Here is a 143,329-nt window from a genome sequence, read left to right as displayed (position 1 = left end):
TTACCTTCATAGAAGTGGTGGACCAGGTAATAAAATTCATATTGGTCAGGTTTTTGACCAGGACCGGACAGTATATCTCCAGGGTCCTAGGCTGGGGAGCAGGGGGTTATTTTGGCTGTAGCCTCTCTATTGTGGGTTCATCACAGGAAGAAATGGCCAGTGTGGTGCAGCCTGGTGGACTGTGCCACAAGCCACCTATGTGTATGTTAGAGCATCCCCAACCCAGCCCTTGAATGTGGAAGGGCAAACCACCTCTGTTCTGTCCTTTCCCTGGTGCAGAGATGAATTCCCCTACCCATGTGGTCACCTGACCACCCTGCACAACATTTTCCTTGTGCCTGGGTCTCTAAGGGGTTTTGATGATCTTGCCGTGAAGTATCCAAACCTCTGCCTCTTCTCCCCTTTCTCTCCTCAAACATGTAAATCACCAGCCTAAAGGAAAGGGTTAAAGAACCCAACGTCCTCAGTTCCTGAGGATGCCTCCGGAAGATGCTGTTGATAAATCAGTGTTGTCAGAACTGGCCTGTTGCTAGGCCTCATATCCCACAACAGCCTAAAGAGCCTGCCAGGCATGGCACAATGAACAGGAAACAGCTTTCTCATGGTGGCTGGCCCTTTCAGGGGAGTCAAGGGCCAGCCTACATGTGAGATGTTCCTGTAAGGGAGAATGAGCCAACTCAGACCCACCTGGAAGTAATTACTTCTCTAGGTGACTGCTTAGCAGCTGATAAAGGGTTACCGGGGTCAGCTGAGGTGGATCCTAAAGACAGGAACTTGCAGGGGAGTGGAGCCAGGACTTTGCTGAAGGGTAAGAAGCCCAGACTGTGAGAAGTTACATGATCTCCCAGAGGAGAGCTGCAGCTGGCAGGTCTCTGCAGACCCCTGGATCTGGGGAAGAATTCTCCCCAGACATGGGAAGAGGCCTGATTTCAGAGAGAGGACCTGAGCTGAGAGAACTCTGCTGGTGGGGAGTGATGGACCCAGGTGAGAATGCCTAACTGAGACTGTCTCCTACCTAAGCTGCTGGTGTGAAGGTTTGCTTGTATTTTCATTAGGTCTTTGGTTAATAAACTAGACCTCTCAGAAGGGGTATTGTCACCTATGTAAGCTCTTGTTTAACTTACTGATGACACATGAGGAAAGGCAGGGAGCACCTTCAGCACTTCAGCCTTGATGAGTGTTTCAATGGAAATATGACCATTGCCTCCGCAAAAATGTTCTTTCCTAGAACTTACAGGACCGTGTCAATTCTAGTTGACTCTTTAGATGTTGGAATGCCTCATCTCTCGGAAGCTGTGTCTCTTTTGATCTTGGTATTGCCAACTCCAAGCGCTTAAGATATAAAAAACCCAAATGCTTTGTACTGTTGGATCATTTAGGGTCCCCTTTTCAACCTTTTCCACAAGTCTGTGAGGACTAGAAACTTACTCCAACCAAACAAAAATCCCCTGGGATTCTCAGCAAATAACCTGACTTCAGGAGCTGGGCTCAGAGAGATCAGATGATATGAGAGTTGGTAGCCCCACTATCTGTCTTTCCATTTTGGTCTGAAATGTGTGTTTATGACGGGTCTACCATGTTGGTGTTTTAAAGATCTTTGTCAATGCCACAGGGCTGCAGGCCAGGCTGCTGCCACCTCTAACTCTTTCCCAAAAGGACAAAATTGGCTGTTTGTGGGGCTGTGCTGGAGGGTAAGAACTACTTCAGGCCTGAAGCGCTGACACCAGCACAGCTCAGTCTGGGAGAAGAGGTGTTGGAACGCAGGGACTCCTGGCCCTATTGGTGGGGAGAGACAGGGAAGAGTATAGGAAGCTGTTGTGTATTTGGTTGTCATGGTTTTTGTTCCTATGGCAACTGAGTTAGATTATTAGGGGATAGCCCAGCCGGTTTCGGCCGGTTGGGTGAGCTCTGTGTCTGTAAATAAAATGGTAGTTTTGTTAGCTGTCTGCTGTCTGGCCTCAAGTGATTTCTTCCTAAACCGGCTGCCCCCCCCAAGGATATAACAGAAGCAGTTGCCCATGAGAGCTCTGTGTGAGAGAAGGGGGGGCAGCTGCTTACGCAGCATGCTTTTCTTTTCAGTGGGGCCCCTAATCAAAATGCAGTGTCATGGGGAACCCCTTAAAAAGCTGGTTAGAAGGAGAACTGAGGGTGGTTGTAACACTTGGAGCTGGGTGACAATTATTTTGAAGAATGTTTGCTGAAAAATGCATCAGAAGGGTGTCTCCGAAATTTGACAAATCATTTATAGGGGGAAGAGATAGCTCAGTGGTTTGAGCATTGGCCTGCTAAACCCAGGGTTGTGAGTTCAATCCTTGAGGAGGCCACTTAGGGATCTGGGGCAAAAATTGGTCCTGCTAGTGAAGGCAGGGGGCTGGACTCAATGACCTTTCAAGGTCCCTTCTAGAAGATTGGTATATCTCCAATTTGAAAAGATGTGGGGGGTTTGCAGCTGAAAAAGGAACACTTTGTTTTCACAGCTTGGAAATGGTTTGTTTTGACATGGTGTTCCCTTCTGAAATTTGGCCTTAAAAAAGAATAGTAGATAAGAAGCCAGGAACTGCTGCCCAGCCTAGTCCACCAACCACCACCACCATTTAAATACATGCACAGCATTGGGGCTCTGTCCTTCATGGTCTCTCTGCCCTTTAAGGTGAGGTAGGGTGGCAATGAATGTTTCAATAAGCAGAAGAGAGCTTGTGGGTGGTGTTGGGAAGGTGGGAAGCAGTGCTGCATAAATCCAAGGACCCTGTCACATAAATTGGGGTTCCCTGGGGCATAATGTAGGTGTAATGTGCTGCATGGGGTGTTGATGCCAAGTGGCAGGAGCTTGGGGGATCAGCCCTGATGAATTTTTTGCCTCCAATCTGGCCCCTGTACACATACAAGTCCCACAATCTGATCACAGACTCTCAAGTTGGCACAATAATTAACAATGGGAAGCAAGCTTAAGAACAGAAGGGGGGCAGATCTGGTTTGAAAACCCACTCCTCGTTGAGGTTCTGGGTGTTAAGAACACAACTCATTAACTGTTGATTTGATTATTTTTGAGTGGACAGTGTCCCTTTAAGAGGTTGGGTACCATGTTGTGTTTGTCAGACACAGCCGGGTGTGAGTCTGTTTTCAAGGTGGAAGAGGTGCTTGAAAGGTCTTTGGTTGTGGGGGAGGAAGGATATGTCTGAATGCCAGTAAAATGAGTTGGAAGGTGACAGATGCAGAGGTTCCTATCAGATCACAGCCCCAAATCAAAGGCTTTGCTGCAGTTGTTTATTTAATGGAAAATGACTCACGACTCTGTTTCTTGTCAGTTCCTGGGAGGCTGGTGGGATGAGCAGGGGGAAGTCTACTGTGATGCCCAAAAGAGGCTGTATCTGAGACCCCACTGCCTGTCTTCATGGAATAAAGCTGCATCTCAAATTAACTTATCCTTTCTGTGAATCAGCAAAATTCTAAGTAACCAACCTATTAATCAGTAAATGAAACTGAGTCTTTGTGCTGCATGATCCATTTGCATAAACCTAGCTCATAGTGCTGAGGCCCCATGAAGGAAGTGGGATACAAGCTTCTGCATTGCTTCCCATACAGCAGTCCTGTTCCCCTTAGCAGCAGGAGAGAGGGGTTTTGCCTCCCTGGAGGGTAAGAAATTGTTTTTCTAGCTTTGCAGTGAGGGAGGGCGGTGTCCAGTCTCCTTGCTTCAAGGATACAGAGATTCCCCTGGCAGAGGAACTGGTGCAGTTCTTATGCACCAAGGGGGGATTGTAGAGGGATGGGGTATGGGCAGGGCTGCACAGAGCTCTTTTCATCATCACCAGGAACAGGCAGTTGCGGAGGGGGAGTGGTGTGAGGGAATGCAGGGACTTCTCCAGCCATCCCTCCCCCAGTGCCGATGGCTAGTGTCCAGTCCAGCTCCTCTTATCAGCCACAGCTTTGATTTCGGTGACTAACCCTAACCCCAGCCTTGGTTTTGAACAGGTGACTGACTGGGATCTGAAGGTGTCTTTACTGACCATCTCTCTGCTCACTCCCGAGTATGTATCTGTCAGAGAACTGTGGGTAGAACCCAAGCATCTTCTAGAGAGAAGAGTGGGGCTACTTGTCCAGAACTACCCAACGATCACCTAGACATGGTACTTGGGGTGACTGGAGAGAGATCTTGTCACTTACACCTCTTCAGACCTACCTTATATATTCAATGCATGCACTGCAGGCTATTGGTGTGTCATGGGACAGTGAGCTCCTTCAAGCATGAACAAGTAGGCTGGACTGTAGAATTCCACAGCACTGTGGTAGCTGAAAGATTTAAAAACTGACTTCTGATCCTGGGAACTAACTAACTTCAGGTTTTGAATAAGGAACAGGGAATAAGTTACCAACCACAACCCAGAGATAAGCCTGACCCTGAGACAATCTTCTAGCTCCATTCTCCAGCTGAGTGAAATGCAAAACATCATCTGCACAAGAGAGAAATATGGTGAGAAATATTATACCTTAACTGCAAGTGCCACCACAGACAAGAACTCAGGGCTGCAACATCCCCTCTGCTCTGTTGGTACAAAGGAGTGCAAAGGCAGCTTTCCTGGATACACAGGATTTACTGATGTAGCCCAGGGATGCCCCTCGCAGAGACTTTGAAGTGGTGCTATGCTGGGCCAAAGTGGTCGCTCAGTGTGGAGGGTGGGGTGTGGCCAGGGGAAAAGTATTTCTACTCTCCAGCTACTGGAACAGACCACTGGGGCCTCAGGCAGCTGGGTGTAAATTAGGGCAGCACTCAGCAACTCCCAATCTTGTACAAAGATGAACAAATAAGGGAGGTCCCTTCTAATAAGGGACTGTTGGCAACACTAGTTCTGAGTTATCCCCACTGGCAGGCTCATGGTCTCTGGTCTAAGCACAGAGAACAGCTTGTGTAGCTGTAATATTTGTGTCCTTCTCTCCCCCTCGCACCATTCCTGGATTGAGGTCTCCTGGATCAAACAAAGTTGCAATTTCAGACCTGAATTTACAAGTCAGACTCAGAGGGGTGACAAAGTGGGTATTCACCCACGAAAGCTCATGCTCCAATACGTCTGTTAGTCTATAAGGTGCCACAGGACTCTTTGTTGCTTTTTCCAAGCCAGATTTGACACATCTATGAAGGTACCTCCATGTCCTGTGCTGGCCCTTTGCAACAGGCTCTGCCTCTTTAGCCTGGTATGCACAGAAACAAAAGGGGCAGTGGTGGTAGGCATTGCATAGGCAGCTGTGCATGGGGCCCCACTAGGCATTTGAGTTGTCATCTGTGCCCGAGGCTGCTCATCAATGCCAAGGATGAGAGGAAAGTTTCTTGCAAAGCTGGATGACCCCCAAGGAGGAGTGCAAGTCTGAGAAGGGAGGATTTGAGAAGGGGCTTTGAGGTCAGTGGCAGGAGGGATGGATCAGAGCTGAGAGTTGTTCTTCAAGTAGGGCTGTCGATTAATCACAGTTAACTCACGTGATTAACTCAAAAAATTAATCGCACTTAAAAAAATTAATCACGATTAATCGCAGTTTTAATCACACTGTTAAACATTAGAATACCAACTGAATTTTATTAAATATTTTTGGATATTTTTCTACATTTTCAAATATATGGATTTCAATTACAACACAGTATACAAAGTGTACAGTGCTCATTTTATATTATTTTTATTACAAATATTTGCACTGTAAAAATGGCAAGCAAAAGAAATAGAGATTAGGTATGGAGCATGCTTTCAGAAGTTTTAAAAAAGCAACACTCCAATGTGGAAACTACAGAACCCGAACCACCAAAAATAAAATCAACCTTCTGCTGGAGGCATCTGACTCTGATGATGAAAATGAACATGTGTTAGTCGGCACTGCTTTGGATTGTTATTGAGCAGAACCCATTATCAGCATGGATGCATGTCCTCTGGAATGGTGGTTGAAGCATGAAGGGACATATGAATCTTTGTGCATCTGGCACATAAATATCTTGTGATGCCAGCTACAACAGTGCCATGCAAATGTCTGTTCTCATGTGATATTGCAAACAAGAAGCAGGCAGCATTATCTGTTGCAAATGTACACAACCTTGTTTGTCTGAGTGATTGGTTGAACAAGAAGTAGGACTAAGTGGACTTGCAGGCTCTAAAGTTTGACATTTTATTTTTGAATGCAGGTTTTTTGTACATAATTCTACATTTGTAAGATGAACTTTCATGCACTACAGTACTTGTATTAGATGAATTCAAAAATACAATTTCTTTTGTTTTTTACAGTGCAAATATTTGTAATAAAAAATAGTGAGCACTGTACACTTTATATTCTGTGTTGTAATTGAAATCAATATATTTGAAAATGTAGAAAATATCCAAAGCTATTTAAATGGTATTCTATTATTGTTTAAAAGTGTGGATTAATTGTGATTAATCACAATTAATTTTTTAATTGCTTGACAGCGCTATCTTCAAGTGTAGAAGAGTACAAAGTATCACCCCAGTGGAGGGTTTGATCCCACAACAGGTGGGACTGCTGGGCTCTGTGGAAGACTGGCACCTGCCACTTGTCTCCATTCTACATGGCACTTGCAACTTCTGCTCTGGCTGCTAATGGCAGCATTGTCAAAACAAAAGCCGGATTGGAGGCCTTGTTAGGGATATGAATGCCAGCAAACCGAGAGATGTGTGTGTAGAGCCTACGTGGCAGGAACTGGGAGAGATGACACTAGATACTGTCACACAAATATTGCCAAGGGCTCTTGCATCATCTAGTGCCATCTCCTGTCCACCACTTGTGTCTGACACTTGCCCTGCTGAGTCATTTGGAATGGGATTGTTCAAGCTCTTGTCTGCATGCTCCAATTTCACAACTGGCTTCTGCAATGGGCTTAAATTGCAGCAAGGGAGGTTTAGGTTGGACATTAGGAAAAAGTTCCTAACTGTCAGGGTGGTTAAACACTGGAATAAATTGCCTAGGGAGGCTGTGGAATCTCCATCATTGGAGGTTTTTAAGAGCAGCTTAGACAAACACCTGTCCAGGATGGTCTAGATAATACTTAGTTCTGCCATGAGTGCAGATGACCTCTTGAGGTCCCTTCTAGTCCTATGATTCTAATTTGCCCGCTGCTTTCTGGAAACACAAACCTGGGGCCTGCTCACTTAAGGAGTACATACAGGCCAGAGAAAGGTCTCTCCTCAAGGTCTTTCTGGCTGCTAAGTTTTGTGGGGGGAAGTCTGTATGGTAGTGCTTTAATTGCTGCTTTGTGGAGTACAATGGAAGAAGCTTTTCCAGATTCTCCATGGAAGTGAATACTGAAAAATGCAGGCACTATTACAGACAGAGTATAAGCCCCTGACTTTCCTCTAGTCTGTAGGCTCTGTCTTATAACCTTGAATACTGTCCCCTTTGACTACTTGCTATTGACTTGTTCACCTGAGTCACATGGTGGTAAACTTTTAAAATAATAATAAATGAGGAATAGTGAATAATGCAATTCCTATACAAATTGTTTGAATTCTTCCCTTACTTGCATTTTCATGAATACTTGGGAGTGATGTGCCTAGTCAGAAGCAACAAGTAGTATGACCACACAAATAGGAGAACCCGATTCTTTTTTATTGATGAAAATCATTTTAAAATAGAACTGGTGACCTCTGCAAGAAGCTGACAGCTAGTTTCACCACCAGTTTGCCTCCAAGAGCAATCAGAGTGGGGTATTTAATATTTTAAATTTTCCTGCCCCTTGGTGGCTGATAGTCATTCACTGGAAAGTAGAAACAGATCTTCTAGCTTAGCTTGAGAAGTTTATGAAGAGGGAGGTATGATGAGACTAGCAGTGGCAGATGGGCCATATGCCAGGAGCAAATATCTCCAACAGCTAGAGATAGGGCATTTGATGGGGTGGGCGTTGAGTTACTACAGAGAATTCTTTCCCGGGTGTCCTCGCCAATGTGCCCAGGGTCTAACTGAGACTGACTGTCATATTTGGGTCAGGAAGGAATTTCCCCCTAGTCAGACTCGTAGAGACCAGGGCCGGCTCCAGAGCCCAGCGGGGCAAGCACCCGCCTGGGGCGGCCCTTTCCCGGGAGGGCGGCAGGCTGGGCCGGCGAACCTGCCGCAGTCATGCCTGCGGGAGGTCCACCGGAGCCCCGGGAGCAGCGGACCTGCCGCAGGCATGACTGCGGAGGGGACGCTCGGCCCACGGCTCCAGTGGACCTCCCGCAGGTATGACTGCGGACGGTTCGCTGGTCCCGCGGCTCGGCTGCACCTCCCGCAGGCATGACTGCGGACGGTTCGCTGGTCCCGCGGCTCGGCTGGACCTCCCGCAGGCATGACTGCGGACGGTTCGCTGGTCCCGCGGCTCGGCTGGACCTCCCGCAGGCATGCCTGCGGCAGCTCAACCGGAGCCGCCGGACCAGCGAACCGCCCGCAGCTGCGGGAGGTCCAGCCGAGCTGCGCGACCAGCGGACCCTCCGCAGTCATGCCCGCGGGAGGTCCGCTGCTCCCGCGGCTCCGGGGCGCCTCCCGGGCATGACTGCTTGGGGCGGCCAAATTTGTAGAGCCGCCCCTGGTAGAGACACGCTGCTTTCCTCTGCAGCGTGGGGCATGGGTCACTGGCTAGTTTTGAATTAAAGTAAATGGTGAATTCTCTGTAACTTGCAGTCTTTAAATCATGATTTGAAGACTTCAGTAACTCAGCCAGAGGTTAGGGGTTTGTTACAGGAGTGTGTGGTGATATTCTGTGGCCTGAAGTTTGCAGGAGGCCAGATGATCATTATGGTGCCTTCTGGCCTTAGACTCAGATTCCATCTTCTTAAGGCAAAGTTACAATAAAATTCTAACACACTATTTTGTACATTACTTACTACTTGTCCAGGATCCAACTAATATTCAAAGAATCTGGATAGCGATTCTGGTTGCTGGGTGGGGAGCTATCCTCTGAGTACACTGAAAAGGATGACCACATTTCTAGCTATGTAGCCTCTCTTTGGTGATTCTCTTGTGTGCGTACTTGGTGTGAAAGCTTTTCCATTACAAGGATTGTCCATATTTTACTATACCACAGTTCCATGAGAGGAGAAGTCACTTTTTTTTCAATACTGTGTAATGCAAAGTCTTGCTAACAATACAAAATCCTTGTCATTCTGCTTAAAATGTAAATCCTTTACTGGAGCATTAAGTAAGCTAGTTTAATAGAACTTTGATGGGGAAAAACAACATAATTGCATTGAATTTTCAAACATCTAATGCAGTTGCTCTCAAACTTTTTTGCTGGTTTCACATAGCAAGCCTCTGAGTGTGACCCCCTCTCCTTATAAATTAAAAACACTTTTTAATATATTTAACACCATTATAAATGTTGGAGGCAAAGTGGGGTTTTGGATGGAGGTTGACAGCTCACAACCCCCCATGTAATAACCTCATGACCCCCTGAGGGGTCCTGACCCCCAGTTTGAAAACCCCTGATCTAATGGATAGGAAAAGGTTTCAGATCTTTAGCTCACTATGTTTTATGGTGGCCCTCAAAGAGAAGGGAAGGATCCACTTAAATTCTTCACCCCAGTTAAAAACTGATGGCTCAAAGACGTGTGAGTGCAGAGGACTTTTTAAAAACATGCTGTTAGCTTTGACAGACATTGAACTATTTTCCCTCTAGTAAAATGCCTGACAACTAATATGACCACCTGGTGGCAGCATTGTACTGTGATATATGTGGAAGCCTTTCAGTCGGGGAAACCCCAAGCGTTGCTTTTTTGATAGGGTAATAACCATGTTTTCCCAAAGGGAAAACAGGACACTGCAGGGGGCCAGCCCAAGGCCCCCTCTCCCCCTGCCGGTGGGGCCTGCCTGAGGCCACCCTATCCTCCCCATGCATGGGATAGGCCCAAGCCCCACCTGCCCAGGGCCGGCCTGAGACCCCCCCTTGACCCCCTGCACATGGAGCCTGCCCAAGACCAGGGCCAGCTCCAGGCACCAGCCCAGCAAGCAGGTGCTTGGGGCGGCCAATGGACAGCGGCTCTTTGGTGGCAATTCGGCAGCAGGTCCCTCACGCCCTCTCAGAGCGAAGGACCAGCCGCCGAATTGCCGCAGATCATGATCGCGGCTTTTTTTTATTATTATTATTTTGCTGCTTGGGGCAGCAAAAACCCTGCAGCCAGCTCTGCCACCTAACTGCACAGGGCTGGCCCAGATGCAGCCACTTTCCTGAGCCCTCCATCCCGCACAGGGCTGGTGTTGCCTCTCCCCCACCACACTCACACATTCCTCCATGCCTCCCTAGGGATTGTGCCCCACTTTTTTTGGCAAAACTGCATGGAACAAATGCCCAGTTTTGCCAAAAAAGTCAGTAAGGCTGGGACAGGGCTTAAAACAGGGACCGTCCCAGCCAAAACAGGACGTATGTCACCCTATTCTACGAGTAACCCTTACGGCTGTAATAACTACTCAGGAGTAAGGTTTGTAGATGAGGGGACTGAATCTCTTAAATATCCAACACTCCCTGAAGTTTGGCAACAGAGCTGAGAACTGGACCAAATCTGCGGAAGTGACTTCTACTCTCAGCTGGGGTTCGATGAGCCTGTTGAATGCTTAGCTTGAGACGTCTGGAGAGGGGATGGACTAACACTGCAGGACTAGGCTGAACAAAGTATAAAGGAGTCTAAGCGAAGGCAAATGCCGCAGGTGGATGGATCCCTGCCCTCTGGCAGGGGGACAAGCAGTAGCTGCTAAGAATAGCAATGCAGAGTGGAGGCTACTAACTATACGAGCATCTAAAGCACAAGGGATTCAAGTTGTGAGAGTAACAGAATCAGGCTGAGATTTCCCCCCACACCTCCACCCCGCTCCAGTGGCGGAAGTGAAATCTGACACTGCACACTGGATATGAAAACGCTAGCTCTGAGTCCCCAGTAGTTGAGCTTTCTAGTTTCATAGTGTCTCTGTTTTTACTATGCTGCAGCTATAGAGTAAGGGTATGTCTACACTACCAGATTAGTTCGATTTAACTTAATTCGAATTTGTGGAATCGACCTTACAAAGTCGAATTTGTGTGTCCACACTAAGGACACTAATTCGACGTTGTGAGTCCACACTAACGGGGCAAGCGTCGACATTGGAAGCAGTGCACTGTGGGAAGCTATCCCACAGTTCCCGCAGTCCCCGCTGCCCATTTGAATTCTGGGATTTCCCCACAATGCATGCTGGGGGGAAAAATGTGTCGAGGGTGGTCTTGGGTAACTGTCATCATTCAACGTGCTTTCGGACGTCTCAAGGGGAGATGGAGGAGCTTACTGACTCGCTCGGATCTCAGCGAAACCAATATCCCCATTGTTGTTGCAGCTTGCTGTATGCTCCACAATCTCTGTGAGAGCAAGGGGGAGACCTTTATGGCAGGATGGGAGGTTGAGGCAAATCGCTTGGCTGCTGATTACGCTCAGCCAGACAGCCGTGCAATTAGAAGAGCCCAGCGGGAAGCGCTATGCATCCGGGAGGCTTTGAAAGCTAGGTTCCTCAGGGAGCAGGGTAACCTGTGACTGTTCAGTTTCTTTACAGAGAAGCTGAACCTGCCTCTGCTTCAGTTACTGTTGACTTTCTTCTGCGGTTACATACCCCGTTCACCACGTTTCCCCCCTTCCAACACACGTTTAAAAATAAAGTTAATGGAACATTGTTAATTAACAACGTTTTCTTTATTAATGAATTCGCATTAAAGGGTTGAAACAGGGACGCAGACTGTGGTGGGTAGGGTGTGCAGTGATGTTAACACCGCTTCTACACTCGAGGAATGATAGGCTCCTGCTCCTAGAGCGGTCTGCAGTGCCGGACTGGTTGTTTCAACGGAGCCTGCCATCCCTCCTTTTCGGGACTCTGTGTGCGGGGGCTACGTGACCTTGTGGCGGGGGAGGACGGTTACAGATTCCCCTGCTGCGTGGCTCTGTGGTCCGGGACAAGGACCGCTGCATAAGTTCTGTAACCGCCCTCCCATGCCACAAAGTCACGTACCCCCCACCCACACAGAACATGGAAAACACCTCCCAGACCGACCAGGGTGCCTACTGACTGCACTGTGTGTGTGACCTGCTGTTGATCCTGCCCCCGTGTCTGTACCCTGGTAAAGGTGACTGTCCTATGCAATTAACAACCCCCTTCCCCCGCCCTTCACAGACAGTCTTCTGTAGAAAAACTTGACGGAAATAGTAATTAACAGCAAACTACTTTTAATAATCAACTACACACTTAGAGGATGAAACTGGGATTGGGGCTTCGGTGAGCCAGGAAGGGAAGGACTTCTCAACATTTAGGGAATGAGAGCCTTCTTGTATTTGTGCACTCTGCAGGGGTGCAGTGACAGTTTTCACGGCCCCTGTCGCCCCTCCTTCTTGTTACTTTGGGTGAGGGGGGTTTGGGACTTTTTGGCGGGGGAGGGCGGTTGCAGATACAGTGCAGAGGTGCTCTCTCCTCCTGCCTGCGGTCCTGCAGAACATCCACAAGGCGCCGGAGCATGTCAAATTTTCCCTGGGCATTTCCTGTGTGGCTGGTCAGAACATCCAAGTTCGGACTGCTGTCCAGAGCGTCAGAGTAGTGCACTGTGGGATAGCTCCCGGAGCTACTAAGGTCGATTTCCGTCCACACATAGCCTAATTCGACATAGCCATGTCGAATTTAGCGCTACTCCCCTCGTCGTGGAGGAGTACAGAATTCGAACTAAAGAGCCCTCTAGGTCGAACTAATTAACTTCCTGGTGTGGACGGGTGCACGGTTAAGTCGAATTAACGCTGCTAAATTTGACATAAACTCCTAGTGTAGACCAGGCCTAAGTCAAGCACTACTGAACCGGTAGCTAAAGGAGCACAATTGCTGCTGTGTATAATGGTGGAGGAGGAAAGGCTGGGTCTGGGCAATAATATCCTGCAATTTAGCAAGGTTTTTTTTTTTTTGGGTGACAGTCCAAAATCCGAGGGGGGACTACCTTGGAGTGGGGTTGGTTGGTAGGCTGTTGGAGGAAGGTTAGGTATGAGAGGGGTTGTACCCACCACCCTCCCTGCCACAAGAAAAACCCTTCCTGTTCACTGGACATCCAGTGTCTCCTCTCTAGAAGGTCACCAGGGCTGCTTTGGGTTCAAAGTGACACTTTTCTGTGTTCTTTTATCTTCAGTGAAACCAATGTTACCAGCTATAAAGGGCAAGTTCAAACCATCCATGAGAACTAGAAACCTAGTAAGTGAGGAACAGATCTGCTGCTGTCAGACTCTGAATGACACACACGACCCTCCAAAACTGAACTCCGTGGGGCGACCTGTTTAAAAACTAAGGGCACTCTGTGGGTTGGACCCTGCACTAGTGGAATCAAAACATGTCACTGACTTCAGCTGGACAAAGAATGATCAATATGATAGCACCCCTTCACTTCTAGGCCCCAGACTTACTCACATGAGGCTACAAATCTGTAGGATCAGGCCCACAATTATGTATTTGAAAAGACACTGTGTATGTAACTGTTAAGAGCTGAAATATCATTGCCTTTAATTTGTACTCACAACTTTGCTTAAGGTAAACATAAATGAAGGTAAATAATTGTTCAGTGTGTGTGGGGAACAAACTCACGAAAATCTAGTTACTGTGCAGCTGTTTTAACTTGCCATGGACAATGCTCTTATCTGTAGCCTATTCGTAATTAATTTCTGAAATGAAAGAAGCCAAACCTAGAGACATCAAAGTATATATTTGTTTGAAGAGAATAAATATATCATTTAAGTGGATTTACGAGGGGAAAGATCAGTTTGAAAGCTGGTTGAATTAAATCAATTATTTCATTCATCTGCCTAAATCCCATGGGCAGGGTTTGGAGGATATGAGGGGGTCGGGTGTTGCCTCTCCAAACTGCTAGCCTCAGGCAGGCAGCCTGAGTGTGCAATGTAATGAGTTCTGTAGAGGAGACAGGAGATGAGCTGCTCTCAGCTTGCGCCCCCCGAGGTAGGGATTCAGAATTTTGTTTATAAACAGAGTGATTTAATAGGTGATTCAGAAAAATCCTCTGTATCTTTTGGCCCAGAACAATCTCAAACCAAGATCTATTGACACCGTGCAGCTAAGAGGATCTGAGCACCATCATTGCCAGGAGGAGATGGATCAGTCATGTACTTCGGATGGAAACTGATTCCATCACCAGAGTAGCAATAAGATGGACACCTTAAGGCAAGCAAAAATGACGTCACCCGAAATCAACATGGTGAAGAGCTGTGGAAGCAGACCTGAAAAGCCTGGGGTATGGCTGGGGAACCACTGAAAGCCTTGTCAGAAACAGACAGGCATGGAGGAGCTTCGTCACTGCCCTAAATGCCAGAGGCGTAATGGGAACATGATGAAGATAAGAAAGGGCTGTTAGGATGTTTCCTAAAGTTAAATGACCTGTTCCAAGCGTGGTGAACTGCAAAAAGTAGGTAGCCTAAATGATAGAAATCATAGAATATCAGGGTTGGAAAGGACCTCAGGAGATCATCTAGTCCAACCCCCTGCTCAAAGCAGGGCAAATTCCCAGATTTTTTTTTAACCCCCGTTTCCTAAATGGCCCCCTCAAGGATTGAACTTACAACCCTGGGTTTAGCAGGCCAATGCTCAAACCACTGAGAAAGTAATTGTAGATTTTTCTACAATTGTTTCAATTGTTGTATTTAAGAGGTAGGCATTTGATACAGTTCCACATGAGAAATTATTAGTTAAATTGGAGAAGATGGGGATTAATATGAGAACTGAAAGGTGGATAAGAACTTGGTTAAAGGGGAGACTACTACAGGTCATACTGAAAGGTGAACTGTCAGGCTGGAGGAAGGTTACTAGTGGAGCTCCTCAGGGATCAGTCTTGGGACCAATCTTATTTAACATTTTCATTACTGAGCATGGCATAAAAAGTGGGAATGTGCTAATAAAATTTGCAGATGACACAAAGCTGGGAGGTGTTGCCATTATGGAGGAGGATGACCTTGAAACCTGGAGTAATATAAATTGGATGATATTTAATAGTGCAAGGCCATGCATTCAGGGACTAACAACTAGAATGTTTGCTATAAGCTGGGGACATATCAATTGGCAGTGACAGAGGAGAAAGACTTGAGTATATTGGCTGATCATAGGATAACTATGAGCTGTCAATGTGATGCAGCAGTGAAAAGGACTAATGCAGTCCTAGGATGTATCAGGCCACAAGCACTTTTTAAAATTAAAACAAGACTCCCCTTTTGTCTGTCTGTCTGTTCTTGGGGAGTGGCAGACAGGGAGTAGTTATGCTGTGAGAAGCTTGGGTCTCGTATGAAAAATCATCGGTATCATACCTAGAAACTACTCATCCAAACCCCCAGATATGTAAGTAGATCAGGAAATGTCTAGGAAGATGTGATTAGGTTTATCCCTTTTATTTCTTTATGGCTTGTGGATTCCTCTGTGCTAACTCCAGGTGCTTTTGTTTTGGTTGTACAGTAACTTTTAAGCTGGACCTCAAGAGAGCTAATCTTGATGCTTAATCCTTGTAGGTTTTTTTTAAATGTAGCAAAAGCCTAAATTCTCAGATTTATTTTCTTTTTTATTAATAAATTTTACCTTTTTAAAGAACAGAATTTGATTTTAGTGTCTTAAGAGGTTTGTGCACATGTTTAATTAGCTGGTGGCAACAGCTGATTTCCCTCCCCCCCCACCCTTCTCAGTTCTTCACTGTGGTGGGGGGATAGTGAAAGGGCTTGAGGAAAGAATTCCCAAGTGCGCCTTCCTGGATTCTCAAAGAGGTTTTGCACTTGGGTGGTGGCAGCATCTACCAATCCAAGGTCAGAGAAAAGCTGTGACCTTGGGAGTTTAATACAAGCCTGGAGTGGCCAGTATTAATTTTTAGAGTCCTTAAGGGCCCCCACCTTCTGCACATGCAGTGCCAGAGTGAGTAATCAGCCTTGATAAAGGCACTGCTGAGACCTCTGGAACAGTGTGTGCAGTTCTGGTCTCCCATGTTTAAGAAGGATGAATTCAAACTGGAACAGGTGCAGAGAAGGGCTACTAGGATGATCTGAGGAATGGAAAACCTACCTAACAAGAGGAGATTCAAAGAGCCTGGCTTGTTTAGCCTAGCCAAGCAAAGGCTGAGGGGAGATACGATTGCTCTCTATAAATACATCAGAGGAACAAATACCAGGGAGGGAGAGGAGTTATTTAACTTAAGTACTGATATAGACCCCAGAATAAATGCATATAAACTGGCCATCAACAAGTTTAGGCTTGAAATTAGATGAAGGTTTCTGACCATCAGAGGAGTGAAGTTCTGGAAGTGGCTTCCAAGGGGAGCACTGGTGGCAAAAAACCTAACTGAGGTCAAGACTGAGCTTGATAAATTTATGGAGGGAATGGTAGGACTAGATTACCTACAATGGCATGTGGCCCATCAGTGACTTCCTGTAGCAAAAATCCCCAAGAGCCGGTGATGGACATTAGATGGGGAGGGCTCCGAGTTACTACACAGAATTCTTTCCCAGGTATCTGCCTGGTGGGCCTTTCCCACATGCTCAGGATCTAACTAATCACTGTATTTGGGATTGGAAAGGAATTTTCCCCTGGGTCAGATCAGCAGAGACCTTGGGTTGGTTGGTTTGTTTGTTTTTTTGTTGCCTTCCTCTGCAGCCTGGGGGCTTACGCTTGCAGGTTTAAACTAGAGTAAATGGTGAATTCTTGAACTTGAAGTCTTTAAACCATGATTTGAGGATGTCAGTAACTCAGCCAGAGGTTAGGGGTCTGTTGCTGCAGTGAGTGGGTGAGGTTCTGTGCCCTGCAATGAGCAGGAGGTCAGACTAGATGATCACGATGGTCCCTTCCAACTTTAGTAAGAGTATCTGAGTAGGAATATACATTATAATTTTAAACCTAACCTGTGTCCATTAAGTGACTTGCCACAGGATGTCAGAACTTGTTAGTATTAGAGCTGAATGGGTCTAGTACAGAGGTGGGCAAACTACGGCCTGTGGGCCACATCCGGTCTATGGGACCGTTCTCCCCGGGGGGCTGTCAGGGGCAAGAAGCAGAGGGTGGTTGGATGGGGGTGGAGGCCAGGCCACACCTGCCTGTTTGGGGAGGCACAGCATCCCCTAACCAGTACTCCATACAATTTCTGAAACCCAATGCAGCCCTCAGGCCAAAAAGTTTGCCTGCCCTGGTCTAGTGTCTATTTATGTTTCTTTCTTTATATAGGAACTAGATACAGTGCTCCTGTCAGATCATTTCTAAGTTATCACCTGCAAAAAAACCCTAGAGTTTTCAGTTGCCTAAGTAGCCTCTGGAATCCTGGTTAAAGTTGCCCCCCATCTGAAATGGTGCCCCCGTGGGCAGGCATGGAATTTGCACACACACCCCCTCACAAACAGTCCCCTTGGCCTGACTGGCCCCCCAAAAATACAGAAGTCAAATTATGCTTATGCTAAATCCTGACCCTCTCCTTTTTTTCCCACATTTCTCTGCAGGTTTAAATGCTGCCTTTAATAAACTATCACTGTGTGTCCACTAAAAACAATCCTTCTTATTTATACTTCAGCGGCTAAAATAGATGTCACTCTACTTGTGTGCCTATTTGTAGATGAGGCCTCTCCCAGCTATTCTGAACCCTGTAAAGGGTCTTAGCCAAGAACAACAATGAGCAGGATTGTAAGGCCTTGTCTACACTACAGGACTATTTCAAATCTACTTAATTCGAATTTGTGGATTCGACCTTATGAAGTCGAATTTGTGTATCCATACTAAATACACTAATTCGAACTTCTGAGTCCACATTAACGGGGCCGGCGTCGACTTTCGAAGCGGTGCACTGTGGGAAGCTATCCCACAGTTCCCGCAGTCCCCGCTGCCCATTGGAATGCTGGGTAGAGCCCCCAATGCCTGCTGGGGGAAAAAATGTGTCGAGGGTGGTTTTGGGTAACTGTCGTCATTGAACCGTCAATCACGCCCTCACTCCCTCCCTCCCTGAAAGCGCCTGCGGGCAATCTGTTCGTGCACTTTTCTGGTCAGTGACAGCGTGGACGCCACAGCACTGCAAGCATGGAGCCCGCTGCGATCCTCGCCGTTTTCTCCTCCTCGCACTTTATCGTCCACCTCTTCCACATTCAGCTGCTGAGAAATTGGGCTACTTTTCAATGGTTCTGCAAGCACTGGGGGACCATAGGGGCCTTTTTACCAACATGAACGTCGTATGGCCGGGCAAGGTTCCTGATGCGTGTGTTCTCAGGAACTGTGGGCTGCTCAGACGCCTGCTGGAAGGTAGTTTCTTCCCGTACCACGAAATAACTGTTGTGGATGTGCATTTGCCTATAGTGATCCTCGGTGACCCAGCCTGCCCGCTAATGCACTTGCTCATGAAGCCCTATACAGGCGCCTGGGACAGCGACAAGGAACTCTTTAAATACCAGCGAGCAGCGAGCAGCGTGACCTGTGACTGTTCAGTTTCTTTACAGAGAAGCTGAACCTGCCCCTGTTTCTTTACCCACTTAATGTTGACTCTCCTCTTCGGTTAAATACCCCGTTCTCCCCGTTTCCTCCACTTCCAAGACACGTGTAAAAATAAAATACATGTCACACTGTTACTGAGGAGAGGTTTCTTTATTCATGACTTTTCGTTAAAGGGTCGAAACTGGAACGCAGACTGCGGTGGGTAGGGTGTGCGCTGATGTAAAGACCGCCTCTAAACTCAAGGAATGACAGGCTCCTGCTCCTACAGCGGTCCGCATTGCCGGACTGCTTGTTTCAACGGAGCCTGCCATCCCTCCTTTTTGGGATTCTGTGTGCGGGGGGCTATGTGGCCTTGTGGCGGAGGAGGACGGATACAGATTCCTCTGCTGCGTGACTCAGCGGTCCACGACAAGGACCACTGTATAAGATCTGTACCCGCCCTCCCCCGCTAAAAAGTCACATCCCCACCGCCCACACAGAACCTGGAAACCACCTCCCATACCGACCACGGTGCCTGCTGACTGCACTGTGTGTGTTACCCGCTGCTGATCCGGCCCCCGTGTCTGTACCCTGCGAAAGGTGCCTGTCCTATGCAATTAGCAACGCACTTCCCCATGCACCCCATTCAAACACAGTCTTCAGTGAAGAAACATGACGGAAACAGTACTTAACAGCAAAGTATTTTTATTACTTAAGTACACAGTTATGGGATGGGACTGGGATTGGGACTTGTTTGAGTCCGGAAGGGAAGGACTTATGCAAACGTAGGGTATGAGAGCTTTTGGTTACTTGAGCACTCTGCTGGGGTGCAGTGACAGTATTCACGGCCCAGGGCGGGCATCCTCCTGGTTATTTAGGGTGAGGGGGGGTATGTGACTTTGTGGCGGGGGAGGGCGGTTGCAGAGATACTGCCGGGGGCTCTGTCCTGCAGCGGTCCTGCAGAACATACACAAGTCGCCGGAGCATGTCCGTTTCCTCCCTCAGTAGTACAAGCATTGCTTGAGTTGCCTGCTTGTGTTCCTCACGCCACCTCTCCTCCCATTCGCTGTGTGAGCGCTGGTACAGAGAGACTTTCTCCCTCCACTGCCTCTGCTGGTCCGCCTCGGCTAGGTAGCAGCCCACACATTCATCGAAAATCGTGTCCCTTGTCTTTTTCTTTCGCCGCCTAATCTTCGCCAGCCTCTGCGAGGTGGATGCTGTGGAAGGTCTGGAGACAGTGGAGGCTGTGAGATGGGAAACAGTTAGTGAATTCCTTGCAATGATACTTTTTTGCGAACAATTAACTGAGTCTAGGCTGTCTCTTTGAATTTTTTGTTGAGACCCCTGTGCCTGCTGTTGCACAAATCATTTGCGCGGTGGATTCTGGGTAAATGTCGCCAGTCATTCCTTCCTCCGGGAAAGCAACGGCAGACAATCATTTCGAGGACGTTTTCCATGAAATGCCCTAGCACACGCCATAGCGTGGCAACAATGGACCCTATTTTGCCTTTTGTGTATGTCACCGTATGTGTACTGGATGCCGCTGACAGAGGCGGACCAGCAGCGCTACACAGCAGCATGCTTTTGCTTTTGCATGACAGCAGCGATGGTTACCAGGCATACTGCACCGTCTACCATACCATGAACTGGTAAGAAGACGGTAATAAGATGGTCATGGTTACCTGTCATTTTGCACTGCGCCATTTGGTGCTGTCATAAGTGCCCCTGGTCGATCAGCCAGGGGCGCAAAAGCAAAATTTGGGAATGACTCCCCGAGTCAATCCCTCCTTTTTGGGTATCTAAAAATAGAATCAGTCCTGCCTAGAATATGGGCAACTGTACTAGAGAACCACTGTATCATAGAACCAGAGACCACAGCTGCTCTCTGTCCAATCCTGCATAAATTTTGAGCTGAACGCTATTCACAGGGTGTGCTCCTGAAACAACCCCAGCTGTTCATTCCGTTCTTCCCCCAGCCTTCCTGGGTTCCAATACCATTGTCCCCCCACTTGTGTGATGAAGTAATATAGAATGCATGAATAAGACACAGGTAGTCGTTTGTGAGAAATGAGTGGAAGGAAGCCTCCAGCTGCAATGATAGTCCAGAGATGACATTAAGGGGTGTGGAGGAGGGAGCCACTCATCCCTCTGCTAGTCCAGGGGCAATTGAATCTTTTCTTTACAATGAAGGGTGGGGGCTGATGGAGCTCAGCCCCCTGTCGCAATGATGAGGACGGTTACCAGCCATACTGCACCATCTACCATGAAAAATTAGCACCAGGTGGCCTTGACCGACCGGTCCCAAGCAAGTTGGTATGGTTGTCATGGTTACCAGTCCTTTTGCACTGCCCCATGTGCCAATAGGCTGATGATGAGGATGGATTTCCATCTTATTGTACCATCAGCCATCCATAGCGTGGGGGGAGCAAGGATGTTGGTGTTGAGTGCTGCACCATCGCGTCTATCTGCAGCATTCAGTACAGATACGGTGACATGTAAAAGAGTCAACAGAGGATTGTTTTCCCTTTAACTTCTGGGGGTCGGGGGGGTGCGTAAATTGCCGAGCTATGCCCCGACCCACCACGGACACTGTGTTTGACCCTAGAAGCATTTGGAGATCAGCCAAGAATGCAAATGCTTTTCGGAGACAGCAGGAACTGTGGGATACCTTGCGTCCTCGTTCCCCCCTCCCTCCATGAGCGTCCATTTGATTCTTTGGCTTTCCGTTACGCTCGTCACGCAGCTGCGTGCTGAGTCTGTGCTATGCCGTCTGTCCGTTTATTTATTAAAAATACTTTGGACCAGGCGTAACGTAACATTTCTTCCCCTACTTAGATGCAGGAGTCTCCCAGCGAGATAACCGTGAGGACGGGCACTGAAGGAGATAGAGAGCGCATGCTGCGTGAAATCTAGCATGAACCACGGACCTATGCAGCCATGCTCTGGGAGGCAGTGCTCCCTGAATACCGCATGAAAGCCTCGCGCGGAAAAGTGTGCTATCACGGAGCACCCAATAAGGCAGCTCTCCCCAGGAACCTCCTGCTGATGCTTATCGATTAACGGCAGGAGAGCTTCGTGGAGTTCTCCCAGGAGGATTTCTGTTCTATCACCATATATACAGAGACCTCCTTTTCACACACTTCAGATTCCTGTTATATTAAGAATAAAAGTTAACATGGTTAAAGCACTTACCGACTGCTCCTACCCCTGATTCAGGATCCGGGTTCATGGCCGGGGAGGGTTGGTAGGGGATCTCCGTGACGGTGATGAAGAGATCCTGGCTGTCAGGGACACCAGCGTTGTAAGCGCTATCGCCTGCCTCGTCCTCCACAAACCCTTCCTCATCTTCCCCGTCCGTGAACATCGTCGAGGAACTGTCCGTCGACACTGTCCCATCATCAGAGTCCATGGTCACTGGTGGGGCAGTGGTGGCAGGCTCCGTAGCATCCGTTGGCCGCTTTGATTTTTTGGTAGGCTTGTCTGGGGTCCTTGATTTTCACGCGGCACTGCGTTGCATGACGGCTGTATCCTCTGTCTGTATCATGGCTTTGGAGACCTTCTCGTAGGTCTTTGCATTCCGTTCGTTGGAGCGCAGCTCCGAAAGCACAGACTACTCGCCCCCCACACCGATCAGATCCAAGAGTTCCCGGTCAGTCTATGCCGGGTCCCTCTTTCTATTCAGAGATTACATGAACTCCTCTGCTGGAGAGCTCTGCATCGCTGCCGGTGCTGCTGAGCTCGCCCCGATGTCCAACCACGAAATGAGATTCTAACTGTCCAGAAAGGAAAAGGAATTCAAATTTTCCCGGGTCGTTTCCTGTGTGGCTGGTCAGAGCATCGAAGCTCGGACTGCTGTCCAGAGCGTCAACAGAGTGGTGCACTGTGGGATAGCTCCCGGAGCTACTAAGTTCGATTTCCATCCACACCTAGCCTAATTCGACATAGCCATGTCGAATTTAGCGTTACTCCACCTGCCGGGGTGGAGTACCAAATTCGAGCTAAAGAGCCCTCTAGTTCGAATTAAATGGCTTCCTGGTGTGGACGGTTGAGCGGTTAGTTCGAATTAACGCTGCTAAATTCGAATTAAAGTCCTAGTGTAGACCAGGCCTAAGAGGCGATGGTTGAGATCAGACTCTGGCTGGCTGGGGGAGCTGCCTAGGACTCTCTGCGGGGCCCACAGCTTTGCAGGGCCAACCTGGCCTGGGCTCTACTTATCAAGGGCAGCTGGAGTAGGGGGCAAGGCAGCCTGGCTCTCCACCCAATACACTCCCTGCTCCCCAAAAGTGGGGTAACCGCACCAGAGCAGCAGCAGAAGCTCCATTAAGTCTCTCCTGCCCTCCCCCGTGCCCTCGGCCGTGCCCTTGGCACAGGCTGTCCTAGGAGCCAGGCTGCAGCCCCACAACGGCACTGGGCGAGCTGGCCTGGGACCGGGCTCCCCCCAGCTCCAGGTGGGGGGACGCCCAACAGCAGGCGGCGCAAAGGCTGGGACTGACCGCGCCGGGGGCAGCGAGGGGTCAATGGGAGCGGCCAGGGAGGTGGGGCCCTGCCGGCGCTGGGAGCAGAGTGGCGCAACTCGCAGCCCCAAGACCTCTCCGCAAGAGGGAGCGGCCCGCAGGCGCTGTGCGAGCCAGACGCCACTTCACTACCCGCTGCGGCCCCCCCTGCGGCTCCGAAGTGGGGCTGCCCCGCGCGGGCGACTGGGCTGATGCTAGGAACAGCCCGTTTGAGAGGCAGGGGTGTGGCCCGGGAATATTAGTTCATAGCTGCCTCGCTCTGTTTGAAAGGTTTAAAAGCGGATCGCAGGGTGCGATTTATTTTCCTCCAACTTCTGCCGCTGTTTGGGGCGTTTGGGGAGAAATCAGCACAGCGATTGGCATAGTCAGGCTGATCATGCTCAACCCCCGCAGCTTTCCGAAGTTGAAAGGTTAAGCAAGAGATTGCAGGGGTCACCCAGAACCCCCCTCCCCATTCTTCCACTTACTAGCAAACACCTCCTGGGCCTGACCCACAGGGGAGCCGCAGAATTTGGGAGAGGTCGGGGTGCAGCTGGTTAGCCCCGCCCCCAACATTCCTCCACAAATGTCGAGCTGTTGTCTGCCAACTTCTCAAGAGGCATCTGTTGGATGGGTAAAATCCTACATCCTATTAAGGAACTGTTACCACATTTGGACATCTGTCCAGAGGCACTAGCATGGCTGTGTTGTACTGTTGGTTTTTTAGCCACTTTTCATGTCCTTTTTATAAAACTGCTGTTCAAAGGACACAGAAACAAAAATTGCACATAATGGTGGTTGATTGATGATCTCAACACTTCCAGCCAGCTGATATTTGCTCAGTATACACATTAATCTCTTTTATCTTTTAATCTACAAAAACTAACCTGGGATTGAGAGTCCAGTTAGGAACCAATCTTCCCCAGCAGTAAAAGTTCTGCAGCTGGCACTTAATAAATTTGCTGCTGATGCAGGAGACAGCATAGACTCCAGCTCTTTCTTTCTGAGTGTGTTCGGTCTGCAGGGCAAACAAGTTAAAATAGTTTACATCTGTCATTGAAGTCAACAGACCTGCATCTGAATGGGGAAGTAGATCTTTTGAGTGTGAAGGCACCATTTTTACATCATAGCTTTTCTGTGGAAAATAATACCACCAGCAACTGGAGGGGCACAAATGTATTTGTTATGTTGTATTTATATTTGAATGATATAAACACATTTTAACATTAACATTTTCTTTTAAAAGATGTACAGTCATGCTAAAGTGTTACTGATGGTGAGCTGATGCTGTTTAAATCAAATGACTCATGGCAACTTTCAGTCCTTTGAAACACAATTGAGTGGAGTGGAAGTAATATATGGGAAAAGATACATATGCCAGGACTACACAGATCTAGTGGATAAGGTATTGGACTGGAGGGCAGGTGTATTGGGTTCTATTCCTGGATCTGCTTCTGACCTTCTGTGTGAACCTTGGCAAGTCACTTCACTGCTCTGTGCCTCAGTTTCCCCAGCTATGAAATGTGGATAACAATACTAATCAACTTCTCCCATAGCTTAAGGATGAAAAACTCTTTAAGAGGTAAGTATTATTATTATTAGGGCTGTAAATCGCAGTTAACTCACGCAATTAATGCAAAAAAAATAATCACAATTGCAATGTTAAACAATAGAATACCAATTGAAATATTAAATATTTTGAATGTTTTTCTATATTTTCATATATATTGTATTCTGTGTTGTAATTGAAATCAAAGTGTATATTTATTACAAACGTTTGCACTGTAAAAATAATAAACAAAAGAAAGTGTTTTTCAATTCACCTCATACAAGTACTTTAGTACAATCTCTGTGCCATGAAAATGCAACTTACAAATGTTGGGGGGTTGGTTGGTTTGGTTTGGTTTTGTTACATAACTGCACTCAAAAACAAAAACAAAACTTCAGAGCCTACAAGTCTATTCAGTCCCACATCTTGTTCAGCCAATCTCTAAAACAAACAAGTTTGTTTACATTTACAGGAGATAATGCTGCCCTCTTCTTATTTACAATGTCACCTGAAAGTGAGAAACAGGTATTTGCATAGCACTTTTGTAGCTGGCATTGCAAGATATTTACGTGCCAGATATGCTAAACATTCGTATGCCCCTTCATACTTCAGCCACCATTCCAGAGGACATGCTTCCATGCTGATGAAGCTTGTTTAAAAAGTAATGCATTAATTAATTTTGTGACTGAACTCCTTGGGGGAGAATTGTATGTCCCCTGCTCTGATTTTACCCATATTCTGCCATATATTTCATGTTATAGCAGTCTCGGATGATGACCCAGCACATGTTGTTCGTATTAAGAATACTTTTACTGCAGATTTCACAAAACGCAAAGAAGGTACCAATGTGAGATTTCTAAAGATAGCTACAGCACTCGACCCAAGGTTTCCAAAAATCTGAGAGGAACGGGGTGTGGAGCATGCTTTCAGAAGTCTTAAAAGAGCAACACTCCTATGCGGAAACTACGGAACCCGAACCACCAAAAAAGAAAATCAACCTTCTGCTGGTGGCATCTGACTCTGATGATTAAAATGAACATGCGTTGGTCTGCACTGCTTTGGATTGTTATCGAGCAGAACCTGTCGTCAGCATGGGCACGTCCCCTGGAATGGTGGTTGAAGCATGATGGGACATATGAATCTTTAGCGCATCTGGAATGTAAATAACTTGCGATGCCAACTACAACAGTGCCATGTGAATGCTTATTCTCACTTTCAGGTCAGACATTATCTTCTGCAAATGTAAACAAATTTGTTTGTCTGAGCAATTGGCTGAACAAAAAGTAGGATTGAGTGGACTTGCAGGCTCTAAAATTTTACATTGTTTTATTTTTGAATGCAGGTTTTTTGTACTTAATTCTACATTTGTAAGATGAACTTTCATGCACTACAGTACTTGTATTAGGCGAATTGAAAAATGCTATTTTTTGTTTTTTACAGTGCACATATTTGTAATCAAATATAAATGTAAAGTGAGCACTGTACACATTGTATTCTGTGTTGTAATTGAAATCAATATATTTGAAAATGTAGAAAACATCCAAAATATTTAAATAAATGGTTTTCTATTATTGTTTAACTGTGTTTCCGTAGCACCTATGCTTAGTGAGGCACAGCTGATTTTACATCCTTGTTCTGGTGTATCTGGGAGGACAGGAGACAGAGTTTGATGTTCTGCCAGAGAGGAGCCTAGGATAACATCTTGGGAGTGTCAGCAAATCTTGCCAAGAGAGAGACTGTGCCAGAGCCACACCAGTTGTCAAAGCAATCTGTGATTATATCACATGGAAATAAAGCTGGAAATAACAAGGAGATCATCTCGCCTGTCCCTCTGCCAGTGTAGGAGTGGTCCTACAGCACACTCACTATTACATGGTCCAGCCTTATTTTAAGTGTGCCAAGCAATGGGACTTCTGACTCTTCTCTTCATTGGGCTGTGGAACAGACAACTATCAGCCGAAAACCTTTCCTGCTGGTTAAGTCTCTATTATCCATTTTTAGTTTAATCCTGTTGCTTCTAGTTAACTCCTTGCAGCACCCCATGGAGAATGACAGAGTGCTGGGTATTATTTTTTATAAATATCATCTGCCGCTCAGTTTACTTGTTTGATATTATCCTGCCTGAATGCATAGAGTTAAATCAAATGAGGCTGTTAAGGAGAAACTGGAAGGGAATGAAATTATGGTAAAAATCCACTCAAATGCCCAACTGTCTTGTGTGGGAGGAGAATGAGCGGGCAGCGAAATGAGTGAATGGCACTGAACACTCCGGAAAACTCTGTCTGAACTCTGTGTGATTACTCAAAGGTGGGGCAGGAAATGGGCAGGAAATAGCAGAAACTCAACAAGAACATTCCTTAGCTAACCTGTGGGGAAATCCCAGTGAGAACTAATGCAGATCGTAACATACTGGCCCCTTAAGTCAGAGAGGGGAAGTCCCTAGGGCCATGCCACCACATTCCAGGGGTTGTACTGACAAGTCAGATCCATCAGAAAAAGAAAACAAACATCTAGAGCAGGGGTCAGCAACCTCTCAGAAGTGGTGTGTTGAGTCTATAAAGCCTTCGCGTGCCGGTAATAGATTTTAACGTTTTTTAGAAGGTCTCTCTATAAGTCTATAACCAAACTACGGTTATATGTAAAGTAAAAACAAGGTTTTCAAAATGTTTCAGAAGCTTTATTTAAAAGTAAATTAAAATGCAGATCTTATCAGTTTAGTGTGATCCTTGCCCTTGCTTTTCCTTGCTGAGTTTTCCAATGTCTGTCACATATTTGGATAGTTTAAGCTGCACACAGGCTTCTGAGGCTGTGGCTACACTTAGCACTTCAAAGCGCTGCCGCGGCAGCGCTTCCGCGGCAGCGCTTTGAAGCGCTAAGTGTAGTCGAAGCGCCAGAGCTGGGAGAGACTCTCCCAGCGCTGTCCGTACTCCACCTCCCTGTGGGGAATAACGGACAGCGCTGGGAGCCGTGCTCCCAGCGCTGTGGCTTTGACCACACTGGCGCTTTGCAGCGCCGCAATTTGCAGCGCTGGAGAGGGTGTGTTTTCACACCCTGCTGCAGCGCTGCAAATTTGTAAGTGTAGCCAAGCCCTGAGTGATCAGTTGTTAAGTGGTTCCGAGAGGGACAGAGGACAGATTTCATGTGTGAAAATACCTGTTCACACAGGTATGTGGATCCAAATGCTGAAAGCATTGCAAACGCAAGTTTCTCCAAACAGTTAAATTTCACTGGCAGGGATGTCCAGCAGGTCAGAATAGAGGGCCCATGATCTCTCTCGGTAGCTTTAAGTGCACTCCACAGATCCACAAACTCTGATGTCCACAATTCTGAGCTTTTTAAATGAATAAGCTGCATTTCGAAATCTTCAGCACCCATCCACTGAAATACAGACAAATCCAAGTCGCTTTTGTTGAACTTTTCAGGTTTAATTAGAAAATAAAGCATTGGGCCAAATCGCTGGAAATCTTGAAATCTGTCAGAAAATTCTGATTCCAGTTCTTGCATGTACTTTCCAATCTCATCAACACTGACATTGCAACGTGTTGATAGCTCTTTTACATGTTGGAAGTAGCGGAAAGTAGAAGATTGAATATCCCTAGAAAAAACTGCTAGTTTCACAACAAATGCTTTCTAGGCTTCATAAAGATCCAGAACTGTTTGTCCTGCACCCTGGAGACAGAGGTTGAGTTCGTTTAGGTGAGTGGTGATGTCAGTTAGAAACATGAGTTAACACTGCCATTTGTCATCATCCTGTTCAGGGTAGTTTTGTTCTTTTTCCGACAAAAAGGCCTTGATTGCCTCAAAACAGTTTACAAAGCGCACCAAAACCTTGTCATGACTTAGCCACTGAATGTTGCTGTGAAGTGGGATGTCATTATAAGCACTGTCCAGCTCTTCTAGCAGTGCTTGAAATTGTCTGTGAGTCAAAACAGATCAAGCAACAAGGAAATTCACAATTTACACCACTGTATTCATCACTTTATTAAGCTCTGAATTAGCTTAGCTTTAGCACACAGGTTTTCTTGATGGATGATACAGTGAAATTTGACTGTCGGACGGCCAATTTGATCTTCAAGTAACTTTTCAAATCCCTTCTGTTTTCTGACCATGGCAGGAGCACCATCTGTTGTGTCACAAAATATTTTTCTGATGTCAACTCCTTGTTCTTCAAAATGGTTTACAAAACTTTCCATTATATCGTCCCCCTTTGTTGTGCCATGCAGGGGTTTTAGGCAACGAAGTTCCTCTTGGATTTCATCAGAAGCACAATATCTTGCAACAATTGCCAAACGTGGAACGTCATTTATATCCACGCTCTCATAAACTGCAACGCTAAACACTGCTGTGTCTTTCAGTGCAGTCGTCTGCTTTTCCTTAATGTTTTCTGCCATTTCACTTATGCATCTCTCAACTGTTCTGGCAGGGATGGGCAGTTCTTTTATTCTAGATATGATTGTATCTTTATTTAGCAAATCATTGAACAAAATCTCCAAACGGCTGAGAAAAACGTCTTTTATATATTCCCCATCTGTAACCGGCTTTCCGCTTTCTGCAATGCACTGTGCAGTCCTGTAACTTCCTTCTGTAGCTTGATTTTTACTTACACTTAAGCTTTTAAAAACACTGCTTTGCTTCTCATAGGCTGCTACTGCCTTTTTGATCGATTTCAGTCTTGTCTGCTTCATCAAGAAAGGTTTTCTCGTGCTTCATTTCAAAATGTCATCGAACACTTGACGTGTGACAAACAACACTTTCATAACAGAAAGCACAAATAGCACGGGCCTTCTTTTCAATAAATCCAAATGCGTCTGTCCAAGCAGGCTGAAATGATCGACATCTAGCTTCGCTTTCTTAGGAGCTGCCATATTGTCAAATGTTCCCTTCAACTATCAGTGGGGGAAAAAAATGGCGATAGAAGGCAGGCACAAGGTCAAACGCAGTGTGGTCTGCGATAAGCAATTTTAAGATGGGGGTGCTGAGCTGCACCCCCTCTTGCCTGGTGTGCAACCCTCACTGTCCCAGCTGGGGACAGTGGGCCACAGCGGGGAGGCTGCAGAACACTGATCCAAGGCCAGGAGCAGAGCCCAGGGAGGCCTGCAGGGACTCCAGGCTGGAAAGCAGGCTGAGCAAGACTGGAGATCCAGACCCCGGCTGCAGGAGGTCAGCGGCCGGAACCCAAGACTGGCAGCTGTGATGAGTGGTGCTGGCGGCTTGTAGGCCTGAGCAGGGCTGGACGCCTGGACCCTGCCTGCAAGGGGGCCTCCAACCAGAAGCAAGGTGAGTGGAGCTGCACAGTGGGGACCCCTGCTGGTGAGGGGCCAGCAGCCGTAACCCTAGAGCAGCGACTGAGTGGTTTCTGCCCCTGGTTCCTGCCAGATGGGGTCTCAGCCCGCTGCCAGCCTGGGGTTCCTTCCCCGAGGCCAGCAGCGGGCGCTGAGTGGGATCAGCAGCGGGACCCCAGCTGGCAAGGGGCCAGCAGCGGGAATCCCAGAGCAGTGGTGGGCTGAGCGGCTCAGCCCGCCCCACGTACCATCAAAAATTGGCTCGTGTGCCACCTTTGGCACGCGTGCTGTAGGTTGCCGACCCCTGATCTAGAGGAGGAAAGTAATTTGGGACTAGTAATTTGTGTTTTGTGAAGAAATCCAGGCTGACGACTATCTAGGACCAGGAACTGGAGCCTCGAAGAGAGGGTGGGTGAAAGTTCCCCTATTTGTTCAGCCAGAAGGAACCCTTGGAAAGTGGAGTCACAGGGCTGTAAGAGTGTGTAGGCCTCCACGCAGCAGGATGTAAGCAGCCTCCTCCTTCAAAACAGGGAGAGATGATGGTGGGAACTGGGGCTGCTGACAGATTCTCTCAGAGCCAAGGCAATTCTGTTTATACTTTGGACACTGATGGCCAGATCTCTGGGGTCAGGCTGGAACGCCTACAGGAACTGGCTTGTGGGAGAGAGGTTTTTTTTAACTTTAATGTCAGGCTGTAGTTTATTTGCTTTGAACTTTGACTGCCGTGCCTCAGAATATCTCAGCAGGCATGTCTGGGAGAAAGGAAAACATAGGAATAGTTTGACTTCTATATTGGCAGGGGGAGGGGCAGGATGTAGCTTGACTTCTCTATTGGGGGTTGCACCCCCCCATACCTGCCTTCGTTGGGTTTTCAGGGTACGATGGTCTCTGGGGACAGAGGCAGCATGGGCTCCGAGGCTTCTGGGAATGGAAATTGGCATGGCCCTGGCGGATGTTGACACTGACTCACAGGCTGGGTGGCCCCCTGAGGTGAGTCAGGGTGGACATGATGCCTTGCCATTCCTTTGCACCCCCCCTAGGGGTCACAGCCCACAGGTTGAAAACCTCTGGTATACAGTTTTTTTGGGGGGGAATGCCCCTACATGCCCCCCCATCTCTGCCCATGAAGAAAAACTCCTGGTTTCTTTCTTTTTTTCTTTGAAAGAACTCCCTAGGCACAGCCCTCTGTGAGTGCTAGTCTGCCACACTGATCCTCTGAGCATTAATACCCATGTTATTCCACTTTGTATGGTCAAACTTCCTTAGGGAATGGCAGGGACTGGCACAGGGTGAGAGGCATTGGTGCTGATAGAGGGTTTGGTCCTCACTGATAATGCCCCAGAAGTCCACTGATGTGTAAGCAGATGAGTCCCGTGGATTTCAGAAGAGTCCTGCGTACAGCCATATTAACGTACTGCCTAAATCAAGTCCTCCCTCTCCACTGCAATCACAGAATTGCAGAACTGGAAGGGACTTTGATAGGTGATCTAGTCCAGTCCCCTGCACTCATGGCAGGACTAAGTATTAACTAGAACATCCCTGACAAGTGTCTGTCCAATCTGCTCTTAAAAACCTCCAATGATGGAGATTCCACAACCTCCCTAGGCAACTTATTCCAGTGCTTAACTACCCTGACAGAAAGATTTTCCTAATGTCCGGCCTAAACAGCCCTTGCTGCAGTTTAAGCCCATTGCTTTTTGTCCTGTCCTCAGAGGTTAACGAGAACAGTTTTTCTCCCTCCTCCTTGTAACAACCTTTTATGTATTTGAAAACTGTCATCATGTCTGCCCCCCGACCCCAAAGTCTTCCCTTCTCTAGACTAAACAAACCCAATTTTTTCAATCTTCCCGCTTAGATCATGTTTTCTAGGCCTTTCATCATTTTTGTTGTTCTCCTCTGGACTTTCTCCAGTTTGTTCACATCTTTCCTGAAATGTGGCAGCTGGAACTGGACACGATACTCCAGCGGAGGCCTGAGTAGAGTGGAAGAATTACTTCTCGTGTCTTGCTTACTACACTCCTGCTGTTGTGTGAAATTATGGAGGGGTGTCAGACAGTTATTTAATGAGTGTAGATGTTGAGATTCAAGAGTTAAAGCTTTATAACCATTAAAACACAAATTGTCCATATCACATGTGAAAATATGCAAAGTAAACATCCTTCAGTTAGACTCTACTATGTTCACAAGCAGCATTTTTCTTACTTTGCCTACCTGTAAATTTCAATGATTTGCGATAGAAATATTTTGGGTCAGTTTGTGGGTGTACAGTGAAATTACCATTTCAGAGGGCAAAATCTGATCTCTTCCATTGTTGTTGTGGCTGTGTTGGTCCCAGGGTATCAGAGAGACAAGGTGGATGAGGTCATATCTTTTATTGGACCAACTTCTGTTGGTGAGAAAGATATTGCCTCACCCACCTTGTGTCCCTTACAGTGAAACTGACATTTACCAATAACAATATAATCCTTCCAAGTCTAGTCAGTTTCACAATGTTTTCCATGCCAGGACTCCCCCTACTCAGGTTCCAGCTTAGTGAGAGGAGGTTCTTAGCTCCCATTTAGCAACATGAGACAGAGCCTGTGCACCACGTGCATTCTTCACAAGCTCTATTTTGAAGATTTAAGTAGCGCATAAACCTTAATAGCCCTTCTGCACAGAGGTGACCTTCACCTTCTGTGAATATTGTCTTGAATATTGAATTTGTTTTGGTTGTGTTCATGTGCTCCCTCCCTTCCCACCCCCCACTTTTTTTTCCTTTTGCTTAAATATTCCAATTTACTGTCAGGAATGTTCATGTGAACAGTTTTAAACCAATATTAAAAGAAGTGTAGAAAGGAGGCATGGTGTCTTTCAGAGATGGACCAGGAGGGACCACAACCCACCACTTGGGTTGTAGAGCCAGGAAAGCCCCACCTGCCCTGCTGGAAGCTAAGGCATGGGACAGGAAGCGGAAGTATAAAAGGTGAGCTCTGCAGCTCAGTTGGGCTGAAGCTGCCAAGGGAGACAGATGCTTCTCCCCTGCTGCCAGAGCAGGATGCTGAGGAGGAGCACTGCTGTCCTGAGGACTTGCCTGAGCTTCCAGAGCACCCTGCCACTACAGACACCGAGGAGCTTCTGGGACTACCATTGGCCGTGTATCCCGGGGAGAAGGAGAGCAACCCCTGTATGCAGGTACACCCCAGGGGGAGGGTAGGAAGTAGCCCAGGGACAGCTGACTGTAGTCTGGCTATGGTGCTGCCTGCTGATAGGTCAGGGTGTTGCGGCTGGACTTCCCGCTGACCCCAGTGGTGGAACACTGCCACTCTTAGGGCCCTGGGCTGGGACTAGGTGGAGTTAGGTGGGCCCAGGTTCCCCCCTACCCCCTGCTGGGGTGGCAGCCTCCCCACCAGAGGCCAGGAGGTCTGTGCTAGTCTACCATCCACCGGAGCTAGAGCATGCTAGATGCTTTATTGCTCTGACCTCTCTGAGGTCTGTTTGCTGCCCTGCCATGACTGAGGACCTGGGCTCACAGATCCTTTGCTGCTCTTCCCTGACTGTAGGCCAGAGCCCCTTGATGGTAGATGCCCCACCCTGCCTAAGGGCCAGGGTATGACGGTGCCACCCATAAGGTTTTATGGAAATATGCTTATGTATGTGTGTGTGTATGTGTATATACATATATAAAAACATAACTAGAATGTGTTTTATGCTACATATGCCATGTAACATATCTCTGTAAAGCTTATGATCTACTGAATTTATTAATCCTATTTGTATGCATGTATCATTTTTGTATTTGAAGTTATAAATATTGGCTGCATACTTGTTTGATTCTAAGTAGGCTGTAGTGAAGCAGTTGGACAGGTTCCTGAGAAAAGACTATTCTCAGAAAGTGCCCAATCAAGAAACACTTAAGCCAACAATGAACTTTGAGACACCAATCCACATCTAGGCTTTCCTAGGAATGTGGCTTGGCTGGCAAGGAACTCAGTCATTCAATGACTTGTGACTTGCCCAGGTGACTCCAAAACTCCATTTTGTAGCTGGACTTTGCATAGGAGAGAGAAGGGGATCTCCACCCACAAGACAGAGTCTATTTAAGCTCAGGGGAGACCCCTCCATTTTGTCTTCAGCTGGCTGAAGAAAGAGCCTCTCCACTCCCAAAGATACCCGAAAGAAACTGGAACAAAGGACAGTGACTGCAAGGGGTGTGAGTGATTGCTGGACCCAGATTAAAAGGAGATTAGTCTGTAAAAGGAAGCATTCTGGAACTGGTGAGGATCATATCTGTATTCAGTTTCTTACTGTATTAGACATAGACTGGCGTGTTTTATTTTATTTCGCTTGGTAATTCACTTTGTTCTGTCTGTTACTAATTGGAACCACTTAAATCCTACTTTCTATATTTAATAAAATCGCTTTTTACTTATTAATTAACTGAGTATGTATTAATACCTGGGTGGGAAAACAGCTGTGCATGTATCTCTATCAGTGTTCTAGAGGGCGAACAATTTATGAGTTTGCCCTGTATAAGCTTTATACAGGGCAAAATGGATTTATTTGGGTTTAGACCCCATTGGGAGTTGGGCATCTGAGTGTTAAAGACAAGAACACTTCTCTTAGCTGTTTTCAGGTAAGCCTACAGCTGTTAGGGGATGGGATTCAGACCTAGGTCTGGGTTTGCAGCAGGCTAGCAAGTATAGCTAAAACCAGGCAGGGCACTGAAGTCCTAAGCTGACAGGGCAGGAAGGCAGGGGCAGAGGTAGTCTTGGAACATCAGGTGGCAGCTCTCAAGGGAGGTTCTGGTGATCTAACCTGTCACACAAGGTTCATAGATAAGGCTGCCAATTTGTCATGGAGGTCACAGAAGTCATGGATTCGGTGACTTTCCGGGATCTCTGTGACTTCTGCCGTGACCGGTGCAGCTGGCCCTCCATCAGCTCCTAGTTTACTGTCCTTATTCCTCTGTAGAGAAGTAAAGTGTGCATTGTAAATGGCTTGTATCGTTTTTGTAAAGTCCAGCCATGTGGAAGTTTGTGTGGAAGGTTGGTTTTGTATGAGAGTCTCCAGTTTTGAGAGCTCATTCTTGATCTTCTCCTATTTACTGTACAAAATACTGATCAGGTTGTTCCTCGGTTTCTTTGAGAGTGTGTGGCACAGTCTCTCACCATAGTCAGTGTAGTATGTCGATTGCAACTGATTTTTTATCTTCAGTCCATTTGGTATTATGTCCATCTGTTTGCACTTGGAGAGGAAGATGATTCTGTCTGTATCTGTGAGTTTTTTCGTGAAGTTGATGGATTTCCCCTAGCACCCCTCCTCTACTTGTGCTACATTGATGACATCTTCATCATATGGACCCACGGGAAGGAGGCCCTTGAAGAATTTCACCTGGAATTCAACAATTTCCACCCCACCATCAACCTCAGCCTGGACCAGTCCACACAAGAGATCCACTTCCTGAACACTATAGTGCAAATAATTGATGGTCACATAAACACCACCCTATATCAGAAACCTACTGACCACTATACTTACCTACATGCCTCCAGCTTCCATCCAGGACACATCACACAATCCGTTGTCTACAGCCAAGTCGTAAGATGCAACTGCATTTGCTCCAATCCCTCAGACAGAGACAAACGCATACAAGGTGTTTATCAAGAATTCTTAAAACTACAATACCCACCTGGGGAAGTGAGGAAACAGATTGACAGAGCGAGATGAGTACCCAGAAGTCACCTACTACAGGGCAGACCCAACAAGGAAAGTAACAGAATGCCACTGGCCATCACATACAGCCCCCAGCTAAAACTTCTCCAGCGCATCATCAGCTATCTATAACCTATCCTGGAAAATGATCCCTCACTCTCACAGATGTTGGGAGGCAGGCCAGTCCTCGCTTACAGACAGCTGCCCAACCTGAAGCAAATACTCACCAGCAAATACACACCACATCACAGAAACACTAACCCAGGAACCAATCCCTGTAACAAACTCTGTTGCCTACGCTGTCCCCATATCTACTCTAGCAACACCATCATAGGACCCAACCACATCAGCCACACCATCAGGGGCATATCTACTAATGTGATACATGTCATCATGTGCCAGCAATGCCCCTCTGCCATGTACATTGGCCAAACCTGACAGTCTCTATGTAAAAGAATAAATGGACACAAATCAGACATCAGGAATGGTAACATACAAAAGCCAGTAGGAGAACACTGCAATCTCCCTGGACATTCAATAACAGATTTAGAAGTAGCCATCCTTCAACAAAAAAACTTCAAAAACAGATTTCAAAGAAAAGCTGCAGAGCTACAAATCACTTACAAATTTAACACCATTAATCTGGGCTTGAATAGGGACTGGGAGTGGCTGGCTCACTACAAAAGCAATTTTCCCTCTCTTGGTATCGACACCTCCTCCTCAGTTATTGATAGTGGACCACATCCGCCCTGACTGAATTGGCCTTGTCAGCAGTGGTTCTCCACTTCTAAGGTAACTCTCTTTTCTTCATGTGCCAGTATATTTATGCCTGTAACTGCAATTTTCCTCCATGCATCTGAAGAAGTGGGTTTTTTACCCATGAAAGCTTATGCCTAAATAAATCTGTTAGCCTTTAAGGTGCCACCGGACTCCTCGTTGTTTTAGTGGATCGAGTGTACTTAGATTTTCAGAAGCCTTTGACAAGATCCCTCATGAAAAGTTCTTAAGCAAAGTAAGTTGTCATAGGATAAGAGAGAAGGTCTTCTCATGGATTAATAACTGGTTAAAAGACAGGAAAGAAAGGGTAGGACTAAATGGTCAGTTTTCAGAATGGAGAGAGGTAAATAGTGGTGTCCCCCAGGGGTATGTACTGGGACCCATGCTGCTCAACTTATTCATAAATCGTCTGGAAAAAGGGGTAAACAGTGAGGTGGCAAAAAATGCAGATTATACAAAACTACTTAAGATAGTTAAGTCGAAAGCAGACTGTGAAGAGCTACAAAGGGATCTCACAAAACTGGATGACCGGACAACAAAATGGCAGATGAAATTCAATGTTGATAAATGCAAAGTAATGCACGTTGGAAAACATAATCCCAACTATACATATAAAATGATGGAGATAAATTAGCTGTTACCACTCAAGAAAGATCTTGGAGTCATCGTGGATAGTTCCCTGAAAACATCCACTCAATGTGCAGCAGCAGTCAAAAAAGCTAATAGAATGTTGGGAATTATTAGGAAAGAGATAAATAAGAAGACAGAAAATATCATATTGCCTCTATACAAATCAAGGTTATGTCCACATCTTGAATACTGCACGCAGATGTGGTCGCCCTATCTCAAAAAAGATTAATTGGAAAAGGTTCAGAAAAGGGCAACAAAAATTATTAAAGATATGAAACAGCTTCCGTATGAGGAGAGATTTAAAAGATTGGGACTTTTCTGACTGAGGGGGAATATGATAAAGATCTATAAAATCATAACTGGTGTGGAGAAAGTAAATAAGAAGTGCTATTTACTGCTTCTCAATAACTAGGGTCACCAAACAAAATAAATAGGAATCAGGTTTAAAACAAACCAAAGGAAGTATTTCTTCACACAACACACAGCCAACCTGTGGAACTCTTTGCCAGCAGATGTTTTAAAGGCCAAGAACTGGATCAATTCATGGAGGATAGGCCCATCAATGGCTATTAGACAGGATGGACAGGGATGCATAACCATACTCTGAAGTGTCCCTAGCCTCTGTTTGCCAGAAGCTGGCAATGGAAGACAGGATCGATCACTTGATGATTACCTGTTCTGTTCATTCCCTCTGGAGCACCTGGCATTGGCCACTGTTAGAAGACTGGATACTGGGCTAGATGGACCATTGGTCTGACCTAGTATGGCCATTCTTATGTTCTCAGAGAGGAGCACAGGAATTGCCAGACTGACTCAGAGTCAAGTCACACAATACTGTCTCTAACAGCAACCAGTAACAGAGATAGGTGTAAGAACCTCATAATTGATAGATGTGAGGTAATCTATCCCTTCCACATTAGGTCCCATATTGATCCCTTGGAGTTTGACTTAAACCTGGAGCCAGGAGATTTAACATCCCTTCCAAAAATGTTTGTGAGCACCAACTCTTGTAACTCTGGATAGTCTTGTTATCCATACACATGTCCAATCCCTCTTTGGATCTTGCTAATATTTTTGCCTCAGTGACACCTGTGGCAATGATTTCCACAGTCTAATTACACATTTTGCAAAGACATATTCCTTTGATCTTTTTTGAATTTCCCACCTTTTAGCTTCTTTGAATGGCTCCTTGGTTCTTATGAGACAGGGAGAACAGAAATTCCTGCTCAACCTTCTCTAAACCAGTCATTATTTTATATACTTATCGTGTCCCCTCTTATTCATCTCCTTCCTAGGATTAACAATCCCAGTCTTTGAGAAGTTTTTCATGTCCCTAATCATTCTTGCCACCTGCCTCTGAACTCACTCTAATTCTGCTATATCCTTTTTGAGATGGAGTGACCAATGAGGCACAAAATATTTCAGATGCTGCTGCACCATTGATTTATATAAAGGCATTATAATAGTCTCTGATTCTCTATTCCGTTCTTCATGCAACTTAACATTGGTAGTTTGTTTTGACTGACCCTGCAGAGGTCTTGATCACTCTGTCCACAATGACACCCCCATCCCTGTTCTGACCTGATGCAGTTAATTTGGAATGCTGTGTGGTGTACGAGTAGTTTAATTTTTCCCCTCCCACCTGCATTATTCTGCATTTAACATCAAACTTCATTTGCCATTGTATTGCCCATTGACCTCACTTAGGTCCCTCTGAAGTTCTTCACAGTCCTCTCTGGATTTGACTAACTTAAATAGCTCAGCATTATCTACGGATCTTGCTACTTTGCTATACACCTCTTTAGTACAGAACCTTGAGGCACTCTTCATCTTAACCTTTTACCACAATGAAGGTTGGCCATTTAATCTGACTCTTTGCTGTCCACTGCCATGCCAGTTCTTGATCTATGAAAATACTTTGCTTCTCAGCCCACCATTACTTAGTGTCAGTGACCAGAATGTGTACAGTCAGGCCTAGTGGATAGAGCATGTGTCAGGTACTCATGAATCAGAGCTGAGGGTCAATGCTGGAGGCAGAAGTCAGGACTCACAACAGAGGCTTAGAAGTGGAGTAAGACCTGATGCCAGAGCCAAGGGGTAGAACCGAAATCAGAAGTCAGGAATTGGAGCTGAGGGTCAGACCCAGGTTACATAGAGTGAGGCAAGGCAGGGACAGGGCTGGGAACAAGCAGGCATGGACAAATGCATAGAGCAGCCAGCACCGTGCTGCTGGTCTTAACAGGAGGCCTGTTGATCTCTTCAGCCAGTCAGGCAGTTTGGGCAATCAGCTGGCTAAACTGGGGCCCCACTGTGCTTGTTAGAGTGCCTGAGGGTTAAGCTAGCCCATGGGGTGGGCCAACTACAGCCCATGGGCTGGATCCAGCCCATCAGGGCTTTCAATCCAGCCCACGGGATTGCCAATCCCATGGTGCAGTGGGGCTAAGGCAGGCTCTGTGCCCCATGTCCCTGTGGCCCCGGGAGGAGGGGGGCAGAGGGCTCTGAGCACTGCCCTCACCTGCAGGCACTGCCCACCACAGCTCCCATTGGCTAGGAACGGGGAACTACGGCCAGTGGGAGCTTCGGGGGTGGTACCCACAGGCAAGACTAGCGCATGGCAGAACCACCTACCCCATCCCACCCCCGGGAGCCACTGCCAGACATGCTGACCACTTCCGGGAGCGGCACAGGGCCAGGGCAGGCAGGGAGTCTGCCTTAGCCCTGGTGCCACCCCGGGGCCACTCAAGGTAAGCAGCACCGGGCCGAAGCCAGCACCCCTACTGCACTCCGCACCCCAACCCCCTGCCCTGAGCCTCCTAACCTCTTGCCTTGAGCCCCGTGCCACACCCCACATCCCTTCTGCACCCCAACTACCTGCCCTGAGCCCCCTCCTCCACCCCTTACCCTTGTCCTGAGCCCCTTCCTGCACACTGCATCCCCCCCCACACTCCCTCCCGCACTACAACCCCCTGCCCCAGCCCTACATTCATGGCCCTGCATACAATTTCCCCACCCAGCTGTGGCTCTCGGGCCAAAAAATTTGCCCACCCCTGAGCTAGCTGGTAAGCAGGCTAGCTGTGGGTCCTTCCTCTTGACACTTAGGTACTTTAGTAGCCTCTTGATAGGGACCGTGGCAAAAGCCAATTGAAAGTCTAAATAAATTACACATCAAAATTTAATGTACAAATACAAAATTACAAAGTTTTTTGGAGATATGTTTTATTAAATAATCAGATAATTATCAGACATCCGGCAACACTGCAGACTGCTCCCACCCTTGTGCCAAGGTTAGGCGAGTACGTACTTGTGTAGATTAGTTAGATAAGTATGTGTTGATACTTCTTTTGTAAGGGTTGATCAATGAGATGCATTGAGTGCTGCGATTACGGAAAAGTGTGATGCAAGACGCAACATTTAAGATATCACAAACAGGTATATTGCAAAAAAAGTTTTTGTTTATTGCTATATTAAGATGTTGCAAGAGATATTAACCACTTAAGCTCATTTCTCACATGGGCTCCCGTTACTGGTACATTTGTTCATTTGTACATGCTCCTGTATCACTCTGGCAGACTTATTTTGTATGTCATCTGTTCAACCGTCTTTTGGTAGCGTTGTTTGTAATTTTAAATTTACTGAAAAAGTCGCATTCAGCAGGCATATAAATATACAGTAAACATTTTTGCACAAATTAGGAGTGATTTTTGTGATTGGAAAATGTCCAAAACAACTTTGAGGGTGAATCCTTAGGTCACTTTAAGAAAAAATGTTTCTGTGAACACGTGTCCTAAAATTCTTCCTAAGGGAGCTACAGTCCCTTCCAGGAGGTGATGAAAAGTTAATTTCTGATTAATAGCTCAAAAATGCTTTAATATAAAGTAATGAAATTATGTCTGTGTCTTAGCATTAGTATGTACTGCCATATTACATTAGCCAAAATTATTTAAACCATAGGCGTCCCGAACTGGCGGTTGGTCATTTTTATTTCATATTTCAAGAAAGGCTTGTCATCGACTGCCCCTGGCTACGAGAGGTAATATTATATTCCATAAAAAGTTAATAATTTGTGGTTATTATTTATTATTACGTTTAAAATGTATGGTTCCAAAGTTGAAAAATAAGTAATAAGTAAAATTGTTTGTATCATTCTAAGCACCTAAGCAGATTAAAATTTGTAAACAGTTTTCTCGGAAACAGTTAATTACACAAAATAAATTAAGAGTATCATTTTAATGCATTTTTTAGCATTAAATCATATTCCAGGATCGTATCTGTTAAATAGTCAAAGATTTAAAAAATATTAAATAAAATTTTCCCAGCCCCCCAAGTTCACGATGCCTGTAGTTTAAATAATTTTATTTGAATGATGTTGTATGATAGAACGTTGGAAATAAACTTTAATGGGAAAGCGGATTCAAATTGCAAGCACAGTCCTTTTAGTAAAGAGAGCAAATTTTTGGAAATATGTTTTTCCTTCATCAGGCTGGAAACATTATACAAGATAATGTATTTGATTGAGGGCAACAAAAATGATTAGGGGGCTGGAACACATGACTTATGAGGAGAGGCTGAGGGAACTGGGATTGTTAGTCTGCAGAAAAGATGAATGAGGGGGGATTTGATAGCTGCTTTCAACTACCTGAAAGGGTGTTCCAAAGAGGATGAATCTAGACAGTTCTCAATGGTAGCAGATGGCAGAACAAGGAGTAATGGTCTCAAGTTGCAGTGGGGGAGGTTTAGGTTGGCTATTAGGAAAAACTTTTTCACTAGGAGTGTGGTGAAGCACTGGAATGGGTTACCTAGGGAGGTGGTGGAATCTCCTTCCTTAGAGGTTTTAAAGGTCAGGCTTGACATAGCCCTGGCTGAGATGATTTAGTTGGGGATTGGTCCTGCTTTGAGCAGGTGGTTTGACTAGATGACCTCTAACCCTGATATTCTATGACCCTAGTGAAACCAGTAAACAAGAACATTAATTACAGCAGGTGCTATGTCAGAGGGAAATTAGAAAGATCAGAATGGATTTTGAAGTGAAGGACATAAATCCACACCGTGTAGAGGCCAAGCATAGGAATTTATTAAACACAGCGCTGGCGGAGTGTCACCTGTCTTATTAGGCTCAGAGACACTGTCAATTAATGGATTACAATAGAATATATAGATTTTCCATGGGCGGGGGAAAGTGATGGGGTAGGCAGTTCCATGCCCCGGGATAGGTTTTTCAGCAAGACAAGATAGCACATTAGCCAATGGTTAAAAGGTTACATAATGTCTCCGCCCATGGTCTCAAGTTAGCAAGTTAACATTTAATTAATACTTTGATGGAATGTTATTAGTATAAAATATATATGTTGAATTCTGATTTGGGGTCCATAGGAATAGAGCAACTCCTTTGATTTGTCCAACAGGTACATTCCTAGGGGTTAAAGCAAAGAAACAGTGAAAGTATATTACAATACAGATTGTCTCCTTTATGTCTTAAGGTAGGCACTGGTCCCTGGGAAGGGAGGTGGAAGGATGCCATATCTTATACTGACATGTGCCAACTTTTCATAAACTCAAGGTTGGATCTGTGGAAAGAATGTTCCCTACAGAAGAGACTGACACAATAGGAACAGGGATCCTTTGTTCAATTTGAAACTCTGAATAAGACACAATTATTTAGTTCTTAGCTCCAACACCTGGCAATTTGCTGACCAGGCCTCTTTTAGCAAAAACAAGATTATCTATTTACCCCAGCTTTCTCTTAGCTGATCACTGTTTGCTAGGCCTCTGGTCTCCAGACCAAACTCTGGACTTTGGGTCTGAGAAAGAGCTGGCACAATCCATATACCAATGGAGTGGTTGTTTTATAAAATGCACATGGATTTTAACCCTTCAGAAGCACAAAAAGCATAAAATCCCTGCAAACAATGTAATGACAAACAATAAGAGAAGCTTTAAGTACATCAGAAGCAGGGAGCCTGTGAAAGACTTGGTGGGCCCACTAGGTTAAAGAAACAAAGGATATTGCTGAGAAGTGAAATGATTTCTTCATACTGAGAATGCTAGGCAGATACTACACCAGACTCGCTCTTTTCTGGTAATAAAAATGAGGTTATCTTAGAGATTCAGGTGTTGCAGGAGGAGAGGGGGCGGGCGAGGGAAGGGAGCTGGAACAAACTGATACTTAGAAAAAGCAATAGGGGGCAGGTTTCTAAAGGCATTTAGGCACCTCAAGTTGCAGGTAGGTCCTTGTGGGATTTTCAGAACTACCCAGATGTAATGGGGTTCATGCACCATTCTGGCAGCTCCTGTTGGCTGTCATGGGAAGTAGCTCTGCATGTTAGTGCGCCCTCTTTGGGTGGTGCCTTGCCACCATCATTCCTGCTCTAGGACCCACATCTCTCCAAGGATCCTCTTCAACGACATAGCCCTTTGGCCGTGCCTCACACTGTGCTCCCCCCTTCCAGGGGATTTGCAGTCCACTCTTCAGCCATGTCCCTTAGTGCCTACTGCAGTGAATTGTCTGCCCACTTCCTCGTGGCCCCAGCATCCTCTTTGCCCTTGCTTCAGGGCAGCCCACAAATCCCAGCAGCCAACCAGGAGCTGTCTCTCACTCCCTCGGTCCTTGCTAGCAGCTCTGCTCTGCCCAGGGTGCTGGCAGTGCTCTCAACCCTCCAGAAACACAATCCTTCTTCCCTGAGCTCCTAGCAGAGAACTGCCCTCCTCTTCCCTGCAGCTCCCTTTTTATATGGGCCTGCTTAGCCCTGATTGTCTGCCTCCTGCACAGCCTTCCTAGGGCTCTAGTAACCCCTTAGAGCCCAGTGTGGGGCAGGTGTCCCATTACACACCCTTCCCTTCAAGCCTACAACCCTTGGGGGTAGGGAGGTCTCATGATCTGCGCTACTCTGAGGTGCCCCTTTAGGTTATCCAGCTGTTTCTCAGTTTCCCTCAACTGGAAACACACATCTTCCTTCTTCTTTATAGAATCCCTAAACTCTTCCCTCAGGCATGCCAGGCATGCCCACATCTTAAATACTGTATGCAGATGTGGTTGCCCCACATAAAAAAAAAGATATATTGGATTTGGAAAAGGTTCAGAAAAGGGAAACAAAAATGATTACAAGTATGGAACAGCTACCATGTGAGGAGAGATTAAGACTGGGACTTTTCATCTTGGAAAAGAGATGACTAAGGGGGGAGGGATATGACAAAGATCTATAAAATCATGACTGATGTGGAGAAAGTAAATAAGTGCTATGGGGGTCACCAAATGAAATTAATAGGCAGCAGGTTTAAAACAAATGAAAGTATTTCTACACACAACGCACAGTCAACCAGTGGAACTCATTGCCAGAGCAGGTTGTGAAGGCCAAGACTATAACAGGATTCAAAGAAGAACTAGATAAGTTCATGGAGGGTAGGTCCATCAATGGCTATGAGCCAGGATGGGCAGGGATGGTGTCCCTAATCTCTGTTTGCCAGAAGCTGGGAATGGGCCACAGGGGATGGATCACTTGATGGTTACCTGTTCTGTTCATTCCCTTTGGAGTACCTGGCAGAAGACAGGACACTGGGCTAGATGGACCTTTGGTCTGATGCGGTATGGCTATTTTTATGTAGAGATTGAATCCTATGTGATTCCCACAGCAGATATCCTGACCAGAAACTGCTCTCCAGACTGCGGAGGAGGGAGGGGTGCTCTCAGGTTTTAAAATCTAAGTGCAATCCTTCTGGTTGGTTGTAACGAGTGGGAGATGGCTTAGCCCTGCTGAGTCTGTGTTTGTTTAATTTGCATGTCTGGTGAAATTTGTATGAACTCATTCAAGGCAATTAGGAGCGTTAGTAGTGCATACTGCACAGTGTGCATGGAAAGGTTCTCTGTCCGCTTGCTCAGACAATTACACAATACACTAGGGCAGTTGTTTGCTTGTAGTTACGAATGTATGGGGCCGTAACTATGTTGGTAGAGAGTCCCAGCAGCAAAGTGATCAGAAATAAACAGCTAACCATACAACACGCGGCTGCATTTGACTATGTTGAGCAAATAAATCTAACTTCGCTGTTTCTGTTAATCTGCTCAATTGCTATGATTTTCAGAGCAAAAGAACCGCCAGGACACTAATCTTTGGGCTTGTGACAGGTGCACTGGCGCTGGGAAAGAAGGTCTGTGTGTGAAGTAGTTAACGCAATGTAACCGTACAGCAAGAGTAGGCAACCTATGGCATGTGACCCAAAGGCAGCACGTGAGCTGATTTTTAGTGGCATTCACACTGCCTGGGTCCTGGCCACAGGTCTGGGGGGCTCTGCATTTTAATTTAATTTTAAATGAAGCTTCTTAAACATTTTAAAACCTTATTTACCTTACATATAACAATCATTTAGTTATATATTATAGAAAGAGACCTAAAAACGTTAAAATGTATTACTGGCATGCGAAACCTTAAATCAGAGTGAATAAATGAAGACTCGGCACACCATTTCTGAAAGGTTGCCGACCCCTGCCATACAGGGTTCTCTCCCTACTTTCCTGGGCAGGAATTTCAATGCTTCTTTTCCCAGCTGCCAGGAAAGTCAATCGGATTATTTCCATTGACTCGAGGGAGCTGAATTCAGTTGGATCAGTCACTTCTCTTTGTCTGTTATCATTTGACACTTTCAAGGTGCTAACCCAGGGGTGGGCAAACTTTTTGGGGCGAGGGCCACATCTGGGTGAGGAAATTGTATGCAGGGTCGGGGCAGGGCGGGTGGAGTGTGGGATGTGGAGGAAGGGGCTCAGGACAAGGGATTGGGGCAGAGAAGGGGTGCAGAGTGTAAGAGGGGGCTCAGGGAAGGGGGTTGGGGTACAGGAGGGGTACGGAGTGCAGGATGGGGCTCAGGGCAGGGAGTTGGGGTGCACAGGGTGCAGGGTGCAGCAGGGAGCTCAGGGCAGGTGGTTGGAATGCACAGGAGTGCAGAAAGGGGCTCAGGGCAGGGAGTTGGGTGCAGGAGGGGTGCGAGGTACAGGCAGAGGGCTTAGGGCAGGAAGTTGGGGGGCGGGGGGCAGGAGGGGTTTGAGCTCCAGCCCGGTGCCGCTTACCTAAAGTGGCTCCGGGGTGGCAGTGGCGCACACCAGGGCCAGGGCAGGCTCCCTGCATGCCTGCCCTGTCCCCACGCCACTCCAGGAAGTGCTGCGGCCCCTGGGTGGGGGGGGGCAGAGGGCTCTGCGTGCGTACATGGAGCCCTTTGCCTCCCGGCCCGGGGGCTGCTTCTGAGAGCAGCGCCAGGCCTGCAGCACCACCAGGGGTAATCCCGCGGGCCGGATCCAAAGCCCTGAAGGGACGGATCCAAAGCCCTGAAGGGCCGGATCCGGCCCGCGGGCCATAGTTTGCCCATCCCTGTGCTAACCACTACAGAGGGTCTACACACAGCCCGGGTGTGAAGAGAGCGTTCGGTATGGAACACACAGCAGTTCCATTAATGTCAGCTATTTAGGCAGTGACTTAGTAGGTGAGTGCTGAGGGACTGGGGTCCTAGTACGAGGAACAGTGGCATCCCAAAATGACAGGGATTAAAAAAATTCTACAACAAATACTGTCCAGCTATTCAAACTCTGCTCCCTCAGTTGACCCGCATGAAAGTTGTTTATTAATCCTGTTGGACTCATGTGAAGCAGCTCGTGTCCGAACCTACTCCCACTGAAACCCGCAAAAAGCAGAATCAGCGTCCCCCTTTGTCTTTTTACCCTCAAGAAATTCCTGCTGCTACGTTGCCTCTCTGAATATAGCGTGACTTGAGAGAATCTTTCCATGGAGGCACAAACTAGTCCCTTTTGGTTGTTTTAATCCTGGGCTCCAAAATTTTGCCCAGCTGACAAATGTGTCAATTTCGAGCAAGGAATTCACACTGGGAAATGCACCTTTATTTCTCCTCCAAGGGAGTAGCTGTTGTGGGTTAAATATGAACGCCACTCCTGCTAGAAATCCTGAACAACCAGAAGCAGTTATAGAATCACCCTGGCTCTCCCCCCTGTTTTGTATAATTTACACAAACACAGAGGGGGGGCGGGGGAAAGTACAGCAATGTAGGTCTAAAGATTAAAACCCTGGCTGTGGATGTAATTGACTAACTTCTAATAAAATGTAGGTATGATTTCCTAATCATCTCCAAAATCTGGCAGATTAATAATCTCTTGGAGGTATTTTGTTAATGACCCATTTAAAAAAAGAATATTTGAGGACAATGACATAAAATATATTTTTGTCACATGTTGTGATTTTTGTAAATAATGTAAATAATAAATGACTTGGATTACTACAATTTCTAAATCTCCCCTTGTAAATCTGGCCCTGTTTTGAGTCTGACCAATAGACGTGTATACCGATTTTCAATGTTAAATTGTGTCTTTGAAACAGAATTAATTGATCTATTTAATTTGTATGTCGATAAGAGATTATTTTCAAAACTGAATGCAATTGTTGAACTGTAGGTTTATATTATTCTCCCTGTGTGTGTTGGGGGATGAGGCTGCATTACTGTATCTCTAATACAAAGGTTTTTTTTATGAAATATAAATGTATAGTGATTCATCGTATGGATTGACAAATGTCTGTACTGTACTGCATAGTCTTATGTTTCCATAAGGTCCCCAAATCTGACACTGTTAGACCTGGGTTATTCTTGATCATCACATAACACTACCATAATAGATCAGTTCAGTAGCTAATGTTAAGAAGGGCTGCTGTTCTGATGAGTCTGTTACCATTGGAATTTGCTGCTCACATCTGGTTTCCTCAATTAGTTTACCAGATCTGGCTGAATGGTGTCTTTCCAGGGAAGGATTGGACCTAGGAAACATTTGACAAACGCCAGTTGTGAAAGCTTTTGCCGCATGTTTAGTTTCTTTGTGCGGATAGAGGAAGCAGACAGATTTCTGTTTAATGTTTAAAAATTTGTGCCATGGCAAAACAAGCCCAACCACAGCATACAGAACCCTGTTCCTCTGCTCCGGTTTCCAGCACCTAGTGGATTTCTGTCAGTTCCCTGCCTTTAATACCTACACTACCAGCCACCTCAAGTCTGGGCCCTTTTCGCAGATAGGGAACGGAGACAGAGAGGATAAGTGACCTGCTGCAGGTCATGCAAAGTCTGTGGCAGAGAGGGGACTAGAACCCAGCTCAGTGCCCAGCCCCTGGGCCATCCTTCCTCTCCGATAACCCTATTGCCGGGCCCGGGTATACACTAGATCTATTTAATAACGGACTTTCTCTTATGAGAGAATAAGATTAACCTCTGCCCCCGTTGGAGACTTTCCTTGTTCCTTTTTAGGAATTAATACAATTCTTAGGGCCTCACGTACAGCAAACACTTCTAATCTGCAAGGCTGGCTTCCGACTTTTATAAATTTCTTTGTCATTTGGCATATTTTGTTGTGGTTTTCCTATGTAACTTGCTTGTGCTTAGAGACACTGTATTTGACACTGGCCACGGCCTCCAGAGAAAAGTAGTAAATGATCGTTGTTAAGTCTCTGAGAGAGACTTACTTGTATGCTGACTTTAGGCACACAAGTACTCCCTTCTATTTAACTGGGATAATTCGTATGTTTAAAGTTAAGCACTTAAACTAAATCTGAGCTGGTTCTCAGGTTGTGTGTGTCCACACAGGCATTTACACCGTTACAATAAATTGATTTAAAATACGATTTGGTGAGAAGAGATGGGGGTGAGGCCTTGGGGAAGGGGGTGGAATTGGGGAAGGGTGGAGCAAAGGCTCCCCACACTCCTCATACACATACCCCCAGCCCTCTGCTGTGAGCTGCTCAAGGCAGGGAGCTGGGAGCACCCCCACAACCCCAGTCCATGACCCCAGCCCCCTGTGCTGACTCCTGCACCCCCTCACACATACCCAGCCCTGACTCCTGCACCCCCTCACACACACCTGCACCCACCACACATCCCCAGCCCCACCCTGAGCACCAAATGGGAGCTCCCTGCACACACACACCCCACATCCCAACCTGTACCCCTCACACCAAATGGGAGCTGCCTCAGGTAAGTGCTCCACACCCCAACCCCCTGGCCCAACCCTGAGCCCCCTCCTGCATCCTAACTCGTGGCCAGACCCTGCACCCCAATCTGTTCCTGAACCTTAACTTCCTCACAGACCTTGCACCCCCAGCTGTGACTCCTGTACCCCTTCACACCTCCCTAGGCCCCTCCCCTCCTTGACTCCTGCACCACTCTTACACACTCCCAGCCCTGACTCCTGCACCCCCTCACACACCCCCAGCCACCTACCCTCCCTGACTCCTGTACCCCCTCACACACTCCCAGCTCTGACTCCTGAACCCCCCCACACCTCCAGCCCCCTGACCACCCTGACTCCTGCACCCTTCACACCAAAAGGGAGCTGCCCCAGCTAAGCGCTCCACACCCCAACCCCCTGCCCCAGCTCTGAGCCCCCTCCTGCATCCTAACTTCCTCCCAGACCTTGCACCCCCAGCCCTGAGCCCCCTCCCACACCCTAAATCATGGCAAGACTCCGCACTCCCATTTTTTTTAAATAAAGCGCTCTTATACAAAGCACTTTACAATAGTTAGCTAACAGTACAATCAATATTTGGAACAATCAGTAAGTGGTCTGTTGAGACCCTCCGCAATTTTCAAATGGTCTGTGGGAAAAATAAGTTAGACTACAAATAGAATCAAGGTACCTCACTTTATTTTCATTTACTTCCTATTACTTATAGGAGGAGGATGAAGAAAAAAAGAATGAAAAATGGGGGTGGGGGCAGATAAGAGAGAATGTTCTTTTTCTTGGCTGGCTCCCAAGGAGGGGCCCAAAAATGAAGCTGAGCACACGGCCCCACTAATTCTAAATCCACCATTGACCCACAGCCTTGTATTTGAGAAGGAATGTGGCGGTTCCAATCCCAGGAGTTTGGTGTAATGAAATGCACAGATTATGCCATCTGTGTGCAGGGGTGGCCTATCCATATAGGCAAACTAGGCTGTTGCCTAGAGTGCCAAGTTAAATGGGGCACCAAATTCAAGGGGAAAAAATCAAATGAAAAAGATAAAACAAATACAAAGAAAATAACAAAGATGTCATCATTTCAATTCCCGTGTGTGTATGGAGGGAATATGAATTATAATTCATTTCTCTACATTTCTGATATGTCGACTCTTTTATTTACTGCAAAAATAAATAATATTTTAGCGATTTTTTTCCTCCAATTTGGGACATAGGGTCAAGATTTTGATAAGAAATAACTCAGCCACAATGAAACACATCCATCAGTGACAAGAGCGGCAATGCTAGTGACACCTAACTTGAATATACATCAAGCTCCCATAACCAGATATTCATGTAGAATGGAGATATCACGAGTTGATACATGTCAAACGGTCATTTTAATACATGTCGCAGGTAGATGGTGAAGAATCAAGTGAATACTGTAGAAAATTGAGTTTCTTGGTGCCAACGAATAACGTTTTTCAGCATTACTCACATTTTGGATTTATATCTTTATGTGCTATTAAACCCTAGCATTATTATTGGGCTGTATAATTATGAACTTTTCTTTGTTATAACTGGTTCACATGTAATAAATAAGGTCCACAAAAGAAAAGTAACAGTGTTGATGCTTAATAGATAGACTACAAAAGTGATGACATCACACTCCAAGAGGGTAACTGTGAGGAAGGGGATTACTTTCCAAACAACTGGTATAACGTCAAAAAAGGTCATTTTGTTTCAATGTAAACACTGTAACTAACTGTTTTAATAGGTAAGTGAGTGTATGTTACTGATCATTGAACCTTTAAGCAGTGAAAAGACGTGTTGGGATGGCTGCAATGTGGTTTAAATCATCAACCATGTGGTGGGTGTGTCAGCCATCCTTGACGCTATAATGCTTGCAGTCGGGAGCACAGTTAGTACATAACAATATTCAAATGCCCCATGGCAGAAAGAGGAAAAAGAAAACCCTCAGGAGTTGAGTATTGTAAATGAAAGGCTGAGAAGGAAAAGAACAAAGCAGAGAAATATCTTCTCTTTAATCCAAATAAAGATGGAAGCAGTTCATAGCATCCAGATGAAGGAATTTTACTTGGAGAGGAGGTTAGCTCACATCTACATGGAAGCAGTTTGGAACATCAAGATGAAGGTATATTACTTCGAGATGAGGGTAGCTCACATCCACAAAAAAGCAGTTTGGAAACTCAAGATGATAGAAACCTACTTCTAGATGAAGGCAGCTCACAGCATCAGACTGATATGGAAGTGGAGAAAATGTATTCACCTTCAGAGAGACATGCAGAAATTGAAGTAAATGAAGTAGAAGGAAGAAAGGATGAGGAAGTTTCAAACAAGTTACAGTATGGGGACCCAGCTTCATGATCCAGATGTGATTAAATGTGCGGCAAATTCTTGTGGAACATGGACCTGAACAAGTTCATTAATTTCCCTTCCCTAAGGATGGAAATAAAAGGAAATTCTCTGCTCAGCATTACAAGAGGAAACTCATTAATGGGAAAGAAATTCATCAAAATTGGTTACAATATTAAGTGTCAAAGGACTCTGTGTTTTGCTTTTGCTGCAAGTTGTTTAGAAATCAAGCAATTGATACATCACTTACTGAAAATGGTTCAAAGGACTGGAAAAACATCTCTTCAATTCTCTTCATGTGAAAGCAGTACAGGACATTTGGAATGTTTTCAGAATGGGAAAGAACTTGAATCACAATAAAAAAAGGGAAAAACTACTGATGAAGAAAATTTAAGTGTGATCAAGGAAAAAGAAGAATATTAGCAACAATATTAGAGCATCTGATTGCTTTAGTGAGAGTTCTCGCTGGGCAAAATTTAGCGTTCTGCCGCCATGGCAGAAATGAAAAATTATACACACCAGGTAATGGAAACTTTTTAAAAAATTCGTTGAATACCTGGCTTTGTTCGATCCCGTCATGAAGGAGCAGCTACCTAAAATAACTGATCATGAAACACAGGTTCATTCCTTTGGAAAAAACATGCAGAATGAACTGTTTAAATCCTAGCAAGTGCCATTAAAAAGAAAATTGTAGAAGCTGCCCATTCTGCAAAATACCTTTCAATAATCCTGCAGGCGCCTGGGGCAGAGCCCAGCCATGTGTTTTCCAGGCAGAGTTTAAAACTCCCAGTTCCCCAAAGCAGGTACCGACAGGGCTGGCGCTGGCGCAGGGGAGGATGACTCTGGGCTGACGCTCATTCCGGTCTGCAGGGAGAGGAGCAGAGCCAGGCTGGGGCACGCAGCTCCGGACTGCAGCAGAGCTCGGAGCGGTGCCCCGCCGCAATGCGCCCTGCGGGCTGGCTGCCGCTGGCGCTGCTGTCAGGTGAGGGGGCCGCTGGCGGGGCTGCAAAGTTGGGGAAGCCGGAGGGCTCCGTTCAGTGACTCGGTCACCTGCGGATGCGGCGGCCAGTGCCCGAGCCCAGCCCTGCGCGGCCGGGGCGGTCCCGGGTGGGGAGCTCAGGCCGGTGCGCGGGGTTCAGGCGGCCCGGGAGAGAGGAGCCTGGGCTGCCTCTAAAAGCCCCGCACGGCGGCAGGTCTTTTCTCCTTTCCTTAGTACTAAGTTTGGAAAATCAACTATTGGACTAGTTCAAGAGTGATCTGCGTTTGTCTGTGTTTAAAGCAGTTCTCTGCCGCGATGGGTGAGCCCCACGCCAAGAGCTCCGTCTGCCGCTCCACTACAGGCCTGTCTGAATATGCAATCTAGCCTCCAGCAATCGGAGAGGGTGGTGATTGACAGAGCATAGCTCTTTGCTAAATATATCATCACGATTCAGCATTAGAAGTTCCCGCATACCTTTGTGAGGGGGCTGCAGGAGTCAGGGAGGGCAGGTGGCTGAGGATGTGTGAGGGGGTGCAGGAGTCAGGGAGGGCTGGGGGCATGAGTGGCAGGAGGTGTGAGGGGCTGGAGTCAGGGAGGGCAGGAGCCTGGGAGATGAGAGGGTGCAGGAGTCAGGGCTGGGAGTGTGTGAGAGGGTGCAGGAGTCAGGGTTGAGGGGGGTACAGGAGTCACGGCTGGGGGTACTGGGTCTGGGAGGGAGTTAGGATGCAGGAGGGGGCTCGGGTGGGGCAGGGGGTTGGGGTGTGGAGCGCTTACCTGGGGCAGCTCCCTTTTGGTGCGAGGGGTGCAGATGAGGATATGGGGGTGCAGGAGTCAGGGTGGGCTGGGGGCATGGGAGGGTGCAGGAATCAGGGCTGGGAGTGTGTGAGGAGGGTGCAGGAGTCAGGGCAGAGGGCTGGGGGTGTGGGCTGGGGTCATGGGGGTGCTCCCTGCCCCACCCCAGCCCCCTACCCTGAGCAGCTGATGGCAGGGGGTTGGGGGGGATTGTGTAGGGGGAGTGCGGGGGCCCCACCTTTGCTCCACCCTGCCCCAATTCCCCCCACCCCTTCCACAAGCCCCCACCCCTGTCTCTTCCCTGCCTCCTCCCTGGAGCGTGCTGTAGCCCCACTCCTCCCCCTCTCTCCCAGAGTGACCAGAGCACTGGCAAACAGCTGTTTGGTGGTGGGGGAAGTGCTAGGAGTGAGGGGAAGGGGCGGGAATGCGGCACACTCAGGGGAAGAGGAGGGGGAGGGGGAAGGATGGCTGGTGGTGGGTGTGGAGCCTGCAGCAGGACCGGAGCTCCAGGTGCTGGCAGGACCGTGCTTCTGCCCCTGCAGCGGCCTGGCCCTGAGGGCCCTATTCCAGGGCACCCTGTGTTTTACTGTAAATCCACCTCTGCCAAAGACTCTGGATGATGATTAATTTTCTTTTACTGCACCACACACGTTGACTGTGCTTAACAACTAACTAGCATAATGATTACATGCAAAATACGATCCAAAAATTATCTTGTGAGGTGGGTGGGGGCAAAATCTGGATTATAATGGAAGGCAGGTTACAACTTTAATTGTGGGGTGGCTTCTACTTCACCATAGTAACTGAGTCTAACCTTAAATGTTGCTGTTTTGTTCTTGCAGTGGGGATTGTTTCTGCATGTCAATCCACTGGTCTTGCACCAACAGGAGGCAGGGTGGTTGGTGCCGTGGGCTGCACTGTGGTGCTCCCTGGACCAGATCACATTGACACCACTGGGTTCGTACGGTGGGAGTATAAACAAAATGAAAATGACACTGAACTGACTGTCGTACTTTATTATGTGGCATCACGGGAACCGGACATCTTACCAGAGTATAAGGATCGTGTTGTATTTAGCATGTCCAACTGGACCCTGGGACTGAAATTGCAACTGGCAGATCGAGGCCTGTACAGATTAAGGAGACAAGAGGAGGAGAAAAGTGGCAAATGGATCCAGCTGGATGTTATAGGTAAGTGCCATGTTCATTAACCTTTCTTCCACTTTTGTGCTAATGTCAAGTGAGCTTTTCCCTATCTAGGATTGCATAACTGACATTCTGCATAGAGGCAATAGGCATATATTGTACACATTGCATTCTTACACCATCTATATCACTTCAGGTGGTGAGAAGGAGCCGCATTATATATCAGGCCTGGTCTATTTCTCCAATCTTTACCTCCCTGAAAAGGACTTCAGCACAGTATTCCTAGGAGTGGGGCAGGGGGAATTGTTGCATGTGTGACATAGAGGGGAACTAATTTCTATGGTAGTTTTGTTGTTTAATTTTGATGACTTGTCCAGATGTATCAAACACTGGTTACATTTAGCTTCGGAACAGGACAGGTTCTGTTTTTTTGTTTTTTATTTTTGGGTTTTTTTTTAGTGTCACCCCAATTGCTCTTATATGAAATTTTGACTCACTAAATCTTGCTTCTAGATCTCAGGTTTGCCCATATTTACCATTGTCTTGATTATTTTGAGGAGTGACTTACCAAACTGTAGTAACAGATTTTACTGGCACTTGAGCAATAAAACAATACGCACAGCTTCTCTCCTCAAAATACAAAGGCAATTTTCAGGTAGGTAATTCTGCCTAGATTGAAATAGCCAATGATAATGGGACTCCCTATGGGGTAAAGGAAGCACTTGAATAAGAATTTGCATCATATGGGCCTTAGTTCTTTATATCTAAGCTTCCTCTTTTGATTTATATTTGAGTGCTGACTGTATTGGGGCAGGGTGGTCTCCTTCCTCTGAATCATCAAAAATGGCCATAGCTGGAGATAGGACATTGGACAGGGTGAGCCAGTGTTTTGAGGTGGCACTGAACATTCTCTCTGTCTCAGGTGCTTGGCTGGCTGGTTCTTGCTCAATTGGAGATTGGTATATCTAGAGCTGGAAGGGACCTTGAAAGGTCATCGAGTCCAGCCCCCTGCCTTCACTAGCAGGACCAATTTTTGCTGCACATCCCTAAGTGGCTTCCTCAAGGATTGAATTCACAACCCTGGGTTTAGCAGGCCTATGCTCAAACCACTGAGCTATCCCTCCCCCTGGGCTCTGACTGGTAGCCAAATGTGGGGTAAAGAAGGAATTTCCCTCCAGGGCAGATTGACTGATTCTGGAGGGAGACAGGGGAGGGTGTTTCACCTTCCTCTGCAGTATGTGGATCACTTTCCATTTTGCCAGGATTATCTGGGTATAGCTCATTTCATCATTTTTCTGCCATTGTGGGGGACTAGTGGGCTTCTGTCCCTGTTTTTTTTGCCTGCCTGTGGGCTGGAATACTTTGGTCTCATTTGGTTGTCGGGTTTAGTGTGTGGATAATAGGTGGTGCTGGTGGCCTGCAATAGACAGGAAGACAGACTAGATGAACTGGTGGTCCTGACTGGCCTTAAACTCGGACACATAATTTATTCCTGGAAGCCTATTTATACTAATAAGTGTGTTCATACATTATCAGTGGCACCACCAATGGCAGGATTCCTGGACTGTTACACACATAATCTAAAACAGCCAAAACAACAAAGAAGAAATAAACATTGTTTCATTCATTCCTGTGTCAAAAATGGTTTAAAAAAAATAAAATAAACGGAGATATCCTATCTCCTAGAACTGGAAGGGTCCCTGAAGGATCATCAAGTCCAGCCCGCTGCCTTCACTAGCAGGACCAAGTACTGATTTTTACCCCAGATCCCTAAGTGGCCCCCTCAAGGATTGAGCTCACAACCCTGGGTTTAGCAGGCCAATGCTCAAACCACTGAGCTATCCCTCACCCCTCCTGATAACACTTTATTAAAAATTCTTTCATTTTTAAAATTTGTCCCAACTGTATTTATTCTCCATTTCTTTTTGCAGTCATCTCAACTAGGATACTGAACATCTACTAAGCCAGTTTGGCTTTTTCATTTTCTAGTGCTGCAAGTTTTTGGGTTTCATATACTGCAGAGTCTGGTGTATTGAAATCCATGTCAAAATTGTGATCTATCCCTTTAAATTCTCTGGGGTTTTTCTGGCTCTACTTGTAGATGAGGGCTCTGTAGGGAAGAATCTGATCAGAGTCAGTCAGCGGGACAGATAATTTAGAAAGAGGGAGGGTGAATTGTGCAGGGCCGTCCGGGGGGGGCAAGTGGGGCAATTTGCCCCGGGCTCCGCAGGGGCCCCCAAGAGAACAGCTGAGGCTCCCGCCCCAGCCCCTTATCCCCGCCTCCACCCATCTCCCGGAGCCTCAGCGCATCAAACAGTGTCCCTGGACACCTCTGCAGCCTGGCTCCGGCGGGGCCCATGAGCCCCTCCCCGCTCCATGCCGCGTGGTGAGGGGGCGGGGCTGCGAGCTCCAGGCTGAGCTCAGCTCCCTCCGCTTGGCGTGGAGCTCACAGCCCCGCCCCCTTACCACGCGGCTCGGAGCAGGACGGAGCTCAGGCCGTGCCGGAGACTCGCTGCAGCTGTTCAGCGATGCGCTGAGGCTCCGGGTGAGGAGGGAGCTGGGGGTAAGAGACTGGGGCCGGGGGGGGGGTTGGCTAAGGGGCAGGGAGTCCCAGGGACAGGGAGGGGGCAGAGGTGGGGGGGTGGTCAGGGAACAGGGGGATTGGATCATGGGCGTTCTGGGGGGGTCTGTCAGGACTCAGCGAGGGGGGCGGATAGGGGACAGGGAGAAGGGTGGGGTCCCGGGGTGGTGGTTGGGGTGGTGGGCTCTCTGGGTGATGGTGAGGGGACAAGGAGCAGGATGGGTCAGGGATTCGGGGGTGGGCAGTTGGGGGGCAGGAAGTGGATGGGGGTCGGATAGGGGGCAGAGCCAGGCTGTTTGGGAGGCACAGCCTTCCCTACCCTAAAGCTCATTCAGCAGTTTGAGGCTTGCAGAAGAGCCAAGCTGTTAGCTTTTCCGTTAGGGCTACCATCCCTTTCACTTCTCAAATGCCAAATTATAGTCTGTATTTAATTCCAGTGCTATAGGGAGATTCATGTCATGGGAGAGTAGCTTCATTTAAAATTAGCTACTGGGGGGAGGAATCACATGAGAAGAGCAATATCCTTCCCAACCCTACCAAGGGAGACCCCCTCCTCCCCTGTATTCCCTGAGGCTTCAGAAGGGTTAATTCAGTGGTTCTCAAACTTTTGTCCTGGTGACCCCTTTCACATAGCAAACCTCTGAGTGCGACCTCCCCCCACCCCCCTTATACATTGAAAACACTTTTTTATATATTTAACACTATTATAAATGTTGGAGGCAAAGCGGGGTTTGAGGTGGAGGCTGACAGCTCACAACCCCCAGTAATAACCTCGTGACCCCCTGAGGGGTCCTGAGCTCCAGTTTGAGAACCCCTGGATTAATTTAATTTTAGCACCCTGTGTCCATTCACATGCATGTGCTATTTTGAGCATTTCAGTTTTGACAACATAGGCTCATCCCAGATTCTGGAACAAGCTCAAATTCTCAGTTCGTGGACTATGTACATAAGCTATACTAAAGACAAACCCACAGTAACCGTCTCCAGTTTGTGAGGGACCCCATGGAGCCAGTCTCTAGGAAACAGATAAATGCATGGAGATTAAGTCCATTAATGGCTATTAGCCAGGATGGGTAAGGAATGGTGTCCCTAGCCTCTGTTTGTCAAAGTTATGGAGACTGATATGAGTCAAGGAAGCCAGCAGAGTATCAGAAACCTGGAAAAATCTCTGACTGGATGGGCTCAGGCGTTTGGTTACAAGCTGAGGTAGTTCAAAAGTTTTGGATTTTTTTTTAAGCAGAATTTTTTTATTGTTTCTTTAAGCAATCAAACACAACAAGAGGCAAATATTTGGCCACACACTTCTGAAACCTCAAACCACTTTCAGGTTTTGGCAGACTAATTTCAGCTTTTCAATTAAAAAAACCATAACAAATTTTGAAGGAAAGCAGACATTGTCCATGATTTTTTTTTGCTTTTAAAAAAAAACCCTAGTTTTCGATCCAGAAAAAGTTTTGATTGAAAATATTTGTCCAACCCTTTTAATGAGCTTTAGTGCCTTTTAGCACTAGCTGATGCTGAGAACCAGTGATACCTTGTAAAGAAGTTTTCTCAAAACTGGGTTTGTGCTGAGATGCGGAAGGTTTATTTTTCCCAGGGCCGCCTGTGGGGGGGAGCAAGTGGGGCAATTTGCCCTGGGCTCAGGGCCCCCAGGAGAATATAGTACTGCAATTTTTTTATATAAGGGGCCCCCAAAATTTCTTTGCCCCAGGCCCCCTGAATTCTCTGGGCGGCCGTGGAATTGTGCTTCTGTTTTTTAAGGGAGTAGCCTGCTTTGTGTGTCTGTCGTTGGGTCTGGTGTGTTAGCAATCTGAATTCTAAGAAATAACTTTAGTTTTAAGTGACAACCTTCCAGCAAGAATATTTGTTTTTATCTAACTCCTTTACTTGTATGCTGTGAACATAACACATGGGAAAGTTACTTGTTTGAAATTGTTTCACTGGAATTTTAAAAACAATTATTCTAGTTTTAGGTTTTATACTTGTTTAAACAAAACGTAAAATGTGGATCAAATTTAAATTGACAAGCCAAAGAACTGCATAAAACATTTGACAGTAGCCAGATTTAGCAAATACTTGAGAAAAATACTTTATCTCCATGAATATATCTTTGTGTGTAGTAATCATTTGTACCCTCATAAATAAAAAAAAAATATTTATTTTAAAATGTTAGTTCCTTACTTTCTTCCCATTTTATAGTCTTAAATTGCTAAAATGGATGTTTTTATGTTTGTTTAATTAGTTTTATAGCTGGAATCACTTAAGTCCCATTGACTTCCCGAACTGGGGCCTAAATACATAAAAAGAGAGAACAAGGCTTTTCACTTATATTCTTCACCTGTTCATTTATCTTTTCAGAGTCTCAAGAGCCATCTTCTGGCAGTCTCATGGTTGCGGGTGGGAAGAATTTTCTCACGGGCGAAATTAAAGTTCTGATTCCTACAGCAAATGACTCTAGTTGCTTAGGAAGACATTAAAGTTGATGTGTTCAGAACTGTAATATAATATACCATATTACAAAACAGGAGCATTAAGGATGCTATGGGAGCCATAATTGCAAATGACTTGATTTACATTGTTTAAATCTCAATCATAATATTGCCTTAGTAGGGATTTATTTACTTAGCATACACTGCTAATAAAGATCAACGTTGCATAACTCTTTGTGCCATCCAGTGCTATTGAAATGTATTCCTTTAAGACTGAAGATAGTGTCTATTAATAGTTAAGTGATATCTTTAAATCATTGTTGGGAAATGCTGTTGCATTTTTCAGTGTTTAGGAATAATGGTAGCAAAATGTTCCCTCTCTTCCAGAGCCCTTATCCAAGCCGAAACTCTTTAGGAACTCTTCCTTGGCGGGCTCCACCATTGAAATGGTCTGTAACATGACAGTAGGTAGGGTGGATTCCTATCAGTGGAGAAAGGACCATAAGCCTCTCCCTAAGTATGGTCACTACCAACTCTCTCGGAATAACAGTGTACTTCTCATAGTGAACACAACACAGGCTGATAGTGGCAGTTACTCATGCAAAGTTACCAATGAAGTTAGTGAGAATGAAACCTCCCTGGAATTGACCATCAATGGTAAGTGGGAATTTTCTCTTTCCAGTATTTTACAATTTTTGTTGTTTTAATTATGGGAATTAACTTTGTGCTGTTTCAGAGTTTATGAAATTGTGTGTGTGTGTGCGCACACGTACACACAATGATCAGCGTTTATTCAATAATGGGCTACATTTTCAAAAATACACCCATGAGTTCATCTCAGGTGCACATCTATTCAATTTGGAATTTGAATGGGTCATTTCAGAGTTCTGATGCTCTTAAGTGTCTTCAGCAAATGTAGGAGTGATTGCACTCCTAAACAAGGGTCCACTTGTGCCATCAGATTTAAGCTTAAAGATGGATGGTGTAATATGGCCCCAAGTGCCAACAAAAAATAATTACCCAACTGAGAGCCCAGAAATAAGTGAGTTAAATAAATGGTCCCAGCCCAAGCTAGGAGTATAAATCATCTCCAAATAGCTTGGCACCAGTATTGGTCCTCTGTACTTAACTGATGCATTTTCATGTGAAAATATTTTGATATGGTTTAAAATAGAAATTAGACCAAACCCACTGAACTATGGGAAGACTTTGGAGTTGGGGGCTCTTTAATTTAAAATCTCAGTAAAACTGTGTCTTCTATGTGCTATAGAAGGAAGTAAATCGGATGTTTAAAATTGCCACCCATCCTATAGGCACTGTGCAGTGCCATGTTACCTGGTGACAGTAATAGGCTCTGGCTTGCAAATAGAGATATGTACCAGTTTTAGAGAGAGAGAGAGAGAGAGAGAGAGAGAGAATACAGCCTGGCTAGAATACAGCAGTAGTATCACTGTTTATTTTATAAGTGTTTATTCAGGGGTGACAGTAGAAATAGGGACTTACTGGTATGGGGCTGGGTTGGGGCCAGCTCTGGCTCCTGGAAGGGGTGGGGCCTCGGGTGGAAGGGGTGGGGATGGGGTGGGTCAGAGCCAGCCCTGGGCTGCCCTGTAGCGGTAAGTGCCCTCCCCTGCCAGGGTAACGGTGGTAGCTGGGGGCTCCGGCAGCAGTTTAAAGGGCCCAGGGCTCAGCCGCCGCTACTGCCCTGGGCCCTTAAAACCACTGCCAGAGCCCCCAGCTGACGCTGCTACCCCAGGGCTCTGGCAGTAGGGCTTTGGTGGCTATTTAAAGGGCTGGGGCCGTACAGGCAGCGGGAGCCCCGCCGCTACTCCAGGGCTCTGGGGGTTATTTAAAGGGCCCAGGACTCTCCTGCTTCTACTGCCCTGACCCTTTAAATAGCCCCCAGAGCCCTGGGATAGTGGCGGCGGGTCTCCGGCAGCTATTTAAAAGGCCCAGGGCAGTAGAGGCAGTGGGAGCCCCGGCCCTTTAAATAGCTCCCGGAGCCCCCCGCTACCCCAGGGTTCCAGCAGTGGGGTTCTGGCTGCAATTTAAAAGGCCTGGGGCTCCGGCCTGAGAAAGCCTTTAAATTGCCGCCTGGGGAAGCCGGGCTGCCCCGGTACGGCACACCAGCTTACTTTCATCTCTGGATTTATCTTTACTAAATAAACTACCATAAGCCCCTCCTCAGTGATCATTCTGCTAGTGCATTGTACCAGAAGTGAAAGGCACAAAAGGTGGGAGAATGCAAGTACCAGTGTATATAGGTGAGAGCTGAGTGATGGCAGATGAGGAAGCACTGGGGGAGTAGAGTGAGCACAGAAGGACAATTGTTGCCCTGTCTGCATGTACTGAAACTAAGTCAGTCTGACTTAATCAAAACTGCAGGAGTCATGGAAAAATTTGGACATCTGGCCTTTCTAGACCTGGATGACAACAGGGTTGAGGTCAGTAAGGTTTACTGGTGTGAGAGAGACAACTTGCAACAATTTTTTTTTTTTAATCTTACCGAACAGCACTTAATATTCAAACTTGAAAGGGCAGCTTGCAAAGTTGTTTTAAAGGAAAAAGGCTATTTCTCTCTTGAGACATTTTCCACAAGTGAGGTTCAAAGAGTGGCTGATCTGAAAGTGTTGTTTCTTCACACAGATTCTTCAGCTGTGGTTTCAAATGGAGTCATTTTGGGAGTTGCTGTCATAACTGCTGTCATAATTCTAGTAATAGGTGAGTAAAAGGATTGTAACTCCCTTGCCATTGATCACAGAACTGTATTTGGTTCATGGTGGATCTATGCTATGGGTTATTTAAAAAAGATGGGGGAAGTGTGACCTAAAATAACACTGAGGGTTTGTCTTCTAGAAACTGATCACAGCTGCACATATCAGTTTACCTGATTGTTTTACATATTTGTACCCAATGGGATTTAAAGCCAAAATCCTTGGGGAATTTTGCTGCTGACTTCAGCTGGATCAGGATTTGGTTCTTACAGTGAAAATGAGCCTTCATGAAGAACAAAATTGTGCCTGGCCCTCTTGTGGGTGTGTAGAAGGGAAGTTGCAAGGAGTCTCCTCCCTCCAAAACGAACGACTGGCACAAGGAGCAAAATTAATTCCAGTCCCCCAGCTAATAGGAGTGAGGGACTGCTCCCTGCAGGCATCCCCAGAGATTCAAAGTGCTCCAACGGGGTGGGTAGGAAGCAGGAACAAACCTCTCCCCTGCACTGGCTCATGTACCTGGCTCAACATCCCAGCCCAATCCCTCCTTCAGCTGTTCCTGGAACAATGCACCTCGCCCAAGAGGGGCCAGTGGCTCTAAAGCTGCATTTAGCACAAACAAGAGGATCCACTTTATGTTCAGTTTAGTTAGTAGTGCTCATGCTTAGAAATTACCTTGGTCATCTGGGTTATTTGTAAAGCTGTCTCCAAAGACAACATATATGAATGGAAATGTACATCTTCCTTTAGAACACGGGTAGACACTTAGGGTGGGTATGTCTACAGAGCAACTAGACACCCACGGCTGGCCCACACCAGCCGTCTTGGGCTTGTGGGGTTTGAGCCGCTGTTGCTGTTTCATTGCTGTATAGAGTTCCGGGCTTGGGCAGGAGCCCTGGCTCTGGGACCCAGCAAGGGTGGAGGGACTAAAGAGCTTGGGCTCCAGCCTGAGCTTGAATGTCTACACACAGCAATTTTTAGCCCCTCATCCTGAGTCCTGCTAGCCCAAGGCAGCTCTGGCTGAGCTGCGGGGCTTTTATCCCGTGTAGATGTAGCCTTAGGGTCCTAAGTCCCATTTTCAAAAGTGAATTATGTGTATAAGTCATTTAGGTGCTTTTGCAGATGCGACACTTGTGCTAATTCACTACCTCACTTTTCCTTTAACCCAGCTGCCTGCTGGGGGAAAGGACGCTGTACTCATAATGTATTGAAAGAAATTTTCCTCAAGGCCATATTGCACCATCAGTTTAATATTTCATTTATTTCAATGGAGAGTTCCGCTCAAAATTAGTGACCTGATTGCAGCCGAAGAAGAGCCTGCTGCTGCTTTTTCTAGAGTAGAGCAGAGTATAGGGGAGGAGAGCCTGGAGCATTGAGCCTGGGGCAGAACCTGAGGCCTGAACCAGAGGCTGTGAACCAAAGTCAGGTCATCTATTAAAATAGATATTTACAAGTTCACTGTATTGCTAGCGTTGGTAAAACCCAGGCACTCTTAAGTAGCAGCAGATACTGCGGGTGTGTGGGAACAGTCTCCAAAAGATTATCTCAGGGACATCCTGACTTAACACCAGAGTAAGAGGAAGTTTTGTCCGAGACAACTTGAATGTAATACAAGGGAAGGTAACAAGTAGATGTCGTCATAAAATATGTGAGGCAGTATGCAAGTTGTTTGTCTCAGTTAGAAATGTCGGGGTACCTCCCCTTAGCCCTCTATATGGCTGAGGAGACAGCAGAAATTCCTGTTGCTGACTGAGCCTTTCCTTGCTATGGGACACTTAGGTGTTAGTGTACCTGTAACCACGGAGCTAGGGCACTAGTACTGTGCCTTGAGGGCAATACACCTGGCTGAGTGCCTTTGTCATTGAACTGTGCCAGTGGTTGTGCTTTATAAATCACATGGAGGTCTGCTGAAATAGCATGCTGCATTATGCTTGTGTTAAGAGCCCTGGCATGCCAGAGATAGAATAGAATATCATAGAATATCAGGGTTGGAAGGGATCTCAGGAGGCCATCTAGTCCAGCACCCTGCTCAAAGCAGGACCAATCCCCAGACAGTGGTAACACTGAGCATCAGTAACAGCTCAAAGCAGCTTCTGGACAGTGTTATCATGGCAATGACATTCCAGCCTTCAGCACTTAGCATCCTTTTATACTTGAGGTCAGAGAAATCAAACTAATATTCACTGTTAAGACAAATTATAACAACACTTTATATGTATAGCTGTTACATATTTTACATGGGGAAAAGAATCCATGCCAATTACTGTTCTAGTAGACACTCTCTTTACAAATGCTAATGCTTCTCCTGCCATTGTTCATTTTTCGGTAACAACTCCACTCTTCTTTCCCTCTCTTCAGCTGTCCTTACAAATCAAACATTATTTAAAGGGTCACTGTCAACTGGAAACCTAGTGAATTTCAAAAGATGCATTTAAAGTTCCTGCCCTAGGTCCCCCTGCCAATTTTTGTGGTTTTACAAACATATTTCTCTAATGTCAAATAACTAAAATAAACAAGCAAAAATAAGAGAAACTTATTTTTTTACTAATCTTTCAGATATAATTTTTTGTTATTGCTTAGAAGTAGGTAAAAAACATTTTAGGCCCAAGTATGTCCCTTTAAGTTTTTTGCTTTATGCAGGATGGGGCTTCAATAAAATTTCTGATCAATCGGTTAAATATTGGGTGGGTTCAGTGAGCTGAATGTTCATGAATAAGTATCAAAAATATATGGCAGCTGGTTCATGAAAAGCCAGCACCAAAACCAAGGATTAGGATTTGGGGGGACACTTGGCAAAAGTATTCCAACTAATCAGTGGCTGGAATTAGCTTGTCATTGATGGAATGCAATCAGCTAGTCACTTGTAATAAACTAAATCTGCCATTCTCTCACTGCTGTGACATTTCCATTGCAGGGTTGGGGTCAAATTACTGACATCCACAAGTATCTTGTGACTCGTAGAAATTGTGGAATTATTATTTCCTCCCTAGAGTTCTGGCAACTCTCTCTAAATTTGCTGTTCTGGGGTGACCTCATTGGAATCTCCTCAATAGACTTATAACCTTATAATCTAAGAACATAAGAACGGCCATACTGGGTCAGAGCCATGGTCCGTTTAGCCCAGTATCCTGCTTCTAATGGTGGCTGATGCCTGGTGCTTCAGAAGGAAGTAAGAGAACATGGCAGTTTATCGAGTGATCAATCCCCTGGCTGTCATCAAGTCTCAGCTTCTGGTAGTCAGAGGTTTAGGGACACTCAGAGCATGGGGTTGCATCCCTGATCATTTTGGCTAATAGTCATTGATGGGCCCATCTTCCATGAACGTATCTAATTCTTTTTTGAACCCAGTTATACTTTTGGCCTTCACAACATCCCATGTCAACGAGTGCCTCAGGTTGACTGTGCATTGTGTGAAGAAGCACTGTATTCCCTTATGTTTGTATTAAACCTGCTACCTATTAATTTCATTGGGTGACCCCTGGTTCTTGTGTTTTGAGAAGGAGTAAATAACACTTCCTTATTCCCTTTCTCCACACCAGTCATGATTTTATAGACCTCTATCATATCCCCCCTTAGTCGTCTCTTTTCTAAGATGAACAATCTGTCTTTTTAATCTCTCCTCATATGGGAGCTACTCCATACCCCTAATCATTTTTGTTGCCCTCTTCTGTACTTTTTCCAATTCTAATATATCTCTTTTGAGATGGGGCAAACAGAACTGCGTGCAATATTCAAGGTGTGGACATATACAGTATTATTATGGTATTTTGTGTCTTATCTATTCCTCTTCTAATGTATTACCTGGATTTGCCTTTTATTGATTCTGTATTATAATGCACCCATTGCCTCTGGCGGTGGCCCCCTCAGGGAACAATCTGTGACTAATAGTCAATGTCAAATGTCAGGACTGTTTGGAATTTGGGCCAGGGATCAGCAACCACCAGAGCCAAAGGAAATGAGTAACTGCTGACTTACTGATCATTGATTGAGTATGATGATACTAATAGAGATTTCCTTTCCTTCTCCATTAGCAGATGGGAACTTGTACAGTGAATAAAAACTCTGCCGTGACTTCATCTGGATGAACAATCCCAATTTGCAAAAGACATAATGGAACAGAAGGGAATTATACTGTTTTCTTCTGCCCAGCAACAACCTGCCTGCTTTTATGCTCTACCCTCTAGGACCTGCTGCTGCCCCTGCAACTCAAAGTAGAGGGACTCCTCCAATAACACTCCAGCAGGGCTGTCTGGGAGTGGCAGGAGGAAAAGTGAAGTGGGTGTGGGACACTCACCCAAGTGGATATAGCTCAGCTGTTGGCTGAGTACTGGGACACCCTGGCTGCAATTGAGGGGAGGGAGCTCCTCTCATTACTGGAGGGAAGTGGGGGCCCAGTGGTGCCACCCTGCCTCTCTGGGAAGGGAGGGACCATCTCCACTCCAAATGCGGGGGCAGAGCTAGAAGTCCCCCATGTTGTGCCTGGGGCCCAAGATTGCTTAAACCCAGCCCTGTGCATGCACGCTCCTGCAATGGAAGTGGACTCTAATGAAGTGTCACTACCAGGGCCTCCTCTGGCTGCAGCTGCCCCGGGATCCCCCTTAACTAAGGTAATACAGCCTCTGTCTGTGTTCCCTCGCCTTTGCAATCTCTGCATGGCTGGCAAGGGATGGTGTGCATCTCCCTAGTCCCATCTCTAGCCTCTCCTCCATCTCCTCCCTAGGTGCAGATCCCTGGACCCAGAGGCTTCTTAAAGTCTGGGTGAGAAATGTCTCAAAGACTGGTGTCACACACTGCCACACACCCTCTTTACTCCATGGAGGCAGGGAAAGTTGTGCACTGATGTCCTTTCTGCCTGCAAATCCTTAGGGTGTGATGTGATTATGAGGAAGGATTTCAGGATTTGGCCCACTGATTTCAGTAGAAATACAATGAATTTGAACTGTTTTGATATTCATAGGTGCTCTGAGCAATAGATGAAGAGGGTGCTGTAAATATCACTTAGCAAACCAGTTTTAACCATCCTTGGATGTCCTGTATTTGCACTTCCACAGCTTCTGATCCAAGCACAGACAAAAGCCCCTATTGTATCTCTGGTGCATTTGATATTCCCGCTCCTCTTTCAGTCTCTGTGTAGAACTGATGAATGAAATTGTTTTTAATTGATCACTTTATCAGTATAACTTCTGTTCACTGTTTGCCATCCACTACACTTGTCTGTATTGTAACTTCTGTTCACTGTTTGCCATATTGTAATGCAAATCCCATTTTAAAACGTATCAGAGGGGTAGCCGTGTTAGTCTGGTTCTGTAGAAGCAGCAAAGAATCCTGTGGCACCTTATAGACTAACAGACGTTTTGCAGCATGAGCTTTCGTGGGTGAATACCCACTTCTTCGGATGCATTTTAAAACGCTCACTCCATTTTGTAAAAGCTTCCTCCAACCTTCATTTTTGCAAATCCTGCTGTACTCTTATTAGTTTAGTTTAGATGTGTGGATGAGGTATGTATGAATGATGGAATCAACCTCCAGCCCCAGCCTGTCCTTATGAAATAGAGTTCAAACCCCACCGACTGAAGATGCAGACAAGAGCCCTAACAAAGTAAGAAGAGTCCACCCTAAAAAGAAAAGGTACAATAGAAGGAAGATCAAAGCCAGGTCCGAGGCTGAAAGTCATTCCTGCAATTGATGGGTGATCAGTCACCAAACCCAGAGGCAGAGTGACACAGCAAGACCTATAGACTCTGGATTCAAACTAAAGCCTACAAAAAGGATGGGTGAGATGAAAGGCTTTGGAGGGTAACATTCTGCTGCCAACATGGAAGGACATCAGTGCATGCTCAACAGAGACCCAGCTCGTCCTTGTGCCCGGCTTTCCTGGCCAGTTAGCCACCACAAGCTACGAACCCAAGCTGCAAAATCAAGCTATCTTCAGGACTGGTAACTATGGAGCAGCTGCAGAACATCTGATGGGTGTGTGTGTGTGTGTGTGTGTGTGTAGGTATTAGGTATAATGTGTGTGTATAAGAATTAAGATATTAGTTATTGGTCATAAATCAAATTATCATAATAAATGTGGCATCTTTGTCTTGCCCCCTGAAAAGATCCTGTGTAGTTTTGTCTGTACAGCATCTGCAAGAGGATCCTGGCAATAAGCGTCCCTGCAGTTCTGTACCAGTACTCCCTGGATAAGGAAAAACTGTTGTCTCAGACCTGATCTCATAAATCAAACTGACATGAACATAAGGAATCTGTGTGTGTAAAAGTCAGTGCTTGGCAGCAGCTGGAGGAGAGGAGGGCGGAGTTGTTATTTCCAGGAAGTGACAGAGCATTGGACTGTGTTGCCTACAGAAAGGAAAGAGTCAACTTCTCCAATCCCCTGGACTGGAGCACCCGTTTGTTTATTCCATTACCTCAAAGCTACATCCACACTAGGAAAAAAGGTCTCGTTTTACCATGTGTTTCTAAAATGTGATAAAATACACCTTTTTCCCTGGAAAGACAAGGCCCAAGACACCTGTTTCACTAAGTTATCTGACAGGTTTCAGACAGGGCCAGCTCCAGCTTTTTTGCTGCCCCAAGCGGCGAAGCGAAAAAAAGAAAAAAGATAAAGCCGCGATCAGTGGCACTTCAGTGGCAGCTCAGTCACACTGCTTCATCTGTTGCGGGAAGAGAGGAGAGAGGGACTGAGGGACCTGCCGCTGAACTGCTGCCAAATACCCGGATGTGCCGCCCCTTACCATTGGCCGCCCCAAGCACCTGCTTCCTTCACTGGTGCCTGGAGCCAGCCCTGGTTTCAGAGTGGTAGCCGTGTTAGTCTGTATCAGCAAAAAGAATGAGGAGTACTTGTGGCACCTTAGAGACTAACACATTTACTTGGGTATAAGCTTTTGTGGGCTAAAACTCACTTCATCGGATTACAGCCGCATTGCTCCAGTCCCTCCGACAGAGACAAACACCTACAAGAGCTCTATCAAGCATTCTTAAAACTACACTACCTACCTGCTGAAGTGAAGAAACAGATTGACAGAGCCAGAAGTCACTTACTCCAGGACAGGCCCAACAAAGAAAGTAACAGAATGCCATTAGCCCCCAACTAAAACCTCTCCAGCGCATCGTCAAGGATCTACAACCTATCCTGAAGGATGATCCGTCACTCTCCCAGATCTTGGGAGACAGGCCAGTCCTCACTTACAGACAGTCCCCCAACCTGAAGCAAATACTCACCAGCAACCACACACCACACAACAAAAACACTGACCCAGGAACCTATCCTTGCAACAAAGCCCATTGCCAACTCTGTTCACATATCTATTCAAGGGACACCATCATGGGATCTAATCACATCAGCCATGCCATCAGGGGCTCGTTCAACTGCATATCTACCAATGTGATATACACCATCATGTGCCAGCAATGTCCCTCTGCCATATACACTGGTGAAACCGGACAGTCTCTACACAAAAGAATAAATGGACACAAATCAGATGTCAAGAATTATAACATTAAAAAACGAGTCGGAGAACACTTCAACCTCCCTGGTCACTCAATTACAGACTTTAAAGTCGCAATATTCCAACAAAAAAACTTCAAAAACAGACTCCAATGAGAAACTGCAGAATTGGAATTAATTTGCAAACTGGACACCATTAGATTAGGCTTGAATAAAGACTGGGAGTGGATGGGTCATTACACAAAATAAAAACTATTTCCCCATGCTAATTTTTCCCCTCCTCTTACTCACACCTTCTTGTCAACTGTTGGAAATGGGCCATCCTGATGATCACTACAAAAGTTTTTTTTTTCTCCTGCTGCTAATAGCCCACCTTAATTGATTACTCTTGTTATAGTTGATATGGCAACACCCATTTTTTCATGTTCTCGCTCTGTGTGTGTATATATATCTTCCTACTGTATTTTCCACTGCATGCATCCGATGAAGTGGGTTTTAGCCCATGAAAGCTTATGCTCAAATAAATTTGTTAGTCTTTAAGGTGCCACAAGTACTCCTCATTCTTTAAGTTATCTGAGGCTCATTATCTACGCCAGTTACACTATGCTAGTTTTTGATGTTTTCCTGGCTGCATCCCAGACCCATCATCCTCAGGTAAAGTAAACCAGGATCCCATTCCAGCAAAGCACTTCAGCATGCATTTAACTTTAAGTGCTTGAGTCCTTCCAGGACGCCAGTGGGATTACTGGCACGCTTAGATTTAAGCACATGCTTATGTGTTTTACTGACTGAGGTGCTGCTGCCCACTTATACAATGCATAAAGCTATGAGGGGCAAGGTGTGTGTGTCTTTCTTATGAATCTCTTGGGTTTGACAGGAGATCCAGCTGGCTAACTCTGGGACTTCCAAGCTGGTTTATGGATTAAAATAAAAGAAGCTTTGCACTGGACTGGATTCTACTTTTTGCGCCCTGTGAAATCATAATGGAAATCATCACATGACAGTGTGAACTTGGTTTCTTTGCTGAAGAATCCTGGATGTGCTGTTGTGAGAAGTGTTTATTGCCTGTGTCATGAAGAAGCTGTAAATGGGTGAAGCTGGGCTATATCATTTTGATAGCTCCAGCCAAGCTGGGGAAATTAAGTATATATATCGATTATGCCTTCATAGCTCCTGAGTCCCTGTAGGGATAGTTAAAATATTTTTTTGCTCTTAATCAATTGTTACTATGGAGAAAACTAAGTTAGAACACAGGAGTGTGAAGAGAGGCGGTAAATTAAAGTGTCAGAGAATTCTGACAATCATCAGGCTGGAAAAATTGTGGTTAAAAAAAAAAAAGTGAGCCCCCACACCTCTTTCCTTCCATATATGGGTTTGACTTTTTTTTTTAAACAAGAAAACATATCTGATCCCAGACAGTCACATTCTTTCCCTACTTGACTTTCACTGACAGATGTGGGTTTTATGGTTTGTTTTGTTGCTTATTATACAAGGAGATGGTTATTGCACATTTGTTATCTTGCTGTAAAACTATAAGCAAAGACAAGGCACTTATACTTTTGACTGGGAGACAGGTAGGCAGGCTCAGCACTATATATACCCACCCACCCTTGCTGGCTGAACTTGCCTAATTTCCTTGTGGCAACACTATAGTGCCTTATCTCCGCTAAGTTTTTGTAGCAGAATAGCAACATCAAGTCACTATGTCAAAGTAAAGCAAAGACAAAGCCACTGTGTCAAGTGTCGGTGAAGAAAAAAAACTCTTCGGTAAAGACTCAGGTGAACATGAGTTAAGGTCTCTCATTTGAGCTAGGCTAACTTGAGCGTGGCCACACTATGAAATAACACTTGAGCTGTACAGTGAGGTGTTAGCAGCTGAACAAGTTGGGCTACTTTGAGCTGTAGCTGCTTATGGCCAACAAACTCAAGTTCAAATAATAATACCCAGCTCATATATGGCTCTTCTGAGCTGTAGATCTCAAAGCACCATCACAATCTTTTGATATATTTATCCTCCCTGGGAGGCAGGGAAGTACTATTATTATCTTAATTTTACAAATGGGAAACTGAGATGCTAAGAAACTTGCCCAAGGTCATACAGGAAGTCTGTGGCAGAGCAGGGATTTGAACGCCAGGTTTCCTAAATCCTAATCCAGTAAGCACTTCTCACCTCAAATTAAGGGTTACTGTGCCTGGCAACACTGAAGTTAATTGTGCAGTGAACACAAACCCCTAAATTACTGCCTTAAATGGAAGTGCTGGGTGACTGCTGAAGGATGAATGGGCAACTCCCAATCACAGGGGAATCTCAATATTATTCCCCCCGGGGACAATTTGATTAACCCTTTTCCTGCAAGAATTTCCAACATCCTATGGTCCCCAAATTGCGCCATAAAATGCTTTCACTTTCACCCCTTTAAAACTACATGGAGCAGCATTGGCCTCCAATGCAATCTATAGGCCCAGAATCTAGGTCCTTTTTTTTTTTTCATTTTAATTTTGCCCACCTCCCATACATATTTCTTGCCTTTATGAACACACAATTCCTGGAGACATATTACCTTAATCTTCTAGCTGCCATAATACTGTGATCTAATTTTGGCTGTTGTGTTTGGTGTGCAGGTGTTGTGGGTGTTCTGTGAGATGGGGGATGTCAGACAAGATGATATTTGTTGGTCCCTTCTGTGCTTAAATTTAATGACACAAACTAATCCCTTTGGGTTATTTTAATCTTCAACTCCAGCATGACCTAGGCAGGGGTGGCTCTAGCCTTTTTTGCCGCCCCTAGCCCCTAGCACAGCAGTCAGGCTGCCTACGGCTGCATGCCTGCGGGAAGTCCGCTGGTACCTGCCGCCGAATCCGTGGGACTGGGGACCGCCTGCAGGCATGCTCCCGAAGGCTGCCTGACTGCTGCCCTCACAGGGACCAGCAGGCTGCCCCCCCGCCGCTTGCTGCCCCAGGCACGCGCTTTGAGCGCTGGTGCCTGGAGCCGCCCCTGCCTTCCGCCTAGGGTCGGGTATCAACAAACCCTGCAGCACAGTCATGAATAATTCCTTAGAAAAAGTTTCTCAAACATGGTGTGAAATTCCAATGAATTCTGGAATTAAGCTGCCAGATTCAGGTGCTGTTCAAAAAATCTGTTGCCCCAAATCAGTGTGAGTCAGTTACACCCACAGACAGAGTTCTGTGTTGCTCCCTTCTTCCTGATGAGTTTCTGATCAGAAACAACTGCCAGGCCAGCACTGGCTCCCGGCACTAGTGCTCCAAGCGTGTGCCTGGGGTGTGAAGCCGCGTGGGGTGCCCTGTTGGTCCCTGACAGGGCGGCAGTCAGGCAGCCTTGGTGGCTTGCCTGCGAGAGGTCCCCGGTCCTGCGGTTTCGGTGATAATTCGGTGGCGGGTACGCTGAAGCCTCGGGACTGGGGAACTCCTGCAGGCAAGCCACCGAATCTGCAGGACCAGGGACCTCCCGCAGGTAAGCTGCCGAAGGCAGCCTGCCTGCCATGCTTGGGGCTGCAAAAAAGCTAGAGCCGCCCCAGGCAGATGGAGTGTCTGATTTAGCGCCTGCGAGTCTCTTTGCTGGCCGGGACAGTGCTCTGGCCATGCGCACTCTGGGGGGCTCCAGCCTGCGGGCGCTGCTCTCAGGTGAGTGAGGGAGAACAGCACAGGGGCCCAGGCGCGGCGCTGGAGGAGGGGTGGGAGGGGAAGAGCTGGGGGGGGCGCGGGGACCGACAGGGAAGTTCGGCAACCGCAGACCAAGACAGGGGTGGGGCTGTTTTGCAGCATCTGTGGCCTGGCACCTGGTGGCGCAGAGCTCGCTGTCCTGGAAAGCCCGACCCTGGCAGATCATATCACTCTTGATTCAATTCTTTTGCCAGGTCTGCTGTACCCTCCCCCCCCCACCAGTGCTGGCTGCCATTGGTCAGTGAGGGGAGCAGGATCTGTCCCTAAAGGGAGGGAGGAGATGCACAGGATACGGGGGTGGCGGGTTTGGAGCATTTGGGGCTGCAGCGTGCCACTGATATCAACTGCAGTGCCTTCTTCACTAGAAGCTCCATCCCCAGGCAGGCACAAAGAGTCCTCCACTGCCACTGAAATCAAGGTGCGCCTCAGAAGTTGTCATAACTATAAAGGGAACAAGGGTAACAGCCCTCCTGTGTACAATACTATAAAATCCCTCCTGGCCAGAGGCACCAAAATCCTTTTACCTGTAAAGGGTTAAGAAGCTCAGGTAACCTGGCTGACACCTGACCCAAAGGAGACAAGATACTTTCAAATAGGGGGGGGGGCTTTTGTTTGTGCTTGTAAGGGTGTGGACTCACCCCTGCAGCACCTCCTGCTGGTCTCTTCCGGGAATTAGCTCTCCAGCCTCCAGAGTGCCCTCTGGCCGGTGTCCTGCTGCCTCTTGGCCCCCCATGTTCCTCCCAGGACCCAGTGCCCCTTTATCTTAAGATCTCCCCTCCCCAGGGAACCCCCACCCACTATCCCCTCCTCACCTCAGTATCAGCCTACTCATCACTGGCAAGGTTGGGTTTGGACCTGCTGCCTTTGCCTACCCCTAGGCTGCCCTCTGCAACCCCTAGTACCTATTTGCCTTGTGCTTTCCAGACTGGAGCTCCCCAGCTGCTCTGCCTTTCCCCAGCCCTGCTTCACTCAGGTACCCTGACTCTAGCTCCCTACAGCCAGGTCCATCTCCCTCTACAGCCAGAGAGAGACTGACTGGGCTTCTGGCTCACAGCCTCCTATAGGGGCCAGCTGGGCCTGACTGGGGCATGGCGACAGCTAAGCCTACTTTCCCCAATCAACCCAGGCTTCTTGCCCCAGCCCCAGCCCTCTCCTGGGCTGTTTTAAGCCCTTCAGGGCAGGAGTGGGGTAAGCATCCTGATACAGCAGCAAAGAGTCCTGTGGCACCTTACAGACTAACAGAAGTTTTGGAGCATGAGCTTTCGTGGGTGAATACCCACTTCGTATTCACCCACGAAAGCTCACGCTCCAAAACTTCTGTTAGTCTATAAGGTGCCACAGGACTCATTGCTGCTTTTACAGATCCAGACTAACACGGCTACCCCTCTGATACTTGACATCCTGATACAGTACTCTTTGTTTTGGGGGTGTTTGTTCTTGGGACTAAGAGGGACCAGACATCAATGCATGTTCTCCAAATCTTTCTGAACAAGTCTCTCATATTTCAAACTTGTAAGTAACAGCCAGGCAAGGCGTACTAGTTTATCTTTGTTTTCTCAACTTGTGAATGTTCGCTTTGCTAGAAGGAGGTTTATCCCTGTTTTGTTGTTAACTTTGAAACTAAGGCTAGAGGCGGTTCCTCTGGGCTCTTTGAATCTCATTACCCCAGCTGCTTCCCCTGCACCGCACTAGCTATGCTACTGCTCCCCCATAGCCTTTTTACATATTGCCTATCACAGGGATCAGCAATTTTTGGCACGTGGCCCGTCAGGGAAAGCCCCTGGCAGGCTGGGCCGGTTTGTTTACCTGCCGCATCTGCAGGTTTGGCCAAACCGGCCTGGCCCACCAGGGGCTTTCCCTGGTGGGCTGCGTGCCAAAGCTTGCCGATCCCTGACTTATCAGGCAGTAGTCTCTCATATCCAGCTCTTATAATAGATTAATGTATTAGTTACACACTACACCCCCTCATGTCCCTCCATCTGTAAAACCACGCTCCCTTACCATGACTCTGTGGTGAGGAATTCAGCTGTATAAGAAAGCTCTACAAATATCTGAAATAACTTTTCCTAAATACAGGCACTAATTCAGGAAGTCACCTTGTTCAGCGTAAGCATATGCTGAAAATTAAGCATGTGCTTTCCTGAGTCAAGGCATCATTTCTTTATTTATCCTAGGCAAGATTGTATAGGTGGCAAAGTCCAATATATGACCTGTGACTCTACTATAATATTTACAGGTCAGATTGGTTAAAAATAGTTTTTCTGCTCATAGCTGGACTGTATTTTAAGGTAAAATAACTCAGTCTCCCAGAGTAGATACAAATGCTTAGTATCTTTAGGAAGGTCTTTCTAATCAAATCATGGTCCCATTTTTAACCCTGATGGGGAGTGAGATATCTGTCTTTAAACTACTCACTGGATCATCTAGTCTGACCTCCTGTAAATCACAGGCCACCAATACCACCCAGCACCTGCACAGTAAACCCAACAACCAAAGTGAGACCAAAGCATTACAGCCCACAGGAGACTAGACTATAATGTGCCACAGGCAGAGCATAGGTGGGATCGAGATGCACCAGTGCCCAAGTCCCTGCAATGACAGAGAAATGTTTAAGTAAGATATATCCAGATAATCCAAGCAAGTGACCCACATGCTGCAGAGGTCCCATAGCATGCCCTAAAGTCATTGCCAATCTGCCCTGGGGGAAAAATCCTTCCCAATCCCAGATACCTTGACCAGTTAACCCAGAGCACGCAAGTAAGAACAAGTCAGCCAAGCACCTGAGAGAATGCTCAGTGCCCACTCAGAGCCCTGGACCTTCCCGTCCGATGTCTCATCTCCAGCTCTGGCCATCTCGGATGCCTTCAGGGGAAAGAAATTTGAAAATAAAACAAAACCAGAGGGAGGGGGATCCCTTCCTGACCCCTGCAGGTGTGGCTAAAACCCTGAAGTATGAGCTTTTAGGAACATAAAACATAAACCAGAAGTGAACCCCTTTGCCCTACCCCCTGCTATCACGAGCAACCCCATCATACAATTGCACTAATACATTTGTCAAGCTCTCTTAAACCTAATTAAGTTGTTTGCCTCTCATTGGTCAAGGATAGAATCTTGAATATAATCCAGGATGGAAGGAATTCCTCACTGCAAGAGGATAGAAAGAAATTTCAGCTGATTGTTTAAATGCCAACTGTAGCTGCTCAAAAGTTTTGATATTAGAAGTGGTCCCAGTGCACAGAGTGCAAGAGGAGTGACATTTATTGTGAGAATCCAGTTTTTTCACACTGGTACCACCACCACATATGTGATACTTATGTTTGGAAGTAGATATAGATGCCTAGATATATTTGGCAGTAATATCCATTTAATAGTTGCACAAGTCCAAAACTCAGAACAAAGTTCAAGCCATGACCATATTTGAAAATAAAAAGATATACACACCACCAGTCATACAATAACATTTCCATCTTACCACAAGGAGAGTGATTTAACCCCACCACAGCCACTCTGATAAAAGATGTAGGATAGGCAGCTTTTAGTCCTAGACCAGCGACAGATTTAAGAGAGATTTTCAAAGACAGAAAGGGCAGCTCGCCTCTGAACAGCCCACTGAAAATCCAGTGCAGGGAGAGAGATAGATGCTTTACCAGTGTGATGATGACGACGACATGCTAAGACGAATCGTGAAAATAGTGTCCTGGTGTGATGGTGGTCACTCTGTGCTGTTCATGTGAATCTTGCATTTTTGTATCCTGGGTTGGTGCAGCCCTGTTGACTATAAACAGTTTCCTCCTCTTCTGGTTTTAAATTCATGTGCTGAATCCCTTGGTTTCTTGGGGGATGCTATAGACATCTGTCAATGGACTTTTGGTCCCGGTTTACAACTAAATTATTGAACTTTGCATGCAGAATGCACATAAAATTTTCCAAAAATACATTTTACACAACTTGACTTTTTGTAAGGACCTGATTTATGTGTATAATGTTACATACATCCCTGGCCCCACTCCAGAGCCTGCAACCCCAGCTGGAGCCTGGTGAAAGTGAGCCTGGTGAAAGGAGTCCTCACCCCCCCTCCTACACTCCAACCCCCAGCCCCAGCCTGGTGAAAGTGAATGAGGATTGGGGAGAGTGATGGAGGGATGGGGGGTGTAGTGAGAAGGGGAGAGGCCTCGGGGAATGGGCGGGGCAGAGGTTTTCAGTTTTGTGTGATTAACTTAAGCCTATGAATCACTTATAATTTTTGTAAGGGATGCATTGGGTCTGTTTCTATCTATTTGCCCAGAGATACTTAAAGATTTGTGGTGAGAATTTCTTAGTTAGCTAAGGTCAAACTGTAATGAGAGTTGAGTGCGTTCTGTCCCCTCCAGAAGCCACTAGATATCTTTCCTGGCTTGGCCCAGAGACTGTTATGAAAATGGTCTAATATTTTGCAGATGATACTAAACTACTCAAGATAGTTAAGACCAAAGCAGATTGTGAAGAACTTCAAAAAGATCTCACAAAAGTAAGAGATTGGGCAACAAAATGGCAAATGAAATTTAATGTGGATAAATGTAAAGTAATGCATGTTGGAAAAAATAACCCCAGCTATACATACAACATGATGGGGGCTAATTTAGCTATAACAAGTCAGGAAAAAGATCTTGGAGTCATCGTGGATAGTTCTCTGAAGATGTCCACGCAGTGTGCAGAGGCGGTCAAAAAAGCAAACAGGATGTTAGGAATCATTAAAAAGGGGATAGAAAATAAGACTGAGAATATATTATTGCCCTTATATGAATCCATGGTACGCCCACATCTCGAATACTGTGTACAGATGTGGTCTCCTCACCTCAAAAAAGATATTCTAGCACTAGAAAAGGTTCAGAAAAGGGCAACTAAAATTATTAGGGGTTTAGAGAGGGTCCCATACGAAGAAAGATTAAAGAGGCTAGGACTCTTCAGCTTGGAAAAGAGAAGACTAAGGGGGGATATGATAGAGGTATATAAAATCATGAGTGATGTTGAGAAAGTGGATAAGGAAAAGTTATTTACTTATTCCCATAATACAAGAACTAGGGGTCACCAAATGAAATTAATAGGCAGCAGGTTTAAAACAAATAAAAGGAAGTTCTTCTTCATGCAGCGCACAGTCAACTTGTGGAACTCCTTACCTGAGGAGGTTGTGAAGGCTAGGACTATAACAATGTTTAAAAGGGGACTGGATAAATTCATGGTGGCTAAGTCCATAAATGGCTATTAGCCAAGATGGGTAAGAATGGTGTCCCTAGCCTCTGTTCATCAGAGGGTGGAGATGGATGGCAGGAGAGAGATCACTTGATCGTTGCCTGTTAGGTTCACTCCCTCTGGGGCATCTGGCATTGGCCACTGTCGGTAGACAGATACTGGGCTAGATGGACCTTTGGTCTGACCCGGTACGGCCTTTCTTATGTTCTTATGTTCTTATTGGGGCATGACAGACTCCAATAAATCTATCCCAAGAAGGTCTCTGAACTCTCAATTGTTGGATTAACATACACTCTGAAGAATTAAGTCTTGAGTGTCAAGGAGGGTTTGAAGAATGAGCCATTTCAACACTTGTGTGTTCAATCCTCACTATTATAATGCTGGATTTTTCTGTTCTGCATATAAATATCCAAACCTAATTTAATCCTCCTAAGCTGAGTCCTGGCCTTAATGATATCTCATAGCAGTGAGTTCCCCTCACCTCAGCTGGTATCTAGCTGAGCATGGATGAGGGTCAAACCCAGAGAAGAAAGCAGTGATAGAGGGTTGGGAGAAGCAGCTGGGGGAGGTGGAAGAGGTAGTATCAGCCCTTCTGGGGGAATACGTCTATCTAGAATTTACTATGTAGGGATGATTTGTAGACCCCTAACTGCTGTTTGATCATATGACAGTGGTAACCCAGTCAATGTCAGGTTTTTTGTTTTTATGGGGTTTTTATAAACCAGGTACATCACAGGGTAGGAGGCTGTGACCTTGACTTTTGGATGCAGACCTTGCTACTGTTATGCAGGCTTTTGTCATCTCGGGATTAGACTACTGCAGTGCACTCCGCAGGCGGCTACACTTTAAAACCAGTTGGAGACTGAGGCTATGTCTACACTAGAGACTTAACAGCAGCACAGCTGTACCGCTGCAGCTGCATCACTGTAAGGTCTCCCATGTAGCCACTCTCTGCCATCAACATAATTAACTATCCCCAACCAGTGGCATTAGTTATGTCAGCAGGAGAGTGGCACTGACTGCCTCTTGGTCTCCGGGTGGAGTTTAGAGTGTTGGTTATGACTTACAAAGGCCTAACTGGCTTGGTGCTGGCCTGCTTGAGGGATTGCTTCTCTTGCCGTGCCATGCTGCTGGAGCTGCAGTCAGTAGGGGCATTCAGGTTAGGTCCCCCTCATTATAAAAGAGGCGGGGCAGTTGGCAGGACATTCTCTGTGAAGGCTCTGGAACCTGCTCCTCTTGGACCGAAATAGCCCACCTTTGGTAACTTCCTAGGCATGCGGCAAAAGACATCTCTCTGATAAGGGCTCTGGAAACAATGTGGAGAGGTGGTGTTGTATCAACCAAGCAAGGCACTAACAACTTCAACAGGACTTTATTTTTACAGTGGAAACCTCTGTACCAAGCTGCTGCTGCACCCTCTGTAACTCTCACTCAGCCTCCTCAACTCCTCCCCCCTCCTTCCTGTTTCCTGTCCTTTCAGACTCCCAACAGCCAGTGCTCCCAGCTCTAATAATTACAAGCACATCTAAACACCACAGGTGGCCAGCTGGCCAAGTTTCTGTGGAACTGATTTTAATGCTGCTGAGACTCAATGGTATTTATTGTGTAATTAATTATGTAAGGGTGCCTAGAGCTTTGGATTGGTAGATTTAAATCTAAATAAAGAAAATATTTTATCACTTCCTTCCAGTATTTGCTTCTGATATTATTGTCCCGTGAACTAATACAATTAATGATCTCCTGTTAGTGTTTATTTAAACTTGTACTTAATCTCACCTATATGCTTTTTAAAAAAAGACTTTTCATTGTCAGTACAGTGTTAGCTATTAACCTAATTTATTGTGCCTTTTTTAAAGGTTGCAAAAGTGCCTGTAAAATTGTTCAATAAAATATTTTAACTTAATCTTGCAACTAAGATTTTTTTTCCCTTTTAAGAACCTCTCCTAATTTAGCGGCAGACTGAGCTCAAAATTAAAATACAGCATAAGAATGGCCATACTGGGTCAGACCACAGGTAGTATCCTGTCTACCAACAGTGGCCAGTGCCAGATGCCCCAGAGGGAGTGAATCTAACAGGTAATGATCAAGTGATCTCTCTCCTGCCATCCATCTCCACCCTCTGACAAACAAAAGCTAGGGACACCATTCCTTACCCATCCTGCCTAATAGCCATTAATGGACTTAACCTCCATGAATTTATCCAGTTTTCTTTTAAGCCCTGTTATAGTCCGAGCCTTCACAACCTCCTCAGGCAAGGATTTCCACAGATTGACTGTGCGCTATGTGAAGAAGAACTTCCTTTTATATGTTTTAATCCTGCTGCCCATTAATTTCAATTGGTGGCCCCTAGTTCTTGTATTATGGGAACAAGTAAATAACTTTTCCTTATCTACTTTCTCCACACTACTCATGATTTTATATACCTCTATCATATCCCCCCTTAGTCTCCTCTATTCCAAGCTGAAAAGTCCTAGCCTCTTAATCTTTCCTCATATGGGACCGGTTCCAAACCCCTAATCATTTTAGTTGCCCTTCTCTGAACCTTTTCTAGTGCCAGTATATCTTTTTTGAGATGAGGAGACCACATCTGTACACAGTATTCAAGATGTGGGCATACCATCAATTTATATAAGGGCAATAAGATATTCTCCATCTTATTCTCTATCCTCTTTTTAATGATTCCTAACATCCTGTTTGCTTTTTTGACCGCCTCTGCACACTGCGTGGACATCTTCAGAGAACTATCCACGATGACTCCAAGATCTTTTTCCTGATTTGTTGTAGCTAAATTAGCCCCCATCATACTGTGTATATATAATTGGGGTTATTTTTCCCAATGCGCATTACTTTACATTTATCCACATTAAATTTCATTTGCCATTTTGTTGCCCAATCACTTAGTTTTGTGAGATCTTTTTGAAGTTCTTCACAGTCTGCTTTGGTCTTAACTATCTTGAACAGTTTAGTATCATCTGCAAACTTAGCCACCTCACTGTTTACCCCTTTCTCCAGGTCATTTATGAATAAGTTGAATAGGATTAGTCCTAGGACTGACCTTTGGGGAACACCACTAGTTACCCCTCTCCATTCTGAGAATTTACCGTTAATTCCTACCCTTTGTTCCCTGTCTTTTAACCAGCTCTCAATCCATGAAAGGACCTTCCCTCTTATCCCATGACAATTTAATTTACGTAAGAGCCTTTGGTGAGGGACCTTGTCAAAGGCTTTCTGGAAATCCAAGTACACTATGTCCACCAGATTCCCCTTGTCCACATGTTTGTTGACCCCTTCAAAGAACTCCAATAGATTAGTAAGACACGATTTCCCTTTACAGAAACCATGTTGACTTTTGCCCAACAATTTATGTTCTTCTAGGTGTCTGACAATTTTATTCTTTACTATTGTTTCGACTAATTTGCCCGGTACTGACATTAGACTTACTGGTCTGTAATTGCCAGCATCACCTCTAGAGCCCTTTTTAAATATTGGCGTTACATTAGCTATCTTCCAGCCTCTGTGTACAGACGCCGATTTAAAGGACAAGTTACAAATCCCAGTTAATAGTTCCGCAACTTCACCTTTGAGTTCTTTCAGAACTCTTGGGTGAATGCCATTTGGACCCGGTGACTTGTTACTGTTAAGTTTATCAATTAATTCCAAAACCTCCTCTAGTGACACTTCAAACTGTGACAGTTCCTCAGATTTGTCACCTACAAAAGCCGGCTCAGGTTTGAGAATCTCCCTGACATCCTCAGCGGTGAAGACTGAAGCAAAGAATTTGTTTAGTTCCTCCGCAATGACTTTATCGTCTTTAAGTGCTCCTTTTGCATCTCGATTATCCAGGGGCCCCACTGGTTGTTTAGCAGGCTTCCTTCTTCTGATGTACTTAAAAAACATTTTGTTATTACCTTTTGAGTTTTTGGCTAGCCATTCTTCAAACTCCTCTTTGGCTTTTCTTATTACATTTTTACACTTAATCTGGCAGTGTTTATGCTCCTTTCTATTTACCTCACTAGGATTTGACTTACACTTTTTAAAAGATGCCTTTTTATTTCTCACTGCTTCTTTTACATTGTTGTTAAGCCACGGTGGCTCTTTTTTAGTTCTTTTACTGTGTTTCTTAATTAGTGGTATACATTGAAGTTGGGCCTCTGTTATGGTGTCTTTACAAAGCACCCATTCAGCTTGCAGGGATTTCACTTTAGTCACTGTACCTTTTAATTTCTGTTTAACTAATCCCTTCATTTTTGAATAGTTCCCCTTTTTGAAATTAAATGCCACAGTGTTGGGCTGTTGAGATGTTCTTCCCACCACAGGGATGTTAAATGTTATTATATTATGGTCACTATTTCCAAATGGTCCTGTTATAGTTACCTCTTGGACCAGATCCTGCACTCCACTTGGGACTAAATTGAGAGTTGCCTCTCCCCTTGTGAGTTCCAGTACCAGCTGCTCCAAGAAGCAGTCATTTAAAGTATTGAGAAATTTCACATTGGGCATGGAAAAATGATTATTTGGTCTTAAAGATAACCTCACTGGAGCTGCATGTGCTTAGCACCTCCTAAAAACAAGGCTACTTATTTTGTGGCCTGACTCAGGCATTTTCTAGTGTGAAAATTTTAGCCAGAGTTTAGATGACCTGCCAGGGACCATGTCAAATGTGTGAGACAAAGCTGGGAACAAAGCCTTGGGCTCTAGCTACGCAAATGTAAATTGCAAACTTTCCATAAATGCATTTTGTGTCGGTTCTCCCCTCCCCCGCCCCCCCAAAAGAAGCGTCTAATGTGTGAGAGGAATGTTGTGATTCTATATTCGATGTTAGGGCTACCTCTGGTCTAACAATTCACACTAGAAGAAGATGCAAGAAACTTCCTGGTGGACAAGTGGCACCGTCCGCCTCCTTCCCAGAGTGAGACAATAAGCCATTGTTTGCTTCACTGATTCCTCAGGCGAGCCGAGTGGTACGGCGGCTTGGCGCTCGGGCGGAGCAGGCCAGGCTCGGCTCGGCTCGGTCCCGGGCTGGAGGAAGTTCGTGGGGCTGCAACTGGGAGGTGCGAGCTGTGGATCAGCTGATCGCGCTGCGCGGCGGCCGGCGAGCTGAGTCAGGCAGCATGGAGCGTTCCGGAGCTCAGGTGAGACCCCCGCGCCTTGCTCCGCTCCCAGCCGTGCCTGGCCCCGGGGCGGGGCTGGCTGCCGTTCTCCCCGGGTCAGCGCGGGGAAACCCCTGCTGGGCTGAGCCATCGCGCGCGGGGGGCACAGCGTCTGCGGTGACCTCGGCGGAGAGAAGTAGCTGCGAAGTAAAACCTGGCTGAGGCCATGACGGTCTCAGAGTGGAATAGTTAGCGGGGAAATGAGTCATCCTTTCCGATGCGGGGAGGGGGACAACTTTGTGATTCCAGGGGCTACTTAGGCACTTGAAAACTAGTTTTTTTGGCAGATAACTTAGCAATTAGCTGGCAGGAGCACTGCATCTAATTCCCATACAAAAGAAAGAAAACTAAATGAATATTAGACCCACTCAGCTCTAATTCTAACGTTTTGATATCTTGTGGCAAGTCACTTAAGGGACAATGGTTAGGTTTGCAATGTTAATGTGTATTCTTACTTTGTTACTAACTCTGCAGCAAGAGAGAACCCATCAGAACTCCTGAGTTCGAGCTGAGCTCTGGGAGGGGAGCTGAGGTCTAGTGCAGAGGTGGGCAAACTACGGACCGCTGGCCACATCCAGCCCATGAGACCATCCTGCCCGGCCCTTGAGCTCCTGGCTGAGGGATTTCAATTATCCCCATATTGACTGGGAACATTTCACTTCAGGACGAAATGCAGAGATAAAATTTCTCGATACTTTAAATGACTGCTTCATGGAGCAGCTGGTACGGGAACCCACAAGGGGAGAGGCAACTCCTGATTTAATCCTGAGTGGCGCGCAGGAGCTGGTCCAAGAAGTAACTATAACAGGACCGCTTGGAAATAGTGACCATAATACAATAGCATTCAACATCCCTGTGGTGGGAAGAACACCTCAGCAGCCCAACACTGTGGCATTTAATTTCAAAAGGGGGAACTATACAAAAATGAGGTGGTTAGTTAAACAGACGTTAAAAGGTACAGTGACTAAAGTGAAATCCCTGCAAGCTGCATGGGCCCTTTTTAAAGACACCATAATAGAGGCCCAACTTCAATATATACCCCAAATTAAGAAACACAGTAAAAGAACTAAAAAAGAGCCACCGTGGCTTAACAACCATGTAAAAGAAGCAGTGAGAGATAAAAAGACTTCCTTTAAAAAGTGGAAGTCAAATCCTAGTGAGGCAAATAGAAAGGAGCACAAACACTGCCAACTTAAGTGCAAGAGTGTAATAAGAAAAGCCGTTTGAAGAACGGCTAGCCAAAAACTCCAAAGGTAATAACAAAATGTTTTTTAAGTACATCAGAAGCAGGAAGCCTGCTAAACAACCAGTGGGGCCCCTTGATGATCGAAATACAAAAGGAGCGCTTAAAGACGATAAAGTCATTGCGGAGAAACTAAATGGATTCTTTGCTTCAGTCTTCACGGCTGAGGATGTTAGGGAGATTCCCAAACCTGAGCTGGCTTTTGTAGGTGACAAATCTGAGGAACTGTCACAGATTGAAGTGTCACTAGAGGAGGTTTTGGAATTAATTGATAAACTCAACATTAACAAGTTACCTGGACCAGATGGCATTCACCCAAGAGTTCTGAAAGAACTCAAATGTGAAGTTGCGGAACTATTAACTAAGGTTTGTAACCTGTCCTTTAAATCGGCTTCGGTACCCAATGACTGGATGTTAGCTAATGTAACGCCAATATTTAAAAAGGGCTCTAGAGGTGATCCCGGCAATTACAGACCGGTAAGTCTAACGTCGGTACCGGGCAAATTAGTTGAAACAATAGTTAAGAATAAAATTGTCAGACACATAGAAAAACATAAACTGTTGACCAATAGTCAACATGGTTTCTGTAAAGGGAAATCATGTCTTACTAATCTATTAGAGTTCTTTGAAGGGGTCAACAAACATGTGGACAAGGGGGATCCGGTGGACATAGTGTACTTGGATTTCCGGAAAGCCTTTGACAAGGTCCCTCACCAAAGGCTCTTACGTAAATTAAGCTGTCATGGGATAAAAGGGAAGGTCCTTTCATGGATTGAGAACTGGTTAAAAGACAGGGAACAAAGGGTAGGAATTAATGGTAAATTCTCAGAATGGAGAGGGGTAACTAGTGGTGTTCCCCAAGGGTCAGTCCTAGGACCAATCCTATTCAATTTATTCATAAATGATCTGGAGAAAGGGGTAAACAGTGAGGTGGCTAAGTTTGCAGATGATACTAAACTACTCAAGAAAGTTAAGACCAAAGCAGATTGTGAAGAACTTCAAAAAGATCTTACAAAACTAAGTGATTGGGCAACAAAATGGCAAATGAAATTTAATGTGGATAAATGTAAAGTAATGCACACTGGAAAAAATAACCCCAACTATACATACAATATGATGGGGGCTAATTTAGCTACAACGAGTCAGGAAAAAGATCTTGGAGTCATCGTGGATAGTTCTCTGAAGATGTCCACGCAGTGTGCAGAGGCGGTCAAAAAAGCAAACAGGATTTTAGGAATCATTAAAAAGAGGATAGAGAATAAGACTGAGAATATATTATTGCCCTTATATAAATCCATGGTACGCCCACATCTCGAATACTGTGTACAGATGTGGTCTCCTCACCTCAAAAAAGATATTCTAGCATTAGAAAAGGTTCAGAAAAGGGCAACTAAAATGATTAGGGGTTTGGAGAGGGTCCTATATGAGGAAAGATTAAAGAGGCTGGGACTCTTCAGCTTGGAAAAGAGAGGACTAAGAGGGGATATGATAGAGGTATATAAAATCATGAGTGAAGTTGAGAAAGTGGATAAGGAATAGTTCTTGTATTTACCTCTCTCCATAATACAAGAACTAGGAGTCACCAAATGAAATTAATAGGCAGCAGGTTTAAAACAAATAAAAGGAAGTTCTTCTTCATGCAGCGCACAGTCAACTTGTGGAACTCCTTGCCTGAGGATGTTGTGAAGGCTAGGACTATAACAAAGTTTAAAAGGGAACTGGATACATTCATGGTGGCTAAGTCCATAAATGGCTATTAGCCAGGATGGGTAAGAATGGTGTCCCTAGCCTCTGTTTGTCAGAGGATGGAGATGGATGGCAGGAGAGAGATCACTTGATCATTGCCTGTTAGGTTCACTCCCTCTGGGGCACCTGGCATTGGCCACTGTCGGTAGACAGATGCTGGGCTAGATGGACCTTTGGTCTGACCCGGTGTGGCTGTTCTTATGTTTTTATGAGCCTAGCCCCCAGTCTCCCCCCTGCTGTCACCCCTTCCCAGCAGCCTTAGGTCACCATGCTGCCAGTGCTCTGGGCGGCAGGGCTCCGAACTCCTGCCGGGCAGTGCAGCAGCGTGGCTGGCTCCAGGCAGGTGGCGCAGCTGCCAGACATACTGCTCTGAGCGACGTGGTAAGGGGGTGAGGAGCCGGCGGGAAGGAGGTCCTGGGGGGCAGTCAGGGGACAGGGAGCAGGAGGGGTTGGATAGGTGTGGGAGTCCCAGGGGGCCTGTCAGGAGGAGGGGGTGTGATAGGGGTCGGGGTGGACAGGGAGCGGGGGGTTTGAATGCGAGTGGAGTCTCAGGGGGGCAGTTAGGGGGAGGGGCAGTTAGGGGACAAGGAGCAGGGGTGGTTGGATGTATTGGGAGTTCTGAGGGGTGCAGTCAGGGGGTTGGAAGTGGGAGGGGGCAGAGGCCAGGCTGTTTGGGGAGGCACAGCCTTCCCTACCCGGCCCTCCATGCAGTTTTGGAACCCCAATGTGGCCCTCAGGCCGAAAAGTTTGCCCACCTTGTCTGGTCTAGTGGGTTACAGCAGGGGGCAGATACATCTGGATTCTATGTAAGAACATCAGAATGGCCATACTGGGTAAAACCAATTGTCAATCTACTTCAGTATCCTGTCTTCCAATCGTGGCCAATACCAGGTGCTTCAAAGGGAATGAACAGAACAGGCAATCGTCAAGTGATCCATCCCGTATTGCCCATTCCCAGCTTCTGGCAAACAGAGGTTAGGGACACGCAGAACATGGTGTTGCATCCCTGCCCCTCCCTGCCTAATACAGCCATTGATGGATCTATTCTCCATGAACTTATCTAGTTCTTATTGGAACCCTTTTATAGTTTTGGCCTTCACAATATCCTCTGGGAAAGCATTCCACAGGTTGTAAAGAAATACTTTCTTTTGTTTATTTTAAATCTGCTGTCTATTAATTTCATTGGGTGACCCCTCGTTCTTGTGTTATGTGAAGGAATAAATAACACTTCCTTATTTAATTTCTCCACACCATTCATGATTGTATGGACCGCTATCATATACCCCTTAGTCATCTCTTGTCCAAGCTGAAAAGTCCCAGTTTTTTTAATCTCAGCTCATACACAAGGTGTTCCATACCCCTAATCATTTCTGTTGCCCTTCTCTGTACATTTTCCAATTCCAATATATCTTTTTTGAGCTGGGGTGATCAATTCTGCATGCAGTATTCAATATGTGAGCTTGCCATGGATTTATATACAGGCAATATGATATTTTTCTGTCAAATTATCTATCCCTTTTCTAATGATTCCCAATATTGTTAGCTTTTTTGACTGCCACTTCATATTGAGCAGATGTTTTCAGAGAACTATCCACAATGACTCCAAAATCTTTCTTGATGGATAATAGCTAATTTAGACCCCATCATTTTGTATGTAGTTGGGATTATGCTTTGCTATGTGCATTATTTTTGCATTTATCAACATTGAATTTCACTTGCCATTGTGTTGCCCAGCCACCCAGTTTTGTGAGAATCCTTTGTAACTCTTTGCAATCAGCTTTGGACTTAACTATCTTGAGTAATTTTGTATCACCTCCAAATTTTGCCACCTCACTGTTTACCTCATTTTCCAGATCATTTGTGAATATGTTGAACAGCCCTGGTCCCAGTACAGACCCCTGGGGGACACCACTGTTTACCTCTCTCCATTCTCACCATTTATTCCTACCCTTTGTTTCCAGTCTTTTAACTGGAGTGCTTGGCAACTCTTTCAGGATCATCTAAGGATCCTAATTTAATTTTATGACAAGACTTTTGTTATCTTAATCACCTTGCCCCAAAGTCAGAAGCTGGGAGCAGCACAGAACTCCTCACATATCACACTGGAAATAAGCAGGTTTCAGAATGGAAGTCATCTTCGGCATCCTGCAGGTTGGGTGTGTGCAGGGGCGGCTCTAGGAATTGCGCCGCCCCAAGCAGGGCGACACGCCGCGGGGGGCGCTCTGGCAATTGCCGGTCCCACGGCTCCGGTGGACCTCCTGCAGACGTGCCTGCAGATGGTCCGCTGGTCCCGCGGCTCTGGTGGACCTCCCGCAGGCGTGCCTGCGGAGGGTCCGCTGGTCCTGCGGCTCTGGTGGACCTCCCGCAGGTCCACTGGAACCGCAGGACTAGCGGACCCTCCGCAGGCATGCCTGCGGGAGGTCCACCGGAGCCGCTTGCCAGCCTCCCGCGGCACGCCGCCCCAAGCACGCGCTTGGCGTGCTGGGGTCTGGAGCTGGCCCTGGGTGTGTGCCAATTACACAGTAAATAAATCACGTGGTATACTCTGAAAATGAGTTCTGCTAGCAGCTACTCTCACCTGTGCAGGCATGTCTTGAAGCTATTGGGCATCTGTCAGAATTATTTGTCTTTTATTAAAAACTGCTGACACTTAAGTATGTAATATGCCACAATAAAGATATTCATGTTAAATTCATCCTCCATTAATTTCAACAGAGTTTATACTAGAGATAAACTTGGCACATTCTAAAGTGTCTGAGCCATCTACGCTTTCATTCATATATAATAATTACAACATCCTCTTGCAGTCTTCTCATTTTCTGATTTCCCCCCCCCCCAAAAAATACTTCTCTGCGGAACTTTAGGGCCAGATCCTGCATGTGTAGCTGGCATTTCCTGCATGCATAAAGTTAAGCATGTAAAGAAGTGCTTGCAGGATTTAGTAAAACTGCAACCTTTGCACCCGCACTTCATATTTAAGAATGGCTGCAAACATTTAAGCACTTTGATTTTATGTGAGTAAAATTAAGTATATATTTATGTATTCAAGTGTTTGCAGGATTTGGCCCAAAGGTTAAAAAGTAAAGTGCTCTGAAATTAGGAAATGAGTGTTGCAACTCTTTTTTAAAAAAAGTGAATGGTACAAAACTTCAAGCATATTTATTTGCTGCAAAGTTTTTTTGTGAATATTTCAGAGCAGAGTTTTGCCCCTAAAGTCTGTCTATTTGATTGCATCAGTGAGCCACATGGTTAGGTTTCTAACTGGGTGTAAGTCATGTGACTGTAAGGGTCAAAGAAATGCACTTGCGCACACACTCAAAATGGTAGGCTCAGTGTGGCCTCTGCAATCAGGCTGAGGCCTGTCTAAAATTCCAGATTTTAAAGAGAAAAATAAACTGTTGTGCAAGCATTAAAACAAATAAGAAATTACACTTTGCATAATATGGTATTTTAAATGTGCAAACAGCTTGCCATTGTGTTATGGAGAGATGTCATCTCTCTGTGGTTAAGGCTGGCATTAGATTCCTGTTATAAGAAAAGTCTTTATGTGCACGCATACTTCCCTAGCCTAATTTCTCCAAAATCAAACATCTCTTTGAAATTTCACATGCCACATCTTAGTTCACAGTAGAACTTACTTTTTTAAAGCTCGGGGCAAATTTTACTCGTTAATCTGAAGAGAGGGGCATTGCAAAAGCAAGCTGGTGCTTCTGTCTGAAACACCTCTCTTCTTTGCTTCATACAATGTCCAAAGCATCTTGGCCTAGCCATGCCAAATGTGTTTCATCCAGATGAGTCTGGAAATATGGTTCTTTTTTATTAGTTTTGAGGGAGGGATGTAGAGTGAAGGATTATTTAGGTCTTAATCATGGAGTTTAAGGCAGGGGTTCCTGAACTTTTTGCCAGCACGACCCCATTTTAATTAATTATTTCCTCCCAGGACCCCAGACATCATGGAGGATGCCATTTTGTACAGCAAAATCACATCTTCCGTGCATCGTGACCTTGCATGCACTGTACATGAGCAATCATGCTGCGTGGTATCCTCTGCACAACCGCAACCCCATTTGCTGATGGCATGACCCCATGTGGGGTTGTGACCCACAGTTTGGGAAACATTGGTTTAAGGCCAGAAGGGGTCACCAACGCCACCTGCCTCATTGATACTATCCCTCATCAAACCCAACAGCGGAAATTAGACCAAGGGAGACTCAGCTATTGTATGCCATAGGCAGAGGAGAGGCAGGACCAAGGTGCACCAATCCTGCAATGAACTGCACCGGGATCAACCTGCTTAACATTACACTCTGCAAGTGCTCCTATTTGCTTCCGTGGGATTACTCCAGTCATATAGCTAAGCACACGCCTAACTATCTTTGCGGGATTGTGGTTTTAGAAATAACACCCTTTTCACCTTAGTTTATAAGTTTGCCTAGCCAATGAATTTGTATATGCACAAGTATTATACATATTATAACTATCATTTCGACATATTGCGCTTACACGTTACTCTGACAACGACCTTATAAAATGGCTTTGCAGAATTTTGGAGATTTCTGTTTTTATGGCGCAAGTAGTTTATCTTAATCTTCAGAAAGCACTGTATAAATGTATGGTTCTACACACAATCCTTTAAATATTTTACTAACTTTTCACTAAAACAACTTTGTGTCTTCCTCATAGCTGCTGGTTTGTTTTCTCCTCACGGTGCTGATCTGGGTCCGTGAAATTCCAGCAGTAAGCATCACACATGTTACAGGTAAACACAAATTCAAGCTGTCAGCATGCACATCATGGGGGGAGGGATAGCTCAGTGGTTTGAGCATTGGCCTGCTAAACTCAGGGTTGTGAGTTCAATCCTTGAGGAGGCCACTTAGGGATCTGGGGCAAAAATTGGTCCTGCTAGTGAAGGCAGGGGGCTGGATGCAATGACCTTTCAAGGTCCCTTCCAGATCTAGGAGATTGGTATATCTCCAATTATTACATAGACAAAAATACATACCAGTGCTTGAAAGCTACTGCATAATGCCACATCACAGTTCTTGTTCATTGCAGTGTTCGGGTTTAGAATATAAGCACCGCAGTGAGGAAATTCTAAAGATAAGGTCCAAAATCAACTAATATTTTTAGGTTTCAGAGTAGCAACCGTGTTAGTCTGTATCCGCAAAAAGAACAGATGTACTTGTGGCACTTTAGAGATTAACAAATTTATTTGAGCATAAGCTTTTGTGGGCTACAGCCACTTCATCGGATACATAGACTGGAACATACAGCAAGAAGATATTTATACATACAGAGAACATGAAAAGGTGGAAGTACCCATACCAACTGTCAGAGGCCAATCAATTGAGATGAGCTATCATCAGCAGGAGAAAAAAAACTCAATTCAAGTTCAGCAGTCTCTCTTTGGAGTCTGTTTTTGAAGTTTTTTTGTTGTATAATTGCCACCTTCAAGTCTGTCACTGACTGGTTAGAGAGATTGAAGTGTTCTCCCACTGGTTTTTGAATGTTATGATTCCTGATGTCAGATTTGTGTCCATTTATTCGTTTTCGTAGAGACTATCCCGTTTGGCCAATGTATATGGCAGAGGGGCATTGCTGGCACATGATGGCATATATCACATTGGTAGATGTTCAGGTGAATGGGCCCCTGATGGCGTGTCTGATGTCATTAGGTCCTATGATGGTGTCCCTTGAATAGATATGTGGACAGAGTTGGCATCGGTCTTCGTTGTGAGGATAGGTTCCTGGGTTAGTGTTTATGTTGTATGGTGTGCGGTTGCTGGTGAGTATTTGCTTCAGGTGCAGGGGCTGTCTGTAAGTGAGGACTGGTCTGTCTCCCAAGATCTGTGTCTCAGAGACTGCTGAACTTGAATTAATATGCAAATTAGATACAATTAACTTAGGTTTGAACAGAGACTGGAAATGGTTGGGCCATTACCCTAATTAAATCTATTTCCCCATGTTAAGTATCCTCACACCTTCTATGGGTCATCTCGATTATCACTTCAAAAGTTTTTTTTTCTCCTGCTGATGATAGCTCATCTCAATTGATTGGCTTCTGACAGTTGATATGGGTTAGTCTCTAAGGTGCCACAAGTACTCCTAATATTTTTAGGTGCCTCTGACCTTAGGTGCTTGACAGAAGACACCTTAAAGGGATCAGCTTTTCGGAGGGCAGCACTCAGTTTGGAGGGCCCACACCCAAAATCACTAATAACTTTAAAATGTAAGTCATGGTTCCCGCAGCAATGTTGAAGGGATCCTTTTGCAGATGGCAGCTCAAATTCTGCTTTCAGATACAAACAATCATGGTTTATTTTAGTGAAGCCAATGGGGGGGTTGCAGAGAGGTAGCTGAAGGCAGAGTGGGGACCCATGTAGTAGTAGCTCATTACTGACCAATGCTGTTTAATGGATATGTATCATGTATGTGTAATGTAGCTGAGTTCCATGGTTATGGATGTTGTAACAATGGAATTTCCTGTCTTTTAGGGAAGGTATTTATTAAAAAAAAAAAAAAAAGTCCTTCAAGTTAATGCATTTGCACCACACTGTCCAGGAAGGTATCCCAGTAACAGTGTGCTGAGACTCAATCTAACAGTGCACCCGAACTGATAAATTATGTACAGCCAGATGCCAATTTACATCAGCTGAGCCTCTGGGCCATACATCCAATAGTATTAGGGACACCTCTCAAGTTAAGGGAATGTCTACACTTACTAATCCTCCTGGCCTGTAAGGGGCACACAAAGCACACATTCCAGGCCCCCCCGCTTTTTTTTGGAGTGCACTTACCCAAGCAGTAACTAGCACCAGCCAAAGAAATACACTTCTGTCTAGCACTCCCATTTTTCAAGTATCAGCTCCTGCCTCTTTTAGTGATGACTCACATGACACTCTTTTTATCCTGGTTTCTTCATCAGAAAAAAATTGACTGGTTCAGAGGAAGGAACTTTGGATTTTCCTGGCCCCTGTGTGAGTTTCTTCATATGAATGGGCTCTAGCCCTGTCTAACTTAATTTTAGCCCCCAACCCCACCCCCCACCTCAAAATGGTTGGAATTAAAATAGTATTTCAAATTTGTTTGATTACCAAATATTTTGAAAAATGTTGTTTGCATTAAACCAAAATGAATTTTTATTTCCTGATTGCCAGTGAGTCAAAAAATCAACCTGCGATTCACAGAGCTCCAGTTCACTCTAGTCAGGGCCAGCTCCAGACCCCAGCGCGACAAGCACGCGCGTGGGGCGGCAGTTGTCGTCAGGGGCGGCAGATTGGGTCGGCGGACCTGCCGCAGTCATGCCTGCGGGAGGTCCACCGGAGCCCCGGGACGACCGGACCTGCCACAGGCATGACTGCGGACGGTTCGCTGGTCGCGCGGCTCGGCTGGACCTCCCGCAGGCATGACTGCGGCAGCTCAACCGGAGCCGCCGGACCAGCCAACCGTCCGCAGCTGCGGGAGGTCCAGCCGAGCCGCGCGACTAGCGGACCCTCACCAGTCAAGCCAGCTGGAGGTCCGCTGCTCCCGGGGCTCCGGGGCGTCTCCCGCGCATGACTGCTTGGGGCGGCCGAATATGTAGAGCCGGCCCTGACTCTAGTCTTGGCATGACTCACAGTACAGCTGAGCTGGAGCACTTTTTGTGGGCACACGGGTTAGATCCCTAGCTTTCCCCACATGAATGATCATGCAGAACAATAATTAACCTGAAATATCCTGTGTTCCTGTCTTTCAGCACGGACTCTTTCTCCATGTTACTCTGCCAATCTTACACCGACATCAGACAGGCTAATCTCTGCTGTAGGCTGCACTGTGGTGTTCTCTCCACCAGGCCTGAATTTTAGCACTGGGATTGTACGCTGGGATTATAAAAATGTCTCCTCTACTGTTCTGTCCATCATAGTATATTATAAGGAGCAATCAAAAGTTGATTTACATCCTTCATATAATGGGAACGTTGAGTTCAGCAAAACCCATTGGACTCTCCAAATAAAATTGCAGTTGGGAGATGGAGGAATGTACAGTTTTAGAACAAACTCCCAGGAAACTAAGTGGTTCCAGCTGGAGGTTATTGGTAAGTGCCACCCTCAATGGTCTTGATAACTTTCTCCATTTCTATACTAATTCTTATTCAACCACTGAATTAGATAAGAATGCACAACATATCCCATGGAAAAGGCAGCAATACAGCTCTGCAACTCTACATTCCACTTTCCCATGATGCACCTATAGATTTGCATAGTTGCATAGCAATCAGGAAGTGTCATATAGATGGAGCATGAATGGGAAGTTACCCTTCTGATTATGACAGGGAATTTCCTTCCAAACAGGACTCGGCACCATGACTTGTCTTTTTGTGCAGTGGCTTATTTAGAGACAGGAGTTCTTTTGTTCGCACTGCTAAGCTTTGAGTTAGGTTTTATTTATATATATATATATATAAATACTGAGGGGTTTTTATTTCCTGAAACGTTGTTTTTAAACTGCACCGCACTTGCCCAGTTTTGCCAAGTGTTATTGTGATCATTTGAGGGTGGGAATTTTTGGCAGAAATGTTGCACTAATTTTTAATGACCTTAGAGGCAAGTACCTTTTTTTATTCTCTTGGTTTTTGAAGCTGCGTAGTATTACGTAAAGCTACTCTGCTTCCTTCCTGCAAATACAGAAGTAATTTTTTAAAATTGCATAATTCTGCTTTGGTTGGAAACTAGGAGTGAGATTATAAACTCTTTGTCAGGGACGGTCTTTTTGTTCTGTGTTTGTACAGTGCCAAGCCCAGTGGGGTCCTGGGCCATTATTGGAGGCTTGTAAGTGCTACTGCAATATACATAATAATTAGTGGGACTTTTAAACTGTATTGGCTTTTATTTGACCAATGACAGATGAACAATGCAAGTAGCCACTTGATGGTTTTATTTATGAAGTATAATCTTAATAAGAAATAGTCAATATAGATTTGATCTAATGCATTGTCAGTCATACTGCATGAAAGTCGTCGGAGAGTTACCGATTGTAATAATTGTTCATTTGTTAAAGGCTCCTACTCAGCAAGACATTCAACTCCCATTGAAATAAAGGGGATTTCAGCAGGTGCTTAAAGTAAACCACATGCTTAGTGACTTTGCTGAACTGGAGCTGGAGTGTAGTAATGTTCCATTATTGTGTGTATTGAATTGAAGGAAGGGAGCTGTGTATTAGCATCAGTCTACAGACATATAAAGGACAAACTGTGGTGGAACGGTACTAATGGCCTTACACTGGCAAAGGGGGAACACAGCAGAAAGACGGAGCAGGGGAGCTGGGCAAATCTCTGTTCCCTTGTAGCTTTCTCTAATGCTGAGGTGATGTTAGGCCAAGAAAGTAGAGGTGTGGTTAGTGATTCTGTGAGCCTATGTAAGTGGTATGTAGTCAGCTACAATTATTATTGCAGCCTAGAAACTTAAATCCTGCTGTAACTTGTGGCTATCTTAAGGCATTAAAGTTAACATCCCAGGTACCATGCCATAGAGTAATTGCGCACACTATGTATGTGCAATCAAACCGAGTTAACATTGCTAAAGAATTTATTGTGCTTTAAGGACTGATCCTGAACCTTTGATTTCAATAGGGTCTTTAACACTGATTTAAATGAATGCAGGATGTGTCCCATAATGATGCTAAAAGTTGACTCTGAGTAAATTTTATGAGCTGTCTGGTGCTATTTAATTTGTTTCCTTCTTAGTGTTCAATCTATTAATAACCAAGTGATATCTTGATGCATTCCTTCAAATACTTCTACAGTTTTGGCTTCTAGGAACACCTAGTTGTATAATTAGGTCTTCTGATTTTTAATTTTAAGTGATAAATACTGATTAAAACACCTTGATTTAAAAAATACCCAAATCAGTTTATCCAGTAAACGTCAGAAATAGTTACTTGTATCCAAGGGCTTGTTTACATGGAGCAGTAATGAGGACTATGGGGGTGTGATGCTGAAGTGCATTAATGTGCTCTACATTAAGTGGTCTGTGTAAACCTTGCTGGTGGCCACTAAAGGTTCCATAATGTATTTTTTAATGTGATGCTGTTTGAAACAGTACCATGCTAAAATCAGGAGCGGCAGCAGGTCCCTAAAAGTGGGGTGGCCACTGGCACCTGAACTGTGGCCCTGCCCTTTCCCTGTGGCCCCTTCTCACTCGCTCCTCTCTGCCTCCCCCCTCCCTGTCACTCGTCCTTATGGCTGGTAAAAAGTGGGAGATCCACGCTCCCATCCCTCCAGCCCCCCATTCCGGTGCCTCTGGTTAAAAGGCACTAAGATACTTTATAAAGAGAGTACTCATTACAATATGTACAGAGACCAAAAAACCCCCCAATTTTATATAAAACTCGAATTGCTAACCCCCTTCCCCCACCCAATGAAATTAATAAACCCTTAAAAACAAAGGCCTTATTTGGAAATGTTAATGTTTCCTCTCGCCCAGAGCCCTTGTCTCAGCCAGAACTCCGGAGCAACTCTTCCTTGGTGGGCTCCACCATCGAATTTGTCTGTAAGGTGCCAGTAGGGAAAGTTGATTACTATCGGTGGAAGAAGGATGGCAAGCGTCTCCCTGAAGACAGTCGCTTCCTGCTCTTTCAGAATGACAGCATTTTATGTATACTGAACACTGCACTGTCTGACAATGGGGTGTACACCTGCGAAGTCAGCAATCAAGTCAGCTGCAATGAAACCTCCCTGAAACTAGACATCCAGAGTAAGTGGGCATTTAATTGTAATGCAACAAACAGAATTGCAAATCAAATAAAATTCCAGTAACAAATGACCCCAGTGGTATTTCTGGGTGGGTTGGGGAGAGGCAGGTTGGTGGGGAGGGAAGAGGAGGAGGAAAATGATCAGAGGTTATTGAATAACGCTTGGTTACATTTTCAAGAAGACTGATAGATTCCAGGCCAGAAGGGACCATTGTGATCATCTAGTCTGACCTCCTGTGTAATACAGGCCAGAGAATAATTCCTAGAGCAGATCTTTCAGAAAAACATCCTGTCTTGATTTAAAGATTGTCAGTGATGAAGATTCCACCACAGCCTTTGGTATAGTGTTCCAGTGGTTAATTACTCTCACCATTAAAAATTTGCACCTTTATGTCCAGTCTGAATTTCTCTAGCTTCAGCTTCCAGCCATTGCATTGTGGATATGTTGGAGCTGTGCACTGGTGCTGGTTGAAAACTTACCATCAACTCTTTTTAGGCTAAATGAAAAATTTTGCTTTAAAATTTTTAATTCCTTCTATCCCCCACAAGACAACCTGAAAAGTTTTGAGACGTGTGTGTGTGTGTGTTTGTGCGTGCACATGCACATGTGTGTTGTTTTGAGGAAAAGTCAAAAGTTTCTGCAGGATTTTTTTCCACCAATCAGTTCTACTGTTTATCTATTGACACGCAATTGCACATACATGTAATCAGTGCTTCAGACCATAACACTTATTGTGGTCCTAAATATGGCCCTGAATTATCAAAACACTAAGCAAAGCACTTAAGCATGTACCTAACTTTAAGCATTTGAGTAATCTGACAATGGAATTACTCACATTTTGAAGATAAGCACAGGTCTAAGTGCCTCTTTTGTTATAAGTGGGTTATCTTCACTTGTGGACATTGGTTTAAAGATGTAGATGCACCTAAACTGAGTATCTGTGCTTAGGTGATGTTTTTGCACCCAGAAGTAATGAGGATGTATTTAAAATGAGCCTGACCCAACCTGTCCAAATCTAAATACACCCAGCGTCTGAGAGAACTTGAGACCCATCCCAGACTTTGTGCCTTAGCTTTTTGTCTGATTAAACCACTTTGCAATACTTTGTTCATGGTTTCTTACTAATCAAATTACTACAGGATTTAGGTGCCTAAATTTAACTCTCGGCACCCACATTTGAAAACCAACCAACCAACCAAGTGTTTTGGTGCGTTACTTGGCTTATTTTATTTAGAATGATTTAACCATATGTAGGTTTTTGAGGAGTGGGTTGGAGGAATCATAATTAAGCCTGGGTGTCTCAAGTTCTGGGTTTTTTTATGTTTAATGTCTATTGAACTTTCACTGTAGGGTCTTGATGAAATAATCAGTGTATAACATATACCCAGCTTTTCTCCTCTGTGTACATTCATTCCCAGGTCAAGCAGGAGTTTCAGATCTAGGATGTTTTTCTGGGATTGACAGGCCAAAAGGCTGGAGAGGGACAAGCACATGCTGAGCTAGAGGGTTTGGTAAATCGAGCTTTAGAAGTGGTTGAAGGGCGAGCCAGGAGGCATTGTGAATGGGGTGTGGTTAGGGAAGGTAACATTTAGGGAGTTGGCCATGTGGCCTTTCCCCATCAGTTACCACTGCCTTCCAGCTTCCTCTTGGGCTCCATGTCTTGCCTTTTTGTCAGCTGCTGACACCTCTGCTTTGAAGGACTCTGGAGTGCAAGCTGAAGTGTGGTGGCAGAAGGAGGAGGTGGTGGGGCAGGAGATGTGGGCTGGTGAGTGTGGACACCCAGAAGGACCCAGCACAAGGCTAGCAGCTGGGCTGGCTTTAGCAATAAGGAGGGATGGTGGGAAGCAGTGGCTATGGAAGCACTAGAGGAATCTTGATGGGAAGTGGATGGCTAGTAACTCTTCCAAGTGGTTCTACTGAAATGAATTCAAAACTTTGGTCTAATCCAGTGTCTGGGACAGACAGACAGCCCCAGAACAGGAGGTCATCTTGATGTGGAGGGTTGAGTGATGGGCGAAGCTGGACTTCTGGGTGTGTGAGAGGCTGGTTGCAACTCTAGTTTCCAAAACCCTTTATAGACCAAGATTTAATATTGAAATCTCTAACAGGTCACAAAGATTTGCTTGGGGGTGGAGGTAGGGAAGAAGATGCTTTCTACTGGCAATGTCCCAAGTGAGGCTGGTTTTGCAATATTTTTTTTTACAGATCATTTAAATGTGGTTGTGGGAGTTGTCGTGGTGATTGGCGTCCTTGTACTAGGTAAGTAATATGTTTTTTCTTTCTTTGCAGCTTCCTCTTTGCCATTGTGCCACTGGCAGTTCACCTGGCAGATCAGTTCCAGGAGGCTTGCCAAATAGAGATGGGATAAGTGACCGAGAAATAAATGCAGGTTGTCTACACTGCCAAATCTGTCACACACAAACATGGCAGTCACAGCAGCACGTGGCAGTTTCTGATTGTTACATATTGGTATATGATGAGGCTTAAAGCCAAATCCGGGCACCTGCTGACTCCACTTTAGGCCGGATCTTTGCAGCAAAAGCAGTGGTGATCTTTGAGGGCTAGATAGTGCCTAATTCCTGTCATGGGTGTGTGTGCGCAGGGCCCAGCTTCCTCACTTCACCGTCACTTGCACTCCCTGTATAATGGACAGGTACAACTGCAGCCCCAGTATCTGGGGAAGCTGCAGCAGCTACATAGAAGAGCTAGGTGGAGGCTCTCTAGGGAAAAAACCCCTGGACTCTCTGATCCCCCTCTGCTTATCCTCTGAAGGAGGGCTGTTGTGTGCCCATGTTGGCTGGCTCAGTCTCTGCCTCTCCCATTGTGGATGCTGGACCCACAGAGAGGCCTTTCTGAGTCAGAGCTGAGGGCGGGAAGCATCACACAGTAGGTCCCCTGTGTGCCCAGATCAGGAAGAGAGAATCCGTCAGTCCTTACTTGTGGGCCTTCATTGGGAGTTTTGCCCAGGAGTTGTCAGGGGTGAGTACTGCAGAATGTGGCCAATGGGATTTAGTTGAAGTGGAAGCCACATTAGTACCATGCACTTTGCCCATGCACGTTTCTAGCTGTTATGTTTTCCATGCCCAAAACCAGAGACCATGAGGGAACTCCCTAGAGCCACCCACACTGTGCTGTCTTATGCAAGAGCAGCCGTGTGGAAGTGGAACTGCTTTCTCAAATGGAAAGCCTGACAGCAGATTGTGGTATTACCAACCCTGAGAGTTCAAAACCCAGGAGTCAGGACCAAAAAATCTAGAGAGTTTAAAAAAAAATGTGAATGAGGGGTTCTTTTGATTATTATTGTTTTTAATTTCTTGTTATGAGCCTTAGTTTTGTCTCATGTTCTCTGGCTTTTCTCTGCAACCAGAGGCATATAAATGTACGTGTGTGTGAGAAAGAGAGAACTATGAAAGCTGAGATTCTCAGCTCCAGAGGCTGGGCTCTAAGAAAACAATAATATCATAAGAGTGACAATGAAATCACGAGAGTTGGCAACTCTGGGACTGTCAGGGAGCCTCCTAGCATTGAAAGTGCAGGTCACAGAAAATGCTAACCACTGGGTTAAGCCAGAGAGTCCTGATGGCACTTGTTTGCCCTCCCTGTGGTGCTGGACTCAGAGCCACTGCATGGCTCTGTGGCATGGGGAGTGTCCACGTGCACATTCTCAGCTGCTGGCTCTCCACACATCAGGGTTGTAGTATTTCTCCTGAGTTTTGAGCCTGTGGCAGAGCTCTGATCTTGCTCCTGTGGGTCCTGCGCTTCTAGGCAGTTTATGCTAGTCTTAGTGGCTCACTGTGACCCTCCATGTAGCCCTTCTCTCTCTAGGGCCAGGGTTACAGTCTACTGAGCCCTTTTCATCATAGGCCTGCGAGGAGGTTGGTGAGAGAACTCCCACAGTCTCTGTTCAGCCTCCTGTCCTGACAGGGACCTGACTTCCCCTTCCAGGAGATGTTCCTATAGTGGTGGGTTGGGGGGAACCCAGGCCCACCCTCTACTCCGGGTTCCAGCCCAGGGACCCTAATGGTAGCAGTTGTTGGCAGCCAACCTTTCACTGCCAGAGTTGCTACATTTCCCTGGGCCACTTCCCCACAGCTCTCCTGCTTCTCCCCTCTTCACCCTTACCTTAGGGCTCCTTTATCATAGAATCATAGAATCTCAGGGTTGGAAGGGACCTCAGGAGGTCATCTAGTCCAACCCCCTGCTCAAAGCAGGACCAAACCCAACTAAATCATCCCAGCCAGGGTTTTGTCAAGCTTGACCTTAAAAACCTCTAAGGAAGGAGATTCCACTACCTCCCTAGGTAACCCATTTCAGTGTTTCACCACCCTACTAGTGAAAAAGTTTTTCCTAATGTCCAACCTAAACCTCCCCCTCTGCAACTTGAGACCATTACTCCTTGTTCTGTCATCTTATACCACTGAGAACAGTCTAGATCCATCCTCTTTGGAACCCCCTTTCAGGTAGTTGAAAGCAGCTATCAAATCCCCCCTCATTCTTCTCTTCTGCAGGCTAAACAATCCCAGTTCCCTCAGCCTCTCCTCATAAATCATGTGTTCCAGCCCCCTAATCATTTTTGTTGCCCTCCGCTGGACTCTCTCCAATTTATCCACATCCTTCTTGTAGTGTGGGGCCCAAAACTGGACACAGTACTCCAAATGAGGCCTCACCAGTGCTGAGTAGAGGGGAATGATCACATCCCTCGATCTGCTGGAAATGCCCCTACTTATACAACCCAAAATGCCATTAGCCTTCTTGGCAACAAGGGCACACTGTTGACTCATATTCAGCTTTTCGTCCACCGTAACCCCTAGGTCCTTTTCTGCAGAACTGCTGCCCAGCCATTCGGTCCCTAGTCTGTAGCAGTGCATGGGATTCTTCCGTCCTAAGTGCAGGAGTCTGCACTTGTCCTTGTTGAACCTCATCATATTTCTTTTGGCCCAATCCTCTAATTTGTCTAGGTCCCTCTGTATCCTATCCCTACCCTCCAGCGTATCAACCACTCCTCCCAGGATGGTTTGAGGGTGTCTTCAGTAACCAGTCCTTCAGCTGCACTTCCTCTCCTCTGGCTCCCTGGCTCTCCTCTGCCTGACTGGAGTGAGCCCTTTTTATAGTACCAGCAGGGCCTTAATTAGAGTCAGGTGGTCACATTAACTGAATGGCCTCACCTGACTCTTTACAGGTTAATTAGAGTCAGGTGTTCTCATTAGCCTGGAGCAGCCCCTGCTCTGGTCAGTCAGGGAACAGAAAACTATTAATCCAGTGGTAAGTATATCTGCCTTCTGCTATACCCAACTGGCCTGGGTCTATCACAAGACTTAAAAAGACTTGCAGGTCCAGTCAGGAGATGGCTGCTGCAAAGTGATGGGAAAGTTTCACCAGTGACGTTGACATGTTCATGTGGGAAAACAAGACACACAACAAATCAATCAAATCTCCTTTTTGCAAGTGTAAGCGAGTGACTGCTTTTAACTTCTTTACTTATATGGTTTTTCCACGTTCCACACAGACCACTTCAAATTGCAACAGAAGGAGGAGCCTGGGAGTTTCTGGGCTGCAGAACAGTCATTTAGTCTATGCTGACCTGAAATATCAAGCATCAACTTTCAGGAAAATTACAACTACTTTTTGTTTTGTTTTGTTTTCAGTTGCTGTTTTATGTGTTTTAAAGAAATATCTCACGTGTCCAACACAGTGTTTCTGTGGAGACTCTAGTAAGCTGTATTTAAATATCCTAAAATAATCCCTTTGCTTGCTTTGGGGGCTTGTGTTTTTTGGTAACTCCATTTTGTGTGTGTTTTTCTCCCTTACTATTAAACCAGATGTTCTTCGAAGGAAAACTATCTATTTGAAATCTACTGCATTCCAAAAGATGAGTTAAAAGTACCTACTTTTGCTCTGTCACCTACCATTTTTTTTAACAATCACATTTTCGTGTGTGTGTGTGTGTGTGTAAGTAAATTTCTTTTCCTCACCTGTTGCTTTGTGACATACCGACACCAATGACCAGAATTGCAAACTGCTGACTATACAGGCATTCTCCACTGCCTGGTTAGATGCAGAGTTCTGTCAGTTACACAAAGAAAACACATTGGAATCAGAAATGATTTTGCTATGACTTTTTAATCATTACTTTAACAATAGTACGTTTAGGAAAAAAACAAAACACCACCCACAACTTCCAGCAGAGTGTGATCTCTCTCTGTCTCTGTCTCTCTCTCTCTCTCTTTTTAAGTTGGTGGTGTGCCTTCCATTTTTTTTCTTAATGGGGATGGAAAAGTAAAGCTGCTGCACAGCATAATTTTTGGCCTGATTGAGAGACATTTATAAGAATGAGAAAATATTTGGTTAGTTGATATTGGGATACCTGCACCGAAACAAGGGGTCATTGTTACAGGAGACTTCCAAGCCTGCCAAAGTATTCCAACAAATTAGTGGCTCGATTTAGGTGCTTAACACCATTTTGAGTTTTTTTCTGCATGGGGAAATTGACCAGAATAACTATTGTAGAATAAACCATTCTGAAATAACTCCCTGTGTGGACACTCTTATTCAGGAATTGCTGCATTTAAATTAATCCACTTTTGGATTAAGCTAAACCAGAAAAAGGCACTCTTATTCTGGAATAAGAGCATCCACATGGGAAGTTATTGCAGGATAGCTCCAGTACTGGAGGGAAAGGGCCTGGTTCTCCACTGCCTGGAACTTTCTGCCAGCATTTATACCTGTTCAAAGTGGATGTCAAATGAGTGGTGGTATTGGATGCACACAAGCCGCAGATATTGGGGGAATGAGGATGGAGGGCATGGAAAGAAGTGAGATTGAGGGGGGAACACAGCTGCTTGGCATGCGGGAGGAGGAGGGAATGAGGGGCATAGAACCCCTGGCAGGGAGGAAATTGCGGGGAGTGACAGAGAGTCCCTGAAATGGAGGGGGGTGGGAGGGTGGCACGCAGGGGGCTTGAGCAGGTGGAATGGAGGTTGGCCTATATAAACTGAGAAGTGTAAGCCTCTAGTATTATCTCCACTTTGCACGGGTGCAATTGGTTGCACAAGGTGTGAGTGTAATGCTGACAGACCCTGATCGTTGGCGGGCTGGATCGAATATGGGACCTCTGACGCTCCGTGCATCAGTCTCCACTGCATGAGGTGGCTCTCAGCCAAAGCTGTAGCAGACTCATCAGTTGCTAGCTGGGCTGGGTGCCCCTAGAGGGGGACAGAGCACCACTCCAAGCAGGCGTGGGTTCCACGAGGTGAGGGAGAATCCGCCTCTCTGGCCTTTGTGACAGGTCTGTGCTAGCTGCGAAGTGAAGCTGAGGAATGATGGGCACTGCTGAGCCGAGGCCTGGCCTCTCCAGTGCCCAAGGTAACGAGTCCAACACAGCCGGTTCCGTGCAGCTGTCGGCAGCAGGTAGCAGAAGTTAAAGACACACAGACTGGGCCAAGATGGATTAATTAGGTTAAAAAGCAGCAAAGAAACAAAGCCTGTGAAGGGGCTGCAGGGCTTCTGGTAAAGTCATGGGCTGGGGTGACAATGAGCTGAAATAGTCTAGAAATGTTTACAGTAGAAATTGACCAAACAGTTTATTTTTCAATTGGTTTATTTTGAAGATCTTAGACACTGTTTGTCTGGCGGTTGCTCAAGTGGACCAGGGGGACATGTGGACTGTAAGGAGCAAACGTCACCATCTTCTGGGACCCCAGAAACCACTGTGGCACTCTTGGACCGGAATCCTCTTGATTCTGAAAGGCATCCTAACCAGGCTTCAGCTACGTCCTGAACAACACCTCGGTTCCTGCTGTCACACCCTCTCGTGTCCTGTTTCCTTCCCCCACCTTATTTCTTCACTTTCCTGTCATTCTCCTTTTTGCCACCTGTTTAAGAAGAGCTTGGCTTAGCTGGCCAAGACGGCATTTTTTGTTGTTGTTGCCACACAGCTGTGAGCCCGTGACCAGCAGCAGCTAAAAGCAGTGCCCTCTACAGCCCAACACTGGTACACGTTTCCCAAGTCTCAGGGTGCCTGCTGAGTGCCGTGCTGGTTTCCCCAGCAGCAAGCTTGTGAGTAAAGGTATGTCTGCACAGTTAGACCGAGTAATTGCTAGCCAGGTTAGCTGAGCCCAGGTGCAAGCCTTCTTGGTTAAGCCTAATTGGTTATTCCTACTCGTGTGATTGTATCCTCACTGTTTCTGCACTTATCGGTGCATGTCTGGGGGCATAGCCCATAGTTCTTTGTGCTGAGATGCTCTAGGACTCTTTCCTGACCAACTGTGTCAATAGCAGGCGAAGCTGTCTGTCCTTTAGGGGGAGTTGTGGAAAGACACTGAAGGGCTGCCAGCACTCAAGTGATTTTAGCTTGGGTCCTCACTGCAAAGTGTGTGGGTTCCAGCCTGAGTGAAACGGAGACTGGGTTCTAATTAGGGTTGCCAACTTTGATTGGACAAATTCCTGGATATTTCATCACATGAAGTAATCTTTAATTAAAGATTAATCTTTAATTCCTGGAGACTCCAGGATAAACCTGGAGGGTTGACACCCCTAGTTCTAATTCACCCCACCCAGCCATGTCAGCTAGCATAGGCGTAAAGTACCGCCAAGCCTGGATCAGAGATTTTTCTTTGTGGATGGTAGAGGATTTAGGCTAAACCCCATGAAGAACTCAGGTTTCTGTCAAGCAGGGGTTCTCAAACTGGAGGTTGTGACCCCTCAGGAGATTGCGAGGTTATTACGTGGAGGGTCATGAGCTATCAGCCTCTATCCCAAACCCAGCTTTGCCTCTAGCATTTAAAGAGTGTTAAATATTAAAAAATGTGTTTTTAATTTAGAAGGGGGAGGTTGCACTCAGAGGCTTGCTGTGTGAAAGGGGTCATCAATACATAAGTTGGAGAACCACTGCTCTATGTCCTTTCTATACAGTGGTGACCCCAACTGGACACAGTACTCCAGCTGAGGCCTAGCCAACTCTGAGTAGAGTGGTACTATCACCTTGCGTGACTTGCATGCTATGTCTCTGTTAATGTAATGTAAAATTGCGTTTGCAACAGCATGGCATTGCTGACTCATGTTGAGGTTGTGATCCACTACAACTCCCAGATCATTCTCAGCAGTGCTGCTGCCAAGCCAGTTATCTACCATTCTGTATTGACTTCCTGCCAATCTGATATCATTCAATTAATGGCTACTCATTGTTTGTGGTTGTTTAACCAATTCTGTATCCACTTAACAGTAGTTCCACCAAACCCGCATATCTCCAGCTTACTTCTCAGAATGTCATGTGGAACTGTGTCAAAAGCCTTGCTGAAGTCCAGGAATATTATGTACATTGCATTCTCCCTATCCACCAAACCAGTTACCCTGTCAAAGAAGGGAATCAAGCTGATTTGGCATGATTTGTACTTAGTAAAGCCATGCTGGCTGCTAGTGATCACTCCTTCATTCTCCAGGCATTCGCAAATTGAATGTTTTACACCAGGGGTTCGCAAACTTGGGGATGGGATCCCTGAGGGGGTCGCAAGGCTATTATATGGGGGGTCGCAAGCAGGGCCGGCTCTGGCTTTTTTGCTGCCCCAAGCAAAAAAAAAAAAAAACCTGCGCGGGGCCGGAGCAGCAAAGGGCAGAGGGGATGGTGGGGGACAAACCTGCCGCTCGGCCGGAGCAGCAAAGGGGCGGGGGAAACAAACCTGCCAGCCAGCCTGAACAGCAAGGGGGGCAGGAAACCAACCTGCTGGCCGGCGGGAGCAGCAAAGCGGGGGGGGGGAAAGGAAACCTGCTGGCCGGAGCAAAGAAGGGGGGGATGGGAAACAAACCTGCTGGCCGGAGCAGCAAAGGGGGGGGGGGGCGGGAAACAAACCTGCCAGCTGGAGCAATGAAGGGGGGGGGGAAGAAACCTGCCGGCTGCTCGGAGCGACGAAGGAGGGAGGGCGGGAAACAAACCTGCCGGCTGGAGCAGCAAAGGGGTGTGTGTGTGAAACAAACCAGCCGGCCAGAGCAGCGGGGGGGAGGGGGGCGTGAAACAGACCAGCCGGCCGGAGCAGCAAAGGGCAGGTGGGTGCGAAACAAACTCACAGAATCATAGAATCTCAGGGTTGGAAGGGACCTCAGGAGGACATCTAGTCCAACCCCCTGCTCAAAGCAGGACCAAACCCCACTTCCCTAAATGGCCCCCTCAAGGATTGAACTCACAACCCTGGGTTTAAACTGCCTGGCCGGCTGGAGCGGCCACGGGAAGAAAAAACAAAACAAAAGAAATACCTGCGGGGCGGTGGGAGCGTGGGTGCAGGGGGACTCCCAGCCCTGCAGACCCCGGCAGCGGAATGCACACCCCAGCTAGCTAGAGAGAGAAGGGGGGTGGCCAGGGCTTCCTTAAGCAGGGCGCTCGCCATGCGGCCCCTCCCGCCGCACCGCCTGCTGGGAGGGCTTCGTGCTGCTCTCGTGGGCAGGCAGGGAAGAACGCGGTCTGCGTGCTGGGCTTGCTGCAGACCTGGCACCCTCCCAGCAGCTCCCCTCCTCTGCACTGCCGCCCCCTACAGGGCAGCAGGAGCAGCAAACCAAAAAGAAAAAACCCTGCAAGGGCGGCGCAAGCGTGGAAGCGTTAAAAAAAAAAAAGCATTCGGCGGGATGCCGTCCCTTGGAATCTGCCGCCCCAAGCACCAGCTTGTTCGGCTGGTGCCTGGAGCTGGCCCTGGTCGCAAGCTGTCAACCTCCATCCCAACCCTTGCTTTGCCGCCAGCATTTATAACGCTGTTAAATATATAAAAATGTGTTTTTAATTAATAAGGGGGGGGTCACACTCAGAGGCTTGCTCTGTGAAAGGAGTCATAAGAACATAAGAACATAAGAAAGGCCGTACAGGGTCAGACCAAAGGTCCATCTAGCCCAGTATCTGTCTACCGACAGTGGCCAATGCCAGGTGCCCCTGAGGGAGTGAACCTAACAGGCAATGATCAAGTGATCTCTCTCCTGCCATCCATCTCCATCCTCTGACGAACAGAGGCTAGGGACACCATTCTTACCCATCCTGGCTAATAGCCATTTATGGACTTAGCCACCATGAATTTATCCAGTCCCCTTTTAAACATTGTTATAGTCCTAGCCTTCACAACCTCCTCAGGTAAGGAGTTCCACAAGTTGACTGTGCGCTGCGTGAAGAAGAACTTCCTTTTATTTGTTTTAAACCTGCTGCCTATTAATTTCATTTGGTGACCCCTAGTTCTTGTATTATGGGAATAAGTAAATAACTTTTCCTTATCCACTTTCTCAACATCACTCATGATTTTATATACCTCTATCATGTCCCCCCTTAGTCTTCTCTTTTCCAAGCTGAAGAGTCCTAGCCTCTTTAATCTTTCCTCATATGGGACCCTCTCTAAACCCCTAATCATTTTAGTTGCCCTTTTCTGAACCTTTTCTAGTGCTAGAATATCTTTTTTGAGGTGAGGAGACCACATCTGTACACAGTATTCGAGATGTGGGCGTACCATGGATTTATATAAGGGCAATAATATATTCTCAGTCTTATTCTCTATCCCCTTTTTAATGATTCCTAACATCCTGTTTGCTTTTTTGATCGCCTCTGCACACTGCGTGGACATCTTCAGAGAACTATCCATGATAACTCCAAGATCTTTTTCCTGACTCGTTGTAGCTAAATTAGCCCCCATCATGTTGTATGCATAGTTGGGGTTATTTTTTCCAATGTGCATTACTTTACATTTATCCACATTAAATTTCATTTGCCATTTTGTTGCCCAATCACTTAGTTTTGTGAGATCTTTTTGAAGTTCTTCACAATCTGCTTTTGTCTTAACTATCTTGAGCAGTTTAGTATCATCTGCAAACTTTGCCACCTCACTGTTTACCCCTTTCTCCAGATCATTTATGAATAAATTGAATAGGATTGGTCCTAGGACTGACCCTTGGGGAACACCACTAGTTACCCCTCTCCATTCTGAGAATTTACCATTAATTCCTACCCTTTGTTCCCTGTCCTTTAACCAGTTCTCAATCCATGAAAGGACCTTTCCTTTTATCCCATGACAGCTTAATTTACGTAAGAGCCTTTGGTGAGGGACCTTGTCAAAGGCTTTCTGGAAATCTAAGTACACGGTGTCCACCGGATCCCCCTTGTCCACATGTTTGTTGACCCCTTCAAAGAACTCTAATAGATTAGTAAGACGCGATTTCCCTTTACAGAAACCATGTTGACTATTGCTCAAGAGTTTATGTTTTTCTATGTGTCTGACAATTTTATTTTTTACTATTGTTTCAACTAATTTGCCCGGTACCGACGTTAGACTTACCGGTCTGTAATTGCCGGGATCACCCCTAGAGCCCTTTTAAAATATTGGCATTACATTAGCTAACTTCCAGTCATTGGGTACCGAAGCCGATTTAAAGGACAGGTTACAAACCTTAGTTAATAGTTCAGCAACTTTACATTTGAGTTCTTTCAGAACTCTTGGGTGAATGCCATCTGGTCCCGGTGACTTGTTAATGTTGAGTTTATCAATTAATTCCAAAACCTCCTCTAGTGACACTTCAATCTGTGACAGTTCCTCAGATTTGTCACCTACAAAAGCCAGTTCAGGTTTGGGAATCTCCCTAACATCCTCAGCCGTGAAGACTGAAGCAAAGAATCAATTTAGTTTCTCCGCAATGACTTTATCATCTTTAAGTGCTCCTTTTGAATTTTGATCATCAAGGGGCCCCACTGGTTGTTTAGCAGGCTTCCTGCTTCTGATGTACTTAAAAAACATTTTGTTATTACCTTTGGAGTTTTTGGCTAGCCGTTCTTCAAACTCCTCTTTGGCTTTTCTTATTACACTCTTGCACTTAAGTTGGCAGTGTTTGTGCTCCTTTCTATTTGCCTCACTAGGATTTGACTTCCACTTTTTAAAGGAAGTCTTTTTATCTCTCACTGCTTCTTTTACATGGTTGTTAAGCCACGGTGGCTCTTTTTTAGTTGTTTTTCTTAATTTGGGGTATACATTGAAGTTGCGCCTCTATTATGGTGTCTTTAAAAAGGGCCCACGCAACTTGCAGGGATTTCACTTTAGTCACTGTACCTTTTAACTTTTGTCTGTCTAACCCCCTCATTTTTGTATAGTTCCCCCTTTTGAAATTAAAGGCCACAGTGTTGGGCAGTTGAGATGTTCTTCCCACCACAGGGATGTTGAATGCTATTGTATTATGGTCATCAGTACAAAAGTTTGAGAACCACTGTTTTACACATTGCTCTAGTAGCTTCCCAGGCTGACTGGTCTATGCTTCCCTGGATCCTCCTTTTCCCCCCCTTTAAAGATGGCCACTATGTTAGCCCTTCTCCAGCCTTCCGGGACCTCTCCTCTCATCCATGCATCTGTAAATATTATTGCCAGTGGTTCTGAGATTTCTTCAGCTAATTCCTTCAGTACCCTTGGGTGAATAGCATCTGACCCTGCAGATTTCAGTTCATTCAAATTGGTCAAAAGATCTCTGATGTGTTCTTTATTTATCCCGATCTACACCCTTTCCCCTTTATTGTCTGTTGTAACTTTGCTAGTTGTCCGGTCACATGTTATTTTTTGTGGGAAGACTGAAGGAAAGTAAGCATTGAGCAGCTCTGACTTCCTATCATCCGTTACAAGCTCAGCTTTTCCATTGAGCAGCGGACTCTCACGCTTCCTGGAGCTACTTAACTTTGTTACAAAAAATGTAACGAAACAAGCGATGTTCATTGTGTTGCTACTGGCAAACTCAAAAGGTTCCAGAATGTTTTAAATCATAGAATCATGGAATATCAGGGTTGGAAGGGACCTCAGGAGGTCATCTAGTCCAACCCCCTGCTCAAAGCAGGACCAATTCCCCAACTAAATCATCCCAGCCAGGGCTTTGTCAAGCCTGACCTTAAAAACCTCTAAGGAAGAAGATTCCACCACCTCCCTAGGTAACCCATTCCAGTGCTTCACCACTCTCTGAGTGAAAAAGTTTTTCCTAATATCTAACCTAAACCTCCCTCACTGCAACTTGAGACCATTACTCCTTGTTCTGTCATCAGGTACCACTGAGAACAGTCTAGATCCATCCTCTTTGGAACCCCCTTTCAGGCAGTTGAAGGCAGCTATCAAATCCCACCTCATTCTTCTGCAGACTAAACAATCCCAGTTCTCTCAGCCTCTCCTCATAAGTCATGTGCTCCAGCCCCCACCCCTTCTGCCCAAGGCTGCTGGCCCAACCTCTGGGCCAGCCTCAGCCGTCCCTGGCCACCCAAGCTCCAGGCTGCTGGTTGGAACTGAACCCCTGCCAGCTTCAAGGGCGAGGGGGCGTGAGGTCGGGGCCTCAAAACAGAACATGTGCCTGGGTTAGGAGCGGTTTAGCCTCCCTGGACTTCAATATCTGCTGCCCAGAATGTGGAGTTTGCCATCTGCCTTTGTCACCTCAGAGCTAACCACTGAAATGTGCCTACTTCTTAAGACTATTCAGAAGCTGAAACGGCTGCATAATGAGGCTGCAGGCTCAGGCTACAATCCTTCAAACTGTAGTCTTATGTGCCTTGCTGAAATCTATATAGACTGTTGACTTGGGGACTCCATAGGTTCTGGTTGGCTTCTGCATAGAATTTATGGTGCTGGCTTTGACACCAAAGTCCTAAATGGCCTTGAACCTGCTGCCTTTAGAACCCTTTGCTCTCCCAGTGTAGCCTTGCCACAGATGGGGTCACTCAGAGCAGCTTCAGCTGGCTTGTCCTCTGTTCATGGAAAGAGACAGGCAAGCAGTGCATGTTCCATCAGGCCACTTGATTTTTGGAACTCACTTTCTTGCTTCCAGACTAATGTGCTCTGGGGCAGTCTGGAAGGTGCAGCTCTTTATTTGAGCTTTTGGGATGGGATGGTGAGCGGGGATGCATGGGAGTAATTTATTACTTGATGACTCCTGGTTTATTGAGGCTGGCTGGATGCTCATGGTGTGCTTTATAACAGGGGGTGGCCAAACTTACTGCCTCTCCGAGCCGCATATGACAATCTTCAGAAGTTGGAGAGCAGGCAGGCCTGTCCCACGGGGCTGAAGCCCCAAGGCCTCCCCTCCCTGCTGCCAGAGGTGGTGCGTGGGGGGAGGCATGTGGGGTCATGTGCCTCCCCATATTTTTGCCAGGGTTTGCTGTCCCAACTCAGTCTCATGGTGCCACCGGGCCCTGTCTATGCACAGCAGCTGATGGAGCCGGCAAGTTGGGACCTGCAGCCATCGGGGGATCAGTGGCAAACAGCTGGGAGCTGCAGGGAAAAGCTGCTGGGGGAGGGAGGTGGCCAAATCTTTAAATTGTGCCCCTCTATTCTCAGCAGGCACCAGTCATCTCTGCAAAGCCCCTAGCCCCACCACAGGCAGAAGCCCCGAATTCTCAGCCCCCTGTCTGGTAGGTGGAGAATGGGTGGGGTTTGGGGGGCTCTGGGAGCCGCACTTTAACTGTGAAAGAGCCGCATGTGACTCACGAGCCACAGTTTGGCCACCTCTGCTTTAAGAGTATAAGTTCTCAGACTTATGTTCTCTCTTTAAATATATTGTCTGTTTGCTTAGTATATTGGCACTTAAAGTTATTAAAAATCTAGCTCCATGAGCTTGCAACACAGGCTGAAAATCATAGCATAGGGGAAAAGTGATTGGGCTGTGTGTGTTTTCGCCAGGTTATGGTTACAAAGTGTGGTTCCTAGAGCAACTTGAATCTATGGGAGTCCTTAACCCTGGCAGCCCAGTTTCCTTGAAAGCCATGTGAGCGAAGCTCACCTCTGAGCAGAGTGCCTGGTTAAATGCACTTAAGAACGTTTAGAAACCAAGGTTGGCCCTGGCCCAAAGTGAAATATGTTCTATTTTAATGCCCTAGCAGAATTAACAGCTTTGTTGGCAAATAACTGCTTCTGGCCTTCCAGGGTCAAAGGGAGTGCTGCAAACAGGAGCCTGCAAGAAGAGGGTTCCAGGAATGTCCCTCTAAATGTCCAGGAAGTTCTTGACAACTGGGGGAATATTTCAACAACCAGTAATGCCACGAGAACCACTGCAAATCCCTTCATCATGGCATATAGTGGCCTCCTTCCAGGTACTCAGTGGCCAGTCACAGTCCCCTACATAGGCTTTCCATGCCTAGGGAGTGTGGTGACGGTGGGGATTTGGCTCTATGGATTGGAGAAGTATATAACGAATTTACATTTAAACCCAGTCTATGCTTTATCTGCCGGAGAACATGTGTTGCAGAACTTGCAGGAGGAGACCAGTGTGTACTTCATCTGTTCCTACTCAAATGGGGCTCCAGAAGGCTTGTGCTCAGTGTCACAGCAGGCCTGTTTTGTAAGGTCTTGGGATATTGTGAGCCCTTCCCCAACCTCCTCCTGAAAGCAGCTTTTCAGTCTGCATTCTGCGCGGCACTAGGAACCAATTCTCTGAGAAATCAAAACATTCCCAGACTTTCTACATCTCTGTTGGGTGCATTTGCCCCTTGAGGTGGCCAACAGCTGCTCTCCAACTGCAATAAACATTCTGTGTCTGTTTGAAAAAACAAAACTTGGGGAAAACTTCCCACAGTTTGATCTGTGATGTGAGTGGTTCAAGCAGCGGCCCCAACTTTCACTGTCAGAGCCAAAGGCAAGAAGTTTCTCTCCCACTTGGACCTCCCTTGTTTTAATGGGCTGGAAAAAGCACTCATGGAATATATTTTCCAGCCACGAGTGGAATATGGCCTAAGGAGGAGTGAAGGCTGCTAGTAGGGGTAAAATCTTAAATGATATCTGTGATGAGACTCTGTAATACACATACAAAACTCTCATTCATCAGATCTAATTTAAGAATTTCACCCCTACACTGGCAGCCTTCACTCCCTCTTGTGCATTGTGCCATTTGTGGCTGGAAAATACACCCCCAAAATTAACACGATGTAATTCCTGTTGCAGACTGTTCATGTCTGGATAGAATAAAAAACCTAAACACTGGGGCGAGGCTGAAATGTGAACATTAATGTCCAGCTGCTATTGCACTGGTCCTGTTGCTGTTGCACTGATGTCAATGGCAAAAGTCCCATTGACTTCAGTGGGAGCCAGGTCATTTGTAGAAAGGTCAGATTTTAAAAAGCTCACAAAAAATCCATACAGCATTAGTTGTTTTTAATAAATGCAGTTGCAAGAAAATGCAGATGTACTTTTCTTCCTTTCCAAAGAGCAAAATGTGAAGCCCTGATTCTGATCTCCCCAATGTTACACCAGTGCAGCTCTGGTAACTTTGGAGTTACTCTTTATTCACACCAAAGAAAGAACAGAATCAGGCCATTGCTGTGTTCACAAAGAAAATAAAAATATTTACATTTTAATAATTGCAGTACAATAGCTCTGCTTGGGACTTAATATTATCACACTAATGTATAAAGCAAACACATGAAAGTGCGAAGCTATGGTGTTATAGCATTTGCTCACACATGATGCTAAATGTCCCCAAATCACTCAAAAATACAAAGGAACCACTGTCCAGTTTTACTGATAGGTGGAAACAATGTGACACTCAGCACTTCTATACTTTAGCTTTGACAATGTGATTCCTATCTAAATGCATTAGTTTTTTTAAATCTATGTTGACTTTTTTTAACCCATATTCAAATAAAATGTCATGCTAACACTACGTATCGTAATTTGTACATATTGTGAATGAAAACCCAATCAAAAAATCAGGCCACAGACAGCTGGCTTTATCCACCCCCCCTCCCCACTCACCCCCCCCCCCCCAACACATCAATGTTAATGGAATGTCCTTTCTTTTTCATTCTTAGAAAACAAAAAGTCAGATTGGGGGGTCATGTACAATACAGTCCTGTACAGTGCTGTGTGAACTAGTTGCCTGTGGCATTCCAAATACTGATCAATGCTGCCCTCCTGTGGTGCATGTGAAAATAACATCAATGTTTAAGGAGTTTTCCCCCTAGAGTGGCACTAGTTCAGGGGTCAGCAACCTTTCAGAAGTGCTGTGCCAAGTCTTTGTTTATTCACTCTAATTTAAGGTTTCGCATGCCAGTAATACATTTTAAACCTTTTTAGAAGGTCTTTTTCTATAAGTCTATAATACATAACTAAACTATTGTCGTATGTAAAGTAAATAAGGTTTCAGAACGTTTAAGACGCTTCATTTAAAATTGAATTAAAATGCAGAGCCCCCTGGACTGGTGGCCAGGACCTGGGCAGTGTGAGTGTCACTGAAAATCAGCTTGCGTGCTGCCTTCGGCACCTGTGCCATAGGTTGCCTACCCCTGCACTAGTTTAATCAGAGAAAGGGGATGGGCAGTAGTGATTGGCAGGCAGGGGGTGGGGTCCAGAGGCATGGCTGGAGAAGTCAGAGCAAGCCAGAAACCTGTTTGCTGGTGACAAGGGCAAAGAAGAAAGAAAAAGGAGCGTTTGGACGTCGCAGCAGCTGTGAAGGGCTTGAAAACAGACTGAGCTGTTTCCTGAGGATTGTTGTACCAAAACGGGGCAGTCGCTCTGAGATGACAAAAGTGGGACTCCAGAGCTAAACCATAAGCAGGGCCGGTGCAAGGAAGTTTTGCACCCTAGGCTTAACTTCCACCTTGCGTCCTCCCCCCCCAGCCCTGAAGCAGCCCCCGCCCACGGCAGCAACCCCCCCGGGGAGCCGTGTGGTACCTCCCCACCCCAGCTCACCTCTGCTCCACATCCTCCCCGAGCACACCGCCTCCCCCACTCTAATTCTCCTCCCAGGCTTGTGGCGCTAAACAGCTGATTGGCGCCACAAGGCTGGGAGGTGGAAGAATTAGAGCAGGGCAGCAACCACGCACTGAAACCCCCGGGCTGCCGGTGGCGGCTCAGACTTCCTCTCCCTCCCAGCGCAGCGGCTACTGAAACGCTTTAAAATTTTGGGGGGAGCACCGCTTTTTGGCATCCCCAAATCTTGGCACCCTAGGCAACCGCCTAGTTGGCCTAAATGGTAGCACCGGCCCTGACCATAAGCCTCTGCTGCTTAAATGAAAAGGCAAAGAGCCAAATTTGTAAAGGCATTTAGGTACCTAAAGATGCCGCTAGTGGGATTTTTCAATCTGGAGGCATCTGATTACCATTAAAAATCTGTCCCTAAATCCATTAGTGGGCAACAGTAAGAAACTCAAACCTGTGGGGAACCAGCCAGTAGAGGGCGCTCATAATCCACACTCTTCTATAGTGGGTTACAGTAATACCCAAGAAACATTGTGTAAAGCAGTGGTCGCCAAACTGCAGGGTGCACCCACCTAGGGGGTGCAGAGGAACATTTGGGGGGGGGCAGCAGGGGTGGGGAGGGACCACAGGGGGTAGGGAGCCATCCAACCCCAGCTCTGCTCTGACCCCCATCCCCTGCCACAGCCCTGGCTCCCAGTCCTGCATCCAGCCTCACCCCCAGCCTTGGCCCCTGCCCGCAGCCCCAGATCCAGCCCCAGCTGCAGCCCCCTTACCCCTGTTTGCCTCCCACCCCTGGAAGAAGCCATGGCCCCCACTCCTGACCCCGTCTCCTGGGGGAAGGGGGGGTGCAGACAGGGGTAAGGGGGTTGCCACCCTGAAAATTTGGGGCCCACTGGTGTGGGAAGTGAGATCCATCAAGAGATTTAGGCCTCGCAAGGCTGAGCAGCACACTGCCCAACTTTTAGCTATCTAGAAAAATCACAGCAACACACTGTGCTCCACACAGCCTCGGTAGGTGCCTTGGCTCTTGACACACATCATGGGCAGAGACTGGAGCCCAAGAATGAGCCTCACACAAGCCAGCATGCTACAGTGTGGAGTCCAAAGTGCTACATTGTACTCAATAAATACAGATACAATGAAAGCCAGAGGATGACAAGGAATAGCCAGCCTGGCTAAACCAACCTCAGTTCCTTCTTTGACAAGGTGGGTGGGGGATGGGGGAGCAGTAGACTTGATATATCCTAATTTTTAATAAGGCAAATGAAGGAAAGGTGGTTTAGATGAAATTACAGTCAGGTGGGTGCAAAACTGGTTGAAAGACCCACTCAGAAAGTAGTTTCTGTCAGGCGCTGCCTCCCAAGTGTCAGGCATAGCGGATGGGGCTGAGGTTGAAGCCGGATGTCGGGTAGGGACTGGGCCCAAGGGAGGGCTGTGGAACCAAGATCTTTGGCCAGGCCGGGATCAGAACAAGGATCACAGTCCGTAGACATGCCAACACCGTACCGTGGCTGGAGTCCAGGTGCAGGCCAGAGGTGGGGAGCTGCTTAAGCTAGTTAATGGGCAATACTGACAATGTGTCCTGCGCCTTGCCTCACTCTTGAAGGTAGGCCCTCCCTGCAACCCAAACGTAGGGACTTAGGTTTGCTTGGTGAAACATGAATGGGAACCAGCCACCTGCAGTCACCCAGCTCAGGCACCAGCTCCTGAGGAGGGGGTAGTGCTGTCTGCCTGTACACATTTTAATCCAGTGATTAGAGCACTCAGCTGCAATGTGAGAGACCTGGGTTCACTTCCCTCTGCTGGAGGAACACTGATTTGAACAGGGGTGACAAACCTCTCAGGAGAGTGCTCTAACCACTGAGTTACAGGCTATGCAGATGTGGGGGCTCCCTCTTCCTTTCCTGTTGAAGTTGTTCCAGGTTGGAGAAATAATGCAAGTGATTAGAGCAGGAGGACTGGACCTTGGGACTCCTACCTTCCCCGTGGGTGCCCAAACTCCTGGGCTACAGCATCATTCTACTTTGCTAGCTCTATTTAAGTGTTTATCCACCATGGCGCAGTGTCCCACATCCCAGGCAAGCGTTGTAACTTTTGGGCTATAAGTTAAGTTATAAGGTAGGTGGCACCACCACCTTGCTGCCAGATTCTAAATGGGCCTTGATCAAGTAGGCATGCTCAGAGGCTACCTGCTGGATCAAGCCCCCACCTTTCTCCCCACAGTTCATGAATCACTCTGGAGCTTACATGGTAGACAGGTCCCACCTCCCCCATTGCATACAGGGAGGAGGCCCAGTGACAAAAACAGGTGCTGAGGGAACTTTTACCCTGAGAACTTGGGTCTTCAGTGTATTAAGACACCTTCAGCATTCGGTGGGAGTTTTATGGAGTCAAAACTGGCATTCAGATTCCTAAATCTGGGGTTTGCCTTGGTTTGCACCCAAATCGTCTCCCTTTTGTCTCCGTCTTTGGTCAATCAACTTTTCAGGAGAGAATGTGAGTGAGAAAGACTGGATGCCATTTACCTCTGGAGGGAAAGGAAACAGAGCTCAGAAGGGTTTGGATGGCAGTCTGAAAGAGCTGGGCTTGAGTCTGCCCTAATCACCAAGGATGTGTGAGTGGAGAAGCCAGAAACTGGCTAGGTGGGTGCAGCTTGGGTAAGGTAAGGAGCCCTCACCTCGCTGCTGAGAGTGTGCGGGGAGGGGGAGATCAGATTAGAAATGAGAGAGCATGAGATAATATTTCTCTCAATCATTTTACTTGTATTACTCTGAACACACACATAGGAATGCTATAAAAGAAAATCCTAACAATGTAACAGTGACAAACATACATGAGTAACATAGCTGACAGATACATGCAAGAGCTGAATAACACTGGAGTTATATACTGCAGAAGTGACATTAAAGTTGCAAAATCCAGCACTGAAAAGTTAGGAAATGCCCAAACAGAGATTGTCCACTCCTGCCCTTCCCCCACACACTTCCATATACACGGAATAAACCACAGGAAGTCTGTGACAGAGTCTAAAATAGAATCTGTCTCGCCTCAGCCTCAGGCCTTCAATACAAGATAAATTTTTTTCTTGCCACTCGTCATCTCATGTAGTGTCTGCCCTGAGCATGTACTGAGGCAGGGGTCCCTAGACTACATTGTAGGTGATGATGCAACTAAAAACTGCATCATTAAAAACCTAAGCCTGAGGTGCAGATTTGTGATTACATGGGCAATCTTTCCTACTAGTATTTTTTAATTTGAGTGCTTGACTTTGCAACCTTAATATTCTTCTAATGTAAGTAATTTTCTAGTGCCTAAAACAAACACAATCCTGCCATCCTATTGAGCTATATTGAGAAGCCAGGTGAACTAATGGCAGGATTTGAACTAATACCTTTGATGTGTACAACATAAAGCTACTTAATAGTAACAGCAGTACAGTGGAATGGCTTACATGACTATTTACTAGCTAGTAGAGGAACGGTGGGAATCAGGCACTATTCCTGGTTTGTGCATTGAGGGTTAATAAGGGCCAGCCTTATGAAAATGGTGCCCGTGGTGAACCTGTATGATGGTGCTCCCTCCATCACCCCTGGCTCCCCCCACCCATCGCCTCCGGGCCATTACCTATACTTCATATAGAATGTCCTTTCGATGTAGATGGGCATCTCCCATGGTCCAGTGTGAGTTAAGTGTCCCTTGGTGAGCCACTTACTTTGACTAGTCCCTTCAAGATGTGCTGGCTAACTACCTTGTGGGAATTACACTAGGAACAAACATTTAAACTCCAGGTCTAGAGCCAATACTCATTACTTCAAATACAAAAAAGATACATGCATACAGATAGCATAAACATATTCAGCAAATCATAACCTTTTCACAGATAGAGTGTCTGTTGGGGAGTGTGAGACTGTGTTCCTATTTTCCCCTAACTGTGCTTTCAGCAGTAGTGGAGCCATTTTTTAGTGAAATTCTGGGGTTGGAGGGGGGACTGAGCCTGAGCAGAGTCCTGACAGTGAAAATTTCAGCCCAGGTGGTTAAATTTTGGAAAAGTTTATAAGCAACCAACCACACAGGCTTGCAAGAAGCAGCATTAGCCAGACTTAGGTATGGGTGTTTCCAAGAGCTGGCCATAATGACGACAGGTTGTAGCTTCTTCTGGTTCATTCTTGGTGGCATGAGACTAGGGAATGCTCTTTACGGCCGCTAAAGCATGTCTTCCCGAAGCTCCTGCTGCACCTGCACAACATATGTATGTTCATGAAGTGTGCCCTACCGCATCCCACTGCTGGGGCTCAGTGCCAGCCTCATCATGGGGCGCTGGGGAACTCAGAACTTCCATAAATCTTTCCGAACAGTGGCAGGGCCCTGCACAGACAGGGAAAGGATTTCAAACCCCCTTATTGCTACTTGCATGCCAGCAGTTCCTGGGCAATGGTATAACTCACTGAGAGAACGTGAGACTAAAACTGGCATTTTGGAGAACTTGGTAGGGCGTGGTCATTTCTGCTGGAAAACAAGAGCAGCACGGAAACCCTGTGGGGAGAGTGTAGATCTGCATCCACTTCGACTGTAAGCTTGACGGGGCTAGGACTGTCTTGCCGTGTGTACATACAAAGCCTAGCACAGTGGGACCCTGACCATGGTTGAGGCCTTTCAGTAGCCACTGCAGCAGGATTGTTAACAGGAGTACGAGAGACAAGGTGAGTGAGGGAACATCTTTTATTGGACCAACTTCTGTTGGCGAAAGATGAGCTTTCAAGCTACAGTGACCCGAAGAAGAGCTCTGAGTAAATTCAAAAGCGTGTCTCTCTCCCCAACAGAAGTTGGCCCAATAGAATATGCTACCTGCCCTACCTTGTCTCTTTAATATCCTGGGACTGGCATGGCTACACCACCACTGCAAATAATGGGATTGTGATCATTATTTTTAAATAAGTTTGACAGTCTAAAGACTTCCTAAAATCAGACTTCCCCCCATTGTGCTTGAATGGGTGGCAGCCCTGTTGAATGGGTGGCTATTTCAGCTTTCAGCTTGTTGACAAAGGTCTGGAGTTAGCTTCTGGACAGACCCATTCCGCTTCAGAACAGCCAGGGAAACCAGATGTTACAATGCTCGGCTTGCACCCTGTTACCATGGCTATATAACTGAGGGAAAATAACATTCCAAGTTTAAAATACCTGAGTTCTGTTAGTTTTTGGAGTGTAGAGAAGCCCTGTGGCTGTGGGTGACAATGGGGGTCAACTCAAAGCTGACAATAAGTTAAGGTTCAACACTCTTCATGTTCTTGGGTGGGAGGGAAAGAAAGTCCAACTAAAACCCTGGTATGGATTACATAATTATTCCGAACCACACCTGCCAGGCTTTTCAACTCTGGCTCCAAGTCTCCTGCCTTCGGTGGGTTAAAGCCAGGCCCCTCCCCTGCATGGTATAGGTGGTAAGTTAAATAATAGTGATCATAATAATTTACAACTGAACGGGCAGAGGAAACTCAACATATAGACAATAAAAAATGAGTTACAAGGGCTGCTACCTCCTGGTCTGCTTCCCCCTTGGAATGTCGTTTATTTTCTCTTTGGTCTCCTTGGCTCCTGTGATCTACAAAGCAGCGAGAGGCTGGTTAGCTCCTGTGTTGTGTTTTATATAAGTCACACTTCGTGTAGAGGGTGACTGCACCTCTCTATGGCATTTTAAGGGAGCCCAGCTGTAGAGAGGAGTGCAAATCAGTCTTTTGGAGAACATGAGTTGTCAGATCCTCCCTTTCCACCATAAGGTGGAAATGTTGGGATTTTAGAGTCAACGGCAGGAATGTGATTGGGAAAATGAAATTTCCTGTCTAATATTCCCCATCACCTGCACTTCACCCTCTGTTAATTACCTGGTACTAATCTGATTTACTAGAATCTCCAGCGGCATTTGTTCTTGCTGGTATTTCAGACACTGCAGGAGGAAGAGCTATTGATACCACACAGATTAACTTCAAGAAAACAATATACTCTCAAAGTCTCTTCCCCAGGGCAGCGATGGCTTTTGGAAGAACTCCCAGATGTTAATACATGTGTTACAAAGTGCTCTGCGATAACCAGGTAAATGATGAGAAAAAAGCACAAGAAGTTGCATATCTTGAGAACAGCATCCCACGAGAGCTGGTAGATGGGGTAGGAAAGGAAGGAAATCTAGACTGCTCGAATGCATTGTAACTGAGACATACCTTTATCTGACACAACAACAGCTAGAGACAGCGGTTCACATCACAAGGCCACAGAATCCAAGAACTATAAATACACAGACATGGCGGGGAATGTAAGAGACATGTACAAACTAACTGGGCAGCCTGAGCAGTGGGGGAGACACACATGGCATTTAAAATGAAAGACTTTAACAGCTCTTAATACTGGACAGCTGAACAATTTGCCCCAGCGAGCTAAGCAGTTATTTAGTCCTTACACTAATTTTGTTCTGTTTTAACATTCAGTCCAATTTTACTCTTGTAATTTCTATGGCAAATAAAACCTTGCTTTTATTTCCACAGGGACAGAGGTACCTGCTTGAGCACTTCATTTAGGGCCAGCTTGTTAAAGGTATTTAGATGCACAACAACAGAGCTAGGTGCCCTGGGCGCTGGAAACCCCATGAGGCACCTATCGGAACTGTTAGGTGCCTAAATACCTTTAAAAACCTGGCCCCTAGTCAAAGATTCCCAGGGCATTGACTGTAGCCAGGTCACTTGGAGCATGGGGAAGTGAGAGAGCCATACACAAAGTTACCCAGGAAAGAGAGAGGCAGTAAATTATGACCACACAGCGACTGGAATGAAACCAGAAGGATACTCACACCAAATGAAGAGGGTTAGAAGGCCAAAGAGAGATATTATGGCTGGGGTGACTGCGTAGCCTGTGAGATCTACAGTCTGTGAGCAGCCTCTGTCTATATGTATTTTTTTTTAAAAAAGAGAAGGTTACAGCTTGTCAGTAGTTTGCTCATTTATTCAAAGAAATCATAAGGGAGCTAAAATGTAGGACATAAACTTGCATTTAAGCCAGACCTCTATAGGGCTAAGACATGTCTGTGGGAGGAGAGAACCAGGACATCTATATTTTATAATAATACACAAGATTCAAATGTGCTGCCCTGGGGAAATCCACTCCAGATCCCTGACCAAGACTTTTGAGTGACCAAAGGTGAGACAGACCTCCTGAAAACCCTTCCTAGGTTTTCTGCTGAGCCAAGGGCACAGCGGGATGGGACTTTGGGGGTTAGGACAGTGCTGTGTGTGGATACTCATGCAGCACAGACATGTTCAGCGTTCATGTGCACTGTCCCCATGCTTTGATAGAAGTGGCTCCCAGCGATGGGGGGGACACTACACCAGGCTCTGCAGCAAGAACCGTCCATGCAGAACCTCCAGCTCTCAGAGGTGAAGGTTTGTTCTCAAGGAAACATGCAGCGTAAACATAGGTCACTAGAGGGTCTGTTCTCACCTTGGAGCTGGGAGATTTTCTGGAGTAGGAGGCTGGCAAACAGGACCACTAATATCACTGCTCCAGGGGCTGCTGAGTCCAGGATGATACGTTGCCCTGGGATAGGGAGGGAAACACGTGAAGGCAGATACACAAATGTGTTATAAAAGTTCCTGTATGAGGACATTTCTGCTATGTACAAGAGCATAATTCCAAGGAGTGCCTCATGCAGTAAACAGGTCAGATCATGGGCTTTGCGTTCTGTTACAAACAGAGTTATGGACAGAAACAGACAGGAAGTTTGGGAATCAAATCTCATCTAGTGGCAGCTGATATTTTAAAAAGCCAGTGGAAATTCAACAGCTAAGCAGACAGACAAGCCATCCTACAGCTCTGCTGGTCACCATCAAGCTGCTGAGCTCTACCTGATTATAACTTCAGTCTCTCACTCATCCCTTCCGCATACCTGGTGTTATCTCACCACTCACTGCAGTAAAGTGACTGACACAACCAATATGCTGATTCATGGCCCAGAGGTTTCAGAAACGAATCTCAAGTCCTTTCATGCTGCCCTCTCCTCGGCTGATATTTCAACCTTTTAAAGTCATGTGTTTGGGATCAGGGCAGGTTAAGAGTTAGATGTTGGATAGACCTTGCAGTGAATGTGAAGGGAATGGGCTGCAGAGTGAGTGTGTGACAATATTAGTACCAGTAAAAGCCCCCTATACAGCCCTTTCCTCTAACTTAGTGAGGCCTATCAGGGTCTTTCCTCAATCCCATTTAGGAAATAAATCAGTTCACCACTTGTCCCCCAGTAGTTGAATCATACATAGAATGACTCACATGGTTTGGTCTTAAATCCACTGAGCTTTGCTGGCTGAAACACCAATGTTGCTGATATCAGGATTGTTACTGTTATTACATATACAAGCAAAATCTCAAGCAATATGAAGGCAGCAGAGAGACCTGGGAGAATTAAAACAGAATTAGAGACTGATATGGTTAATCTGGCATAGTGAAGGTGAATGTCAGTGAGAGGTCATTATTGGGTGTGGGCACTATACAGATGGGGCTACAGTCTGGCCTCAGTTACACCAGTGACACCCCACTGAGGTCAGTGAAGTCAGTGGGGTGCAGGGGTGTAGCAGATGGCAGAGTTTGGCTCCCGGGCTGGAGATGAAGTTTATAGGGGGGATACAATTGCACCTGTGGACTGGAAAAGTGACTGGCAAAGGGATAGTGCTGAGTGCTGCAGGCTGGGGCATTACAGCTTAAAGGAGGTTTCAGTTTCATCTCAAGAGGGTAGAATTCACTATAAACCAAAACCTTCAGTCGACATATAGATCACACCCTTATTATACATCAGCTACCCCTGCTGCTCCCTCTCCTCCCATCCTAAGCTACTCTGCAACATCTACAAGATGTGCCCATTTCCTGCTCAACTGTGGCAACCAGTATCTATGATCTCGGATATATACCAGTTCCCAAGACCTTGCTGCTAAAAGAGTGTTACTTCCATGACCTTGTCTCGGCAGACTGGATTGCGTGGGGCCATTTTGGTGCCCAGTTCTCATTGCATAGGAAGATTAAAGCTTTCCTTCATTTTTCACACAACCTATTTCTCAGTTGGCCAGTTCTGGCATTCATGCATGTCTCTGGAAGGTTTCTGAAATACGGTGTAATAGCCTAGCGTTTGTCACCCTGCTGACCCCGGCCACCTGATCAGGCACTACCTAGGTCAGTCAGTGAAACTCACAACAAGGTGGCTGAATGCACATGCACCTGAAGGTCCACCCCAGCCAATCCTGCCACATGTAGCTGAACTACCCTGCTTGCCCTGAAATGAGCCACCATACCACCTCCCACCCCCTTGCATGAGTCCTCCACCATCTCCAAATGCCCAAAGCCTAGCACATTCCTCTTTGAAACCCACCAACATCACTGCTGGTGCTACCTTTCCTTCCCCCTGCATGCAACAGCTGTTCTGGATTTTACTGAGGACCAGATCCTCAGCTGGAGTAAATCCGTGCAGTTCCACTGGCTTCACTGGAACTATGTTGATTTACACTAGCTCCAGATGTGACTCTGAATCTGATCACCCTCCCCTTTGATTGGTTTCTTCTCTCTTCATAGACTCATTCAATTCACCTCATTCATCTCCTTACAATCTGAAGCAGACACACTTGTTAGTATCAGAGCCAGGGAGACTCTACCTTCCTCCTGCGTCCAGAGGACAGTTGCAGCGAACAGCAAGATGGAAGAGACACACACCATACCCTGAATGAATATGATCATCCATCGCCAGTTCTCCACCGCTAGAAAAACAATAGACAACCAACAGTGAGTGCCCAGAGCTGCACAAGACCTCAGGGTCCGTGGATTGTTTTCAAGGGGCGACACAAACTCTCTCAGCTTTGGTTTGCCTGAGGTTTATTCCCCCTGCGCTTCAAATCAACCCCCAAAACTCAGCAGCTGGCAGTTTCTTGGCTTAAAATAGGCAGGACTGGTGCCAGGCTGTTTTCAGTACAGGGCTGCCAACTCCGTCCTTGGTCAGACAGAGCTTGAGTCTGTTGACTAAACAGGCAGGGTGCAAGGCATAGCTATTCTCCATTGCTTTTACAGATGGGATAAGGAGAGTGCAGGTGGGTTAGAGTCAGGGCTGCCCGGGGCGAGGGGGGGGGGGCAAGTGGGACAATTTCCTCTAGGCCCCGGAACCCACAAGGGTCCCCACGAGAATATAGTATTCTATAATATTGCAACTTTTTTTTATGGAAGGGGCCCCCGAAATTGCTTTGCCCCAGGCCCCCTGAATCCTCTGGGCGGAACCTGGTTAGAGCTTGTGTTGGTTGGGATGTGGGGGTGGAATCTGGATGGGTAGGGGTAAGTTAATTATTAATTCATTTATAATTTTTGATGCTCCTAAAAGCGTGGGACGACACCTTTTGTATCAGAGCAAACAGAGGCTGTGCCATTGGCACAGTGAACAATAATCTGTTAAGCATCGTTGTCAGTGAGTGCTGATGTGCAGAGCCAAGTATTACTCTCCAGGAGTAAGGGTGGAAGAATCTGGCCCCAAACGGCGGGAATGTTTAGGAATCAAGAGTTCAATCCTGTTTGTTATGCTGAGAACGGGCAGTGGAGCTGGGATCTGCAGCTGTTGTTTAGAACTGGGTAACGCTCCCCAGGATTTCCACACAGGGTGGACCGATAGACTGATCTTGCTACACTGGTGAGACCTTCATCTTGGGCCTGACCCAAAGCCCATTCAAGTTGGTGGAAAGGCTCTTACTGATTTCAGTGGCCTTTGAATCAGGCCCACGCCCGAACATCTACACTGCAATGTTATAGCCCTGCAGCCCGAGCCCAAGTCAGCTGACCTGGGCCAGCCGCGTCATGCTGCGGGCCTTGTATTGCAGTGTAGACATATCCTGGGAGGCTAAGAGGAAAGCAATCGGCCAATGCTGCCTGCATTGATCTGATCTGATCTCAAGCAAAGAAGAGAAGAGGGTTTAATTTTGTGTACAACAGATACTATCCAAGAGCCACAGGCACATAAAATACTTACTGATTCTTTGCTTTCCTGACTGGCAGCACAAGATAAAGAAGCCCATCCCAGAGACCAGGGCAAACACCAAAGCAACAGCAGACATTTTCAAAGCAAGTTCTAGCAGAGGCGAGATACCTTGATATGTGGAGAAAATAAATCCCAGTCTTATGGGGAAGCAGAAGAGAAACAATCAACCAACAGAACAGAACAGAGAGGCTGTGGGAGATTGGGAGCTGCTGAGAAAGCTGTTGGGAGCCAGGACATTTTCTGCTTGAGGATGTGCATAGAGGATTGCTGCCCCCTGCCAGTGATGGCACCTGGTCCCAAAGACAAACCCTTCCAGCTGGGTTCTAACCCCTTCTGCAGAGCTGCACCGATAGCAGGACAAAGTGAGATCATTACTGTGTTCATTCAAGTAAATGTACTCAAACAACACATCAATAGGTAGGAGAGTTCTGGGTGTTACACTGCCCCACCTTTGACCTGATTCAACACATCTACCAGCCACTGGGAAACAACAGACTCGGTTCATAAACTGCTGTCTAGTGGCCAAAGTAGAAATGTATTCAGACAGGCTCTATATCAGTGGTGGGCAACCTGCGGCCCATCAGGGTAATCTGATTGCGGGCTGTGAGACATTTGCTGACGATGACCATCCACAGGCGTGGCTCCCTGCAGCTCCCAGTGCCCGTGGCTGGCCGCTGCTTCCCACAGCTCCCTTTGGCCAGGAACGCCGAACCGTAGCCATTGGTTCTAGCAGCCACAAAATTGCCCACGATAAACTGAAGCCCAGGAGTAATGCAACACTTACCGACAATGGTCAAGTTCAGCGAGGATTCCTGCCAGCTGATCTCATTGCTGACATTGCAGGAATAGAAGCCACAGTCTGATTTTTCCCCTTTCCCAATGTGCAACACACTGTCATTTTCAGAAAGAAGGTAACACCTTTCCTGGGGGAGAGGGCCTCCTTCTTTCTCCCAGGCAATGTTCTCCACTGTTCCCTCTGGCACGTTGCAGAATAACTCAGTCGGTGAACCTGCCAGGCTAGAATTGCTCCATATCTGAGGCTGGGACACAGGCCCTGAAAAGTATACAACACTGGTGTAGCACCAGTCTTAACAACACACGTGCTTCTTTCCTGGAGTTAGAGGGGTTCAGTACCACACCTGAGATAAGCTGAGCAGGGACAGGTCCCTGCCAGAGTGAGCACTGGGGAGTCTGGACTGGGTGGTAGTTCAGCACTCAGGAGAAGGGGTTAGGTTGTTAGTGGGCTAAAGTCAAATAAAATCTCTCGTCATTGTTCATAATAGAACAGTAATGAAGTAAATGAATACAGAACTAGCTATTCAATTTAAATATAATCTATAAGGACTTAGCTTCCAACTTACAGATTGAACCACAGGCCAGACTAATTCCCATTCAGAGCAACTGCCAAATTATCCATGGAAGGAGAAGAGCAGTAGTGGATGAATCAGGGTGGCTGCACAGTGCACTGAATGTCCAAAACACGGCTAGCCTGTGGAACTCACTGCCACCAGGTATCAGTTAGGCCAGGAGCTTAGTAAGATTCACAAAAGGATTAGATATTTACATTAATAATGAGAACATTCACGGTGACATTAGATAGGCTTAAACAAACATTTTTTTAAGAGAAGGAATATAAACCCTCATGGCTACAGATTGACAGCCACTAACTGAGGAGGTTAGGAAGAAAATTCCTCTATAGGCAGGGCATTCCATAACTGTTCACTAAGGAGTTTCTTGCACCTTCCTCTGAAAGAACCGGTACTGGCCTGCCAGAGACAGGATACCAGACTAGATGGGTTTCTGGTCTGACCTGGTATGGGGATTCCTATGTTCCCAATATTATTGCTATGCCATTTCTCTTGTACAACATATCTGGAGAGAGAATAGTCCTGAAAGAAGACTTCCTGAGATGGACTTTTAATATACCCAGATGTCATAATTCTTAGTTATTTTAACTTATTTATACTGCTCTGTTTTTTAAACAAATTGCCCATAGAGAATCTGACCCTTGTAATATGTTTACAAAAATAAAAACAAATCTGTATATAATATATACAGATCTATGGGCCACAAATGCACTAACATTGCATTAACATTGTAGATAAGTATCTATGACTAATTTAAAGGAAATCTCGCTGTCCTATTGACCCCCATCATGAATAGCTACCGTACACTGACAAAGCAAAAAATAAACAATGGAAGCACAACACTCAGGGTGAGGGCAATTGTTTGTTTAAAGGGTGATGTGCTGAGCTATTGTATCCTCCGGTGAGATCTATCCAGGGTTTTCTGCCAGTAATTTCCCTCCATCACCTCTGTTCTAACTGATGCTCGGTGCTTAGAGAGCTGGCCATTAAAGAGCGAGCACAGGCATTCAACCCTGGAGCATTACTAACAATAAGTGTCATTCAGATGTTCCCTGTGTAGCATACTGAACAGTCACTCCTAAATGATTTCCCCTACAAGGGACATCAAAGCTGTTCTGTGCATGGGCAGCAAGGTGTGCGGTGCCACCAGAGTGGAGAGCAGTTTCACAGAGCACATTCAGACTGAACACAGCACCTCACAGACACATCAAGTCCCCATCATTCTGGGGGTTCAGAGCCCCTTCCATATACACACGTTTCCCAGTGCAGAGTCAGACACAACCTTCCCCATTCCAGGGCTTGCAGATCTCCCTGACATTTCCCAGTGTGTCCATCAGCATCCCCTGTCTGGCTCATAAGAATGGCCATACTGGGTCAGACCAAAGGTCCATCTATCCCAGTATCCTGTCTTCCAACAGTGGCCAATCCCAGGTGCCCCAGAGGGAATGAACAGAACAGGTAATCATCAAGTGATCCATCCCCTGTCGCCCATTCCCAGCTTCTGGCAAACAGAGGCTAGGGACACCATCCCTGCCCATCCTGGCTAATGGCCATTGATGGACCAATCCTCCATGAACTTATCTAGTTCTTTTTTGAACCTTGTTATAGTCTTGGCCTTCCCAATTCCTTTGTGGCTTACTGAAAATCTCCCTCCATTATGACTATTCCCATTCACACCCTGGATTGAATGGATCCTTCTAATGTACTGATTTGTAAATCTTGGAAGAGTAAGACCATCTCCTCAGTATCTCTCACTTACTGAGAACTTTCAGAAGGGTTGTTCTGGCTTCGCTCTCGAACAGATTGATACTGACTTTGTAGACCCCGCTGTCTGTCTCTTGTAGTTTTTCCAGCAAGAGGGAGCCGTTGGGCGAATAGAAAACTACTCTGTTTTCATAGGGCGGATAGAGTGTTGGCTTTTGTGACTCCACATAGTACTGCACAATGAAGTGTGATGTGGTGCCATTTAGATATTCCCACTGGATGAACTTGATGTCTTTTATGTTGTCTGGTGCAGGCAGCAGCACCGAGGATCCCACAGCTGCAACTTTTCTTTCCAGAGGTCTTGCTGCTTCTGAAGTCCACTGGAAAACCACCAGCAGCACTAGCCAGCCAGGGAAGAGAAGTGGAAAAGCAGGAAAAAAAAGAGTCAGTCATAAAGCAAAGTCCAAAAGGCATTTTCCATACCAGGTCATTCAAAGGTTTATACCAGGGGTAGGCAACCTATGGCACGGGTGCTGAAGGCAGTACGCAAGCTGATTTTCAGGGGCACTCACACTGCCCAGGTCCTGGCCACCAGTCCAGGGGCTCTGCATTTTAATTTAATTTTAAATGAAGCTTCTTAAACATTTTAAAAGCCTTATTTATTTTACATACAAGAATAGTTTAGTTATATATTATAGACTTATAGAAAGAGACTTTCTAAAAATGTTAACATTTTTACTGGCACGTGAAAACTTAAATTATAGTGAATAAATGAAGACTCGGCACAGCACTTCTGAAAGGTTGCCGACCCCTGCTTTATACCATCCTCATCACTATAGCACCAGAGCACCTTCCAGAAGCACATTGCACAAGAGGACTAGCATTTGTCAAGGGTTTTTCCCCTTACTTCTTTTTCCTCTTGAAGACAATTATCTGAGGGTTTTATAGTTTATTTTTAATATTATGTCTGTTGTGCTAGGTGTGTTAGTGAAGGCAAGGTCAAAGAATCATGCCTGGCACTTGGAATGAAAAGTGAGGACATTTGAGTCAAGTCTTAGATCTTGTTGGAGTTCATTCTACAGCCTTGGATTGCCCCTGTGAAAGCTCCATCTCCCACGCAGGCAAGTTTTACTCTGGCAGTGGACAGCTCCAGTATAGAGGTTTTATGCCTATAACATAATACTGTAAGTAGAGCTGTGCTGCTTACATTTTAACAAGAGGAAAATCCCACCAACTTTATGAAACTTTATGCCCTGGAGTGAGGTCAAGGAATATACTGACGTGTTTGCCCATTGAAACAAATCTGCTCTCTCATAGCCAAGAAGGGAGGCAGCATTTCTTGGAAAACAAATTTCTGTGAAACTGCACTTTGTGGGAAATGTGTAGAACTTGCTCCTGAAAACATGTCGCGTATGGGGACAGTATCAGACAGACAGTGATAGCATCACCATGCAGGTGATTGGGGCTGCACTATCTTTCAAGGACATTGTCTGAAAATGCCTCAAAACAATAGCTCTGTGGAACATGTTTTATGAAGTCCTCTCCAACACATCATAGTTGGCTATTTTATTTCTATCTTTTACACAATTCAGAGCCCAGGATCTGAAGGAAAAAAACCCAACAGGCTACTTACTGAAGTACCTAAATATTTTGACCTATTTGAATGCTTCATTTTCCTGATCTGTAAAATGGGGATGAAAGGACTTACCTTCCCCACACGGTTGCTGCTAGTGTTCACTAGTTCTGTCTGAAGAGTGATTTGAAATATTATGGAGCACTAGTGACTCCATAGTTAACGCTGAGCAGAGCTTTCTGTTTCAGAGCCAATTTTTCAAAAAGTTTATTTAAGATTATGCTGCCTCACGGGGACCAGAGGTAGCATTAGCGGTGAAAGTATGGAGTCATTTGGCCCAGCGGTTCCCCAGCCACACACCTCTCCCCTCCTCAAACCACAGATGAGCTGCTTTTAATATCCAAAATTCACCCGCATGGGGAGATTGTCTTGGATAATTATGTAAGAAGGGTTGAGCAGACTGAAGCAAATTAGAGGTCATTTGGTCAAGACGTTCCTGAAATACTGCCCGCTTCCAATAAATTGGGCTGCTTTTGAAAAGTCTCAGTGTTTTATAACTTTTTTGCACAGAGTTACAGGAACAAAACTAGGGCTCCTCGGCTCCTCATATGACATTACAGGACTGCCCGAACTGAGCTATTCAATGGTAGTAAGGCAAAACCAGGGGTGTGGGGGAAGGTTGCACAGGCACATTCATGGTGGTTCTATGCTGCTGCATCCTAAATCAACATCCTGCTTATGATGGTACAAATTTTGGTCCACTTGTGGAATGATACAGAAGAATTTTTTAATTCTACAGGAATTCCCGAGAGACAGATTTTGGGACAAGACAAACTCCCCATGCCCCACAGCTTGTAGTCATCTCTAATAATTAATTTCCTCATTGGTCACCAGACAATGAAACAGTTCCATGGCACACAGGGATGATTTGCTACTACAGACCTGGAAGAACTGTTCTCTTTTCCAGCCTGGGATCTCCAGCAAGCTCTCATGAGCCAATGCTACCACAGCCTGAAAAAACAGTAAGACCATCTACCACCTTGGCCTTCCTCTCACAGCCCTCCACCCTTTGGCACATCAAGCTAATGACCCAAAGCCACACACAAATACCAAACATTTGTGGCAATAAACAGAAAGCAACTGCCATTTTCTTGTTAGGAAGAAGGAACCTGGCACACACAGGCAATAAGCAGAGAAGTTTAAGGATGGATGGGATGGGATGCAAAGGAAGATAAAGTTGCAATTTCTGTCTCCTTATGATGCACAGAGGTATTTCCCATGCTCTCCTGAACCCAGACTCAGTTTCCAGAGGTGCACTTTCTGGTTGGCTGGATGAGGGCCATAAAACAGCACGAGTGACCCATTCCTGGCCAAAGTACTCCCACTTATCCTCACATCCTTGTGCAGTACACAGCATGCCTCAATCACATGAATGGCATTTTATATACTGCAGTCCAAATGGCTTGTAGGCAACACCCTCCTGTCTTCAGCTGGCCAAATGCACATTCCACCACCTGCTCAGGGCATAGTCAGACTGTCTTCTGCCACGTGTTCCCACATCAGGGTAGGCCTTAATGAGCCAGGGCAGTAGAGGGATAGGCTAGGTCCCCCATAATAACAGTGAGCACAGACACCTCATTGATCTTCCACCCAAAAACTGTGGATAAGGTCCCAGCTTGGCCATATTTGAATACACTGGATCTCCAGAATACACTGGCATCATGCACTTTGCTGCTGCATCCCATGTAGGGTGTCTATGAACCTCCCTGTATGGTCCACCAAGGCCTCCATAATGAGCAAGTAGCATCCATTCCTGTTTATATAAACATTGTCATCTTGGTCAAGGGCATGATAAGAGGTACCCCTGTACCATGGATGGCTGGACGTCTATTTACTGAAAAACAACTATTACTTCAGGCACATTTCCTATCCTCACCAAGCAGGGGTGAAATCAAAGCAACTGTTTCCTGGCAAACATCCATCACTACAAAATCAACAGCTGACTTGCCAGTGCTGAACTGATTACCCACAGCTCTGTAACCATCTGCAGTAGCCAGCTTCTAGAGGACAATAGCAACCCACTTTTGGGTTGGTACTGCCCGTCACCTGCACATCCTGGTGCTAACGGACTGGCTTGCACTACACACTGATCCAGACATGTGGCCATCCTCATGCAGAAGTTCTGAGCTGAGGTCTGTGTGAAGATGTAGTCACACCATTCTGCAATTGTGGTCCTGGTCCAGGATCACCGGTCAGCATTCATCAGCCTAAAATAAAGGATCTGTTAACAAAATAAAATACAATAAAAAATTGCATCAGCCACCTCCAGTCTGGCAGCTCTGCATGTAGCCTGTGTGCTCTCCTTAGTTGCCGAACTGTCCTTCCCCACATCTAGTGATCTGGATCTTCTTCCTTTTGTCAACATTTGGTACCGGTCATTGCTGCAAGCTGAACCCATGCCTTGCCACAAGTTGCAATGAAGGCCACAGATAGAAATCTGGAGTGTGCAAAACTGGAATTGGTTTACTTTAACTTCCACACATATGCTCAGAAAGGACAGTCTCTCACAATATACTGCAAAGGACTCTATAGAGTGACTCAGTTTACTGCAGTGCTATCCTTTAAAAAGGATGGTTGAAAAACTGGAGAAGGTGCAGAGAAGAGTCAGAAAAATGATTTGAGGGTTGGAATAAGTACCTTACAATGAGAGACTTTGGTTGGCTTAACCAAAGAAGATTGGTACCTTCGTGGTGAGAAACTACTGGGTACTAACGGGTTCTTTAATTCAGTGGAGAAAGGGAGAACAAGAACTGATGGCTGGAAGTTAAAGTCAGGCAAATTCTAACAGGAAAAATAAGTGCCGTATTCCTAAGCTGTAAGGATGATCGTGATGCTTCCTGGGGGTACGCAGGGCACCACACTTCCACCTGCAGTTCACGTACAGAAGCTTCGTCTGTGCCTGCTGTGGGACATGTGTTCTTCAGTGGGGCGTCACTATGGCATTCAGTCATTAGATCACTCCGAGGGGCTGTCTTACAGTCCTCTGCACAGCATATCACAGGTACATTGGCTCCACAATTGTGATATGCTTTTCACCTGTTTGCATGCACAGTCTGAGGTGTAATCCTGCTGGGGGGCCTCTGCACATTGTAGGGAACATCGTAACCCTTTCCACCACTTCAAAACCACTTCCATGAGTCCTGCATTTTGTACCTTTTGACAATGGGCGTAGTTTGGGGTGGGGCAAGAGGAGCAATGCCCTCCCAAAGAGAGGCAAGGCATGGGGGGGTACAGGGAGGAACGTGCTACTCCCCCTTCCCCCCCCCCCCCCGATTTCTGCGAGTGCTGAACTGCCCAGCAGGGCTTGCTCTGTTCATCGGCCTGTTGCGGGGGGAGGGGGGAGCCTATATCCTTCCCATGCTGCACGCCCACACTCGCTGGGCTCCTGTCCCTGGCAGCCAGGTCCTGCAGGGAGTTGGATGTTCTGGGTCACTACCTCTGCAGCTGGACACCGCTGCCTGGGCCCTAAATGCCCGCCTGTCTTGTACAACTGTGAGAGCCCATGGGCAGGGCAAGGGTGGAAGAGACCGTGGGGAAGAGGGGGTAGGACAGGGCAGGGGGAAGAGAAGGGGATGGTGGAGTGGGGGGTTGGAGATAGGTGGGTGCAGTGGGGAGGGGAAGGGGGATGGGATGGGGAAGAGAAGGGGATATGGTAAGGTGTGTTGCGGGAAGCGGGAGCCCGGCATTTGGCATCTCCCCAGCAGGGAGGTGGCCAGGAACACAGGGAAGCACCAGAGCAGCCACATCCAGTAGTTTCCCCAGGAATTGAAATTAGGGTGGGGGGGTTCGAATTTACAGGGGGGTGTCAGGGCCGATGAGATATATAAGAGAGATATGAATAAAGTAAATGTTTTGTTAGGATAATGCAAATTTAATAGAAGGATAATGCAAGTTACACCAAAACACATAACAGGTCTAGATTTCTAAAAACATAATTAAAAAAAATGTATTTAATTTAAATTGACTTTTGAAAAGTAAGCCATCATGGGATAAAAGGGAAGTCCTCTCATGGATCAGTAACTGGTTAAAATATAGGAAACAAAGGGTAGGAATAAATTATCAGTTTTCAGAAAGAAGAGAGATAAATAGTGGTATCCCAGAAGGGACAGTACTGGGAACAGTACTATTCAACATACTCATAAATGATCTGGAAGAATGGGTAAACAGTACGGTGGCAAAATTTTCAGATGATACAAAACTATTCAAGATAGTTGAGTCCCAGGCAGACTGCGAAGAGTTACAAAGGGATCTCACAAAACTGGGTGATTGGGAAACAAAATGGCAGATGAAATTCAATGTTGATAAATGCAAAGTAATGCACATTGGAAAACAATCTCAACTATACATACAAAATGAAGGAGTCTGAATTAGCTGTTAACACTCAAGAAAGAGATCTTGGAGTCATTGTGGGTAGTTCCCTGAAAACATCCACTCAATGTGCAGCAGGAGTCAAAAAAGCAATCAATGTTGGGAATCATTAAGAAAGGGATCAATAATAAGACAGAAAATATCATATTTCCTCTATATAAATCCATGGTATGTGTACACCTTGAATACTGTGTGCAGATCTGGTCACCCCAAAAGAGATATATTGGAAATGGAAAAGGTATAGAGATGGGCAACTAAAATGATTAGGAGAAATTAAAATGACTGGGAATTTTCAGCTTAGAAAAGAGACGACTAAGGGGGGATATGATAGAGGTCTATAAGTACCTCTTCACACAACATAAAGTCAACCCGTGGAGCTCTTTGCCAGGGGATGCTATGAACTATAACAGGATTAAAAAAAGAACTAGATAAATTCCTGGAGAATAGGTCCATCAGTGGCTATTAGCTAGGATGGGGAGGGATGCAACATCATGCTCTGAGTGTCCCTAGCCTGTTTGCCAGAAGCTGGGAATGGGCAACAGGGGATGGATCATTTGATGATCCCAGTTCTGTTCATTCCCTCTGAAGCACCTGGCCTTGACCACTGTCGGAAGACAGGATACTGGGCTATATGGACCATTGGTCTGACCCAGTATGACCATTCTTATGTAAAAATTAATTATAATAATAAAAGCAGCAAAGAATCCTGTGGCACCTTATAGACTAACAGACGTTTTGCAGCATGAGCTTTCGTGGGTGAATGCCCACTTCGTCGGATGCAAGAGTGGAAATTTCCAGGGGCAGGTAAATATAAGCAAGCAAGAAGCAAGCTAGAGATAACGAGGTTAGATCAGTCAGGGAGGATGAGGCCCTGTTCTAGCAGTTGAGGTGTGAAAACCAAGGGAGGAGAAACTGGTTCTGTAGTTGGCAAGCCATTCACAGTCTTTGTTTAATCCTAAACTGATGGTGTCAAATTTGCAAATGAACTGAAGCTCAGCAGTTTCTCTTAGGCCTTGTCTACACTACAAGACTATTTCGAATCAACTTAGTTCGAATTTGTGGATTCGACCTTATGAAGTCGAATTTGTGTATCCATACTAAATACACTAATTCGAATTTCTGAGTCCACATTCACGGGGCCAGCGTCGACTTTGGAAGCGGTGCACTGTGGGAAAATATCCCACAGTTCCCGCAGTCCCCGCTGCCCATTGGAATGCTGGGTAGAGCCCCCAATGCCTGCTGGGGGGAGAAATGTGTCGAGGGTGGTTTTGGGTAAGTGTCGTCATTGAACCGTCAATCACAACCTCCCTCCCTCCCTCCCTCCTTGAAAGCGCCTGCGGGCAATCTGTTCGTGCACTTTTCTGGTCAGTGACAGCGCGGACGCCACAGCACTGCAAGCACGTAGCCTGCTGCGATCATCGCCGTTTTCTCCTCCTCGCACTTTATCGTCCACCTCTTCCACAGTCAGCTGCTGAGAAATTGGGCTACTTTTCAATGGTGCTGCAAGCACTGGGGGACCATAGGGGACGTTTTACAAACATCAACGTCGGGTGGCCGGGCAAGGTTCATGATGCGTGTGTTTTCAGGAACTGTGGGCTGCTCAGACGCCTGCAGGAAGGTAGTTTCTTCCCGGACCACGAAATAACTGTTGTGGATGTGCAGATGCCTATAGTCATCCTCGGGGACCCAGCCTGCCCGCTAATGCACTTGCTCATGAAGCCCTATACAGGCGCCTGGGACAGCGACAAGGAACTCTTCAAATACCAGCGAGCAGCGTGACCTGTGACTGTTCAGTTTCTTTACAGAGAAGCTGAACCTGCCCCTGTTTCTTTACCCAGTTACTGTTGACTCTCCTCTTCGGTTACATACCCCGTTCACCCCGTTACCCCCACTTCCAGCACACGTGTAAAAATAAAATACATGTCCCATTATTACTTAACAAAGGTTTCTTTATTCATGACTTTTCGTGAAAGGGTTGAAACTGGGACGCAGGCTGTGCTGGGTAGGGTGTGCGGTGATGTAAAGACCGCCTCTAAACTCAAGGAATGACAGGCTCCTGCTCCTAGAGCGGTCCGCAGTGCCGGAATGCTTCTTTCAACGGAGCCTGCCATCCCTCTTTATGGAATTCTGTGTGCGGGCGGATATGTGACCTTGTGGTGGAGGAGGACGGATACAGATTCCTCAGCTGCGTGACTCTGCGGTCCAGGACAAGGACCGCTGTATAAGATCTGTAACCGCCCTCCCCCGCTGCAAAGTCACATCTCCCCCGCCCACACAGATCCTGGAAACCACCTCCAAAAACCGACCAGGGTGCCTACTGACTGCACCGTGTGTGTGACCCGCTGCTGATCCTGCCCCCGTGTCTGTACCCTGGGAAAGGTGACTGTCCTATGCAATTAACCACCCCCTTCCCCACGCCCCCCATTCAAACACAGTCTTCTTTGAAAAAACATAACGGAAACAGTAATTAACAGCAAAGCATATTTATTAATTAAGTAGACAGTTAGGGGATGGGACTGGGATTGGGACTACTGTGAGTCTGGAAGTGAAGGACTTCGGCAAATGTAGGGTATGAGAGCTTTTGGGTACTTGAGCACTGTGCTGTGGTGCAGTGACAGTATTCACGTCCCCGGCCGCCCCTCCTCCTGATTATTTTCGGTGAGGGGGGTATGGGACTTTGTGGCGGGGGAGTGCGGTTGCAGATACACTGCAGGGTGTCTCTGTCCTCCTGCGGTCCTGCAGAACATCCACAAGGCGCCTGAGTGTGTCCGTTTGCTCCCTCACTAGTCCAAGCATTGTTTCAGTAGCCTGCTTGTCTTCCTCACGCCACCTCTCCTCCCGTTCGCTGTGTGAGCGCTGGCACAGAGAGACGGTCTCCCTCCACTGGCTCTGCTGGTCCGCCTCTGCTAGGTAGCAGCCCATACGTTCCTCGAACATCTTGTCCCTTGTCTTTTTCTTTCGCCGCCTAATCTTTGCCAGCCTCTGCGAGGGGGATGCTGTGGCAGGTCTGGAGACAGTGGAAGCTGTGAGATGGGAAACAGGGAGTGAATTCCTTGCAAAGATACATTTTTGCGAACAATTAACTGAGTCTAGGCTGTCTCTGTGAATTCTGGGTTGAGACCCCTGTGCCTGCTGGGGCAGAAATCATTTTCGCGGTGGATTCTGGGTAAATGTCGCCAGTCATTCCTTCCTCCGGGAAAGCAACGGCAGACAATCATTTCAAGCCCGTTTTCCCAGAATTGCCCTGGCATACGCCATAGCGTGGCAACCATGGACACTGTTTTGCCTTTTGTGTATGTCACCGTATGTGTACTAGATGCCGCTGACAGAGGCGGGCCAGCAGCGCTACACAGCAGCATGCTTTTGCATGACAGCAGAGATGGTTACCAGCCATATTGTACCATCTACCATACCATAAATTGGTAATAAGATGGTAATAAGATGGGCATGGTTACCTGTCCTTTTGCACTGCCCCATTTGGTGCTGTCATAAGTGCCCCTGGCCGAGCAGCCAGGGCGCAAAAGCAAAAATTGGGAATGACTCCCTGAGTCAATCCCTCCTTTTTGGTATCTAAAAATAGAATCAGTCCTGCCTAGATTATGGGCAAGTGTACTAGAGAACCACTGTATCATAGAACCAGAGAGCACAGCTGCTCTGTGTCCGATCCTGCATAAATTATGAGCTGTATGCTATTCACAGGGGGTGCTCCTGCAACAACACCACCTGTTCATTCCGTTCTTACCCCAGCCTTCCTGGGCTACCATACCATTGTCCCCCCACTTGTGTGATGAAGTAATAAAGAATGCAGGAATAAGACACAGTGACTTGTTTGTGAGAAATGAGTGGAAGGAAGCCTCCAGCTGCAATGATAGTCCAGGCAGGACATTAAGGAGTGTGGATGAAGGAGCCCATCATCCCTCTGCTAGTCCAGGGGCAATTGAATCTTTTATTTACAATGAAGGGTGGGGGCTGATGGAGCTCAGCCCCCTGTTGCAATGATGAGGACGGTTACCAGCCATATTGCACCATCTGCCATCAAAAATTAGGGACAGGCGCCCTTGATCGACCTTACTGATGCTAGTCGGCATGGTTACCAGCCCTTTTGCACTGCCCCATGTGCCAATAGGCTGATGATGAGGACGGATTTCCATCTTTTTGTACCATCAGCCATCCATAGAGTGGGGGGAGCAAGGATGTTGGTGTTGAGTGCTGCACCATCGCGTCTATCTGCAGCATTCAGTAAAGATAGGGTGACATGTAAAAGAGTCAACAGAGGATTGTTTTCACTTCTGGTGGTGGGTGGGGTGTGTGCGCAAATTGCCGAACTATGCCCTGACCCACCGCAGACACTGTGTTTGACCCTAGAAGCATTTGGAGCTCATCCAAGAATGCAAATACTTTTCAGAGACAGCAGGAACAGTGGGATACCTTGCGTCCTCATTCCCCCCCTCCATGAGCGTCCATTATATTCTTTGGCTTTCCGTTACGCTCGTCACGCAGCTGCGTGCTGAGTCTGTGCTATGCTGTCTGTCCGTAGATTTTTTAAAAATACTTTGGACCAGGCGTAAAATTACAGTAATTACCCTAATTAGATGCAGGAGTCTCCGAGCGAGATCACCCTGAGGAGGGTCACTGAAGGAGATAGAGAGCGCATGCTGCGTGAAAGCTAGCACGAACCAGGGCCCGATGCAGCCGTGCTCGGGGAGGCAGTGCTCCCTGAGTACCTCATGAAAGCCTTGTGTGGAAAACTGTGCTACCACGGAGCACCCAATAAGGCAGCTCTCCCCAGGAACCTCCTGCTGATGCTTTTCGATTAACGCAAGGAGAGCTTCGTGGAGATCTCCAAGGATGATTTCTGTTCTATCCCCATATCTAGAGAGACCTCCTTTTCACACAGTTAAGATTCCTGTTATATTAAGAATAAAAGTTAACATGGTTAAAGCACTTACCGACTGCTCCTTCCCCTGATTCAGGGTCCGGGTTAATGGCCGGGGAGGGTTGTTGGGGGATCTCCGTGATGGTGATGAATAGATCCTGGCTGTCGGGGAAACCAGCGTTGTAAGCGCTCTCGCCTGCCTCGTCCTCCACAAACCCTTCCTCATCTTCCCCGTCCGCGAACATCACCGAGGAACTGGCCGTCGACACTGTCCCATCGTCAGAGTCCACGGTCACTGGTGGGGCAGTGGTGGCAGGCTCCGTAGCGTCCGTTTGCCGCTTTGATTTTTTGGTAGCCTTGTCTGGGGTCCTTGATTTTCACGCGGCGCTGCGTTGCATCCCGCCTGTATCCTCTGTCTCTCATGGCTTTGGAGACCTTCTCGTAGGTCTTCGCATTCCCTGTTTTGGAGCGCAGCTCCGAAAGCACAGACTCCTCGCCCCACACACCGATCAGATTGAAGAGTTCCCAGTCAGTCTATGCTGGGTCCCTCTTTCTATTCACAGATAACATGAACTCCTCTGCTGGAGAGCTCTGCATCATTGCAGGTGCTGCGGAGCTCGCCCCGATGTCCAGCCAGGACGTCAGATTCAAAGTGCCCAGACAGGAAAATGAATTCAAATTTTCCCGGGTCATTTCCTGTGTGGCTGGTCAGAGAATCCAAGCTCGGACTGCTGTCCAGAGCGTCAACAGAGTGGTGCACTGTGGGATAGCTCCCGGAGCTACTAAGTTCGATTTGCATCCACGCCTAGCCTAATTCGAGCTAGCCATGTCGAATTTAGCGTTACTCCACCTGTCGGGGTGGAGTACCAAATTCAAACTAAAGAGCCCTCTAGTTCGAATTAAATGGCTTCCTGGTGTGGACGGTTGAGAGGTTAGTTCGAATTAACGCTGCTAAATTCGAATTAAAGTCCTAGTGTAGACCAGGCCTTAGAAGTCTGGTCCTAACGTTTTTTTGCTGGAGGATGGCCACCTTAAGATCTGCTATTGTGTGGCCAGGGAGGTTGAAGTGTTCTCCTACAGGTTTTTGTATATCGCCATTCCTAATATCTGATTTGTGTCCATTTATCCTTTTCCTTAGAGACTGTCCAGTTTTGCCGATGTACATAGCAGAAGGGCATTGCTGGCCCACAGACAACCTGCCAACCTGAAGCATATTCTCACCAGTAACTGCACACCGCACCATAGTAACTCTAGCTCAGGAACCAATCCATGCAACAAACCTCGATGCCAACTCTGCCCACATATCTACACCAGCAACACCATCACAGGACCTAACCAGATCAGCCACACCATCACCGGTTCATTCACCTGCACATCCACCAATGTAATATATGCCATCATATGCCAGCAATGCCCTTCTGCTATGTACATCGGCCAAACTGGACAGTCTCTAGTCCTGAAGCCTTTCCCCCCAGGCCCTAGCTCATCACTAGCTGTCAGGGAGAGCTCATTTAGACTTTGCTTACAAATCATAATTTGAAATTATTAGGTTGGCCAACATCACTGAAATGAATGCACTGACGTCATAAAAAACAACAGCTGTATAAGGAAGCTAGTCTGTTTATACTTTTGAAATCTATTATACTTTTTCAGATACATGTATTTTATCATACACTGTATATGCTTTTAAAGTATGTATTAATGTTTCAATTTCAATCCAAATTTCCAAACAGTCACTAAATTGGTATGTTTCAGAGTAGCAGCTGTGTTAGTCTGTATCCACAAAAAGAACAGGAGTACTTGTGGCACCTTAGGCCTGGTCTACACTAGGAGTTTATGTCGAATTTAGCAGCGTTATTCGACTTAACCGTGCACCCGTCCACACCAGGAAGCTAATTAGTTTGACCTAGAGGGCTCTTTAGTTCGAATTCTGTACTCCTCCCCGACGAGGGGAGTAGCGCTAAATTTGACATGGCTATGTCGAATTAGGCTATGTGTGGACGGAAATCGACCTTAGTAGCTCCGGGAGCTATCCCACAGTGCACCACTCTGTTGACGCTCTGGACAGCAGTCCGAGCTTGGATGTTCTGACCAGCCACACAGGAAATGCCCAGGGAAAATTTGAATTCCTTTTCCTGTCTGGCCAGTTTGAATCTCATTTCCTGGTTGGACATCGTGGCGAGCTCAGCAGCAATGGCAACGATGCAGAGCTCTCCAGCAGAGGAGTCCATGCAATCTCAGAGTAGAAAGAGGGCCCCAGCATGGATTGACCAGGAAGTCTTGGATCTGATTGCTGTGTGGGGCGATGAGTCTGTGCTTTCGGAGCTGCGCTCCAAAAAACGGAATGCAAAGACCGACGATAAGGTCTCCAAAGCCATGGCAGACAGAGGATACAGCTGGGATGCAACGCAGTGCCGCGTGAAAATCAAGGACCTGAGACAAGGCTACCAAAAAATCAAAGTGGCAAACAGACGCTCCGGATCCCAGCCCCAGACATGCCGCTTCTACGAGGCACTGCATGCCATTCTCGGTGGGTCTGCCACAACTGCCCCACCAGTGTCTGTGGACTCCGACGATGGGATAGTGTCGACGGCCAGTTCCTCGGCGATGTTCGTGGACGGGGAAGATGAGGAAGG

At 46.3% G+C, this 143,329-nt stretch overlaps 3 protein-coding genes across 9 annotated transcripts; 2 read left to right on the top strand and 1 right to left on the bottom strand.

The window, feature by feature from the left end:
- The first annotated feature begins 52,034 nt into the window (after positions 1-52,034).
- LOC123377703 (hepatocyte cell adhesion molecule-like) lies at positions 52,035-66,528 on the top strand. Of its 2 annotated transcripts, none has more exons than XM_045030911.1 (5): positions 52,035-52,171; positions 53,803-54,150; positions 59,503-59,772; positions 61,759-61,833; positions 65,858-66,528. In XM_045030911.1, exons 1-5 carry the CDS (start codon positions 52,132-52,134, stop codon positions 65,878-65,880), a joined length of 756 nt encoding a protein of 251 aa, XP_044886846.1. In that variant the 5' UTR covers positions 52,035-52,131; the 3' UTR covers positions 65,881-66,528. The 2 variants fall into 2 exon arrangements, with proteins under 2 accessions (XP_044886846.1, XP_044886845.1); XM_045030910.1 differs by having other exon boundaries at positions 52,037-52,171; positions 65,855-66,528.
- Positions 66,529-83,166: 16,638 nt separating this feature from the next.
- Positions 83,167-113,678, top strand: LOC123377848 (hepatocyte cell adhesion molecule-like). 3 transcript variants are annotated; one of them, XM_045031171.1, is made up of 7 exons: positions 83,167-83,315; positions 91,006-91,081; positions 94,058-94,396; positions 96,783-97,052; positions 99,257-99,310; positions 102,697-102,762; positions 104,659-106,412. In XM_045031171.1, exons 1-7 carry the CDS (start codon positions 83,295-83,297, stop codon positions 104,826-104,828), a joined length of 996 nt encoding a protein of 331 aa, XP_044887106.1. In that variant the 5' UTR covers positions 83,167-83,294; the 3' UTR covers positions 104,829-106,412. The 3 variants fall into 3 exon arrangements, with proteins under 3 accessions (XP_044887106.1, XP_044887108.1, XP_044887107.1); XM_045031173.1 differs by lacking the exons at positions 102,697-102,762; positions 104,659-106,412 and adding an exon at positions 112,945-113,678; XM_045031172.1 differs by lacking the exons at positions 102,697-102,762; positions 104,659-106,412 and adding an exon at positions 102,558-102,646.
- A 4,825-nt stretch (positions 113,679-118,503) lies between these two features.
- On the bottom strand, positions 118,504-134,582 carry LOC123377847 (cell surface A33 antigen-like). Of its 4 annotated transcripts, XR_006582357.1 has the most exons (11): positions 133,496-134,580; positions 129,872-130,216; positions 127,530-127,799; positions 126,737-126,853; positions 125,385-125,486; positions 124,015-124,137; positions 123,193-123,288; positions 122,546-122,638; positions 121,923-121,986; positions 121,245-121,309; positions 118,504-119,949 (listed from the first exon to the last, which is right to left on the bottom strand). XR_006582357.1 is itself a non-coding variant. In XM_045031167.1 (10 exons), the coding sequence occupies exons 1-10, from the start codon at positions 133,560-133,562 to the stop codon at positions 120,040-120,042; spliced, it is 1,317 nt and encodes a 438-aa protein (XP_044887102.1). In that variant the 5' UTR covers positions 133,563-134,580; the 3' UTR covers positions 118,504-120,039. The 4 variants fall into 4 exon arrangements, 3 of the variants coding, with proteins under 3 accessions (XP_044887102.1, XP_044887103.1, XP_044887105.1); XM_045031167.1 differs by lacking the exon at positions 121,923-121,986 and having other exon boundaries at positions 118,504-120,078; XM_045031168.1 differs by lacking the exon at positions 121,923-121,986 and having other exon boundaries at positions 133,496-134,579.
- Positions 134,583-143,329: the final 8,747 nt, after the last annotated feature.

Source organism: Mauremys mutica, chromosome 9 (assembly GCF_020497125.1).
Source record: "Mauremys mutica isolate MM-2020 ecotype Southern chromosome 9, ASM2049712v1, whole genome shotgun sequence".
In the NCBI taxonomy this organism is placed as follows: Eukaryota; Metazoa; Chordata; order Testudines; family Geoemydidae; genus Mauremys; species Mauremys mutica.
Note: the sequence above shows the minus strand (reverse complement) of the source record. Positions and strands in the feature narration are given on the sequence as shown.

Bases quoted from the DNA above. Each gene is read 5' to 3' on its own strand.
- LOC123377703 (XM_045030910.1), top strand. From the start codon at position 52,132: ATGCGCCCTGCGGGCTGGCTGCCGCTGGCGCTGCTGTCAG. The intron at 54,151-59,502 runs GTAAGTGCCATG...CCTCTCTTCCAG, and splicing joins GATCCAGCTGGATGTTATAG to AGCCCTTATCCAAGCCGAAA. The intron at 61,834-65,854 runs GTGAGTAAAAGG...CTTCTCCATTAG, and splicing joins TGTCATAATTCTAGTAATAG to CAGATGGGAACTTGTACAGT.
- LOC123377848 (XM_045031171.1), top strand. From the start codon at position 83,295: ATGGAGCGTTCCGGAGCTCAG. The intron at 97,053-99,256 runs GTAAGTGGGCAT...TTTTTTTTACAG, and splicing joins CCTGAAACTAGACATCCAGA to ATCATTTAAATGTGGTTGTG. The intron at 102,763-104,658 runs GTAAGCTGTATT...TTTATTTTGAAG, and splicing joins GTGTTTCTGTGGAGACTCTA to ATCTTAGACACTGTTTGTCT.
- LOC123377847 (XM_045031167.1), bottom strand. From the start codon at position 133,562: ATGAGGATGGCCACATGTCTGGATCAGTGTGTAGTGCAAGCCAGTCCG. The intron at 130,217-133,495 runs GTGACGGGCAGT...CTGGCTGGCTAG, and splicing joins GTTAGCACCAGGATGTGCAG to TGCTGCTGGTGGTTTTCCAG. The intron at 127,800-129,871 runs GTAAGTGAGAGA...TATACTTTTCAG, and splicing joins AACCCTTCTGAAAGTTCTCA to GGCCTGTGTCCCAGCCTCAG.